Raw genomic sequence first — 109,643 nt, forward strand, 5'->3', positions numbered from 1 at the left:
TTTGGAAATTATCCCTAAATAACTTCCCTTCTCTGGGCCATTGCACCTAAATGCTCAGAGCATTTATCTCATTGTGTTGGTCTGATTATGTGTGTTTCTTGACTCTGGGGACTTGTCAATGTTTACTTTTCATTTCTAGCGGGTCCATCATCATCACTGGATAAGTGTCTGTTGGACACATCAATGACTGCTTGGTCAGATGTAAAAGTCTTTGGAACAAACAGCTCTGACTAGACTTGTGTTTGACACAGTACAATTTAAAAAGAGGTATAAAGAAAAGTTCTACTTCTAAAAGTTCTTTTCCATTAATGAGCAAACCTTAAAAAAAAACTTTAGGCAGTTGAAACAGCTTTTTCAAAGGCAGTTAGCTTCTTTATGAAATATTCATGATGCTTGCTTCTTCTGATCTATCTCTATCACACCCTGAACAATTTGACAGTGTTTATGAATTACTCATCAAAGCCCACTGTGTTGAGCATATTTTCAGGTTCATCTACCAACAGGGTCACACTGGAGAAATTTCCATTTTTTAAGCTGTGTAAAGTTAGAGTCAAACTTCATATATATTGCATGCCTAGTATGTGTTAACATTTTTCTCTTTATTTTTTGTTGGAGGGGACCGGAGACTGAACCCAGGGGTACTCTACCCCTGAGCCACCCTGTTAGCCCTTTTTTTTTTGTGTGTGTGTGTGGTGCTGTGGATTGAACCCAGGGGCATTCTACTTCCAACCTACACCCCTCAGCCAGATTTTTTATTCTTTATTTTGAAACAGGGTCTCACTAAGTTGCAGAGGGCCTCACTAAGTAGCTGAGGTTTTCCACAAACTCAGATCCTCCCTTCTCAGCCTCCCAAATACTGGGATTACAGGCATGTGCCACCATGCCAGGCTCTGTTAGCCCTATTTTTTTTTTTTTTGGTGGTACTGGGGTTCCTGGAAGCCCTTCTACCTCTGGGCTACACTCCCAGACCTATTATATATTTCTTTATTTGGAAACAGGGTCTCAAGCCAGCGAGGCTGGCTCCGAACCAGCACTATCCTCCTGTCTCCTCCTCCCAAGCGCGGGGATGACAAGTGTGTGCCACCACGCCCAGCTCTGTTAGCCCTATTTTAATTTGCATTTTGAAAAAAATTTTTGTTAAGTTGCTGAGGGCTTTGCTAAATTGCTGAGGCTAACCTCGAACCTGCAATTTTCCTGTCTCAGACTCTCAGTGGCTGGGATTACAGGTGTATGTCACCACGTTGTGCTGGAAATTCCTGTCTTATTTAAGTGTTCTATTCTATTTAATTTAATCTCCTGAAGTATTTAGTTATTTATTTACATATAATTTTTGAGATGGGGGCCTTGCTCGGCCACCCAGGTTGGCTTCAAAGTCCAGGGTCCAAGAGATCCTCTTGCCCCAGTTTCCTAAGTAGTGGGACTATATGTGTGTGTGCCATTGTGTCAAGAGATAATCATTTTTTTAAATTTGTATTTTAAAAAAATTCACTTCTAGCTGGGTGTGGTACTGCGTGCTTGTAATCCCAGCATTTGGGAGGCTGAGACAGGAGGATCACCGTTTGTGGACAGCCTCAGCTACTACTTAGTGAGGCCCTTTGTAACTAAGTGAAACTCTCTTTCCTAATAAAGAATAAAAAATAGGACTGGGGATGTAGCTCGGAGGTAGAATGCCCCTGGGTTCTATCCCCAGTACCACACACACACACACACACACACACACACATTCACTTCTACAGGTGCATTATAGTCTCACATCATAACGTTGCCCAGAGTGATGGGAACATATATGCACAAAGCACTTGGAGGCCGAGGCTCAGAAAGTACGCGTGATTTGCCCTACAACACGGAGACCAAGCAGCAGATCCAGTTCTCTCCAGCTCTGAGGACAGGCAGACATAACATTTGTCCAGTCATCAAGGAAGCCGCTCTGCGCTATCAGGTAAGTGAGTCTAGGGTGCAAGGCACGCTCCCTCACTCTGGGCCCAAAGTGCCAAAGGTATGGTGCATATCAGATGCCCCTCCAGATAACAGCTTAATGACTCTGCAGCTCAACCGCATACAATGTGCAACTTACACAAATTCCTATTTCCCAGAAGATTGAAGCAAGTCCTGGAATCACCTTCCTTGGCAGTCAACTGAAGAGTAGATAATAAGAGAGAATATTGATGGCTGATGAGTATTTTCCAAGTGTCAGTGTTATCTGTGGGGATTAAGTGGAAATGGCAGCTCTATCTACAGCTTTAGCTGGTTATATGCTCTTGCAGAATTTTGTCACATGGTAATTTTCATCTCCTACTCATTAGATCATTTGAAAATAATGCTTTGGGAAACGGATGATTGTTGGGTTCCCAGACTGTAGTTTGCTTACTAATATGTGACCCCAGGCAAGTTGCTGCACTCTTTTGGATCTTAGTTTCCTTAGCTATAAATATATAAGGGGCTGGGGTGATGCTGGAATGTGTTTAGCATGTGAGTGGCTCTGGGTTCAAACTCTGCCATCCCACCTCCAAAATAGAAAATAATACTTCTTTGTAGAATAACTATTAAAATGGGTAATTTTTGCAAAGTGCTTGGCACAATACATATCAAGTAGTAAATGATCAATAAAGTGTTTATAGTGCTTGGAACATAGTAGGCCCTAAAGAGGGCTAAGGATTCACAGTATATTGCTGCTACTATGATTTTGAGAGGACAATAATAAAACATTTTGTGCAAGTTGGATGGCTTTTTGTGTGTTTGCATGTATGTTACTGGGGATTAAACCCAGGTGTGTTCTACTTCTGAGCTATACCTCAGACCTATTTTAGTTTAATTAAAAAGTTTGAAACAGTGTCTCACTAAGTTTTGGAGTGTATAACTCAATAAGTTGCTGAGTCTGGCCTTAAACCCATGATCCTCCCGTCTCCGTCTCCCAAGTACTGAGATTATAGGTGTGCACCACCATGCCCAGCTTATTATCTTCGTGTGTGTGTGTGTGTGTGTGTGTGTGTGTGTGTGTGTTACAGTGTTGGGGATGGAACCTAGTGCCTCATGCATTCTAGGTAAGTACTTTACCATTGAGCACTACGGAGGATTTTTTTTAAGTAGAGGAAAGAGATAGTGAATTGGAGAGTCCTTTGATCTGAAAAATACAGTTTCTCAAAATGCATGACTTGAATTACAATATCTGAAATACTTGTTCAATTTCAGACTCCTGTACCAATCACAGACCTACTGAAAGGGAATCTCTAAGAGTGAGTTCTGGATTGCCGTATTTTAAACTAGTTCCTTAGGTGATTCTTAATTAAAATTTAAGAGCTTGGTGTGGCGGCACATTCTTGTAATTCCAGTACCTGGGAGGCTGGAGAATCACAGGTTTGAGGCCAGCCTCATGCACTTAAGGAGATCTTCAGCAACCTAGCATGATTCTGTTTCAATATAAAATAGGTCTGGGAGTAGAGCTCAGAGGTAGAATGCTCTTGGGTTCAGTCCCTAGTACCACACACACAAAAAAAGAAATACATTAAAAAAATAAAGGGCTGGCCGGGCGTGGTGGTGCACGCTTGTAATCCCCACACTTGGGAGATGGAGACAGGAGGATCACACAGGTTCGAAGCCAGCCTCACTGGCTTAAGAGACCCTGTTTAAAAAAAAAAAAAAAAAAAAAAAAATATATATATATATATATATATATATATATATATATATATATATGATAGGTCTGAGAATGTAGCCCAGAGGTAGAAGGGTTTCCAGGAACCCTAGTACTACCAAATTAAAAAAAAAAAAAAGGGCTGAGAGTATAACTCAAAGGTAGAATGTCTCTGGGTTCAATCCCCAGTACCTTGCCCCCTTTCCCAAATAAATAAGTTTACGAACCACTAATGACAACATGCTAGCACATCAACCCTGAGAATTTGGTTTTCTAATTATTATCAAGGACTTGGGCACTTGCTTGACTGAGATATCCACACATTTCCACTTGTTCAAAGGGACCACAGAATTCTCATCCCTTGGGCTACAAACTTGCATCCTTCTTCCCATCTCTCCAGAGACAGCTCGCCTTGCACCTTCTACCCCCCCTTCCTCGTCATTTCCCACACTGGCTCTGTGGCTTCCCTCCCAAGCAAGCTTCTCTTTGTGTCTGCACAATCAGACTCCATCTACAGCCCTACTTAACCGAAGTTAGTATTTTTAACCTGAGATTATATAACCTGTTAGCTTGTATGCACGAATTCTATTTTGACATATTTCTCAAGAATATCCTGGAAGTGTCACTTAAATTTTTATAGCTTTAGAAACATGAATCATCAATAGGTCTTTCCAAATGATCTCTCCTTTTGATCTTCACCTCCCCCCTCCCGCCCCCACATCACATAGGGAATGTGCTGACCTATAACAAGGTTTGAGGGAGGCAGGAGTTACTCCATGGTGTGAAAATCCAGTCATCATGCTTCTGAGCCACAATGGAGCTGACCCTTCCTGTTTTCCTGGCAACCAGACTACACTTAAAGGTGAAAAAACAAAAACAAAACCAGAACACAACAACAACAAAAACAGGATAGAACAATCTTCACTTTAGACATCAGATTTTCAAAATCCAGAACTGTGTCATTTGCTCACTAGGTAAGTAAAAAGAAAACGAGTTTTCTCAGCAGCAGAAATTCTATCCAGGGTTTGCATGTTATGGCATAGGATGGGCGGCAGTGTTCGCAGGCTCTGGCTGATACTATGAGCCATATGCCACTGTGAGTTGTCTCTCTTCCAAACTTTTAGTCACTTGACATGCCTCTGACACAGCCTCAGAAAGGACATGGAAAAGAAGTCTTTTCCAGTAGATGCTGTGGCCACAATGCCGGTCTACTCACCACCCCCAAAACGCACATACACCTGCCAGTCCTAAGCCAATTTGTCTTTACAGTGGCAAACCTTTCAGATATCCAGAGTTTTCACTGTAATTATCAGAAAGTTCAGCACAGAAGCTGTTTCTGTCCTTTGCAGCAACCCTATTGGGCTTTTCATGCATGCAGAATGATAAGGCCTTTATAGTGCATTACAGGCCATTTTAAAATTTAAGAATGGAAGATCTGTATTTGGAATCAGGCAACATTGCCAGGCCCTTTGCCAGGTAAGTTATTACTTCCATCCCACCCCCTGTGTCAGAATGACCAGGATCACATTGAGAATACCAATCATCGGAATAAGTGGAAAGCTGAACTTGTAAGATTTGATTTGGTCATGTGATAATTCCAATGAATCTTGACTTGGGGAATAAGAAACTGCCATATGCAATTTGAGAGACTGCCAATCTGAGATATATTATGCATTCCTACCATATGTCACTGACTTTAAGGACGATGTTTTAGACCCATTCATTTTGAGTGTCACTTCTGAAAGATCACATCTATGACATTTACTATGATTGATGATTAGTCTCTGAGCCATAAGGCGTTCTGTTCTGGAGAAAGATGTCTTTAATGAAATAATGAAATGTATAGTAGAATAGACGTGTCCCCTGAAGATATCCACATGGTTCCATCTTTCCTTTTCGAACTCTTCCTGGTATTTTAGTGTCCCAGATATACTTATTCTGATCCTGTAATGATTGATACAGACTTTTGCTTGAGGCTATTTTGAATATGAAAATTAATTCTCCATAATAAAATCACATCCTTCCTCTATAGTGAAAAGGCAAAGCAAGCCCCTTTCTTCAGGTCTATTTGTACAAACCATATAGTCGTTCACTCCTAGAGATGAGAATGTAGGAACACCTCTGCTGGGAGAAAATGATGCGCTCGCATGTGATAGCATGACACATACTTTGACAGGCCCCATTTTATTTGCAATTTAAAACTGACGAATGTTTTCTTGAATATTAGTTATGATACCTTGAAAAAAAGATTTTTTTCCAATTTGGGTGCAAATCATAAAAGGACTTGGCCTTGAAAAATATGTTCTGTGTGACTATATTATTTTAATTACAAATGATTATAACTCATAATTATGTCTTCTATTGTCTGGGAACAGATAGACAAATATTAAAATTTTATTTGGCTAGAGTTTTACTTGGAGATGTTAGAACTCTTTGTTTAAGTGAAATTAGCTTCTAGCCATGTTTACTGAGTCATTCTCCTTTCATTAATGAAAACTTATTATGGTTAATAACTTTGTAGTATTGGTATCTATGACTATAAAATGCTTGTGATCAAGGTCTCTATAGCCATAGCTTTTTGACTAAATTTCATGAAGCAATAGGAAAAGAGATATGGTCTATTCTTCATTTCAAGGTGGTGACCCTTTGACTTACAGGAAGTATGGAATCCTTTTAAATAAATACTTAACAATGGACAATACCTAGTGACCGGAGTTGTACTCGACCACATGGTCCAGGCCCAAGTTTCAAGAGAGAGAGAGATAGAAGAAATAATTTGGAGTTAGCTTGTAATAATTTGGGGTTAATTTCAAACACAAGGAGTAATGCTTTATAAGCTACCAAACTCCAATAAGTTTTCTGGAATGTTTTCAGCTGGAGAGGATTTCAAAGATACTTGGTTCAACAGTGAAATTTTATAGAGGGGAGGCAGGCTTAGAGAAGTTACACAACTACTTATGACTTGTTAATGGCAGTGCTGGAGCGAGAAGCCAGATTGCTTGATGTTTAGGCCAACATTTTTCCAATCGGCAACTCTGAATAATTAATTGGATTCCTCTACTGAAATCTGTCTTCTTAACTCTCAGGTGGGGGAAAAGGGCAAACTTTGTTTCTTTTAGGTTGTGGCTCAAAGATTATATCCTTTTCCACACATACAGTTAATTATTCATGACTGTGTTGCTCCTGCAGTGGGCTGGGAAATGTGTCTTGGTTATATAAATGTCCAGGCACCTCTATGAAGATTCAGCCTTCTAATAGTTTAGTTACTTCAAAAAGATGAGCCCAGGGATGTTGGAATCAGATGGCTTCTGAATTTTTCAAAACTTTTCTGATGGCACTGGGCATGGTGGCACATGCTTGTAATCCCAGCACTTGGAAGGTTGAGACAGGAGGATTGCAATTCGTGGGCAGCCTCAGCTACTTAGTGAGGCCCTTTGCAACTCAGTGAGATCCTATTTCAAAAGAAGAAATAAAAAAAATAGGGCTGGAGTTTCGCTTGGAGGTAAAATGTCCCTGGGTTCCATCCCCAGTACCACACACACACACACACACACACACACACACACACGGCTGGAGGTAGAATGCCCCTGAATTCTATCCTTAGTACCACACACACACGCCCTTTCTATGGCTTTTATTATTATTATTATTATTATTATTATTATTATTATTTTTTTTTGCGGGTCTGGGGATGGAACCCAGGGGCATTTGGCCTCCGAGATACATACACCTCCTACCCTATTTTTTATTCTTTATTTTGAAACAGGGTCTCACTAAGTTGCAGAGGCCTTCACTAAGTAGTAGCTGAGGCTGTCCGCGAACAGCAATCCTCCGGTCTCAGCCTCCCAAATGCTGGGATTACAAGTGTGCACCACCACGCCTGGCTTCTGATGACTATTTAATAGCAGTTTTAGCCATTATTAGGGAAGAAAGTAGAAGAGAAATTTGGCAAGGGCTGAAGTTGTATTTGTGGGGAGAAATAAGCAGATCTCATGACCTTTGAGATTCCTTGCAATGTAGTTGGATGGTTTCCTTGAGAACTTTATTTACAACTATCAGATGTTAATACCAGCTGCTTACAGATATCTTTCACATCTTCCTCTACTCTCAAGGAACATGATCTAAATGTGAATCATCATAGGCACCGAGATCTTGGCTAGAAAAAGCTTCCTAGTGACACAGTGTCCTATTCCTTGAGAAGCGCCAGAGGAATTCTTTCCACGGCTTCTTCCTCAGAAGCCAGGCAATGGGCGGAGTGGAAAAAGTACAGGTTTTGACAACAATTAGACTTGAGGTTTAGTCCTGATTCAGCCACTGAGTGATTGACCTAAGACAGGTAAATGCAACTCCCTGTGTTTTGGGAGTGAAGGTAGATGAGAGAAGGCAAACATATGAGATGAGTTCTCATCTTTTAAAAAACATTCTCTTATTGGTGCATTGTAATTATTCACCACAGTGAGGTGTACAATGATAGGAACATAATGCAACACAACACTTGGTGAGTTTCCTCTGAATACCACACAACTCTCCTTCCCTGTAGATGTCACTGATATTGGTAGTGGTAATTTCCTATTTGTACATGCTATTATTTGAGCTACTGCCTTCATTAAGTCTCCTCCTGCCCCTCACCTCCTCTAGATCCCCTCTATTGAAGAGAGGCTCATTGGAATCTCTCTTCCTTCCTTCATCTGGAGTTTCTTTTGTTACCCAACTTCTCTGTAACTTCCACATAAGAGAGAAAACACACAGCTGTTCACTTTTTGAGACTGGCTAATCTCACTTAGCATAATGTACTCTAGTTTCATCCATCTTCCTACAAATGACATAACTTTGTTCTTTGTAGCTGAGTAAGATTCCACTGTGGGTATATACCAGAGATTTGCAATCCATTCATCTGTTGATGGACACCTGGGCGGATTCTGATTTGGCTTTTGTGAGCTGTGCTGCTATAAGCATGGATATGCGGGAATCTCGATAATATTCTGACATCAGTGCTTTAGAAAGATGCCCGGGAGAGGATCATGGGTTGGTGGGCAGCCTCAGCTACTTGGTGAGGCCCTCTACAACTTAGTGAGACACTGTTGCAAAATAAAAAATAAAATAGGACTGGGGATGTAGCTCAGAGGTAGAATGCCCCTGGGTTCAATCCTCAGTACCACAGAAAGAAAGAAAGAGAAGGAAGGAAGGAAGGAAGGAAGGAAGGAAGGAAATAAATAAAGAGAAGGAAAGAAAGAAAGAAGAAAGAAAGAAGGAAGAAGGAAGAAAGAAAGAAGAAAAAAGGAAGAAAGAAAGAAGAAAGAAGAAAGAAAGAAAGGAAGGAAGGAAGAAAGAAAGAAAGAAAGGTGCCAAGGAGCGGTTTTCATCTTTTTATGAGAATTTTTGTATTCTTTTTCACTTTTCTTGCTCCTTTATTTCTCATTGGCCTTTTAATAATGTTTACTTCTGAAATGAAAAATAATATGTCAGTACATTCTTGTTAAGAAATGTGAACAAAAGCATCCTTGTCATACCTTTGCCCTGACTCGGGGTGAATCAAAACAGCTGCTGCCATAGAGAGAATGTCAGCAAGTAAATAGCCACGCTGGCTCTTCCCATTAGAAGGCGAAATCCTCTTAAGTGTCCTTGTATATTGACTTTAACAGGTGACGTTTAGAATCAGTTTTCCGAGTTTTGTAAAAAGTCCCTTGGGATTTTGATTTGAATGTCATTGAATTATAAATTAATTTTTAAGAGAATTAGTACCATTAAAAGATCAATTATTTCCAATCAGAGTCTTTCTCTAAATTTTCTAGTCTTTGTTTTTAAAAAAGCTCTTCAGTAAAATTTTTGGCTTATTACAAGTGTGTGCTACCATGCCATGGATATTTTATTAGACTTATTCCTACATACTTTATGCTCTTATTGATATTATTATTATTATTATTATTATTATTATTATTATTTGGTCCTGGGGATCAAACTCAGGGGCATTCTACCTCCAAGTGACACCCCCCACCCTTTTTATTTAGAAACAAGGTCTCATTAACTTGCTGAGGTTGGATGTGAACCTACAACCTTCCTGTCTCAGCTTCTCGAGTACTGGGATTACAGACATGCACCATAATACGTAGCACTTTTTTTTTTTGCTATTATAAATGGAATATGTTTCTATTAACTTAAAAATTAAAAAAATAGCTTAAAGTGAATAACAATATGTGTATATATGTTTATTTCACAGCCGGTCATGGTGCTAGGTTCTTTGTTAGTTCCAGTAGCTTGCTGTAGTTGTGACTGCTTAAGAATTTCCAGGTAAACAGTAACATATTCGGCCAATAGGGGCATTTTATTTCTGCCATTCAAATTTGTGCCATGTGTCTTTTATTTTCTCTTTTTCGTATTTCATTGGCTTTGTTTTCCAAACAAATGGTGATATAGATAATTTAATTCTTCTTTATTTTAGTGAGAATGCTTTTAGTTTTCTTACTAGTTATGATATTTGAAAAAATTTCTAGTAGATAGCTTTTTTTTTTTTTTTTTGGTGTGTGTGTGGCACTGGGGATTGAATCCAGAGGCATTCTACCTTTGAACTACACCCCCGGCCCGATTTTATTTCTTATTTGGAAACAAGGTCTCTCTAGGTTGATGAGAGTCTTACTACTTGTTGAGGCTGTCCTTGAACCTGTGATCCTCCCATCTCAGCCTCCCAAGTATGGGAGTAAAGGTGTGCTACCATGCCCAGCTTGGTAGATAGTTTTCATGTAATAAAGAAATTTTTCTTACCCGGGTGTGGTGGTACATGCCTATAATCCCAGCTTGGGAGCCTGAGACAGGAGGATCGTAAATTTGAGGCCAGACTCAGCAATTTAGGGAAACTTTCTAAAAATTAGTGAGACCCTGTTTCAAAATTTAAAAAGGAGCTCAGGGTGTAGAACTCCCTTCATCTGAATCTCTAGTCTCTGTCTCTCTCTGTGTCTGTCTGTCTGTCTGTCTGTCTGTCTGTCTGTCTGTCTCTCTCTCTCTCTCTCTCTCCAGCTCATGGGGACTTCTTTTCCAGTTCCTTTGGTAATAAGAAGGATTTTCTTTGAGTTTAGGTGCCTATAAGCCTACTGCTGCTGCTACTGTTGTAGTTTTATGACTTGTACTTGGCAGAGCCAGGAAATAAAATAATGAGTGAATATAAAGAGGATCCTCTTCATACTCATGAGCCTGCAAGGTTCCCCACCTGGTCCCTGGCTAGTGTTCTTCTCCAGCCGTCCTGTTTGCTCTTGTAGAGTCTCAGGAGTGGGGCTACCCTGGAGCTGGGTTAGGACTTACGGCTGGGCGAGTGGGAGAACTGGAAGCTCACTGTCGCCATGGTTGTTCCACGAGTTTTGAGAAGGAGAGAGAGCGAAGCAAGTGTAATCACTTTTGCCAAAGGTAGAGTTCTCTGAAATCGAGAGCCTGCATCACATGCCCGGTACTAATCTGATTTTTTTTAATGTGCTTACTATAATCTACTACTGTTTTTGCTCCTTCAATTGAAATACTTCTATGTTCAAATGTCTTAGTAAAACCTCAAGTGAAGGGCATGCCCCACGCATGTACAGAGCTGTTTCTTCTTTCCAAAGAGATTTTATTCTCTTTTGTGGTACTGGGGATTGAACTCAGGGGCATTCTGCTTCTGAGTTACACTCTAGCCCTATTTTATCATTTAATTAATTAATTAATTAATTAGTTTGTTTTTGTGGTACTGAGGGTGGAACCCAGGGTCATTCATCCTCCAAGCTACACCCCCAGCTCTATTTTTTTTTATTTTGAAACAGGGTCTCAACTGAGTTGCAAAAGGCCTCACTAAGTAGCTGAGGCTGTCCGCAAACCCTGATCCTCTTGTCTCAGCCTCCCAAATGCTGGGATTACAAGCATGCGCCACCACACCCGGCTTATTATTTATTTTAAAACAGGGTCCTGCTACACTGCTGAGGCTGGCCTTAAAACTGTGATCCTCCTCTCTCAGCCTCCCAAGTACTGGGAGTATAGGCATACCTGGCTCTTAAAGGGATTTCAAATGTGGCAGGTGATCCTTTCTTTCTTTCTCTCTTTCGTGCTGGGGATTGAGTGGGGGAGGGGGAGTCTACCTCTGAGCTACATCCCCAACCCTTTTTATTTTTTATTTTGAAACAGGGTCTCACTAAATTGCTGAGACTGTCCTAGAAACTGTGATTCTTCTGCCTCAGCCTCCCAAGTACTGAGATTACAGGTATATATTACCATGAGGGCTTATTTATGATATAAATGAAATAAAAGCCTGAACCAAAATATTTTGTTTATTCAAAAGACAAATAATATTGGTAGCCGCAACTGTAAAATCAAATAGGCCAAATAATAGCACTGGGGAGGGGTACGTCCCCTCCAGTTTATGATATATATCCTTGGCCTGGACTATGGCTTTCTGGAAATTTTCCCTTGGGCTCCCACACACCAGGGTGTGTGGCCAGACACACACAGCAGAGGGCGCCCCCGTATAACACAAGTGGCTCTGGGCCCTGAGCAGCTCTGTGGTTACTGGACCTTTGCTCAAGATCTCAAGATTTGGTGAGTATTGTGTGCCAGGCAAACAGACGCTTCAGGTACTTCAGATGTAAAAATGAACTGGGCTCAGTTCTTGCTCCGAAGATGCTTATATGCAGTCAAGTAGAAGAGATGAACATGTGTATTGGTATATATATATATATATATATATATATATATATATATATATATATATATATATTGGTACTGGAGGTTGAATACATGGCTTTTTTATTTTTTTGGTTGTTTTTGTGATGCCGGAGATTGAAACCAGGGGCATTCTACCTCCAAGCCACCCCTCGCCCTTTTATTTCTTATTTGGAAATAGGGTCTCACTAAATTAATGCGAGCCTCGCTGAATTGCCGAGGCTGGCTTTCAGCCTGAGATCCTCTGCTCTCTATCTCCCAAGTACTGGGATTACAGGCATACGCCACTACTGCCCGGCTTATTGTTTTGTTTTGAAACAGTTATCTCGCTAGGCTGCTGTGAGTCGTCTCACTGAGGCTGGTCTTGAACCTGCAATATTTTGTCTTAACTTTCCAAGAACTGGGATTACAGGCATGTGCCACCATGCCTGGCTCCATGTATGTTGACTAGAATAACAACAGTTTTCTCTCCCCTTGCAAGCACTATGCTCAGGGCTTGGCCATCATAATCTCATCTGTTCCTCCTAAGAGTGCTTCCAGTTAGGTCCCATTCGTGTGTTTGGCATCATGTTGAGAAGGGCTACAGTTGAGGGGTGAGAATGCCTGGGAAGAAATAAGAAAGACTTAATCTACCTAAGGGAGTTAGGAGAAAGAAAGAAGAATGCAACATTGACTATGTGTTTGCCTTCTCATCTGAGAGCTGGTGCAGTGCATAGACCATCCTGCTCAGTTTCAAACCTCAATGCCTAGCCTCAAGAAAAACCTGATGAGTGGAATGAATGTTTGAGCTGGATTGCCAATAGTGAGACACACACACAAAAAAATTTTAAAAATTAAAAAAAAAAGAAACAGGCCTTTTAGGCGGAGCGTGCAACATAACCAAGGCATTGGATATGATTGTGAGACTCAGGAGCTGTCAAGTAATTTGGGGTGAGTGAAGTGGAAGGTAGGATGGTGTCTCCATGAGTCATCAGTGAATCATCCTAAACAATAGGTGTTAATTGTTGCTTACGAGTGTACAGGCCAGCTGGGGGGGGTTCTACTGACCTGTGGTCCTGATTTCAACTGGCCGTGATTAAAATAAATATGTGGCGGGGCCTGGCTTGCCTAGGATGTGTGGTGGTTGGCTGGCTGTGGCTGGATGGAGAAGAGGTGATTGGGTCGAGTGTCTCTCCTCACTTAGTGGGACAGTCTGAGCTTGTTCGTGCAGCAGTGCAAGGGTTCCACAAAGGTGAGTGGACGCAGGCAAAGCCTTTTGAGATCTGGGCTTGGACCTGGTATTCAGTCCGTTCTGACACCTTCAATGGGACAAAGAAAGTCATAATCCGAAGCTAAATTCAAAGGTAGGGAGATAGACTCCAGCCCTTGATGGGAGGAGCTACAAAGTCAAATACTGGGAGGGGACATGGTAGCATAAGCTATTTTAGTGGAGGTCAGAGTCTCTTACAGCTTGGACTTGGAATGTCCCCCACAGCTTCACGTACAGAAGCCTGGGTCCCCAATGTAGCAACTTTCAGAGGTGGGGGCCTTTAAGAAATGACTAGATTACCAAGGCTTTAACCTTATCGGTAGATTAGTCTATTTGATGAATTAATATATATTTTTTTCTTTTTTGCGGGTCTGGGGATAGGACCCAGGGGCATTCGACCTCTGAGCTACACTCCCTGCCCTTTTTTTTTTTTTTTTCATTCTTTATTTTGAAACAGGGTCTCACTAAGCTGTGGAGGGCCTAAGTAGCTGAGGCTGGTTGAGAACCTTGATCCTCTGGTCTCAGCCTCCTGAATGCTGAGATTACAAGCCTGCCTCCACCACACTCGGCTGAATTAATGTTTTGCATTGACTATACTGAGAGGTGAAAACTGCAAACACAGGGCACTGTTGGAGGAAGTAGGTCACTGAGGGTGTGCCCTTGGGGACTATATCTTATATCTTATCCCTGGCTTCCCTCTCTCTCTCTCTCTCTCTCTCTCTCTCTCTCTCTCTCTCTCTCTCTCTCTCTCTCTCTGTCTCTCTCTCTCCTTCCCAGCCACCCTAACCTGAGTGTTTTCCTCTACCATGATGTTTCTGCTTCAGAGCCAGCCAACTGGCTGAAATCATGAACCAAAATACCTCTTCCTCTAGATTTTTTTTTTGGTGGTATTATACCCCTAGCCCTATTTTTAAATTTTTATTCTTGAAACAGAATCTTGCTAGGTTGATGAGAGTCTCACTACTTGCTGAGGATGTCCTTGAGCCTGCGATCCTCCTGTCTCAGCCTCTCAAGTAGTGGGACTACGAGTGTGCACCACCATGCTCAGCATTCTAGGTTTTTTTTTTTAAATTTATTTTTATTGGTGCATTGTAATCATACATTACATTGAAATACAAGACTTGAGAGGATATACAAGCACACATCATCCAATTAGCCCTCATCCAGTCTCCATCCCATTCCCTCCCCCTCCCTTGATCCCATGCTTGTTTGGTGATTAACTTTGATACATATGTTTATGTACCTCCTGTGTTTTAAAGAGGCTCCATCCTCCCCTATTCCATACCCTCTGATTGGTCACCTTAATTGCTTCACTATAGGGCCCTTTCTACAGCTCGACCTCTTCCTGTTGCCCCTTTCCTCCTAGTTATTGCTGATTAGGGGAAGCATCTGGTTTTAATTTTCTGTGATATTTCTCTGTGCATGCCGTGTTGCAAATACCGATCCCACTCTTGATGGCCCCAGTTGTGGCCTGGCTACCCGGTGGACTGATCCAGACCTTGCTGGCTAAAGCAGCGGCCTTGCCTCATGGAGGCCCCGATTCTGGTCTCGCTGGCCCCGACACTGGCCTAACCCCTCAGCTGGCTCCGATACCGGCCTCAGAGGCCCCAACACCAGTCTTGCCTCATGGCAGGCTCCGATCCTGGCCTCGCTGGCCCCAGCACCAGCCTAACCCCTAGTCAGGCTCTGATCCCGGCCTCGGAGGCTTCAATAGTGGCCTTGCCTCACGGAAGGCTCCGATGCCGGCTGCTGGCCCCGGCACCGGCCTAACCCCTCAGCAGGCTCTGATCCTGGCCTTGAAGGCCCCACACCAACCTTGCCTATGGCAGGCTCTGATCCCATCCACGCTGGCCCTGGCACCGGCCTGACCCCTCGGCAGACTCTGATCCCAGCCTCGGAGGCCCCAGCACCGGCCTTGCCTCACGGCAGGCTCCGATCCCAGCCTCGCTGGCCCCAGCACCGGCCTAACCCCTCGGCAGGCTCCGATCCTGGCCTCGGAGGCCTCAATAGCGGCCTTGCCTCACAGAAGGCTCCGATGCCAGCCGTTGGCCCCGGCACTGGCCTAACCCCTCGGCAGGCTCCGATCCCAGCCTCAGAGGCCCCAGCACCAGCCTTGCCTCACGGCTGGCTCCGATGCCAGTCATTAACCCTGGCACTGGCCTAAACCCTTGGCAGGCTCTGATCCTGGCCTCGGAGGCCCAAGTAGCGGCCTTGCCTCACAGCTGGCTCCGATGCCAGCCATTGGCCCCGGCACCTGCCTAACCCCTTGGCAGGCTCCGATCCTGGCCTCGGAAGCTCCAGCACTGGCCTTGCCTCATGGCAGGCTCCGATCCTGGCCATGCTGGCCCTGGTACCGGCCTGACCCCTCGGCAGCCTCCATTCCCGGCCTCAGAGTCTCCAGCACCGGCCTTGCCTCACGACAGGCTCCAATTCCAGCTTTGCTGTGTCTATCGCTGGCCTCACCCTTCGGCAGGCTCTAATCTGAGCACCCTCTTCACCCAACCATTTGTCCCACATTCTCGAGGGTATGTGGTGGTAGCATTCTGCCTCTGGGGTCATTACTTCAAAGGTTCCACGTGAAATGCATCAAATCTCTGCCTCGCCTGAGTACTGGCCACTGCCTCCACCATTTCAAATCTTTCCCAAGCTCTTTTTCCACTCTGAATGTTGTCTAGTATTCCTAAGCATGTGTGACGGTAGCATTCAACCTTTGGTGTAATTTCTCCAAAAAAAAAAAAATAAATAAGGTTGGTAGGATCCGATTTCTGCTTCTCCTGAATACAAGTCTCCACTGCCAACATGGAGAACGCTTTCAGCACTGCCTTTCTCCTTGGTCTCTGTTAAAGTCTCTCTCCTTACAGGTGATGTCTAAGATTCTTAACAAGGTAGAGAAGAAGCAGTCCTCCTTAGCGGGGAATTTTTCCAATAATTCCAGTTCATTTGGATAAGTTTTGTCTGCATCTCCAGTATCCTGGCATCCGCCACTGCCTCCTTGACCTGCTCTGATATTTTCCTTTTTTTTCTTTTCCTTTTTTACAGGGTCCTTCCGGGTGGAAAGGGGGTTGCCTAGGGGTGCCCCGCCAGCGCCTGTCCACCTTCCCAGGGTCGGGACCAGAGGCCCGGACCACAGGGTCCTTCCGGGTTGAAAGGGGGTCGCCGAAGGGTGCCCAGCCAGCGCCTGCCCACCCGCCCAGGGTTGGGGCCAGAGACCTGGACCACAGGCTTCTAGGTTGTTTTTAATCAGGTATTTTGGTCACAGTGATAAAAATATGACTAACACAGATACTCAAGGGTTATCACCATCTGGATGCTAACTCCGCGCTTTCTTTTATAAGAATGGGAAACTCTCAAAGGGAAGACATAGGTTTGGCTTTTCAAAGCATCTCTCTGGTCGTGACATGATAAATAGTGTGGAGGAGGCAGAGCTTAAAGACAAAGTTCCTTTGAGGAGGCTAGCAACAGCACAAGCTTCTGTGATGACATTAATTTATTCCATCTAGTCCACCAAATCCAAAATCACCTCCTCTATTCTCTGCCTCCACTGATTCATTTTGCAAAGGTATTTTAAAAAGCAAGTTTAGACATGTTGGTCCAGAAATTAACTTAGATGGTTTCTCAAATTTTTCTGTCTTGTTTCTGTTGTTTCAGGAATCAGGGCTGTGTCTGTGGTTGTTTCAAATGCCTTGAGGAGGTATACTCCCTAATAGTTATTATTTTATTATTTTATTTAATTTTAAAATTTTTTGGTGGTACTGAGGTTCCTAGAAGCCCTTCTACCTCTGGGCTACACTCTCAGACCTATTTTTACATTTTTTAAAATTTGGAAACAGGGTCTCCTAAGCCAGCGCACGCGGCTGGCTTCGAACCTGTGCGATCCTCCTGTCTCTGCCTCCCAAGCGTGGGGATTACAAGCGTGCACCACCACGCCCAGCTTATTTTATTATTTTACATACAAGAAATATAGCTTATGGGGAATCAAGGAAGTTTTTTTTTTTTTTTTTTTTGGTGGTGGTACTGGGGTTCCTGGAAACCCTTCTACCTCTGGGTTACACTCCCAGACCTATTTTGCACTTTTTATTTGCAAACAGGGTCTCCTAAGCCAATGCGGCTGGCTTCTAACCTGCATGATCCTCCTGTCTCATCTCCCAAGTGCAGAGATTACAAACATGTGCCACCATGCCCGGTTCAAGGAAGTTTTTTGAGCAAGAGAAAATGTGACCAGAAGTACCTTTGGTGTTAAATTTAGCAGTGGAATAGCATAGATTGATGGGAGAGGCTGCGGCTGCTATGTGGAGGCTGTTTTGGCTCTGGAATAGCCCAAGGACTCAGGTGCTGAGTGAAGCTTTCCTTCCTTCCTTCCTTTCTTCATTTCTCTTTTTCTTCTTTCTCTCTTTTTCTTTTCTTTCTTTCTTTCTTTCTTTCTTTCTTTCTTTCTTTCTCTTTTTCTCCTTCCTTCCTTCCTTCCTTCCTTCCTTCCTTCCTTCCTTCCTTCCTTCCTTCCTTCCTTCCTGCAGTACTGGAGATGGAACCCAGGGGCATTCTACCTCTGAGCTACACACTCAGCCCTATTTTTTACTCTTTATTTTGAAAAAAGTCCTCACTGAGTTGCAGAGGGCCTCACTAAGTAGCTGAGACTATCTGGAAACTACAATCTCCCTGTCTCAGCCTCCCAAATGCTGAGATTACAAGTGTGTACCACCATGCCCCGCCATACATGAATTCTTTTTTTTTAAAATTTTTTATTGGTGCACTGTATTCATACATCATAGTGGGATACAAACTTTTGTAGACATACATGCACACATCGCCCAGTCAGCCCCCACCCGATCCCCACCCCATTCTCTCCCCATCCCTCCCTCCCATGCTTGGCTTAGTGGTTGACATCTAGTATTATAGCAATTTATCCAAAATTAAAAATGATAATCTCACAGAACAGGTTCATTTGTCTGATACCAAGCTTTTGATGACTTAAAGATAACATTTCAATATTTCTTTTTACTTTCTTTCTTACCAGAGAATATTTTTTTTCTATTTTTTTAGGTGAAACTATCATATATTTATATATTTATTTTTCAGAAAAAAAATCTATCCTAATATGGAATATGGACTCTAGATACCCACAACGATCTTGAAAAAGAACAAAGCTAGAAGATGTATAATTTCTGATTTCAAACCATATAAAGCTACAATAATTGAAACAGTGTAGTACTGTTCTAAAGGCAGATATATAAACCATTGGAGTTAAATACAAGCCTAGAGCTAAACTCTTCCCTATATTGTCAAGTTATTTTTGACAAGGTTTCCACGAACCTTTGGTGGCGGAAATAATAATCTTTTAACTAAATATTGTTGAAACATAATAATTACATGAAAAGAATAAAGTTGGACCCTTACCTAATCCCATATACAAATATTAACTCAAAATAGATAAAAGACCTAAATATAAATCTTAAGACTATAAACTTTTAGGAGAAAATCTGGGTCATAAAACCTCACAACATTGAAATTGGCAGTGATTTCTTGGATATGATTTCAATGGCACAGGCAACAGAAGAGTATACAAACTTCCTAAAAAAAAATATTGTATATCCAAAGACAATGTAAACAGAGTTAAAAGTTACTAATAGAATTGGATAAAATATTTCCAAATGCTATATCTGAAGGTATATTAATATTCCAACTAGAAATCCTAAAAATTAACAATAAAGGCAAACAATACAATTTAGAGATAGGTAAAAGACTAACATAAATAATGAATCTCCACAGATAACCAATCTTAGTTGTCTGTTGGATGGAAAATCTTGTTTCTCTGGTTCTGGTGTGTGTTACCTATTTCTTCTTTGTAGTTAATCTCTTTGAGTATTTTCTCTAGCGCTGGTTTTGAAGACATAAATTCCTTCAGTTTCTGTTTGTCATGGAAGCTTCTTATTTCTCCATCTAATTTGATAGAAAGTTTTGCTGGGTAGGAAATTTTTGGCTGGAAGTTGTTTTCTTTCAGAGTTTGGAATATGTTACTCCAAGCCCTTCTGGCTCTCATGACTTGGTTTGGGAAGTCTGGAGTGATTCTAATTGGTTTGCCTCTGAATGTCACTTGGCCCTTTGTTTTTGTTGCCTTTAAGATTCTCTGCTTGGCTTCCACATTGGTCATTTTGACAATTATGTGGCGTGGGGATCCTCTTCTCCGATCCTGTCTAAAGGGAGTTCTATAAGTTTCCTGGACCTGTGTATCAACCTCTTACTCTATGTTTGGAAAATTTTCTGCTATTACTTCCTTGAAGAGATCCCTTTGGTTTCACTTTCTTTTCCCTCCTCTATTCCAATTATTCTTAGGTTAGCTCTCTTAAAATGGGCCCATATTTCTTCAATATCAGATTCCTGCTGTCGGATATTTTTTTCTAGATTAGAAACTATGCATTCATTTTTGGAATGATCATCTTCTAAGAGCGAGATTCTGTTCTCCATGTGGTCTAATCGGTTGTTCATGCTTTGAATTGAGGCCTTTACTTCATTAATTGCATCCTTTATCTCTTTTTGGCTCTCTCTGAATTCTTTTCGAAGCACCTCTATTATTTCTACAGTTATTTTCCTGATTTGATCTTCTAGAAATCTCTGAATTTCTGTTTTATCAGGTTCTGATATTGTGGGGTTGTGGGCGTTCATTGCTCTAGTATTATTCCTCTTTCCCATGATTTCGGAAGTTTGTGCCTTCTCTGGGTTCTTCCCTTGGGTCACTATGACTTCACTTAAGGTGTTCTGGATCTCGAGTCAGTAGTATCTCAGACCCCACTACTCCTTTACTGGGTTTTATCACAGAGTCTCCGACCCAGGGAGTGGATAGAGGCTGCTTTAAACTATGGGGGGTGCCAGGTTGCACGTTCTCCTATGGTGTGATATCTCTGCCACCGCCACTCCCCCACTGGGTCAAGTCCCAGGGAGTACAGTACTGGGATTTCTCCTCTGTGGCCCGCAATTTGACTCACTGTTCTTGAGTACGCAGATGTAGCTGTACTGACCTTGGTGAATTCGCTGATGCTGCCTCCGGTGGCAATATAGTGCCGCTGCCACGCCCTCGGCCGTGAGGCTGGCGTATTTCTTCTTGGTTTTGATTTCCACTCTGAATCCCTGCAGCGTGTGCTGAGCTCAGCCACTGGGAGCTTTAGATGTTCCTTCGCCGAGAAATCCCGCCTGGCTGTTCTGCAGCGGCTCATCTCGGCTTGCTGTAGCCGTCCGGTGAAGTCGCCGCTGCCGCCGGCAGTATGGCGCTGCTGCCGCATCCTCGGGGGTGAGGCCGGTGTTTCTCCTCTGTGGCTCTGAGCTCTGTTCTCAGTCTGCTTTCTCTCTGGAGCCTGGTGATTTTTTTGTTTCTCTGGTGATGGTGTTTTCTGGCTATGAAAAGCGCTGATTTTGTGGTAATGGAGATTGGTTGTTAGCGGAGCTCTTAAGCCCCACTTTTCTCGGTCGCCATTTTCCTGGAAGTTGAGATGTGTGTCCATACATGAATTCTTAAGGACCTGGATTAGACATGGAGTGGTCAGTGGGGGGGGGCATAGAGTGTGAAAAGAGGAATATGTTTGCACAATGGTTTTAGTAAGAGTAGATATGAGAGTAACTAGCTAGGTGTCATGGCACATACCTGTAATATGTAATACTAGTATTTGGAAGACTGAGACAGGAGGTTTGTAGATTCGAGGCCTCCAGAGGTCTCAAAAAAAGGTAGGCTTAATAGAAACTTATTGTAAGTTTTCTGGAAACCCTTCTACCTCCGGGCTACACTCCCAGACCTATTTTTATATTTTTGTTTGGAAACAGGGTCTCTTAGGCCAGCGAGGCTGGCTTCGAACCTGCACGATCCTCCTGTCTCTGCCTCCCAAGTGCGGGGATTACAAGCGTGCGCCACCACGCCCGGACTTATTGTAAGTCTTTTAACAAAGCTTTATATAAAACCATCTTTATCACATATGCAAACAAACATTTCACAAATGCTTTATGACTGCCTTAGCCCTTTGATTTTTATCCTAGTCCTTTCTTTTTCCATTTGGGACAATTTTAGGCTGAACCTTACTTTATAAAAAACGCTTTCTTAAAATCTCCTTCCTTTCTATCCTTTTATTTTTACCAAAAGCTTTTTACCCCCCCACACTTTCCACTTTTGTTTCTTGTTTTTACATACAAGCTAACCCCCAAACAATACCATTTTTCAATGTTGTTTTTACACCAACAATTTGGAAACCCATTTAAAAGACTTAAATGTTACTTTAGATCTTATGAAGTTAAGAGCATTTTAAAGCATCACTCACATTTTACATTTACCCAACTTAAACAAATTATAGATTACCACAGACAACTAAGACATCAGGTGAGCATCACTAGTGTTCTAAAACCTTTTTTTTTTTGGCAAAGAAAATAAACCTTTAAAGGCAATGCATATTGTACATCTCACAGAGGTCTAAGTTTTACAGTGGCCTGGACAGCTTTTTAGAGGTTTACATTTTAGCTAGTACAGGAGGAGATAAAAAACAAAACCAAACCTTGAGCAACCTTGTCTTAGTGCAGCCAGCAAAAGAGAAAAAGAACAGCTTAAGTCTCTGGAATAATTAAGAATGAGAGAAGAGGAAGTCACTCCGGGAGCAGGCTAAATTTTGAGTAAAGAAACATTTTAGGGGCTGGCCTCACTGCGCCCGGCTCACTGCCCATTGGGCAGGGTCTCTACAGGCTTGAGGCTTTGCCACTATTGCCCTGCCTCGCCTCCACCCTCCCTGCTGGCTGCGTAGCCTCTCTGTCTGGATGAGGTTCCCTATCCTTTCCTAAAGCTCAGAAATTTTTGGTGCTATCAGCTAATAAAGCACCGTTTTTCAGAACATTTTCATTAGTGACCCACAGATTGTGGCTAGCAGAGATGGAATCTCAGTGGTGGGAGGCCCCTGTTTCTCAGTGTTCTGCCTTAGACAGTTGTATTAGCTAGGTGGGGATAGAAGCCCCAAACTGCCAATAAATCAGAGATAGCCACAAACAGATTTTTTTAAAAAGAAATTATACAGGGGGCCATTAACAGCGTATGCTCTGTTATGTGACAGAAGAAAGGAGCCCAGGGCATAGAGGACATCGATCTCTGTAGGAATTACATGGGCAGAGCAGGTTGGAGGCTAATCTGGCCGCAGCGGGACCCTGAGAATCCCAGGCCGCTGGAGCTGCACCTAGAGAGGTCCGACTCTCAGAAGCAAAGTTTAGACTCTAGCCATTCAGGTGCCTAAAAGCAAAGCTGGGGCTTCAGTGCTGTGGCTGCTGGAAGTTTGGGGCTGTTGGGGTGTGTGAACTGCCAGGGCTCGCAGGCCAATGGGGTGCACACATGCCACCCTATGAGTGGTTTGGGACTATGTCCGTCTACTGACTGCGGTTGCTAAGGCAAAGCTTGCAGGGTGCTGTGGCTTATCTTCCTATAGTCTGTTCTGCAGCGGGAGAGACTTGCTGCTATTTAATAAGGGGTGGTGGCTGGCACCCCTTCTGTTTTGGGGTTCTCTGGAGATGGGCTATGGGTATTTTTTTGGATTTAACTTTTTATAGGGTTTTTTAAAAGAGTGTCCCATCTTTGATGGGGGAAGAATGGCCTTGCATTCTTAATTATTCCAGAGACTCACTGGGCCTTACAAGACAATAGTGGGTTTCCCCTGAACCCCCATATATATCTTGATGCAGATCTAGCCTCACTTACAAGAACAGAAGGCAACACGACCTGTGATGACCTCAAAAGGCACGAAGCTCCCAAGTTGCAGTTTGGTTGCCTGTGAGTTCCTATAGTAAGCTCAAGGAGGGTCTGGAGTCCCTTCTTGTCTCCTACTCTAGTTAAAGGGGAATTTTCTCCTCCCCCGGAGAGTCTGCCATAGCTAAGCAGTGGCAGTGGGGTCTCCATGATCATGAACAGCCCATTGGTGCCAGCTATCCAGCCATTTGCTGGATCTGACCACGTTTTGGGGAGGGTTACTAACCTTCAAGATGCAGGCAGTAGGCACCATCAACTGGAGCCCCGCTGTTTGGCTCCAAAACTGTAGTGAAGCCAAAACTGTAATGGAGCCCAATGTTTGGGTGCCAAACTGTAATGGTATTGAGATGGAGCCGTGGGTTCTTGTTTTTAGCTAATTTAGAAAAATTAGCCAGAACTATACTGCTGTAAGATTAAGACATTTTTAGTATTACAAAGGCAGAAAGAAGGGACAGAATTATTAAAGCACTACATCAGAGGGACTTAGTGGAGTGCCTTGAAAATAAGACACTTGGGGAAGAGTTTAATGAGAAGCATCTAGAAGGAATAACACCCAACCCTTGTCCAGCTGGCTCTAAGTTCTCAGACAGCCTTCCACTAGCCAAGCTTAGTTTGTTTTCCAGTAGAGGGGATTGAACGCAGGGGAATTTCACCTACAAGCTACATCCCCAGCTCTATTTTTTATTATTGAAACAAGGCCTTGCTAAGTTTCAGAGGGCCTAAGTAGCTGAGGATGGCTGTGAACCTGCGAACCTCCTGTCTCAGCCTCCCAAGTACTGAGATTGCAAGTCTGTGCCACCATGCTCGGCTCTGGCCACGCTTAGTAATACGTAGTCAGGATAGGGGAAGGAAGATCTGAGCTCTTCATCTTCTATTAGAGGATCATCCTCTGTCGCGGCCCGCTAGGCTAGACTGGGATGGGGCAGTGGCTCAAGATGGTGCCTAGGCATGTTGCCAGGTCACGAGGCTCACGAGGCTGGCGGTGCCCTGAGCCTGCGCAGTGAGCCCTATCAGGCGCCCTACGGATGATCAGTGACGCAGCGCCTCGTGCTACCACCAGCCCACCTATGAGAGGGTTAGAAATGTGCATGCCCTAGCTGTGGGAAGCTTGGGGTTGGTGGAGTGATGAGGGAGGGGTTATGAGACTGATATATATTTGCCTGCTGTGCGCATTGAAGGGGAAGCATTAAAGAGGAAGCATCATCAACAGACTCGGTGTTTGAGTGTTCTTTCCCGGGGCTCTGCAGGACGGAGCCTTAGGGATGGGACAAGTGGAGCCGAAACCCGGGAACACCGTGGGGTAAGTTCGCAGGTAAGTGACGAAGGGACAGCGCTGTGTAGGTTCGCAGGATTTAGCGACGAAGTAGAAAGCTCGTGGATTGCGACGAAGCAAGACTTATCATGGGGTCTAAGGTTACTACTATGAAAGTCAAAGAGGCTCTCTGTAAGATTCTTTTTAAGGGAGGAGTTAAAGTGAAAGCAGCCACCATCGAAAATTTTCTTAACACTGTTAATAATTATGGCCTCCGTGGCTGTAGCAGCAACTGCTGCTGCGGCCTTAGCAACATCAATTAATACGGCTGCTGCTGTAAATACGATATCCTCAAGTACAGATACTGCCATAGCATAACAAGCTCGAATAAATGGGCAGCTTAAAGCAGGCATAATGATGGTAAATCAAAGAGTGGACCTATTACGAGAACAGGTCGACATCTTGGGACAGATGGCCATGGTACCATGTATTCAAAAATTGTCTGGATTATGCATAACCTCTGTGCAGTATCAGAATTTTTCCCATGCAGGCAATCTATCCCGACAGATAGGCAGAATGCTCCTGGGAAATTGGAGCCATAAATTTGAACAGACTATGACAGAACTTTGAGCGTCCATCGTCATGATCAAATCTACCTGCGTGAAGATTGCCTCAGTACAACAATGGATGGACCTGGTACAGGGGACAGTGGGCTTCTTAAGAGATTGGGGTGGCGTGGCATTCTGGGCATTTTTTGCTGGTGGTAGTATGCTGTGTCCTGATTGGATATATCAGGCGTATTTGACAACAAACTGTGCAACAACAGCACATGCTGGTGCAAGCTCTGGCTGCCCTTGAAGCTGGCTCATCTCCTCATGTATGGCTCAATATGCTGGATCGGCAGTCAAAGACGGGTACGATCGTCCCCGTGATCTCATATCAACCTAAGACAGAGGAGTAATCATGCTATTGCTTTCCCGATGACGGGTAAGAATGATTCTTGAGGTTCGACAACCTAAGACAGGCACGGTCCCGAGCCTTAATTTTAATAAAACAAAAAGGGGGAGATGTCGCGGCCCACTCGGCTAGACCGGGATGGGGCGGTGGCTCAAGATGGCGCCTAGGCATGTTGCCAAGTCACAAGGCTCACGAGGCTGGCGGTGCCCTGAGCCTGCGCAGTGAGCCCTATCAGGCGCCCTACGGATGATCAGTGACGCAGTGCCTCGTGCTACCACCAGCCCGCCTATGAGAGGGTTAGAAATGTGCATACCCTAGCTGTGGGAAGCTTGGGGTTGTGGAGTGATGAGGGAGGGGTTATGAGACTGATATATATTTGCCTGCTGTGCGCATTAAAGGAAGGAAGCATCATCAACAGACTCGGCGTTTGTGTGTTCTTTCCCAGGGCTCTGCAGGACGGAGCCTTAGGGATGGGACAATTTCTTAGATGCCTATGGTTGGATGCTTCTGCTGCCCTGGGCTGTGTTGGCTAATCTTAGCTGGCTTGTTCAAGTATCTGCAGTTTGTTGGCAGACCAGGTAGGCACTGGTCTATCTAGGATAGCTTTCATAAAGACAACTTGTCTCTTGCCATGATCTGTGGTCTTCTGACAGGAGGTTAACCCAAGCTTGTCTCATGGTGGAGGCCAGGCTTAAACAGAGGAACAGCAGAAATTCAGAGTCTTTTTCCAAGTCTCTGCCTCTGTCAGATTGTTACTGTCTATTGACAAAAACAAGGCGCAAGACTAGCCAGGAGCCAGTGGAAGAGTAGAGTTAGATCCAGAAAGGTCTGAAAATTGAGATGATTAGGGCAATCCACCAAGTACAAGATCCAAATCAAAGAATTCAATCATTAAATTGATTTGTTGTTGCGCACGTGTGCACATGTGTGCATGCATGCATGTGTGTTGCTTTGGTGCCCAGTAATAATAGTAACCAATAGAGTGGACATTAGTTTTATTTTGCCATCTTCTCTCAGTGTTGTCCATTTCCACTACTTGCAAAAATTCCTTTCTTTCCTTCTTTCCTTCCCTCTTTCATTCCTTCCTTCTCTTCTCCCTCCTCCTCCTCCTCCTCCTCTTCCTCTTCCTCCTCCTCCTCCTTCTTCTTCTTTTCTCTCTCTCTCTCTCTCTCTCTCTCTCTCTCTCTCTCTCTCTCTGGCTATATTTTGAAACAGGGAACAGGGTCTTGCTAAATTGCTAAAACTAATCTCAACCCTATAATCCTTTGCTATGTCATAGGCCAGTTTCACTCTCACAGTCCAGGGCAAATACAGGTTATTGTCTAGCAGCTGTTCCAGGTTTCCAGAGTTGATATACCCTGTAAGTGCATGCAGTTGTCCTTGATGTTCACAACACACCCATGAACCTGAGGATGTTGGGATGGGAGAGTCTATTCATGAGTGGCTCTTCTTTCACATATTTGCCCGGTGGCTGCTTAATATGTTCATCTTAAAAGCCATCACCCGACCAGAAGCTTGAGGGTACATCTTGAATACTTCAGAGAAAAAGCCAGATCCAGTTTTTCACGGGTAAAGTCATCCAGACGCATGAGTCTGGAAAAGACACTCGTCAGAGATCGGTATGAAGATGGCCAAGCTCTTCCCACTGGGGTCATGTTCCCATCCCCTCTGCCACCGCCTTTGAACTCTTTGTGGAATTCCGTTTGTTCCAATTCATAATCTCAAAAATTACTTTCTTCTTTTAAGGAAGAACTCCACACATAATAAGTTTTTGTCGAATTTCACTTCTGTTTCAGTTTGACAAAGATGGGACTGAGCGGCCAGAGGGTGCCTGCGCTGGCCAGAGCCATAGTCTGTGGCCCAGAGGGCACGTAATAGTCCCCACTGCTTGGTGGAAGCAGCGCTTTTTAGCCTGTGGAGGAGATGGAGGTTTCTGTTTGGCGGGTTCAGACCCAGCCCAATTTTATTTCTTATTTGAAAACAGGGTAGGGTCTCACTAGGGAAGATTTTGTATTTGAAGTAGGTACAATTTTCATAAAACAATTTCCCAATTTTTCTGTTTCTAGGCACCTTCTCTCTTTTGCACATCCTGCTATTTCTAATCCAATCTTTAAAAATGAACAGTCTCCTCCTATAGCCACGTTGATTCCTTTTAATTTGATTTACTCTTCCAAATATTTTCTGAATCGGGTTCCTCTTCTACAGACTTCTCCCTACAGTTCCAGTTTGGGCCCTTATATATGCCACCTGGACTGCATTGTCAACCTCCTGGCAATCTCGCAGACTTATTCTTGATGTTTCAAATCCTCACTCTAGCCCCAGCACCCCAGCTCTTCACCAAGCACTGAAGGCCTTCTTCATCCTGCCGCCATTCTTATCTCATGCTCTGACCACACTGAACGCTTGGCATGTTCTGCCCAGACGCTGTTCTTTGTCCCCTTAGCACCTCTTCATTTCATGTCGTCACCAAAAGCAGCTGCTCCTGTAGCTTCAGAGGTTCAGCAACAGCAAGTGCCCTCACCTTGCTGTGGAGCGATGGTCTGCTTGAGGTCTACTCCCCACTGCATGTGCACGCAGAGGGTAGGACTTACGTAGCTTGGCATCCTGGCACATAACACAATGCCTTCCATGAGGTTTGTTGATGAGCAAAGAATTCCTGGCTGTCCAGCCCTCCAGTGGCGCAGGAACAGGGAAAATAAACATTTGGAGATGTTTTTCACCTATGTAAGAGGACTGTCAGCACGTTGGCTTCAGGGTGTGTGGGGCTGCTGAATGGGAGGAAACAAAGCATATTCAGGGCTGAGCAGTGAGATGGAAAACAAAGATGGTCACTTCTGCTGAGACTTTCACCCCTTGCAGCAGTGATAATAACAAGGCATAAATATTCATGGTGTCATTATTCAGAGAGTTATGAAATGTTGGCAGAGGATGTACTTTCTGGATGTTTTATTTTTGTTTCAGTGCCTGAAATTATTACCGATAAAACCTCCAAACGCCTAAACCCAGTGGTCTCTGAGAGCCAGTGAGATGAAAAGAAACTCTTGAAAGCTAGGTGTGGTGGCTCATGGTTATAATCTCAGTACTTGGGAGGCTGAGGCTGAAGGATCCAGGTTCGTGGTCAGCCTTGGCTACATAGTGAGGCCCTCTGTAACTTAATGAAACTCTGTTTCAAAATAAAGAATTAAAAAATTGGGGTTGGGGGTATAGCTTAGAGGTGGAATGCCCCTGGGTTCAATCCTCAGCATCACAAACAAACAAAAAACAATAAGAAAGAAACTCTTGAGATATCAGCTGAGCAAAAGGAGGCTGCTGGTGAGGATGCCCGCTGGGCTCCTGTCTGCCAAGGCTTCTTCTAGAGTTTGGTTAGGGCTGGTGCCCGCTTCTAGGGGCATCCTGGGCTTGATCATTTCAGACAATCTCCTCTTCCCTGCCAAAGAGCCTGAAGACATTTAGACTACTGGGGTAACTCTTTTTTTTCTTTCTCCACGAGTACTATTTTATTATTTAAATAAAAGCACTCTTTATTTTTTCAGATTATTTCATACTCCTGTAAGAAAATGTGGAAGACATAAGGTGCACAAAATGAAAGTAACTTTTACTGCCCAAAGATAACCATTTTGACACAGTTTAATTGTCTTACTAAGAATATAGAATTTAAGTGATTCACTGGTGGGAGTGTGTGATATTATTACAATAAATAGTTGTGTAATAAATTACATTTACTATGATTGCATAAGAAAGACCTGGAGGGGTTCAGGAAGGCTGGCTTTGCCACATATCCTTGTCAGGTTCCAGCTACAAAACTTTGAGCAAACACTGAGCTTTTATTTGCCTCTGTTATTGATAAAACATGGATGAGAACAATATACTCCAGAAGTAGGTGAAGGGTCAAAAGAGAATATGAATATAAGGCACTTGGTCGGGCGTGGTGGCGCATGCTTGCAATCCCAGTACTTGGGAGGCTGAGATAGGAAGAGTGCTGTTCGAACCTACCCTTGGCAGTTTAGCAAGGCTCTCAGTAACCTAGTGAGACCTTGTTTCCAAATAAGAAATAAAATTGGGCTGGGCCTGAACCTGCCAAACAGAAACTTCCACCGCCTCCACAGGCTAAAAAGCGCTGCTTCCACCAAGCAGTGGGGGCTATTACGTGCCCTCTGGGCCACAGACTATGGCTCTGGCCAGCGCAGGCACCCTCTGGCCGCTCAGTCCCATCTTTGTCAAACTGAAACAGAAGTGAAATTCGACAAAAACTTATTATGTGTGGAGTTCTTCCTTAAAAGAAGAAAGTAATTTTTGAGATTATGAATTGGAACAAACGGAATTCCACAGAGTTCAAAGGCGGTGGCAGAGGGGATGGGAACATGACCCCAGTGGGAAGAGCTTGGCCATCTTCATACCGATCTCTGACGAGTGTCTTTTCCAGACTCATGTGTCTGGATGACTTTACCCGTGAAAAACTGGATCTGGCTTTTTCTCTGAAGTATTCAAGATGTACCCTCAAGCTTCTGGTCGGGTGATGGCTTTTAAGATGAACATATTAAGCAGCCACCGGGCAAATATGTGAAAGAAGAGCCACTCATGAATAGACTCTCCCATCCCAACATCCTCAGGTTCATGGGTGTGTTGTGAACATCAAGGACAACTGCATGTACTTACAGGGTATATCAACTCTGGAAACCTGCATTTGCCCTGGACTGTGAGAGTGAAACTGGCCTATGACATAGCAAGGGGTCCTGCTGCCTTCACTTCAAAAGCATTTTCCATTGGGACTTCATATCAAAGAACCAGCCACCAAGATGAGAATGGTTACTCTGCAGTGGCTGACTTTGGCCTAGATGAGAAGATTCCTGATGTCAACATAGTGGGTGAGAATCTGTCTGTGGTGGGCTCACCCTTCTGGATGGTACCTGAGGTCCTCTGAGATGAGCCCTACAATGAGAGAAGGCAGACGTGTTCTCTTAGGTATCATCCTCTGCGAGGTCACCACCCACATGCAGAAGGATCCAGACTAGCTTCCAAGCACAGAGTCTTTTGGGCTGGACTATGGTGCTTTCCAGCACACGGTGGGAGGCTGTCCCCCTGACTTTCTGCAGCTATAATATGGACCCCAAAATGCACCCATCCTTTGTGGAGATTAGGAAGACCCAGGATGTAATTATGACCTGTCTAGAAGAAGAGGAGTTGGAGAGGGTTGAGAAGCTGCGACCCCCAACTAAGGGATTCTTGGAGAAAGTGCCTGAGGGGAAGCAACTGAGCTCACTGGGAGACAAGCTACCCCACAAGTCACCATGTCTGAGATGTACAATCTGGCTGCCTTGTAAACTTTAACGTACAGTGAGTGTCCTGGACCTTTACTGCTGGCCACCAAGAGATGGTGCTCTCCGTATCCCCAAAGTCAGCCCTTTAAGTGTTCATCAGGACCTCAAAAGTGGCAAGATCAAACTCTTTAATCTACCCAGCAAGTTGGTCAGCTCCCTGCTATTTGACCTGGATGCACCAGCGCCCGGCACTCTGCCGCTGCTGATCATCAGGAGCCCCTGGCCCCACCTGCTTGCCGGTGGCGTTCTTTGCCTGCTTCACCAGACTTCTTGCATCAGGAGACTTGTCCACTTGTGTGTCACGAAGAATCACTCTGTGATGGGCCCCTTCCATGACTCAGTAGTGTCAAGTACAGAGTAAGAGAGAGCCCACCGTTCTGGGCACCTGCCCCACCAGCTCCTCCAGCCCCCGAGGCCATGGACTGCTCTAATCCCCAGGAAGAAAATGGCTCTGGGCCCAGGACCCAGGGGACCAGCCCATGCTGTGGAGCCCTGTGCTCTGAAGAAATGGAGGTAGAAGAAGAAAGGCCAAGAGAACCGGCTTCAGTCTCCTGCTCTGAAGCAGCCACAGGCCTGTAAACCCAGAGAAAGTTGGAGGGGTGAAGGAGGATAGTCCGCATCTCATCTTGGGGATGGACCTTCAGTAGAGGCGATAGGGCCCCTAGGGGCACAGCCTCGACTTCCCTGGAGCCCACGAGGCAGGCAGGCAGGCTATGCCAAGCTAGACTCAACTTTTGGGCTCGTGGTGCCCAATGGCTGCCTATGAGGGGAGATGGCAGTGGTGAAGCCTTCCTGGTTAGGGCCAACCACTGATAAGAAGCCTACGTAATCCAGTAAGGCGTGCTGACTCCCACCGGCCCCAGTATACTTTCTCAGACAGGTCCAGAAGACTCCTAGTTCTAGGCTGAGCTGGCAGGTGACTATTACTCTGGTTCTTCTTCCCCCCAGGTCTCTCTTGCCCTTTCTTAGGGCATATAAGCTCCTAGATGGAACTTGGAGCTGACCAGGAGGCCATGGGGCTGAAGACTGCGGTGCCCTATGTCTTTGTCAGTTCACCCAGTGATACACCCAGTTGGTTAAATGGTTTATACATGGACTGACTTTCTTCCCTTTCTGCTATATCTGGAGACTTGGGAAGATTCTGTCCTTATAGAATCATAATAAGAAATAACCAAATAATGAAGTTGGCCAAATATTTTCATAACTCTTTTCTGTTGATTTTTTGGGTAAAACTTTCTCAAGGCACTTTTAGATTTAAAATAAAGTTAGTGTTGCAAAAAAAAGTCACTCTGGGGGTATATCTTAAAGATAGAATGCCTCTGGGTTCAATCCCCAGCACCCTCTCCCCCTCAAAAATGAATATAAAGCACTGATGCAAGGACTAGCATGGAATAGGTGGTCAGTGATCAGTGAATAACTTAAGTTCTTTAGTCCCAGAAGTTATCATACACTTCACCCTTTATCTTACCCCATGTCTAACTAGTTACCAAATCCTATTTTTTTTTTTTGGTACTGAGGATGGAACCCAAAGAGAATTCTACCTCTGAGTTTCATCCCCAGCCCTATTTTTATTTATTTTTATTTTGAAACAGGGTCTCACCAAGTTGCAAAGGGCCTCACTAAGTAGCTGAGGCTGTCTGTGAACTGCAATATTTCTGTCTCAGCCTCCCAAATACTGGGGTTACAAGCATGTACCACCATGCCAGCTTCAAAACGTGTTAATTCACATATTTTACATTACTCAAGGCAGGATACTCAATTATGTGTCCTTACTCTCCGCTTTGGCTCAGGCCCCAGAACTTCTAGGTTGAATGCCACAGTTCTACTTGCTTCTCCTACTGCCTTCCCAATTCTTTTTCATGTAAGAAGCACATGGAATTTCCTTCCTTCCTTCCTTCCTTCCTTCCTTCCTTCCTTCCTTCCTTCCTTTCTTCCTTTCTTCCTCCCTTCCTTCTTTCCTTTTTTTTTTTGTGGTACTGGGGATAGAACCTAGGGGACTTCTACCTCTAGGCTATGCCCCCAGCCCTATTTTATTTTTTATTTGGAAACATGGTCTCGCTAAGTTGCTGAGAGCCTAAGTTGCTGAGGCTGTCCTGGAACCTGAGATCCTCCTGTCTCAGCCTCCCAAGTACTGGGATTACAGGTGTGCGCCACCACGCCCAGCTCACAAGGAATTTCTTAAATGTGAATCTGACCATACCATAGGCTGCTTATGTTCCTTTGTGTATATGTGTGTTGAAGTATGTGCGGTGAGTCATGTGATCTGCTTGTGTGTGTGGGGTGTGTGTGTGTGTGTGTATGTGTGTTTGCATGCATGCCCACGTACTTGTTTGGGGATTTTGAGGATGAGAGAAACAGTTTTGTGTTTTGACCCCAGGAGGACTCTGGAGAGGGTGTAATGCTGTCTAAAATCCCATCTAGCCTAAAATTCTCCCCGATGGAGGAGGGGAATGTGGGTCAGAGCGTCGAGGCATTGTTACCTTAAGCATCTTTGTGAGGCTGAGGCTGTAGCTACAAGCGATGCTGCTGGAGAGTTCTAGTGGCCAAGGATTGTCACAGCCTCTGTATAACCCATGGTTGTTGTGTCAGCTGCTAACATAGCTAGAACATCGGGAGGGTCGAGCTGCTCCACAGAGCTACAGGCAGCCGCAGACTGTGACCTTAGCATGGTGCCCCAGCCAAGCTCACCCTCCGATGGTTTGTGGGAGAACATCTGGACGTGTGGTTATCCCAAAACCCTCCTCTGAGGGGAGGTTTTGAGTGAGCCATCTGCGTTCCTGAGCTCGAGCAGACCTGTGTGCTGCCCCCTCAGTGGCCTGGCCTCTGCCTCTGGCTCTGGCTCCTGCTTTGTTTTTAGTTAGGTGTCAACAAGCACCTGTGCTCAGGCATTCTGAGCTAATGTGGCCCTCGGATGCAGCACACGCTTGTCCATGCGTCTCCTGATGTATTAGATAGCATTCGGTTTAGCTGTAAATGACAGAGACCTAAAAAGAGAGCGGTGTCTTAAACAAGATAGCTTATTTCACTTTCCTATCTCAGTCTGGATCAAGGCAGGTCAGGCCGAGTAGGTGTGCTGAGGTCCTCGGGGGCTGAGGCTGCCTGCAGCTCACCACTCACATCTCCCTAGCACGTGACTCTCATGTTATGGTCCAAGATAGCAAATATCACGTGTGGCTTATAGCAGCCGGGGGAATAGGTACATGAAGGGGTTCCACAAATCTTTAGTATTCTTAGAAGCTCTCAACAATTCTCCCACTTACATGCTACTAGGCAGAATCAGTCAAACAATCATAGCCAGGTGTGGTGGCACAGGCTTGTAATCCCCGCACTTGGGAGGCGGAGACAGGAGGATCACGCTGGTTGGGAGCCAGCCTCACTGGCTTAAGCGACCCTGTTTCCACATAAAAAAGTTAAAAAAAAAATAGGTCTGGGAGTGTAGCCCTTGGGAGCATATCCCGGAGGTAGAAGGGCTTTCAGGAACCCCAGTACCACCAAAAACAAAACAAAATAATAAAAAAAAAATCATACCCAGCTACAGGTGAAGTCAGGAAATTTCAGTCTTTATTCTGGACAGCTGTGAACTTTGGCTCAAATTTAGGGGTTTCTGTTACTATGAGAGAATTTATGGTCAGATATTAGGGAGTGCCTAGCAGTCCCTTCTGTACCTGGAGGTTCCTACTGCTGTTTTATGACTTGGGTTAATTTACAGGGAAATGGATGGGCCTAGAGAACATTGTTAAGTGAGATTATGCAGTCACAGAAAGAGAAGGGTCATATATTTTCTCTCCTTTGTGAAAGCTAGGGAGTAATCAAGGTATCAGAGGGACTTTAGATAATGTAGAAGAGACCCCAATGGAAAGATGAGGGGGTCCAGGAGAGGGTGGTGATGGGGGAAAGGGGAGGAATCCATGAAGGACGAACTGCCTATATATATACGTGTGTGTGTGTGTGTGTGTGTGTGTGTGTGTGTGTGTGTGTGAAATTACAGGCACGTTTATCTCTATCACTATGAGCTACATTACGATGTGAGATTACAAGGCACCAATAAAATATTTAAAAAAGGAAAAGGAGGAAAAAAGCAACTTGGTTATATATAGTCTTCTGGTTAACTATTTAACCTCACCCTCAGCCACAATTTCTGCTTCAAAGCCCTCTGAGCATATCTACCTTGTTCTATCATGATGCATTTGTTTAGATGTTAATTCACTTCCAAGACTGATGACAAATGTACCAAGCCCACGGCTTGCCTCAAGTCAGAACATCAATAATTATTTCATGATTCTCCAGACAATAAAGTGATCTTTAAAACTAACTATGGCACCCACCTAAATATACTCACGTGTTTTTTTTTTTTCCTTTGTGATACTGGAAGTTGAACTCAGGGACATTCAGGGCTTAGGGTTGAGTGAAGAAATCTTAGATTCTTCTGGGTATGGTGGCACATTCCTGTAATCCTAGTTACTCAGGTGCTGAGGAAGAAGGATTATTAGGCTGAATCCAGCCTCTATAAGTTGGCAAGACCCTGTTTTGCTTCCAGAAAAAATATAGAGTTTGGTATTTGTAGGCCCATGTTACCTAGTCAATGTATATCCATGCTTTCTGTGTGATTCTGCTGAAAGACATTTTATTTAATAAACATTTTTGATTTGCTAACATTGAAAAAAAGTGCTGATATGCAGTTCAGTGGCAGAATGCCAACCTAGCATGTGTGAGGCCCTGTGTTCAATCCTTAGTAATGCCCCCCTCAAAAAAAAAAAAAAACCTTAAGACTCAACACCAAAAACATCATTCATAAAGGGAAAGTTGATATATTGGGCCTCACCAAATCTCAAACTTTTTGTTTTGTGAAAGACTCTATTAAGAAGATGAAAATAGTTGGACATGATGGTATATGGTTGTAATCCCACTACCTGGGAGACTGAGAATGAGATATGAGGATAGCAGGTCTGAGGCCAGTCTTAGCAAATTAGTAAAGCTCTCAGCAACTTAGTGAGATAAATAAAATAATAAAATAAAAATAAAAACGGATGAGGGTATATCTTAGAGGTACAATGTCCCAGAGCAAAAAAAAGATGAAAAGATTAACAATAGACTGGGAAAAAATATTTTCCAACTATATACCTGACAATGGACTAGCATTTTACATAGATATAAAACTCTCAAAATTAACCAAACAGTTTGCTTAGAAAGTGGGCAAAAATATAAACAAACATTTCACTGCAGAGGAGGTAATTAAGGTCAAACGAAGCCACAGGGTAGGGTATTAATCTAATGGAATTGGTGGCCTTGTAAGAAGAAAGATTTCTCTCTGTCTCCCCCTCGTTCATGGCCAAGGAAAGGCCGTGTGTGCACCCACAGTGAGAAGGTGCCCACCTGCAAGCCAGGGAGAAGGCCTCCAGGAGACCCCAACCATGGTGTGTCCTGCCCTTTGACTTCCAGACTACAGCCAGAACTGTGAGAATGTTGTTTAGGCCACCCAGCTCATGGCATTTTGTTATGGTTGCCTGTAGGTTAATTCAGCTGGGTTCTATTCCCTCAGGGGAAAGTTGTGGCGAACAATAGTTTGTTTTCTTCAGTGTCTAGGAGGCTGCCCTTGCTGATGGACACTTCGAGGGAAGGAAGCTCTTTGAGACAGTCTACAGTGAGAGTCTGCTCCTGGGGTAGCACCAGCTTTGGCTATTGTAGAAAGTTCCCCAAGAAACACTGGGGATAGGAAGGTAGTCTGTCCGTCAAGGTCAGAGTCCAGGATGACGACCCTAATGCCTGTTTGCACCTCCAGAGGTGAAGCTGGAAGACGCTGTCCTTCTGTGTCAGAGGTGGGCACAGGATCAAGTTTTACTAACCATAATTAAGGGAAAACAAAAGGGAATGTTTGATTCATTTCTCAGCCATGAACAGCTAAGGCTAAACCTGGTCATGTTTCAGAGTAGAGCAGCCCGATCAATACTTTTTGAAGCAGCGCTTCTCGACTTAGCATGCACACAGATCGCCCCAGGAGGATGTTAAAACGAATATTCCCATTCAGTAGGTCTGAGGAGGGGAACATTTCTAACCATGCTCGTGCTGGGGGTTCAAAGACCAGACTTTGGGATGGCCCTGGATTTAGATAATGAGGTTCCTGAGAACCAGGTCAAAGCCTTGTTTCTCATCTGATCCCCAGATGTGACATGAAAACGAATTTTCAGTAAATATTTGCTGAATTGAATTAATGGGGACATTGACTATAAGGACAAATTTTATAGATTTATTTTCTGTTGGTGGAAGCGCTCAGCCAAAAACGAAAGGGATGCAAACCAAGCCATAATCGAACATGTGTTCAACAATTACTTTGGAGTTTCCCAAGCACTTTAATTACTAACACCTTATTTGATTTTTACTCTTGCCATAATACTCTGAGGAGCAGTTGTCATGCTATTTTGTTGGGAGTGGTAAATGCCAAGTCTGGAAGGTTAGTGCTTTGGCCTGAGGAAAGCTGGCAGGCAGCACACACAGAGGAATACAGATCTTTTGACTGCAATATTTTTTTTTTTGCTCTTGTACTTGTAAGGTGTGAGTCACCCCCCTACCCCACAGGGGGCAGGGCCGAAGCTAGAAGGTGGAGCCTGCGATTCCGGGGACCAGGCCTCCCGCCCCGGAAGAGGCAGTTCAGAGAGAGGATCCGGAGAGTGAGGGAGGTATTCTCCCGCCGGCAACCGGCCCCCGCGCCCCCGCGGGGGCTGGGGGCTGACTCCCCACGAATAAAGCCTCTCGTAATTCATTATGGATCTCGGCGTGTCTCTATGCTACTGGTGGGGCACACTGCATTTCATTTAATCTTACATTTTGGTGTCGAAACTCGTATCGGACTTATGGGACCTGGCTTGAATCTGCGCTTACTGGACTCGGACTTTCCATCCCCTCTCTGCGCGCCGCCCGCCCGCCCGGCCCGCGGACTTCTGCAAACTGCTGAAAAAAGGTACACGGCTCCGCTGGGATGGGCCGGGATGCCCGCCCGCCCGCCCGCGGCACGCCGAGCCGCTTCTGGGCGCTCACGCCGCCCGCCCCGGCCGCGCCCCAGCCCGGGCTGTGCGACCGGCCGAGCTGCGCCCCGGTCCGAGCCACGCGGCGAGCACGCCCGCGGCCCCGAGCCGCCAGCCGCCCGCCCGCGCGGCGTCCGCGGACCCGGCCAGACTGTGCCACTTGGCGCGCCTTGGCTTTCTCTGCGCCTGGCGCCGCGCCCACGCCACTCTGGGCGCCTGCACCGCTGCGCGCGCCCAAGGACCGCGTCGCCGCGACCGTGGACCCAGGATGGGCCTGAGCTGCTGGCGCGCCCCACTCCCATCACCGGGGCAAGCCCCCGGCCCCGCGGACTGCCACGCCAGCACCGCGACCCCACCGCGCCACACTTTGCTGCTTAGCGCCGCCACTCTGCTAAACGGCGCCACTCAGCCTGTGCTGCACATTCCTTCTCTGCGCCTGGAGTGCTTAGACCCGCCCGCCCCTGCCTGCCACACGGCGCAGGCCCCTGCGCCCACTCTCTGCTGATTGCGCCCGCTGATTGCGCCCACCCCGCTGCCCGGACCCGGCCATTTCGGTAAGCACCCACAGAGCATCACTGTGGGGGGAAAGCCCGCCATCTTTGGCCCACGTGTAATCACTGAGGAGCCGCCATGTTTCTTTAACCCCTCCCCCTCACGGCCTCGCTGGAGGTTCGCCATGTTTCTTTAACCCCTCCCTCCTCATGGCCTCACTGGAGGCCCCGCCATATTTGATCCCTCCCACCTCATGGCCTCGCTGGAGGCCCCGCCATCTTTATTCCCGCCCACTTTCCATTCCTAACCAATCCTAGGAGTCGGCGGCCATTTTTAAAAAACTTTTCGCAGCCATCTTCAGGCCAAATCTCCACAGCAGCCTCTCTCGGCGGTAAGCTTCCTCTTAAGGGAATAAGTGGGTTCTGCCTAACTCGGAGGATTCTGACTGACTGACTGCTGTAAAATCCGGTATACTGGTGTCCTCCAGTTCTCCGACCGTCCAGGACGGTTGCGAGGTGTGAAAGAGACAAAGAGACGTCTTTTCTCGGTCACACCTGCTCTGTACCGAACTAGGCAGGGCCCTGGGACGCTGGAGTTTCCTGCCTTTGTTCTCGCTCGCCCACTTACAACTCATGGGGGGAAGTCAGCCATCTAAGATTGAGATCGATTCTCAATCCCCGCTGGGCCGTGTGTTATCTAATCTGCAGGCTCTGGGATTCTCAGGGGAACTGTCCCCAGAGAGACTTATTTCTCTTTGTACTAAGATCTGGCCGACATATAATTTGGCCAATGACATTCGATGGCCTGCCGTGGGCACGCTAGACTCTAGGACGCTGATGGCTCTCAGTGAATATTGCACCCGGTCAGCAAAATGGTGTGACCTCGAATATTTACAGCCCTTCTGGCGGCTGCATTTCCTGTTTTCTCCCTCTACCGGCTCTACTGCTGCCCAGGGCATGCTGGCTGGAGTATCCCGCCAGTCACAGCTGCCATCTTGGACACCACGTGGCAACTCACAGGCGCCACCTGGTGGCCATTCTGGGTCACAGGCTTACAATTCTGCAGACCCACAGCAGCCATCTTGCAATAAAACATGGGGGCCGGGGTCTGACCCAGCTGGGTTACAAGCCCCATCTTCCTCTCTCCTGGCCCCACTTCGCGAAGTGGCTGGAGCAGAAGGGGTGATACGGGTCCATGTTCCTTTTTCCCTTCCTGACCTCACTCAACTAGAAAAGAGATTGGGGTCCTTTTCTTCCAATCCTTCTGGTTTTATCAAGGAATTCCAGCATATTGTGCAGGCATATGATCTAACGTGGCGGGATTTGCATGTCATTCTAACCTCTTCTCTAACTCCAGACGAACGTGATCGGATCCTGAAGGCAGCCAGAGAGAGGGCTGACCAGAGTCATTTAACAGATCCAGGGCTTCCTATTGGTACGGCTGCAATTCCATCTGAGGAGCCCCACTGGAATTATAATGTAAAGGAGGGAATAGAAATGAGAAATTATATGATACAATGTCTTCTTGATGGTATGCGAGATGCTTCCCATAAGGCGGTTAATTATGATAAGCTCAGGGAAATCACCCAGGGTCCAAATGAAAACCCAGCAGTTTTTCTTAATCGGTTGCAAGAGGCCCTTACGCGCTATACCCGTCTAGATCCATCCTCTGAGGCAGGCTCGATCATATTGGCCACCCATTTCATTGGGCAAGCGGCTCCTGATATAAGAAAAAAGCTAAAAAAAGTTGAGGATGGCCCACAGACTCCTATTCGAGACTTGATGAACATGGCATTTAAAGTCTTTAATTCCAGAGAGGAACAGGCCGAAACAGAGCGTACTCTCCATCTTCGTCAGATGGCGGACTTACAGTCCCAGGCCCTGATTGCAGCCCTGAGGCCGGAGGAGGAAGGTCAGCCCTCCGGGTGGCAAGCACCACCCAGGAGAGGATGACAGTAAAGACAACCACCTCCAGGAGCCTGCTTCAGGTGTGGAGTATATGGCCATTGAAAGGCGAATGTCCTTTAAAAAGCGGTGGACCTCAGGTACCTCACTACAGGGGGTCTACCCTTCTGGACAAGGACCCGCCGCTGGCCCTATCTGGTCTGACCAAGGACTGACAGCTCCTGGAATTCCTCGTCCTCCTTCCTCCATCTTCCTTGCTGGCCTAGGGTAACTGCAGGTACAGGGTAAGCCAGTTTCCTCTTTGGTGGCCTGCTCGATCTTTCAGGCCTTAGTTTCCTTCTCAAGTCTCGGTTCAGGATGATGAGGCAAGCCCTCCAGCCTCTGCCCACAGCTTAGGCCATATCTAAAAGGGCTCTGTTACAACAGCTCCAGGGACAAATTCTCTTGCACGGTGTTGGGATCCACTAAACTTTATTTCTCTCGACATAACTCTCTTTGATGTTTATATTTTAGCAGGTCTACTTGTTTACATACTATGGTGCTCTCCCTCCTCGGATGCCAAATTGCCTAAGTATTAAACTTCTAAAATGGGTACCGACGCTCCTAATGCAGTAACAGGTGTTTGTTTGACCAGACAAATCCATACTCACTCAATGCTGAAAAGAGTGGTGTGGGTCTGCTTCGGGAGTTGCTGCTATTAATAACTCTGATCTAATAAAAAAACTGCTAAAGGGGCGATAGACGTTCTCCTCAGGAAAATGTTGCTATTTAAGTTAGTAGATCTAGTGACTGCCTTGTGTCTAAAAGGGCTTCTGCCCAGCCTGGGTTCCGTTCTCACAATTTTCTTTTTCTTTAATAGCACCTTGCCTGTTAGTCTCCTCAAAGCAAACCGGCCACCGAGCTCTCCAGGGTAACCTCCAACTCCAACAGCCACCTGCTCCCTTCCGGCGGCTCAAATTCCGACTTCTCCCGACCTGGGGTCTTTGACTGGGGCCCTTGATTGACGTCGCCCAGTATCAGCATGAAGCCGCTAGATGAGCAAAACCACGCCCTTCTGCACCCCCTTAGTCAAAGCCCTTCTGCACCCCTGAGTCAAAGAGGTCGGAATGTAAGGTGTGAGTCACCCCCCTACCCCACAGGGGGCAGGGCCGAAGCTAGAAGGTGGAGCCTGCGATTCCGGGGACCAGGCCTCCCGCCCCAGAAGAGGCAGTTCAGAGAGAGGATCCGGAGAGTGAGGGAGGTATTCTCCCGCCGGCAACCGGCCCCCGCGCCCCCGCGGGGGCTGGGGGCTGACTCCCCACGAATAAAGCCTCTCGTAATTCATTATGGATCTCGGCGTGTCTCTATGCTACTGGTGGGGCACACTGCATTTCATTTAATCTTACAGTACTCTGCAGAAAAAGTTAAACTTGACCCAAAGTGCTTATGTAACTCTTGGTATCATGCAGCCGGAGACTGTCGATGTCCCTATTTCTCTATAATCGCTGTACACTTGGCACAGAAGAGCTAATATGTCAAAAATGTAAGTATGGTGTGAGAGGAGGAGATTTGTCAAAAAACAGCTCACGCGCTCTTTCTGGGCTGCTTTGACAAACCAGCTGCACCGCTTTCTCTCTTTTTGCCAGAGAGGGGTTGCATCCAAACTCAGCTTCTCCTGTATCTAGAGAGTTCCTTTCCCCAGGGCAACATCCAATAGATTCTGTTGTTTCCAGGTGCAGGGAGCTGGTGGTGCTGTACTTGGCTTCCAACCAGCTGGCAGCCAGATCCAGCTTGCCTGACTCATCACCCCTCTAACTCAGTTGCTTTCATTTTTTGCATTTACAGAAAAAAAAAAAAAAAGCAAATGGAGTCAGGGCGCTCCTGAACTCACAGCCTCTGCAGTGTCTAGGGTAGCTCCCAGGTCTGCAAGTCTTGGGAAAATGGGAGGCATTCATGCTTTTCTTCTTTCTTTCTTTCTTTCTTTCTTTCTTTCTTTCTTTCTTTCTTTCTTTCTCTCTCTCTCTCTCTCTCTTTTTTCCTCCCCCTCCCCTTCCTCCTCCTCCTCCTCCTCCTCCTCCTCCTCCTCCTCCTCCTCCTCCTCCTCCTCCTTCTTCTTCTTCTTCTTCTTCTTCTTCTTCTTCTTCTTCTTCTTGGTGGTACTGGGGTTCCTGGAAGCCCTTCTACCTCTGGACTACACTCCCAGACCTATTTTATACTTTTTTATTTTTTTGGAAACAGGGTCTCTTAAGCCAGCACGGCTGGCTTCAAACCTGTGTGATCCTGGCTTTAGACATTTCTCTAATAAAGCCTATTCCAACCCCCCTGCCTCCTGATGCTGCAGGATTTATCTGAACCTTCACACAGTGGTGGTAATCACAAAGGGACCCCTTTCCATGTATCCTAAAGGTGATTTTAGAAAATTAATCTCAGCTTTCCCTTCTGTTTTCTACACTTTCCTAATTGCCATAAGCTTATCTTCTATGTTTTTTTCCAAAGCATTGTGCTATGCTAGGCAGGTAACAGAGAAAAACAGCCAATGCTGTTGTCTTTTTAACTTTGCCCAGCCCCTCTCCTATCTTGAGCTTCTGTGAAATATTCCAGGGAAGCCGGGTGTGGTGGCGCACACTTGTAATCCCAGCCTTTGGGAGGCTGAGACAGGAGTATCGTGGTTCACAGACAGCCTCAGCTACTTGGTAAGGCCCTTTGAAACCTGGTGAGACCCTGTTTCAAAATAAAGAATTAAAAATAGGGCTGGGGGTGTAGCTCAATGGTAGAATGCCCCTGGGTTCCATCTCCAGTACCGTGCACATGCGCGTGCGCACACACACACACACACACACACACACACACACACATCCCAGGGACATCAATGGACACAATTCCTGTCTATCATCTCTGAGTAGCCGCAATCTGGAAGTTACCTCAGGTCATTGGGATACTGGAGAATGTTTTATTTATGCAAAGTCCATATCCCAAAGCCCCATGTGTTTCTCTTTTCACAGAAATTTCCTTAGCATCTGGCCTGAGTATGGCACACAGTACAGGATCTGAAAACCCAACTTGCTGAGGTTTCCATCCAGGGAGGCAGGGAAAGAGCTTAACATACTGTCAGAATTCTTTTTGTATCAACTGGAGGAAATTTTGATAAAAAATGTGGGAAGTCCTGGGGGACAGTGTGGCAGCGTTTGTGATCTGCAGGTCTGAATTCACCCTGAAGACATCAGAGTAAGAAATATTATCATCACTTGAGGACAGGTGTACGCACACACTTCTACTGTGCGTTTATAATCCACCAGTCCCCTGGGACAGCAGAGAATTCCCGGGAAGTAGACAGTACACTGATTAGAAGCCTGGGCTTAATGCCGTCCAATTCAGGATCTAGCTTTGCCCTTTCGTCTTCTCTCTTGAGACCCTCGGCAACGTAGCTAAATTCTCTAAGCCTGTTAGTCAAGAAAAGTGAATAAGCAAAAAAATACAACCATCTGACTTCATTGGTTGTCAAGGAGATGAAATAAATATCAGGTAGAGAAGGGTAATCTTGGCACAAAGCATAAGAACTCACTAAGCATTAGCTCTTGACATGGAATCCACACCAGCATCGTTTTTCATCTTCCTGAACATGATGTTATACCTGGTTCTGTTTTTCTGCCATTTATTTGTACGTTGGGGCAGCTACCTCTCTTAAGCTACCTGGAGAGCTAGAGACATTGAGCTGATAGAGCACATGGCTCAGCATCCTGCGTGTGGTTGTTGGCTCATAGGGCTGAGAAATTCAACTTTCGTTTTTGTCTGATCCCACCTCTTTTCTCCATCATCTTCCATCCCCTGACCTTCCACTCCATTGAGTATACAGATCAACATAATATGTTACCATGGGACTGGATCGCCAATTTTTATTTCTCCATCACCAATATAGGCTCAGTTTTTCCAGTCAAAATTGTCAGCTTGGACCAACCTCATACCTTTGATAGGTCTGTATGATTTGGGCTAGGATACTATATCAGAGATCAGAAAGTAGAAAAGTTGGGTCTTACTTGCCTAATTGAGTCGTGAGTGGATAATCTTTACATCTAACTATTGGTCAACTGTGGTCACCTAACATTTCGGTTTCCTTAAACTGTGTCAGTTTATTCTGCTGTACTAAAGAAATTAAGAATGTTCTCTTAATCTCTCAAAAGTGTCTCGGTTTGCTGGGCATGGTGGTGCATACCTATTATCTCAGTACTTGAAAGGCTGAGATAGGAGTAGTACAGCTTCAAAAGCCAGTCTCAGTAACTTGGTAAGATCCTTTGCAATGTAGCAAGACCCTGCTTCAAAATAAAAAACAATCCAGGCATGGTGGCTCATGCTTGTAATCCCAACTTTCAGGAGGCTGAGACAGGAGGATTGCGGTTCGCAGCCAGCCTCAGCTACTTAGTGGGGTCCTTTGCAACTCAGTGAGATCCTGTTTCAAAATAAAAAGAATAAAAAAAAACATTAGGGCTGGGGGTGTGGCTTGGAGGTAGAATGCCCCTGAGTTCCATCCCCAGTACTGCAATAAAATAAAATAAAATAAAATAGGGCTGGGGTACAGCTCAGAGGAAAAAAGCCCCTGGGTTCAATCCCCAGTACAAAAAAAAAGTGTACTGGTTTGGAAGATATATTGTAAAGCAATTCCATCTCTTGAGATTGGTATATTTTTAGGCCTCCTTTCAAATATAGAAGAGATGGCGAGTTACCAGGCAAATAATTTCTTCAACTACAATAAAATAACAAGAATTGTGAGAAGGAAAGTTAAATTGAAATCTAGAATTTCGGAAATGGTGTTTGCTTTGAAGTGTTTTTTCTTTTCTTGTGGCCTAAATTGGAATGTGTTCTTATCATAGAAAGTAGTTTTTTGGAAAATTTGAAAGAAGCTTGCTATACAACTCATGTTTTATGTGGTCAGTCCTTGTTCAATGGAATAAATACAAGCAAACTAAAAATACTCTAAGGAAACACGTACGCACACATCACACATTTCTGATGCTCCTGAAATCTTTACTTTTTCTCACCTTACTTTTTGTTACTGGGTAGAATGCATCTTCCACACCAAGGTGTGAATGAGAAATCTAATAATACTGAGAGCTAGAAGGAACTGGCAGTGCTTGTTCATCCTCAGACTGCGCAACCATGGGAAGATATGATAGGAAACATGTGAGGAGCCGGGAGGGAGACCCTGAGCTTTGTTCATGTCAACTATCTCTACCTGAACAGAAGAGACATGAGCTGGTGTAAGTGCCACATACTATCAAGCTGCGTCAGTGACATGGGGCCACGGTGGACAGGAGACGATGCACACATACAGCTGACAGAGGCAGTGCTGCCTGGGCAACAGTGCCTTCGTCCACAGCAGCTGTAGTTGTGATGGGCATTCAGTGCTTCCAACACAGCTCACTGATGGGGCTCGCAATTTCTCCTGCTTCTGGAGAGGGATAGATATATAGTCTTGTCAATCTAATGGTATGCATCCCAGGTGCATCAACTGCTTCCCTTCCACAGTCTAAGAAAGGCCACGGGCTGCAATAGAGGCAATGCAAAACACTGCCACCTGGCACAGGGCTGAAAGGGAGAGGAGCAGTCAACTCCAGCCCAGCTACAAGGGACACGGGGACAATAGGCAATTACGAGTCTTCCTTATCAGCTGTCTAGCAGCAGCAGCAGAGCTACATTTTATGGAAAGCAATGCTGAGAAAGCTGGATCCTATTCTTTCATTAAAGCACCATCAGGCCTCAAGATTTAAAGAAGTCTCTCAGGCATAACACATTCCAATTTACACCTGGTTAATCTGGGTGATAGCATGATTTACCATCAGTTCCAGGTAGACTGTTTTTGACATTCTATCCTCTCACGCACCTGCATATGCAGAAGCAATATGAGCACAGGAATACTAAAATGAACTCCACTTCAGGTTACAGTAGAATGACATGTAATTTATTCATATAACCAACAGTTAGGCAGTACTCAAAGTTCATTTAAATAAGCACGTGATTCCACAAACATCTAATAATACTAAAATTTATAGTCCGAAAGTATAAAATACCACGGGTATGAAATGCCATGGTAAATACTATTCAACAGACTACAATCATAATTCCAAACTAAACCACACTTTTTGAAATTAATGGTCAGCAGTTCAGGAATAATTTATCTTTTCTTCTTCCAAGCAACTTACTTCTTCCACTGGTACACGACACAGTTGTATTTTCAAGAAATATTGCAGGCAGAGTGACACAGCTTAGGTTTCTCTCTTGCAACACATTTTCTTGCAAATTGTTTTTTTCTTTTTTTAACATTGCCCACGGACATAGAAAACAAACCAGTCAGCACTCAGTTCCTCAAGCAAAGATGCTTGGATGAGAACTGTCTGAGTTCAGCCAGAGGCAGACAATGAGAACCCTTTCACAGCTTTTAAATTATGCTTACTTCTTTTCCGAGGCTGTCAGCATCATAAACATATTGAGACATCCAAGCCAGTGAAATTGTGAGGATAAAATAATTTGATAGCTGAATGACCATGATACAGTTGTAACTGGGGTTAAGTCACAATATAATTCTGAAGGACTTCACACAAAAACAACTCCTACCTAAGGTTATTTCTTGGAAGCCTCATTATATTGTTGTGAAGCACAGCTATGTTTGCGGGAAGAGTTTGGCTTATCATATGTCTGTCTGTATTATTTTAAAATCTTATACTTTATCAGTAGGAGGTCCAAGCATAAACCTGGCTTGAAAAGCTAGCAGCGGTAGCCATGGAACATGTCAATAAATTAAAAGGCTTTCACAGAACGAGATTTACCTAAACTTTTTTTTTTTTTACATACAAAACACAGCTAGTGAAATACAAGTCTGTGATGTTGAAGTATGAGGGGGAGGAAAAAAAATCTAAAAAAATAGAAAACTCTCTTCATACCTGGGTGTCAAGGCAAGATGTAACACTGCATAATGCCACAATGTCAGCAGTCACTGGAGTACAGCGACTCCAGAAATAGTGGTATTTGGGGACCTTGGAATTATGACCAAGAGATGAAAACACTGTACCAAAAAAGGCATGCATATAATCACTGTGTGCATTCAGTGTGTGAGCTGGGACCTAAGCAGAGATCTAACAGGACAATGAGGCAGTGTTCCAGGGACCCATTAAAACCAGCGTGGCGACTACATGTTGATCAAACCTTCCGAGGCAGCAAAATGTGGGCAGAGCGCCATGTCTGGATTTTGCAGCTGTTTTATGATCCTCTTGCGGAATTTCTCCCTCACACGATTAAATTCCATTATGTCCATGGGGTCTTCTTCAATCCAAAACTTGTGAAATTCGTGCATCAAATAGCCTGTGATAAGACAATGATAAATATGCAGGAGGAAAAAAAAAACTCTTGTTCATATTCAAAATCATCCAGAATGAAATGGACCCAAGCCATGGTATCCATGGAGCTCAGGGATGATGCTGAAATATGCATATATGACTGTTTAAGATTTCTTTGGCTAGGAGTATAGCTCAGTGGTAGAACACTCACTCTCCTAGGTATGTTTCAGGCCCTGGGTTTGATCCCCAGCAATGCCAACAAATAAATAAAAATTATCCTTTCAGACCAGTGAGGTGGAAGCTACCAATAGGTACAATTTTTACGGTTGGTCATAGAATTATTCTCAATTCTAGAAACCAAGAAGACAAATTAATTCTGCCTTCTCTTGCATATGAATAGCATCAGGAACATATCCTAAAAGGTCAACAGTGACCACTTCGTCCTTTCTCTCCTAATTAAATTAACATAATCGTCCAATTTTTCAAAATTACTCCACTCTACCTTTTTGTGATGATATTCAATTTAACTAAAGTTTTAAATTCCCCTGACAAATAAAAAATGCATTTTGACAATCTAGTATGAAACAAGAACTATAAATTGACTCTGAACAACACAGACTGGTCATTGCACTACATGCAGGTGTTGATAAGACTTCTTTGCTCAGGAGTGTAATTTCATATTCAAGTGCTTTTGGCCCTCAAAACTGTTGTCTAGCCCGGGGTGGTGGTGCACATCTGTGATCCCAGTACTTGGGAGTCTGAGATGGGGATTGCAGGTTTGAGGGCAGACTCAGCAACTTAGTGAGAACTTGTTTTTTCTTTTTAAATAGGGCTTAGAGGTAGAAGGCCCTTGTTCATTCTTCAGTAACACACACACACACACACACACACACACACACACACACACCACAGACTCAACACAACACACACAATACACAACACACAGCACAACACACACAGTTATCTATGAGTCATTTGGAATAAGAGAAAAAATATTGAGAAAAATGTCATGTATTTCATACAAAAATCTATTATGTCTGTTCCTCTACTGTGCCCTCTTCCTCCACCACATTTGTTTGTTTTTATCCACCATATTTAAAATAAAATACGAGTGATCTCTTTAAAAGATATTACTAGATATCTGTATGGAGTGAGCCTATTACAGGTTCAGGTATGAGAAAAATAGTGTTTAAGGGAAAAAATTTTGTGGTACTTATATTGAACCTAGGGTATTTTACACTCCCAGTCTTATTTTATTTTTATTTATTAAAACAGTGTCTCACTAAGTTAATGACAGTCTCACTACCTGCGGAGGCTATCCTCCAAATTGCAATCTTCCTGGGATTACAGGTGTGTGCCACCATGCCCAGTCTATTTTTTTTTTTTAAAGAAAACCAAACATTACATAAGATTTTTTTTTTCTTAATTTGAGCAGGCAGTAGAAAACAGGAGCCAGAAACCTGGTTTAGATCTCAGCTCTTAGCAAGGCATGGTTATGCACACCTGTATTCCTGTTAGTAAAAGCTGAAATAGTAGGATCACTGGTTCAAGTTCAGCCTTAGCAACTTAGCAAAACTTTCAGTGACTTAGCAAACACCTGTTCTTTTTTTAAAGGCCAGGATGTAGTTCAGGGGTAGGATGCCTTTGTGTTTAATCTCTAGTGCTCAAAACAAAAGAAAATCAAAACCAAATCAATTAAAAACCCCTCAGTTCTTCACAGAAGAAAAAAATTTGGACCACACTAAGTTTAAATAAAGTTTAGGGTGGTGGCACATGTCTACAATCCCAGTACCTAAGAGATTGAGACAGAAGGATCAGCAGGTTCCAGGACAGCCTCAGTTATTTATTTATTTATTTATATTTATATTTTTTTAATTTTTTAATTTATATATTTTTTATTGTTTTTTATTTTTTTGCAGGTCTGGGGATGGAACCCAGGGGCATCTGACCTTCAAGCTACACCTCCTGCCCTATTTTTTTTTTTATTCTTTATTTTGAAACCGAGTCTCACTGAGTTGCAGAGGGCCTCACTAAGTATCCTCTGGTCTCAGTCTCCCAAATGCTGGGATTACAAATGTGCACCACCACGCCCGGTCAGCCTCAGTAATTTAGCAAGACATTCAGCAACCTCGTGAGACCCCTGTTTCAAAAACAAGTAAATAAAAAGGGCTGAAAGTATAGCTTAGAGGCAGAATGTCCCAAGGTTCAATTTGTAATAACACACACATACACATACACAGAGTTAAAATATCTATAGTTTTTTTTTTTTTTTTGGTGACTAGTAATGTGTGGGAGTACCTTCAACATAGTTTTAAAAGCAGATTTTTTTTTTTACAAATTTTTATTTATATTTTTCTATAATATGAAAGTAGAGGTGATTCTCCCCAACACATGTTGCCAGTGTTAGGCCATGTGTATACACTCATCCCTCTGGCCACCCGTCTTATTATATCCTTAGGTAGTCTCAAACATCTATTAAGTACATAGTCTCTTTGCAAACACAGGACAGGGAGAGAAAATACTTATTTCCCATTTCTCCTGAGTTGCCTGTTCTATTGCTTTTAGGACTAGTCTGTCTTTGGGCCTCTCTCTGCAGTAACTGACATGAGTGCATTTAACATTTCTCATGGGGGGCGCACACCACCCTCACCCACTGGGCCTCTGGCTCCCCAACCTAGGGCTGACTGCCGGTGTGAGGTGGCATCCAGGCTTGGACATCTCTGGTGACAGCACTGATGGTTCCATGCACGAGGAGCTTGGCTCTTCTTATTTAAATATACTTTTATATTTATACACCATAATATAGCTCATAATGATAGGGATTTACATGCACCCAGCACTTGGTGAGCTCACCTCCAGCTCCCTCCCTAGTCTCTCCCCTTCTCCATACATAAGCTTAAGATGGCATTGATAATTTCACAAATGATTTTTTAAAAAAGATTCTTTCTCATGCTGAGCCTAGAGCCCTTGCCCTGTCTTTCGCGGGACAAATTCAACCCTCTAATTTGAGTATGCAGAGCGTGCTTTATGCCCAGCACTATATCTTCTCTGGGTCAGGCCTCCATATTTCTCCTCATCGTTTCCTACATCCCTTGGTAGAGTCTATTTATCATCCTGATTATTCTAGTGCACACCAGCAGAAACTTGTTTCCTCCAATCGCAGTGTCTTATTCAACCAGGAGAATTAATCATCTATCCATTTCAGTGACTGAACGAATTCCTAAAGTATCTCTGGAAAGGTCTGATGCACTTGTTAAACATGCTGACCCTCTGACATTCAATCAGATTTGCAACCCACCAAGATGAATCTTGTGTCACTGAAGTTTGAGAAATTTTGGTCTGAAAGGTATCATCATTTTAAGTTTTCTTGGCTTCTTTCTAAGTATTATAATTCACATGGTTCTAAAAGAAATCTATGATAATTTATAACTTCTTCTTCCTTTGGTATATAAAGTATACACACATAATTTTCTGATTGGTTTGTTAGCTGGAATAAAATTCTAAGCTGTATGAAGTGCCAGGTTTTTAATACTATGAATCAAAAACGTTCATGATGCATCCCACTTGTAGCTCATGGGCGACAGCATCTTAGTCCTATTGACGATGATAAACAGGCACCATGAAAATCATCTTCTTAAATGTTTATTTCTCATTGCATATCTTTATGGTACAGTGTGATACTTTGAAATATGTATTCAATGTGGAATTATCAAATCTGGGTATGTAGCATTTCCATCTCCTTAAACATTTATCATCCTCGTTTAATGAAGAATTCACTTTTCTGCAATGTACTTAAAATGTTCACTTTTCCACAATGTGTAGATTTACTGGCAATCTACTCTAAATATTTGATACAACTCACATTGTTCTTCTTCTTAAGGTTGAAAGTTCAATCTGTAAAACCGTAGACAGAGTCCCTGGGGTCCCTAGCTCCATCAGGAAAATAATTAGAGATCGTATAACATGATCATAATAAAAATGCAGAAACGGTGGCCTGGTTTCCAAGGGACATATTTCAGTCATAAAACTCTGCTCATCCGTATAACATTACAAAGTGTTAAAAAATTCATTCAGCCAATTGGTCAGTTGACCCACCTGCCACTTAGCAAATATGTAACAGATACAGCACTAGGTACTGAGGATGAGGAAAAAAAGAGTCCCCGGGTTTCCTAGTTCTCAGTCTCCAGGAGAGAGAGAGAGAGACAGGTATGCAATTTCAGCTGATAATCTACTGTTATGGAAAGGAGGAGGAGAAAACAGAGGACAAGCTATAGATTATAGTTGCTCCTTTAATTTTTCCAACAGCTTTGTGGGGTAGACAGTGCAGATTTTGAATCTCTGTTTTACAGAGGAAGACCACTGGGCTTAGGTGGGATCCTTGAATTGAAAGCAGGGCCTGAAACCAGCTGACTTGCCACCACTGTGAGGGGTGGCCTTCCCCAGTGCATTCTGTCCCCCTGGTTCTTCTTTCTCCTGAATGGTTTTTTTCTTTTGAAAGTTGAAGAAAAGATCATCTCTTCTCCACTTCGGGCCATTGTACTCTCCTCTGCTCACGACACCTCACCTCAGTCCATTTCAGTGGGGCGGTGTGTTCAGCAGAGCTTTAGACTGAATGCAATTTTTGTAACACACTGCCTCAGCAAGCACGGTGTTCACTGAGTGATACTATAGAGTCATAATGACAGAGCCATTATATTTTTATATTCTTTCACCTAGATGAAATACTTGTTCTGAATACTAATTTGGTGTTTTGTCTCGAGCCTGCTGCATATTTACTGCTGCTCGAATGTGTCTTGGTTTTGCTTCACTGCATCCAGTTAGCAGAGAGGAGAGTACAGGCAAGGGCACAGGTAATGGCAAGAACAGCCCAGGAGACGTGCAGACCCAATCAGGTCCAGTGAAGGAATATGAAACCAGGGCGTAGTTTGCTCCCTTAAGGGCTCCGGAGTCCCTCTGCCTAGACACCAATTCACAAGGAGGTTGCTGCTGATTCCCCAAACTGAAGAGTACCCTGGGAAATAACCAATCCTACTGCAGACCTCCTCATCTTAGCTAGGACTCTCTTGGAAACATAGCAATCCAGGCCAGGGCTAAATTTTGTAAGATCATCTAGACTTGCCTTGCAAAGAACATTATTTAATATTTTAGTCATCCATCCATCCATCCATCCATCCACCCACCCACCCACCTATTCATTTAACAGAGTTACTGAGCACTTACTCTGCACTAGTTAAGGATATGACAATGAGCAAAACAGACACGCCTGCCCTTTAATGTCAACTCTCTATGATTTAAGAAAAAAAAAACTGTTTTGGTACTGGTGATTGAACCCAGGGGCATTTTACCTCCAAGATAGACCCCTCATTTCTATTTGTATTTTTATTTTTAATTTTGAAACAGGGTCTTGCTAATTTGCTGAGTCTTGCTTAGTTACTGAGGCTGGCCTTGAACCCGTAGTCCTCCTGTCTCAGTCTCCCAAGTACTGGGATTACAGGGCGTGTGCCCTTCTAATTTTTCAGAGCTCCAGAGTTTTACATTAAAATGTCCATTCAGTGGCTTCACATGGATTTCACAAAACTTACTCACCATCAGTTTGCCTGAAATTAAACTCATTCTATTTTCCCTCAAAACTACTTCCCTGATCTCCCCCCAAAACATGGAAAATATAGTGTAGGGTAAGTATTAGGGACTAAGAAAATATGTAAGAGCTTTCATCTAGCTACATACTCTTTTTTTTTTTTTATTAACATGGTTCACAAAGCTCTTTAAGCCGGGCATCTTGGTTCACACCTGTCATCTCAGTACTTGGGAGGCTGAGAGAGGAGGATCATAGGTTTAAGGCCAGCCTCAGTGACTTAGAGAGACTCAGAAACTTAGTGAGACACTGTTTCAAAGAAATTAAAAAATAAAAAGGGCTGTAGGTGTAGCTCAGAAGTAAAACACCTGGGGTTCAATTTCCAGTCTCCCTCCCCCATCAAAGCTCTTCAAGGATCTGCCCCTAATCCATGCTTACATTTTCAGCATCATCTCGGGTCGTCCTTCCCCTTGCTATATTTCCTGAATCCACTCTGCTCTCCTGTCTGATGGCCTTCTCCCCTGCCTCAGCAACCATCGTTTTTTCTCTTGTCATTTATCCTTTAGGCCTCATTGAAAACAGTGTTTGGGCCGGGCGTGGTGGCGCACGCTTGTAATCCCCGCGCTTGGGAGGCAGAGATAGGAGTATCGCGCAGGTTCGAAGCCAGCCACGCGCGCTGGCTTAGGAGACCCTGTTTCCAAATAAAAATGTAATAATAGGTCTGGGAGTGTAGCCCGGAGTTAGAAGGGCTTCCAGGAACCCCAGTACCACCAAAAAGAAAAAGAAAGAAAGAAAGAAAGAAAACAGTGTTTGATTCCAAGAGAAGATTTTCCTAACTCCCAGACTGAACCAAGACACCCACTGGTCTTGGCAATTTTTAAAAACAGCATCTTTACTTCCTTACTCACAAAATTCCTCCCACTATGTTTTCATTTTTTGTTTGGACGCCTGTCCTCCTCATCACAGAATCTGATCTGCAGTAAAATCTCCATGATATTTATTGGAGGTAGTCAGATTCGTTACAGGAGAAAATATAATCACTCAAGTGTCAGAGTAGGAGCCCTAATAACATTACATAAAGACTTAAAATTCCTATTAACAACTCATAATGTATAGGCCTCTTCAAATTTCTTAAAATATATTTTTTTAAAATCTAAGTTATACATGCCCATTGTTCAGAGTCCAGCGTGTGGTGGTTTAGTGAGATGCCAAAAATAAAATAGGGATGGGGGCATAATTCAGTGGTAGGATGCCCTTGTGTCCAATCCCCAGTACCCTCTCCCCAGTCTTTATTCTGTTTCAATTCTTAATTGTAGACTGGGAATAGAATTATAAACTGAAAATCACTTTCCCTTTCTATTACCTTAAATTTTTGCAGATATTATTTCACAGACTTTTAGAATACAATGTTGCTGTCAAGAATTCCAATGTCATCTCTTATTCCAAACTCCTCATGTGACAGCCTTGAAAATTTTCAGGATCATCTTTTGCCATTGTCATCATATGTCACAATGATGTGAGCCTTGGTGTGGATCTATTTTAATCTGTTCTATTGGGTGTTTACTAGTTTAAATAGGAAAATCCATCCTCCAGCTCTAAATCATTCTCTTGATTGATTTTTTTTATTTCCCTCTCCTTCCTTCTCACTTTTTATAAAATTCATATTCTTAAGATGTAAGACTTCTGGGAATGGTCTTTTTGTTTTTCATACTTTGTTTTCTATTTTTCATCAATGCCTTTTATTTTTACTTTCTGGGTAAGGCTTCCAACCTTATATGCTAATCTTCATGGAAATTTATTTTTTTGCTAAAATGTCGATCTGGCTGTCTGCTTGCTCAAATGCTGCCTTCAGAGCACACTCTTAAGTACTTTTGTCATATTGGGTCAGAGGGACAGAGACACCCCTGGTGTCTTTAAGTCAGACAAGAACTCAGCACGTTAGTTACCATGCAAGAGCTAGGAATGAGAAAAAGCTACAATGCCTGAAGATTTGAAAGAGAAAACAACCAACCCCCAAATTCAAAACCTAAAGAAGTTCAAAGGCCCCAGAGCAGCCAGGTCACCAAGATCTCCCAGCTTCTACTCTTGTCTGGAGTGTCCTATAAAAACCTCTAACGACATTAAACGACAGACCACTTACAGAACGTTTGTTGGAAGTGAGACAGCGTTGGGGCTTCCGGAGCTACATTGTAGAAGTGGGTCTTTAGGGCTCCGCTGACCAGTAGATTATATGCTAGATCTGTTATGTTGATGCCCACAATGGCAAACGAGTACCTGCGAAGCGAAAACCACAAAGCCAACAGTGTTGCATATAGGGAAAAGAAGTGCTTCAAAAAAAATGATAACCTGAGCTTTAAATTCCTACTGAGTCATCAGAGTGGCAAGTTGCCCTTCCTTCTCTAGCCTAACAGCTTGACTTTTATAATTACCATCGAGTGTCAGTGTTGTGTGCTAAGAGAATTGAGACATGCTTGACTTGATAATTCCATTTCCAAACATGTGGCAGAAAAACACCCAAAGAGAACACAGCTTTATACATAAATAAATTCATTACCATGTTACTTATAATGGCAAGATATGGGAGCCTCTCAAGTGTCCTAAAAATTATAATTAGGAAAATAAATTACGATAATCCCATATAACCTATTACGGTTGACTAAAACTATATTCTTAGAGACTAAGCAGGATATGAGAAATTATGAATAGGACAAGCCAAGTTTTATTATATATACACATATGTGCATGGGAAACGACTAAAATTAAATGTTATAAAATATTAATATGGATAAGTGAGAATAATAAGATTGAGGTAAAAAAAGATTGGGGTGATTTTCTGGTTTACTTTCTTACTTTTCTAAAATAACTCATATTAATTTTAAGTGAGAAAATTTAAATGAGTATATTAAAACAAAGTATGTGTTCTAGTCCTTTTCTACATGTCTATTAAAATGAAAAGAAAATTGAGTTTTTAAATCCTTTCTGTTACTATAAATCTATCACAGAAATATTTTTAGATAAAATGGAAATTTAAAAAAGCTTCTAAAAACTGGACACAGTGGCACATACCTGTAGTCCCAGAACTTGGGCAGTTGAGACAGGAGGATTTTGGGCTTGAGGCCAGCCTGAATAAATTAGCAACAACTTGTTTCAAAAATAAAAAAATAAAAAGGCCTAAGGGTATAGCTCAGAGGTAGAAGGCCCCTGGGTTCAATATTCAGTACCAAAAAAAAAAAAAAAAGAAAGAAGAAAGAATCTCCTAAATTTGTATTGAATAGCTCAATACTTGATAGAATTCCTTAAGAGGAAACATCAATCAGATCAAATTCTAAATGAGATTTCTGAAAATAATTTCTGTACAGTTACAACTCTAAATTTGTCAGTTAGTTACACAATGGTATTATACAAATAAATAAAAAAACATATAAATCAGTCTTCTGGTGGTTTACATATTTCCACCAAGATGAGTAGAATTTCATTCGTGACATCTCTTGTATTCTTAGGACAGCTTTGCTGTTGCTGGTTCACACTGACAAGCTACATGAGAGATCTCACACTCACCCAATTGCTTTATCCATCCTTTTCTTCTCCCATTCCATTTTGCTGAATTTGCTGAATGAATAAATATATAATAAATAACATTTTAGGTTTAATTGGTACTTGCTCTTTTTGAATGCTTATGTGGATACTGTTTAACTACACACAGAGACATCCAGCATAATCAATTTGAATACTATCAACTTTAAAAAGCTACAATATTGGTGCTGCACACTTGTAATCCCAGCATTCGGGAGGCTGAGACGGGGATCACGGTTCGCGGACAGCCTCGGCTACTAAGTGAGGCCCTCCGCAACTTAGTGAGACCCTGTTTCAAAATAAAGAATAAAAAACGGGGAAGGGGTATAGCTTGGAGGTCAACTGCCCCTGGGTTCCATCCCCAGACCTGCAAAAATAAATAAATAAATAAATAAATAAATAAATAAATAAATAAAAGAATAAAATAAAAAAGCCACAATACAATTTATGGAGTTTGGAGTTTGTAAATGGAATTTGTTAAGAGCATGCCATTTACCCCTGTTCACTTCAGCATAGCAGTGGAAGACAGCCCTGAAGGGCCAAACAGGCTGCTGTTTACACTTGTTTTTTCAAATCCTACCTTCTCTGTGTGAGCTTGCTAGTCTCTCCCTCTCTCTTTCCCTCTCTCTCCTAACCTTATGTCGCCTACACTGTCAGGATTCCCCACTATACTTTGGTTTTTTTAACCTCATGACATTTGCCTTACTTAGTCCCATATGTAATGGCTGATTCACGGTAAATGCCAAATAAATATTTATTGGCAAATACATCTTTGAGGTAGTAAAAGGAAGGAAGAAGGGAGGGGAGAAAGGGAGGAAGGGAGAGGATAAAGGGAAAAGGGCGGAAGAAAAGGTATATATTTTTTAAAATGCTGTTACATTTCTTTCCTCTGGTTAAGTTGGCTAAGTCACAACAGCTCCACTTTGATTTGTTTTATAATTGGAACTCCTAGCCGAGCGTGGTGGTGCACGCTTGTAATCCCAGCATTTGAGAGGCTGAGACCAGAGGATCGCGGTTCGCGGACAGCCTCAGCTACTATGTGAGGCCCTCTGCAACTCAGTGAGACCCTGTTTCAAAATAAAGAATAAAAAATTGGGCAGGGGGTGTAGTTGAATGCCTCTGGGTTCCATCTGCAGACCCGCAAAAAAAAAATATATATATATATGTATATATTTGGAACTCCTGAATGGAACTGTGGAACTGTTTGAAGAAAGGGCTCTATCATAGATGCACTCTGCCATCACTGCCTTACGTTCTAGTACTTAGATTACTTGCGTATCTGTCCCCTTCCCATTTCCCTCCACACTGTCCATGTCTTATTTACAGGAACAATGTTTCACTCCTTTTCAGAAACGATGTGACCTTTTTTCAGCGTTTAACACTAAAAACTGTAGTTAGCAGTGGAACCAAACAAAACTGAAAAACTGGAGTTGGGAGTCCTTAGCACGACCTAAGTTAGAGAAAGGAGTTCTCTAGAATACATGGCAAATAATAACTACAAAATATGCGTGTAATATCACAGCACACAACCCCAAAAACATTGTGTAAAACTGATATTGACCATGTGTGAGTTCTACTCTAAATGACTGACGAGAATTCAAGATAAGATATTTTTAAAATCCACGTTAAAATATGTATGCTGCCTGTTTTTTTTAAAGTATAACTTCTAACCAACAAACCAGCCAGCCAAAGTAACATCAGATTTTTCTCTTAAGAGATTCATAATCAAACTGAAATGAATCATGTGTGAAGTTAAAAAAAAGTACACTGGAATTTACAAGCATCCACTTTTGCTTTAACAAAGGCTTTTAAGTACATAGTCTCTATATTTGTTAAATTAAATCTTTATCTACATTCAAAATATAAGATAAGGTCAAATGACCTCCAATCATTTGATTATAGGATAAAGTGACCCAAACATTGGATCCTTTCTTCAGGAAAAACAGACAAACATAAAAGCTAGTAGGCAAAATTCTCTGTTTAGCCGGGCGTGGTGGCCCACGCTTGTAATCCCCGCACTTGGGAGGCTGAGACAGGAGCATCACGCAGGTTCGAAGCCAGCCTCAGCTGGCTTAAGAGACCCTGTTTCCAATAAAATATAAAATAGGTCTGGGAGTGTAGCCCAGAGGTAGAAGGCCCCTGGGTTCCATCCCCAGTACCATAAAAAAATTAATTCTACTTTTATCCCTCAAGTTACTTCTGGACTCTAAGATGGGTATTGACAAGAGCAGAAATGTATTATGTTGTACTTGTCAAAGAGCAGACAAAAAAGAGCTTTTCTTAGTGTAGATAAGAAAGTATATATACATCTATATGTATACACACATATGCACTTCATACTGTTGAACACTTGAGATATTCAGGGTCTAACAGAATCTGTGTTGATATCATAATTGGCTATTAGATTTTTTTCAGAATCAGTGAAAGATAGTAACATTTTCAAGATGTTCTGATTTATATGCAGTGACATTTACCATCAATTTAAAGCAATCAATGCATGAACTTTATCTATTGAATTGTAATGTAGCTTGAGGGATAAAACATATTAATTCTATCTACACACACACATACACACACACACACACAAACACACACACACATCTCTTCTTAAATAAGAGTGATCATGCAAACCCTCAACTACTCTCTAATAGCTGACATAGGATCTAAAACTATAAAGCTTTTTTTGGGGGAATGGCTCAGAGGCAAAATTAATCTCCCTCCAATGGTTAATCAAAAAATATTTTAAGCGTATTGTTACTGTCCAAGGAGCATGGAGGATTCATGCCTTCTGGGTGAGATTCCTCCAGGAAATATCACCTGAAAACACATGCAGACTCAACCAGTTTTAATTAGAAGGGGCTCAGAGGCTCTCTATTACAGAAATATGCAATTCCAAAGAGGTAGCTAAAATATTAAAATAGCTTGATTTTTAATTATGTAATATAATCAGGAAGAGCTAAACTATTTAATGATCTTCCTTCCTTCCTTCCTTCCTTCCTTCCTTCCTTCCTTCCTTCCTTCGTTCCTTCCTTCCTCTCTCTCATCCCTTTCTTTCTTCCTCTTTCTTTCTTTCTTTCTTTCTTTCTTTCTTTCTTTCTTTCTTTCTTTCTTTCTTTCTTTCTTTCTTTTAGTACTGGCGATGGAACCCAGAGGCATTCTACATATGGGTTACATCCCATCTGTTTTATTTTTTGTTTGGAAAATGAAGGGTCTTGCTAGGTTGATGAGAGTCTCATTATTTGCAGAGGCTGCCCTTGAACCTGCAATCCTCTTATCTCTGCCTCCCAAGTACTGGGATTACAGGCATGTACTACCACTCCCAGCTGGTATTTTTCTTAAAATAAATAAAAGAAGGCATCTGGCTCAGGAGATAGTCCACATTCTGTGCTGAGAATTCGCACTCTCAGTTTTCACTTTCTAAAAAAGGTAATAAATAAATAAATAATACGAAGCAAACACTTTCTAATCTTACAAAAGATTATAAATGTAAATTTGGGAAAAATGTAGTGTAATTTAATGAATCTTAGCCACATCCTAAATTTTAAGACTATTATGATAAAAGTTTGGATTTGTTCAGCCAACATAAACACTAACAATTAACCTGTCATCATGCCGAGGAGAAAAAAGATCATGATTGCAAAATAATGGAACTACTTATAAGAAGAGCAACTAGTAGATAAAATACATACATAATAATCAAATTCGAAATCTACTAATAGAAGGGCGAATTTTCTCTGTGCAACAAAATTCCCAAGCAAACGTTCTTCCCAGATCTTCAGGATCTGGTCATGTGGGTGAGGTGTTCACCCTGAGGTGAAGAGTTCAAAATTTTCCTCCAACTGGATACAGTCATAGCTGTAGAAAGACTCTTGGATATTTTTCATCAGATTAGTCTAATCTGGTTTCCACATCACTGAAGTAAAGCTTCCTAGTCATTAACAATATTAGATAAAAAGCTGGAAAATTTTTGCTTTGGAACATTTTTCATAAATCTATATTTCCTTTAAAAGTCCGTACCTCTATTCATTCTAAAAGTAAAAACAACAAAGCACACAAAAGCAAAAATACCTTATTTCCTCCTTAGTGATATCCCTTCATGTATTCGGGTAAAGAAAACAATTTAGAAAGGTAAGTGAAATGCATATAATTTAGTCTCTCTCTCTCTCTCTCTCTCTCTCTCTCTCTCTCTCTCTCTCTCTCTCTCTCTGTAATTTTTTTCAGTTGGGCCCTGACTTCATGACTTCAATTCTCCCTTCTATTCCTCCATTAAGCTCCCCTGCCTCGCTGAACTCATTCTCCCAGACCCTGCCCTTCTTTCATGCCTACTGCTCAATGCTCAATCTTCCTGGACATGATTGATTTTATCAGTCCTTTTATAAACATCACATTTGAATAGTGTGTCTTTATATTCTAAATCCTGGAGTAAGTATCTGAGAGTATCTTATACTCTCCTATTTAGCGTGTGTCAAGAGGGCTTGTTAAGAAGAGCTTTAACTCGCTCCTGGTGAGTTGACCTATAGCTTCATGTAGGATGTTTACCTAATCTATGAGGCTTAACCCATCATATTGTCCACAGTTACCTGCATTTTGGGTGAAGAGAGTCAGAGAGAACCTGCTGAGCTGCTGCACCATCCCTTTCTGCAAAATACCTGCAGTTGGAAGGAAAGGAAACCTTAAGTCTACTTGCCGAACACATTCAATTTCATCCAATTCGAAGCTGTCTGGGATTCAGAGATGGATACTGGCATTAGATTATTATTTGTTTCAGCTCCTCAAGAGAATAGTTTACCCAAGTATGACATGGTAGGGTGGCTTTGAAACTCACACAGACTTAGGAATGTGTCAAATAGATTTGAACATTTATGAATTTTTTATTCCCCAGAGAGCCAAGTCTATTCTTATCAAGAATTAATGACAAGGGGGTAAGGCGGCTCGGCATTGGAAGGCCCTCTCCCAGGCTTCTGGAAAGAACATGTTAGGAACAGTGACAGCCAAAGGGCAGAGAGAAAAGAAATTCTAGAAAGTGAGAGGACACATTTCAAGTGCATTTTTCTTAAAGATATCCACTGGACATTTGAATTCTAGATGAATAGAAAATGTCTTATGAAACTTTGGTATGTTAAAAAATATATTTCCTGGAGGAGAATGGGAAATGAAGTTTCCTAATAAATAAAAAAGCCCATATACCTTCAGAATCCAAAAGAACTTTATAAAGACACTTACAAAGTACATTAAGACTACAACATCCATGGCTTCATCATTTGATGTGCATGTCATTTCCTGCATGAATGTAAAGGGTAAAACAACCCTTGAATTTATCTTTAAGACCATTTCAAAACAATAAGTAATTTTAATATACATATCCATAATTGTTAATGAAATTAAGTTTTATTTCATGCTCTTGCTGATCTAGGGTTCTTATTTTATGTCTTATTGTAATCAGGCTGCTATTTGGAAGTTGTCTTTGGGACGCCGCTGTCTGTCCCTAATCCTTTATCTTCTCTCTCTTTTGCCTGGCCTTCTAAATTCTAAAGAGAAGCCTCACCTAAATGGTTAAGATGTTAGCTGCTCAATCTTTCTTTAGATTTTCAGAGCCAGGAATACCTGGTGGCCTTTGTAACACCCTCCTCAGTCTTTAGTTCTGTGCATATAAATTGATATGAGGTTTAACATGTAAAAGAAACTAGTATGTCTGTCTAAACAGTACTACAGGAGCTAGCCCCAGGGGACTGAGTTCTATTGCAATGTTCTAGAGAAGAACAAAAAAGGAGACACATGGCCTGGATGGTCACATACCCCCCCCCCTCAGCAGGTAGCCTTCCTGCCTGCTCCACCTTTCACTCCCTATAGAAGCCCTTTTATGCCCCTTGAGTCTCCAAGATGGAGCTTTCAGGAGATGAATCTTCCATCTCCTTCAAGGATGGCCCTTAAATAAACCCGAGTCCTTCTCACTAATTCTGGTGTCCTAAGTATTGGCCTTTGAGTGGTGAGTAGTGTGGGCCTTATCCTGGTGACACTCATCAGTTCGTATTTTTTGGTTCCATGTCTCTAAAACCATCCTCAAATAAATAAGGCATATAATCCTATAGGTAATAATATACTGAATATGGGTCCTTATTGCTTATGTTTGTTTTAGTTTTGTCTCATTTCACTTTGTTTATGGTGGCTTATCATACAGAAATCATCAGTTTTAATGTTTGGGATTTATTGATTCTTCTTTTTCAGTTGATGAGGTTTTCAGTCTGTCTTTAAGAAATCCCTCTTTAACCAGATATCTTCAAGATTTCTTTCTAAAGATTAAAAAATTTTTCTTTTTTTACTTTCAGCTTGTGAACTGAGGTGAGGCCGAAATTTAGCTTTTTTTCTAAATTGAAGGCCAACTAATTGTCCCAATTCCAGCTGTTCAAAAGCTTAGTTTTGATCCACAATTTGTGACACCACCTTTGTCATTAAGATCTACGTTTACCTTACATGATAATGTAGCATTTCAAACCTTTCATAAAGGAATGAATGATGATTAAGCTTTCTAAATTTAAAATGAAGGGAAAGATCTAGAAGGGAAATAGGGTGCTACCCAAAATAACAAAGACTTAATTTCTTTTAAAAATGCATCATTCCCCTCACTAATAGTGTGGTTTCAAAAGATAAGAAAACTACTTCAAAGGACTCACTTTGATTTGAAAAAATGACAATGGATAATTGAATTTAAGCATAAAAATTAATGAATACACTTAGCTGAATCACAGTAAACATGTAAAATTACAAGAGTTAATATATACAACATTTAAAAAGTAGAAAAAGAAAAAAATGTTTTGATCACTAATGAGGGAATTATGGTGCCAACTTCCTACTAGAGAATTGGCAACCAAATAGAAAAACCGAGCATCTGTCCACCTTTACTTTAGAGGGACCAAATAGTCTCCACTGATAAAGGACACTTAGTCTTTAACAAGTTTCAGCCAATAATTGTAGGAAGAATAACAGAGTTAGAAAAGACATTTTTGCACATTTAATTGATTCGGTGAAGATCACAGAGGAGAAAAGGCGGATACAGTGGTACCACCGGCCCTGACCTGTCTCAGAACAGGGCCAGGAGTGGTGGGGGTGCAGGCCTCACACTGTCCCATCAGCCAGAATCTCCGCAAGCCTTTCCCAGTACCTCTAACTTTCAAGAACTACAAGTGCAAGCAGAAAAAACCAGACTACAGGGCATTTTACAGGATGAGTGACTAGAATCTCCCCCAAGTTAATGGGCCAGAGGAGAGGGTGAAAAAAAGGAGGTGGAGGAGGGGAGAATGCTAATTTGGTTACTGTTATTTAATAATTGGGTTTTCACTTGTTTGTTGGCTTGATAAATTTAATAAAGTCTCAAGTAAAAATAAATAAATAAATAAATGACAAAAAGACCCAAGGGATAGATTAACTAAATGCAATGAATAGGTCTTATATCTTGTGCATATTCAAATTTCCATTTGAACAAAACCAGCTATAAAAAGACATTTTTGAGCTAGTTGTGGTGACACATGCTTGTAATCCCAGTTTTTGGGAGGCTCAGGCAGATGGAAAGCCTCAGCTACCTAGTGAGGCTTTCTGCAGCTTTGTAAGACCTCGTTTCAAAATAAAGAATTAAAAATAGGTTGGGGGTGTAGCTCAGAGGTAAATGCCCCCTGAGTTCCATCGCCAGTATCGCAAAAACAAAACAAAAGAAAACAAAAGAAAAACAGTCATTTTGAGAGAGAATTGGGAAATTTTAATATACACAAGATATAGATTGTTAGGAGTGCCAAGCACTGTCATTTATGAATGTTAGTATTGATATTTTCTAGAGTTACATATTGAAATATGGAGTGTAATGACAAGCAGCATAGGGTTCTTATCAACATGTTTCTTTTTATTTTTATTTATAAGTGGAACATATTGAAAATGGTATACATTTAGATTGTGCCTCGTGCCCTTCCCCCCAATTTCCCTTCCCCCCTCCCAATAGAGAGTGTCCAGGTTAACCATGTTATATTTATACTATTACACATATTCGTATGTAGCTCCTCCATTGAACAACCTCAGCTTTCTTCCTCTCCTATCCTTCCATTCTAGCTTTGCTGGGATTTCCCCTCCATCATCTGGAGTCCCTCTGGTATTACCACTACTCCCTAACTTGGACATATTAGAGAAAACATATGTCCCTTCTCTTTCTGTGCTTGACTAATCTCACTTAACATAATGTTCTCCAGTTCCTTCCATCTTCTTGCAAATGCTATTATTTTATTCTTCTTTATAGCTGAATAGAATTCCATTGTATGTATTTCCCCTAATTTTGCAATCCATTCATCTCTTGATGGAGATCTAGGTTGGTTCCATAGTTTGGCTATTACAAACTGTGCTGCTATAAACATGGGTATGCATATGTTAACGTAGTTCTCTGATTTCAACCCCTTTGGAGAGATACCAGGAGTGGTATAGCTGGATCAGATGGTAGATCTGTTCCCAGTTTTCTAAGGAATCTCCATACTGATTTCTTAGTGGCTGAACTACTCTGCACTCCCACCAACAGTGTAAAAGAGTTCCTCTTTCCCCACATGCTCGCCAGCAATTGTTGTTGAACTGATTTCTTTATGCTTGCCATTCTGATTGGGTTTAGATGGAATCTCACCATCTCCAGCTAAGGAGGAGTCAGGTTATTCATTCAAAAACATATTTATTGAGTACTTACAACACCCCAGACTCTGTCCTAAATGCCTGGGAATCAGGGTGTGAATGAGACAAGTTCTTGTCTTTCATTCTACTTATCAACATGTTTCTATCAAAAAATAGTGCTGCGAGTATTTCGAACCTTTACAATTACTAAATCTGTGTGATCAATATAAGAAGTACTATACCTCCTTTTCTTATGTTTTTGAATATGCTTGAAATTTTTCATCATAAAAATAATTTTAAAAATTGACATTTGCTGCCGTGTATGATAGTGCATGCTTGTAATCCCAGTATGGAGACCCTGTTTCAATATAAAGAATAAAAAATCAGGCTAGGGATGTAGCTTGGAGGTAGAATGTCCCTGTGTTCAATCTCCAGCACCACATACACAAAAAATTGGCATTTGCTTAAAAAAATCCATGAGAGCTGTTAAAATAGAAGGAAGATGCTAAGAGCTTTTTAAATTTATGAGCTTGAGTTGCCTCTGAAAGGACTTGAGTGTTTTCTTGAAGTCTTTTGGGAAATGGCTTTTGTAACAAGTAACTCCATTTTGCCATTTCGGTAAAAGAAGACCAGAATATCACTCTAACACTCAGCTATTCTTTATTTTACTTACTGCAAATTGTACAGTCCCAGAAGTCCCATTCCTCGAAAATCTGTTTTAGGATCATCACCTTGGAAACCAATTTCACACCACTGCTTAGAAATCCGAGATTCCAGTGGAGTATTGGGCTTCAAAAATTTCCATAGCTAGAAACAAAAGAAAAAAGAATTACCCTGTTGACATCAACAGCTACACCCCAGCCCAATTTTTTATTCTTTATTTTGAAACAGGGTCTACGTTTGGAAAGGCCTAAGTAGTTGAGGCTGGCTATGAACCTGTGATCCTCCTGTCTCAGTCTTTCAAGTACTGGAATTACAAACGTGTACCACCACGCCCGGCAGCAAATGTCAACACACATATATACCCTTTCTATTGGCTCTGATTTTTATAAACTACATTATTAGGAGGGTATTTACAAGCTGAATATATGCAAATAGATTACAATTAGAGATGTGATCATCTTTCAATTATCTATGGCTGCAGTTCTCAAAGTATGTCCTAAGGATGATTGGTAGGTATTCAGGACCTTTTTAGTCTTGGTAGTAAAACAACAAAGACAAGAACACTAATAGCAAGAGTAAGAGGTGGTTTTTTTTTTTTTTTTTTTTTTTTTTTACTTTTCCACTCTCATCTCAGGAATGCACAGTGGAAATTTCTGGAGGCTGCATGACATGGCATGATGTCATTGCTCCAAGGGCAATGAAATGTGTACTTGTGTATTTTATTGTCCTAAACCTTTCTGTTTTGATTTCTAATTGGAAATTCAGTGAAGGGGGGCACTCCCACAATCTTTAGAGCTCTCTAAAATATTTAAGAGTATAAAGGGACAGGGAGAACAGGAACATTTTGAGGCCATCTATTATTCAACTGCTCAGAAAATACTTCCTAACGTTGTTTTAAAACCTTTAGCAACATTTTTAACAAAAGAAGGCTTGAGTTTCATTTCTTAGGTATCACCTATAACAGGAGTGAGAGTATACATTGTCATATAGCTGGATAAAAGAATATCAGTAATTTTCATAAATAAATCTCAAAATATATTATCATCTTCAAGAGTTGCCTAAAAGAGTCAGTTATAGTGGTGCATGCCTGTAATTCCAGTACTTAAGAGGCTGAGACAAGAGGATCACAGGTTTGAGGCTGGCCGTAGCAACTTAAGGAGACTCTACTTCAAAATAAAAAAAAATAAAATAGGGCTGGAGGTATAGCTTGGAGGTAGAATGTCCCTAGGTTCAATCTGCAGTATCAATAAAAAAAGAAAAAGAAAAAAAAAGGGGGGGAGGTTGAGATGGGAGGATCACAGGTTTACAGCCAGCTTTAGCAATGCAAGGTCTTTTGCAATTTAATAAGACCTGTTTTAAAAATAAAATAGGGCTGGGGGTGTAGTTCAGGAGCAGAATGCCCCTGGGTTCAATCCCTTGCACCCCCCACAAAAAGTTGCCTAGAAGAATTTTCTTTAAAACTGACTGTTAATAATGGAAAGTATAAGTTCTAAACATATTTATATTCTTCACTGCTTAGTAAACTGGTTTATTTTTCTAAGTTTTATGTAAAAAGATAGATTTAGCACATATTATTATGAGAAAGAGAGAGACTGAGATCCACAATTGTAATCATAATTTTTTTTGATACAGGAGATTGAGCCCAGGGACATTCTACCTCTGAGCTACATTTCCACCCCCTTTTACTTTTTATTTGGAAACAGAGTCTCCCTAAGTTGCTCAGAGTCTCGATATCTTGCTGAGGCTGGTCTTGAACCTATGATCCTTCTGTCTCAGCCTCCCAAGTACGGGAGGACAGGTGTGAACTACCATGCCTGGCTTTTGCCTTGTTTTTAATTTGATTATAAAACGTCTGATAGAAATGTCTGTTTGAATAATTCATATGGATACTGCAATATGAATAGAGTGATGTTACTGAGGTTAATCCCAGCCTATGTTCAAATGATAATACAGTCTTGATTGTCTTTACACTTTAGGACTCTGAGTAGCCACACTCTGATAATGCCTTCCTATGGCAGAGCACTCCAACAACATGGCAGTGTATTATAGCGTCTATAAAGCAGGGCCAGCGCATTCTGTCAAGGACCCGCTGGTAAAGATCTCGGGCTTTGTGAGCCATTTGGTCTCTGTTGTAATTACTTGACTTTGCATTTGTAGTAGGAAAGTGGCCAGATACTATATAAGAATGCATGTGGCTTTGTTCCAATAAAACATTACGTCTAAAAATGGATGGCAAGCCAAACTTAGCTCTTAGCAAACCCAGCTTTGATTTGCCAGCTGTTGCTCTAAACAATGTTGTGAAGTAGGTAGCAAGGGCATCATTGTTCTTCATCTCAAAGATGAAGACTCCTCACCTGGGCTAATTAAATACAAGCCATGGGTCAGTCCCTGGAAATGTGCAGGGACAAGCCAGAAGAAGTGTAGTGCGGTAGTTAAAAGCCCTTTCTAACTGCGTGAGTTCACTGTCCCTTGACTGCTTAGCCTCGGTGCCCACATGGGGACAGCACCTGGATATCACCATCAGGTTGTTGTGACAACTAAATAATAAAAAGTTGCTATGACGCCGGGCGTGGTGGCGCACGCTTGTAATCCCCGCGCTTGGGAGGCGGAGACAGGAGGATCGCACAGGTTTGAAGCCAGCCGCGCTGGCTTAAGAGACCCTGTTTCCAAAAATAAAATAGGTCTGGGAGTGTAGCCTAGAGATAGAAGGGCTTCCAGGAACCCCAGTACCACCAAAAAAAAAAAAAAAAAAGTTGCTATGACACACTTCCTGTAATGATTGTTGCACACCAAACACTCCGTGAATGTCTCATGATCGCTGCTTTTGTTATCTTCATACTTGAAATGGAAATAAATGGAAGAGGAGATTAAAAATCTTACTCCTTTGTTTGCTTGGGGAGCTGGAGAAGATTTCAAAATTCAGTGAAGAAAAATCTAGAAAATGAGCTGGCTTCTGCCATGGTACTAATGGGAAGCAGAGGAGATGACACGTACAAGTTCCTGCAAGTTCCTGGGCATGGGGATGACATGGACTGCTCTGAGTCCTCTTGACTGACGGCACACGCAAGAAATGTGCTGTATGCAGCAAGAGATGCAGGAGACGGAGTTTAGAGAAATACAGTGAAAGGGGACCAGAACTCCACACCCGGGTACATAGTATTTTACTATAGAAAACTTGAAGTTTTTAATCTTAGAAATAATATGACAGACCTGAGTTTTAGAAAAATCTCTCCAGCAGTATTTTAGAAGATGGAAGAGAAGAATCTAATGGCAGAATTAGAAGGCTGCAGCAGCCCAAGCTATTAGAGATGATGGTTAAAAAGAAGATGGTGGGAACGGAAAAGGTTTGAGAAATGTTTTGGGGTGCTCTGTGGATAAGATTTAGAAATTTTTGTAGGTGTAGAATATGCCCCAATTAGGTCACAAGCCACTTGAGGACAGAAAAGACACTTTTCGTCAAAGTGCCTCACTCATTGGCGGGCATCTTATCCTGGCTTTATCACTTACTAGATGTGTGAATCAGAACCTGGACTAAAATGCTAACAGTTTTCTCACCTGTAACATAGAGACAGCAAGCCTACATATCTGTAAAAATCAGAGTAACACATACACACAAAAATCATAATCACTGGTAAAAGTCATCTCATAAAAGTTCTTTTTTAAAATTTTTATCGGTGCATTATATTCATACATCATATTGGGGTAAAAAGCTTGTGTGTACAGACATGCACACATCACCGATTTAACCCCTACCCAATTCCCACCCCATTCCCTCCCCGTCCCTCCTTCCCTTGCTCGGCTTAGTGGTTAACTTTGATATATTTAAGTACATTGTGTGTTTTAGAGATTTTCCTCTTCCCCCCTCCTTTCTCCTCCTTTGGGTTGCCTTGTTTGCTCCTCTATAGGATTTCCTTTTTCATCTAGAGTTCGTCCTATGACCCATTTCTCCCTAACTCTCACATATTAGGGAAAGCATCTGATTTCTTATTCTTAACATGCAGCTAGTAAACTAGAGTAACTCCTGTATCCACCTAAATTTATTGCAAATCCACTACGCACATAGGACTGATCAGCTCAAGATGCTGCGCAGAGACACTCAAATGTCATTAGTTCACGCGCGTATCTATGTTCATAGCAGAACAATTCACCATAGCCAAATCTTGGGAACAGTTCAAGCATCCATCAACAGATGAATGAACTGTGAAATTATGGGATATGCCCACAATGAAATTTTACTCAGTTATAAAGAAGAACAAAATTACGTCATTTGCAGAAAAATAAATGGAACTAGAGAATATTATGTGAAGGGGGATTAGCTGCCACAGCAAGTGAAGGGTCGTATGTTTTCTCTCATATGTGGAAGCTAGGGAGAAACTGGGATACAAGAGGAACTTCCTATGAAGGAGGAGAAGTCCCAGTGAAGTGACGGAGGCGGTCTAGGTGAGGGATTTGGAAGGGGGGAGAGAGACTTGATGAAGAAAGTACTTCCACTAATACTACAAACATACACAAGACTATCAGTGCCAATCTCAGTATCCTGTATGGGGAACGGGAGGGCGTGGGGTGGGAGCCAAGAGGAAGCTCACCAAGTGTGGTGTGCATGTATGTTCCTATCACTCTGAGCTTTATTATGGCGTGAGATTACAATACACTAATAAAAATATATGAAAAACAGAAAGCAAAATGTGGCAAAAAGTCATTCATTCTCTGAAGACATCTCGGCCATTCTAATGAACTGTTTAGGCACACCACCAGTCTGCTAAGCATACCACCTCTTTTCACCTGAGCTAAATTGTCACCTCTTTAAAGTGAGTGCGTGTGTGTGTGTGTGTGTGTGTGTGTGTGTGAGTGTGTGTTTTATTGGGGATTGAACCCAGGGTTGTTTTACCTCTGAGCTAAGCTCCTAGCCTTATTTATTTATTTATTTATTTATTTATTTATTTATTTATTTATTTATTGCAGGACTGGGGATTGAACTCAGGGGCATTCTACTTCTGACCTACACTCTCACCCCTATTTTTTTTTTTGGTGGTGGTACTGGGGTTCCTGGAAGCCCTTCTACTTCTGGGCTACACTCCCAGACCTATTTTTACATTTTTATTTGGAAACAGGGTCTCCTAAGCCAGCGCGCGCGGCTGGCTTCGAACCTGCGCAATCCTCCTGTCTCAGCCTCCCAAGCGTGGGGATTACAAGCGTGCGCCACCACGCCCGGCTCACCCCTATTTTTTATTCTTTATTTTGGAACAGGGTCTCACTAAGTTTTGGAGGGCCTCACTAAATTGCTGAAGCTGTCCGCAAACAGTGATTCTTCTGTCTCAGCCTCCCAAATGCTGGGATTGCAAGCGTGCGCCAACACACCTGGCTTATTTTATTTTATTTTGAAACAGGGTCTAAGTTGCTGAGGCTGGCTTCTGCCCAGCTTCATTCACCTCTTAATTTCCACTGTTAGGTCATTTCATTGAACTTGACTACCTCCATCAGAAAATGGTCAGAAAAAAAAAGAAAGCAATGTGAAGAGATGGAACTCAGCTAGTAGGTTAGTTAAACAGGAGAGAAAGAGAAGAAGAAAAGCTATTAGCCCGGCATGGTGGCGCATGCTTGTAATCCCAGCATTCTGGAGGCTGAGACAGGATGATCGTGCTTCCCTGCCAGCCTCAGCTACTTAGTGATGCCCTTTGCAACTCAGTGAAAACCTGTTTCAAAATAAAGAATACAAAAACAGGGTTGGGTCGCACTTGGAGGGAGAATGCCCCTGGGCTCCATCCCCAGTACTGAGAAAAAAAAAAAAAAGCTATTGCTAAAAATCAGGCTTCTAGCTGGGCATGGTGGCACACACTTGTAATCCTAGCATTTGGGAGGCTGAGACGTAAGATTATGGTTCGAGGACAATCTCAGCTACTTAGTGAGGCCCTTTGCAACTCAGTGAGACCCTGTTTCAGAAAAAAGGATAAAACAATAGGGCTTGGAGGCAGAATGCCCCTGGGTTCTATCCCCAGTGCTGAAAAAAAAAGAAAAGAGGCTTTTTAAATTTTTAATGATTCACATCAGATCCAGCACTAATTAGTAGAGACAAATGAATCATCTTCTTAATTACTTAACATATACAAAAACATACCCTCCTTCACACAAAAACACAACAGGATACATTTTAAAATTACATCTTCTATTGATATTTTTTCAATAAAACAAAGCTAAGGGCAGCTAAACAAATGTTTCCTTCTAATTTTGTTGCTGTCTTTGGGGATTTTGGGAAGAGGCAAAGAGGCACTTTAATCCTTAAAAGCATCTGCTTTCAGAAGTGAGCATAGAAGACATTCCAGATAACTAGTTCTAAATGTTCTAAAGGTCTTGATTTTTTCCCCCTTTGGTCTTAATTTTGTTGTTGTTGTTGTTGTTGTTGTTGTTGTTGTTTGTTAGTACTAGGGATTCAACCCAGGCATGTTCTACCTCTGAGCTACACTCACTTTTATTTTTATTTTGAAACAGTCTTACTTAATTGCTGAAGCTGGCCTCGAATCTGCCTATCCTCCTGTCCTAGCCTCCCAAGTGTTGGGATTACAGGAGTGTGGCACCAAGTCCAACTTCCTTCGATCTTAATTTCTTTAGCTGATAATTCAGTGTTTTGAGGAAAAGTTTTACTGCTGTTTCATAATATCACACTAGATCCAATATGGTTTTGAAGGTTTTTCTTTGACATCCAGGAGTATTTATAACTACATATTATTTTTCAACAGTTTTAATATGCCAAATATACATCTTTACCTCCCCTTCAAATATGCTCCAAGTTACATGAATAAATAATCAGCATTAAAATCTTGGGTAATTTCCCCAGAGGGCTCTTGCTGAAGCAGAAATCGACTTCATCTTTTTGATGTGTTGTAAAGGTCGTCAGTGAAACTCCCAGAGTGCTCTTTGACAAATGCTCTTTCTCTTATTGGCTTTCAACACACGAGAAACAACCAAAACTTCAGCCCAATGTGAGTCCACAGAAATTGCTCATATTAGAAAAGTAAAGCAGTTGGAAAGTCAACTTCTCATATGAATTTTTTTTTTTTTTTTTTTTTTTTGGTGGTACTGGGGTTCCTGGAAACCCTTTTACCTCTGGGCTATACTCCCAGACACCTATTTTTTATATTTTTACTTGGAAACAGGGTTTCTTAAGACAGTGAGGCTGGCTTCGAACCTGCACGATCCTCCTGTCTCCGCCTCCCAAGCTTGGGGTTACAAGTGTGTGCCACCACACCCAGCCCTCATATGAATTTTCTAATAAAATGTCTACCTCCAACCTCTGACTCAGCTGGAAAACTCGGCCTTACCAACCAGTCACAGTGGCCCAGATCTGAACTCATCTCTGTCACCAAAGCCCAGAATAAAGCCCAGCTCCCACCAGGTGCTTGGCAAACGTTAGTTGATTTAAGTGAAGGACTGAAGTGTGTTCAAGGACTAACCTTCAAAAGCATCTCTTCATGCTGGGGGTTATCTGAATCATAGGGCTCTCTGCGCAGCTTCTCCACGTCCGCAATAAGGTTTCTGTAACCAACAATTTGCAGAAGGCAGGCCTGCAGAGAGATTCCCAGCCTAATGTGTTTGGAAATAGAAGAAATACATGTGAGGAAAAACAAAACATGTGCTTGGGCATTTGCTCGCTCAACTTATGCACGATAGAAAATTTCATGTAACTTTCAGGAAATGGCCCAAATACGATCTGTTTAATAGAAGAACAATACTTGTTGAAGCTGCTTGTGGTTAGCTGTAGAACCAGGGTAAAACCTTTCTGTCATTCTGGATCGCTTGCTTTTTCTTTCTCTCTTTCTTTCTTTCTTTCTTTCTTTCTTTCTTTCTTTCTTTCTTTTTCTTTCTTTCTTTTGAATTGGACTGAACCCAGGCGCATTCTACCTCCTAGCTACATCTCCAGTCCAATTTCATCTTTTTTAAAAAAAAAAAACCAGGATCTCGCTACATTGCTGAGTCTTGCTACTTGCTGAAGCTGTTCCTGAACCTGCCAGCCTCCTGTCTCAGCCTCCTGTAACTGGGGTTACAGGTGTATGCCACCACAATAAGCTCATTCTGGATTTTTCTTAGGCTAAATTGCAACAGTTTGGTTTAAAACTGAGGGTTGTCTTTATGAAGCTGACTTAAAAGTAAAATGTAAGCCGGGCGTGGTGGCACACACTTGTAATCTCAGCATTTGGGAGGCTGAGACAGGAGGATCTGGGTTTGTGGACAGCCTCAGCTACTACTTAGTGAGGCCCTTTGCAACTCACTGAGACCCTGTTTCAAAATATTCTTTGTAATAGGGCTGGGGGTGTAGCTTGGAGGTAAAATGCCCCTGGGTTCTATCCCCAGTACCACACACACACAAAAAGTAAAATGTAGAAAATATAGGTAATAATAGGATCATTTAGGCCTTGTTGATGAGAATCACTATAGATGGATGTATATTAGAGGATAAGGGGAAGGGTGAGGGTGGGAAGAGACAGAGACAGAGATAGAAGAGAGAGGAGAGAGGGAGAGAAAACAAAGTCGCCCTCAGGGGCTTTGGGGCAGGAAAATTTTCAAAATAAAACAAAACCACAACAATGCTTCTACTTGGGAGTACACCCACCAGACGCCAGACGAGACAGAGGCGAGCGAGGAGTCACAGCTTTGCAGCGTTCTCCATCACATTCTGACCGTGCTACTTGTCTGAACACGTTTTCTTGGGCTGAAACAAGATCTGCTTTGTTTCTTACCAAGTGGCTTAAATTCTGCTTTCTGAGCCAATTTATCTCTACCACTTCCCTGCCCTGTCTGCTTTTAGCAGTTCTTCCTCTAGGGATCAAAAAGGGCTCTGATTCCTGATTCCTTCAGTTTTTCCTCCTGAAATGTGGCTTTCAGGTGCTTTCCCATTTTGCTCAGTCTCCTCTGAATGCACACTACTTGACTAACAGCCCCCCTGAGACGTGTCACTAGAACAGGAAGCCATCTGGCAAGCAGAGCACACACAAGACCAGCTCTTCCTATGAACAGCACTTTCCTACCTACAGCCTGGGAGGTAAAATAGGAGCTTCCTAAGCAGTTACATAAGGTTGCAAGCTTATTAAACAAGTGACCAGTCACCATGTGGGTGTGTGTGGTGCTGGGCTTGAACCCACTGAGACACAACCCCATCCCTATTTTTTTTACTTTTAATGTTGAAACAGGAATTTGCTCAATTACAGTGCACTGGTCTCAGACCCGTGATCCCCCTAGCTCAGCCTCCCACGTACTCAAGTTACAGGCCTGTGCCACTCTGCCCAGCTACCAAGATAGGTTTTTGTTGTTGTTGTTTATTTTATTTTTTGTGGTACTTGGAATTGAACCCAGAGGCATTTTACCTCCAAGCTATATCCTGAGACCGATTTTATTTCCTGTTTGGAAACAGGGTCTCATTAGCTTTCTGAGAGCCTCACTAAGTTGCAGAGGCTGTCTGTCTCAACCTCCCAAGTATTAGGATTACAAGTGTGTGCCACCATGCCCGGCTAAGATTTTTTTTTTTTTTTTTTTTTTGCCTACAAACTGCTGTCATAAATGATTAACCTATCCTACCTGTACTCATTTGGTGATATTTTTAAAATTAGGATAGTGCTTCATGTTCATTTATTACCACTGAATTCTTTAGTCAAGTAATTTTGGGGGGCTCCAAAGTGGTCAAACATTGGTAATTTCATGTAATACTGTGCAATATATTCTCTCTCCCGGTTTACCCATTCACTTTGAACATGTTGTAGTGGTAAAGGTGGTCATTTTAATCATAATGACATCGTCATCTTTCTAGGGGTAAATGACATGCATAGAGGTTAAATCTAAAATTAGGGGCAATAGGTTTTAGGATTATGTATCTACTCCAAATAAGAGGGCAGTGTCAGATAACCTAGAAACAAAAATAAATTGTGTGTTAAGCCAGGTGTGGTGGCAACAACTGTAATCCCAGTACTTTAAAAGCTGAGATGGAAGGATCGCAGGTTTGTGGCCAGCTTCAGCAATTTCAGTAACTTAGGCCCTGTTTCAAAAAAAAAAAAAAAAAAATAGGGCTAGGGGTATAGCTCAGAGGTAGCATGCCTCTGGATTCTATCTCCAGTGTCAAAACAAACAAACAAATTTGTATGTTTAATTAAATGCCCTTTATAGCACTTGTTATCATAGCACCAAAAAACTAAATTAGACATTTAAATGTATGGAAGGGCATGATATCACTGGTCATCCAGGAAATCAATATAAGACTGAGAAGAGAGTTATTTTTGAGGGAAGAAGGATAACGGAAGAAACAAAAGAGAAGGGAACAAGGAAAGTCAATTAAAGTTTTTATAGTAAATTTTAGTACCACTGTTAAGTAGCCCTTGAAAAAATGTTATTAAAACAAAGTGAGGTTAATAGTAGTGATAGCCTGGCAATTTAAAAATGTCTTCTCCATCTCTAACCTTCTGGTTCTTTGTTTTCTTGGAAAATATTTAATTTTTATAGCAATTTTGCCAATGGTTCCATCTAATTTAGGCACTGGAACACACACTGGGATATACAAACAAACAGGTAAATAACAAACACTTAATACCTATGCCTTTTTCTAAGGACGTCTAAAGAATGGATGGCAGCTGGGTGTGGTAGCACCTGCCTGTAATCCCAGTACTTGGTATGCTGAGGCAGGAGGATTGCATGATCATGGACAGCCTCAGCAACCAAGTGAGACCGTCTCAAAATAAAAAAAATTATAAAAAGGGCTGGAAGGCTGGGTGTGGTGGCGTAAGCTTGTGATTCCTGCGCTTGGAAGGCTGAGACAAGAAGATTGCTGCAGGTTCGAAGCCAGCCTCAGCTACTTAGTGAGGCTCTCAGCAACTTAGTGAGACCCTGTTTCCAAATAAAAAATATAAAATAGGTCTGGGAGTATAGCCTGGAGGTAGAAAGCCTCTGGGTTTCACCCCCAGTAACACACACACACACACACACACACACACACACACACACACACGGCTGGAAATGTAGCTCAGAGGTAGAATTCCCTGGGTTCAATCTCCAGTAACACACACATCCACACGGGATGGTAAATAAATGCTTTTGAATATAATTTACATAACTTTCATAGATATAGAAAGGATTTACTACTAAATCGAATCCAATCTCTAAATATAATTATAGGACGAACATAGCCCTTATGCCCAGGTGTAGTCTTACACTTTTGGTTCAACCTAATTTAGAATGAACTGCTTTCTTATCATCTCCCCAGAAGACTAAAATATATGTCAGAAGATTGCAAACATACATTACTACATAATTAAAGCAGCCTTCATGGCTGAAGAAGGAAAAGGCAGCTAATTAGCTGAAGTGGCTGAGAACAACACTATGGAGACCAGGCGGAAATGGAGTTTTTGCGATGAGCCCCTGGATAACCGGTATCTAGAATCCTTCCAAGAGACAGACCTATGCCAAGTGTGCTCTGAAATTCCCTTCAGCTCCAGCTTCCTGGGTTTGGTAATTAAAAGCCATTCTCAGCAGTAAAATCTGAAGGTCTCGTGTACTTAGATCTAAAAGACAGGTTGATTGCTACCAACCTGAAACCGTCTCTAAATATATCTGCTTTTGAAATTTATTCTACCCAAAGTCTTCAGTCCCACATTTGACTGAAAAATTGCCATACCCAGTGGAAAAGATAAAACTAATTTTAAATGTCACGAACACTGCCAGGTTGCATTTGAATACTTCCAAGAGGAGAGGAATAAATTATAAAGTTCTAAAATCTTCCCGTAAAAAAACATTTCTTCCTCCCACACATGCCTGTCTTCTTGACAAGCAGGTAGGAGCCATCTCCAAGACTATCCGCCTGTCATGAAAGAATATTCATGAGGGAGCTGAAGGGATATTCTAGACGGAGGAAAATCAGTGGCAAAGTCATTAATTTGATCATTTACTGCTAATGCCAAACACAGACATTGAACAGAGCAATTATTGATGAGTAGGTTTTCTTTATCTCATATTCTAAATTCAGGGGCACCCATTTTTTTATGTTTATAGTTATTTCAGAATCATATACCATCACAGAAGCACAAAGTTCCTGTCATCTACAAACACGAAAAATCACCTTTTAAAATGTATAAATGTATTCTTCATCTAAAAGCCAAAACCTCGCAGATGAACTACTTTAGAAAAAAAGAGAGAGGAGAGACAAACACTGGCGCTGTGGTGGGCGGCGAGACTTGTGTTCTTATTTCTCTCATGCAAAACATATTCTTTTTTTGTGTGTGTGGTACTGGGGTTCCTGGAAGCCCTTCTGTCTCTGGGCTACACTCCCAGACCTATTTTATATTTTTATTTGGAAACAGGGTCTCTTAAGCCAGCGCGATCCTCCTGTCTCTGCCTCCCAAGCGCGGGGATTACAAGCGTGCGCCACCACGCCCGACTACAAAACATATTCTCACTGTGGGTTTACGTCGGGGTTAATTTTCTTCAGTTCCATGATGTCTTCTATAGTTTTTTCAATCGCATCAGGATGGACACTCACTGAAGTCTGCAACAGCTGGAAAAGAGGCATCAATCATTCCCTTTTTCTTAAATTCCTTAAATGAAATACCATTGAATGGCTTAAGCAGTGTTTACTGGGATAGAGGCTTCAAGTATTAGTTTAAGCTTGCTTCTCTATGGGGGCATGTATTATAAAGCAGACACTACTTGAGAGTATAAAAGAGGCAAATTCAACAATAAAGTAATAAATTCTTCACAAATCTGCCTTTTTTCACATGTAAAAAGTACAGTGGTTTGTGATGAGTGGATATTCTTCCTTCTTGGTTTGCATTAGTTATTAATCAATGATATACTTTTTTTCTTAAAATTTTTTATTTTTTATGATAAAGGTAGGCCTCCGATGAAAAGCTTCTAAAAAAACAAGAAAACAGTTTTATTTACCTTACTTTTCGAATCCCTCAGTGATGTTTCTGTTAAAGCAATAACAAAAAAAAAGAAGTCATTCAAAAATTATCCTTTAAGAATGGTTTTAAATTACTATAGTTAAATATATAAAATTGTACCCTCAATCCCGCCCACTCTGCGTTTTGCTTATGTTTTTGTTTCTTGCTCACCGATTTTCATGGTTCTAGGCGCTCCCGGCTTGGTATTGTAACAGATCCTCTGGAGTTCACATCTCCCAGTTAGCTTCCTCATTACAAATTTCAGGCAGCGCCACAAAAACTTACAGTAAAAATACAGGCACACCTGGATCAACATTCTGTGAAAAACAAAAGTCAGCACTCTTCCAATAGAACTCTGGAAGAGATGAGAAGCAGCCACCACCAGCGAGAAAGAAGCCCAGGAGAAAATGAGCAGTTAGACTTGGGTTTGCAAGTGTATGCTACTTTATGAACACAAATACTCCAGAATATTTGTTCAAATAAGTGTGATATTATAACAGACTGAGGGTGAAGTACTGAATTCCTGTATTTTCCCACCCCTGCCTAAAGCATTTTGGAAATAAATCAGTATCTTACATGCAGAATTCATCATTAGTGCTTGAATTAACATTGCTTCTCCCTTAAACATGAGGAAACAAAGTCTTCTCTCACCCGGTGGGCAGCCTCTCAGCTCATCCTTGTTATTTTTTAGCCCCTTCTTTTTTTTACTTTTTTGTAAATTTTGGCTCTGTATATTGAAACCAGAGGCATTTTACCTCTGAGCTACACCCTCAGCCCTATTTTTATTCTTTTATTTTGAAACAGGGTCTAACAGGGCCTTACTAAGTAGCTGAGGCTGGGCGCAAACCTTCAATCCAACTGGCTCAGCCACCTAAATACCGGGATTACAAGGTGTGCCACCATGCCAAGCTATTGTTTGTTTTTGAAACAGGGTCTCACTAGATCCCTGAGAATCTTGCCAAGTGGCTGAGGCTGTCACTGAACCTGTGATCCTGCTGTCTCAGCTTCCCAAGTACTGGGATTACAGATGTGCACCACCACACCTGCTTCTCATCTCCTTTCAGTGCCATGTATTTATTGACCACTCGGAGTATTTGTTTCCTGCCTTCCACTCTTTCCTCCTTCCCTCTGTTTGCCCTCAGGCGCTGTCATCCTCCTTAATGACTTGGTTGTGTGGCCACCTGCCTTCTCTGCTGACCATTCTCAACCTTACTGATCTCCTCTGAAGCCTGCCCATCGTGCACTCAATAAACACGGTGGACCTTTGGGCTCTTCAGAGGAAAGACATCTTCTGACACAAGCTACATCTCTAAAGAAGTCTGTCCTTTGCTATTGCTAAAGGAAGCTTCTTTACTGAACACCCAACCCACTCCAGTAATACCTCACCAAATAGGAACTATGTTGTCACTCATAATGTCTCTGACACCTGTGAAATTATCGTGTGTATGTGTGTTTTACTGGGGATTGAACCCAGAGTCATTCTGCCTTCAAGATACACCTCCAGCCATTTTTATATTTTTGTTTAGCAACAGGTCTTGATAGATTGCTGAGAGTCTTGCTAAATTACTGTGACGGGCCTCAAACCTGCAATTCTCCTATCTCAGCCTCCCGGGTACTGGGATAAAGGCTTGTGATATCATGCCTGGCTCTGAAATTATATTTTATGTTGACTTTTAATTTTTAAAACTTAAGTGCCTACAACTTTATGGAGACTACTAGTCAGAGTTTCAAAATGACTCAAGCATAGGGATAAAGTTGGATTCTCACCCAGGACCTTATATTCAACTCATCTTCTCTTAATATTATGCATTTGTAGAAGGTAGAGTTGTTTCTCTTACTTTCTATCAAGTTCATTTCTAGAAGAGTCTGTCCCCTCAAATACTTGCTGATTTGCTCTCCTCCTGCTCTAAAATAAGGTGATGGAGAGTTATTCAGATCAATTAGAGTGGTTAATTAAGAGCCTCAACAATGGATCACATCTCCTGAAATGGATCAATACCTTGGCTGTGTTCAAACCTGATTCCAATATTGTCAATAGTCTTGTTTTAAAAATAAAAATCCCAACAGTCTTATTTGTACAAACATAGGCTCTGTATCTTATAAATGCAAAGAAAATTCAAAGAAATAGTATAAACAACCAAGCTTCTTATATTAAGATAGTGCAATGGACTACTTTGCAGGCAATAAAATTGTGCCCTAGAATAACATTAAAAAACTCTACAATATATTTATCAAGTAGAAAAATATTACAAAGGGATATGTATAGATGATTTACTTTTCCTTAAAAAAAGCAAAAAGAATTTAATAGTGACGTTATAAACATGGGAGAAAAAGTCAGGACACAAAACAAAAATGTTAACAGAGATTTTACTGGGTAATGTAATTATCAGTATTTTTTCTTTTTTGATTAAATATATTTTCTCTTTCCTATAATGTATGTATTACCTTATTGAAGAAAATGTAAGTTAAAACAAAATTAAAATGTATGAAATGATCATCAAAAGTCATAACCTAAGTATATATGAAATTTCAATGTATAGTCAGTTACTATGAAATCAGTTGAATTCTGACAAAAGTTAAAAAATGGATTTACTATGTTGTGAAGCTTAACATTTAACTGCTCAAGGCAAATATGTTCTAAGATCTGTCTGAATTTAGGTTAACTGCTTAAAAAAAAGTAACACCAAAAATAAATTTTGTGGAACATTTTAATTAGACAAATAAAATTTATAAAATCTCAACTTGTTCTCTTGAAAAATGTTCTTCATTTTCCAACTATTGAATAGTTCTGCCACAAAAAAGATTGAGCAATGTCTTTAACTGGTCCCCAGCCAAATGGTAACGATATTAATTACTGGGTGGCGTCTTTCCTATTATTAAGTTAAGGATGAAAGCTTTACATGCTGAGCTGGGCATGGTGGCACACACTTGTAATCCCAGCACTTGAGAGGCTGAGACAGGAGGACTGCATAGGTTTGAAGCCAGTCTCAACTACTTAGTGAGGCTCTCAGCAACTTAGTGAGACCCTATTTCCAAATAAAGTATAAAATAGGTCTGGGAGTATAGCCCAGAGGTAGAAAAGCTCCTGGGTTCCACCCCCAGTACCACAAAAAAGAAAGAAAGAAAGAAAGAAAGAAAGAAAGAAAGAAAGAAAGAAAGAAAGAAAAGCTTTACATGCTATCTGTTCAAGGTACAATTTCCAATAAAGTCAACCTCACATGTGGGTATGGGCCAGCAATCAAATGAAGCCACTTTTCAAGGCTGTGCATCAGGACTCTAGCACAGGTGGGACCACATTATCACCAGGCTCTTGTAGTACCACTTGCACTTGAGAAAAGGGTTCTGATGATTGTTTATGTAGGTCTTAAATGTCCCCAAAAGTTCATGTGGTAAAGGCTTGGTCCAAGGTGGCACTAGTGGGAGGTGGTGGCCTATGAGAGGTGGGGCCCACTGGCAGGTCTTTAGGTCACTGGGGGCGTGCCTTTGAAGGGGATTGTGGGACCTTGCCTTTCTCCTTATTCTCTCTTGCTTCCTGTTCCATAAGGTAACTGTTTCTATTTTGTTGTTTGCTTCTTCCATAAAATACGGCCTTGCCACAGGCCCAGAGCAACACGACTGACTGATATGAACTGGAACCTCCAAAAATCTGTGAGACAAAATAAGCCCTTTCTCTTTATAAGTTGATTGTCTCAGGTATATAATACAAATTTCCTTTTACAGTAAAGGAAAGCTGACTAACACAAGGAACATCTTCATATTCACCTCACTTAAGTTACAAGGCACCAATATTACATAGCTTAAATTAAGCTGCAGAAAATTTTCCCTCTGCCCACTCTACTGGGTCTGCACAAGGATGTGGCTTAAGACTTAGAAATGTCATCCTAGGTGGCAGGAGGTGTCTGTGTAATGTGACCTTCAGCCCAACCATAATTTCTCTCCTTGTATATGGGAAGAAAATGCCTTTGTTGCAACAAGACATTTTACTTAAAAAAGAGAAAAAAAGACACATCTTAAAAAATCTTTTTCCTTTTTTTTTTTTAACTCCCCTGAGGATGTTCACACTGTCATATCTTTGAAACCAGTAGAACTCCACGGTGGGGGTTAGGGGTGACGTATCATTTCTGAAGGCTTTTCCATAAAGACTGCAACATCTCTCCCATAATCACATAAACAATGTCATGAGTCATGAAAGAGAAATGCCCATTTCAATTATGAAATGACATTTATGCACTGCTTACCCTTTTGTAATTTCTAGGCCAGCAATCCTCCGAGATACATTTAAGATTTTCCCCTGATTTTTCTAACAGGCCAGCATGCCTGCAAATAATTCATCAAAAGGCTAGCTTGCCTTGCTAGGAGCTATATTTTCTTGCTATGCTAAGGACAACACTTTTTCAATCTATATCAGTCAGTGTTTTGACAAATGTAATTTATTTTGCATGTAGGTCATAAATCTGGTCCAGGCAAGGCATGAAGAGGGATGGAAATACCAGAGTCACCCCTTGCTTTGGAATTATTATTATTATTTGGTATTGAGGGGTGAACCCAGGGAAATTATACCTCTAAACTACATCCCAACCCTTTTTTATTATTATTTTGAAACAGGGTCTCACTAAGTTGTTGGGCTTGGCTTCATACCTGCCATGTTCCTACCACAGCTTCCCAAGAAATGGGATGACAGGTGTGTACCACCACGCCCAGCTGGTAGTCTTACTTTGATGAAAGAAACAACACTCAACTTGCTTCCTGATCAAAGGACTAGATCAGCAACACCTTAAAAAACTTCTTAAATCATTTGGACCCATTTAAATCCCTAAATCAAAAAGTTCATTGAAAAACTGCTGAGGGTCAAAAGTCTCAAGAACAATAATGATGATTAAATATTTTGAGAGATTTTTTAATTGGCTTGGCACATTGACCCCGAGAAGGAAGAAACTAAGAAATAGGACCTGTAAATGCTTTTGAGCAAGTCAGTGGCTGATTTGAGAGAGAAAGAAGGAAGAAAGTAGGAAAAGAGGGAGGGAAGCCAGGAGGAAGAAAAGATACATCTTTTTTTTTTTTTTTTAAACTGAGTTTGAGAAGGTCCTTCTCTTCCCTGTAATGTCCTCGTGTTCCTGCCTGTTCTGCAGAGGAGCCATGTCAAACCTGCCTTCGAGACAGGTCTCATTTGCTTTCTCTTGCACTGGCACTTGCTCAGCCTTCTGTTCACACCTGAGCCCTTCGAGCAGGGGTTTCTAGCTCAGCTCCTTTTCCCTTCCTGCCTGAGTCAGTAAAGCTGAGTTTTAATTGGGGAAACATTTGCTTTTTTTCCCTGCATAATACTAGACCAAATACTTTTAGTTCTGATGGTGAACTCTCAAGTCACTGCTGATAAGGTCTGTTAGATTTTGTCCAAGCAACAATTAAATCCTCAAGACCAGAAGGAGAGTTCACCGATCACTACTTCAGATTGCTAATCACTACATGCACAGGCACTTTGTTTTGTTTTGTTTTGCATTTTTTCCTGTTCTTAACTGATGGCTTTTTGATGGTGTTCCAAAAACAGTTGCCGCAGCTTCTGAAGATGAATGCATTGTTTAAGCACTGGGAGAGTCTGATTCAATAATATGAGCTACTACACATGTCCCATTTCCAATGTTCTCTGTTACTGCTGTTTATTAATATGCTGCACAGTGGAGTTTATGGCTGAGTTCACAGCAGCATTCTCCTATAAAGCAATTACTACCATGTTTATTATTTAACATTTGTTCTTTAGCTTGAACCAGAATAACCATCCCATGTAAATTATTCAAAATGGATCATATCTCTGCCACCAAAGAAAAGCGAGCTCCTGTCCAGTGCCGCTTTTTCAGAGGAATCCATTCAGTAGGGATGGGGCCTCAGGAACAGGAGATTCTGCCTAACACCTTAGAGCCCCTGGCCTGGGTGAGGGTGTGTACCTGGAGTGCCACGCTACTCCATCACCTTAAATTTGTGACTCTGGCATCGTCTCTTAGAATAATAAAAGAAAAGTGGCTTATTCTGAGCAATTTCAATGAATGTGATAATGAAAATTAATTATTGCTTGAAGAAATCCTGTAATAAATAAGACATACACTATTGGTGAGAAAAGAAGGCATACAAAAAAGAAAAAAAACCCCACACTTATTGGCTTAACTCATAATTTTCCAAATGAAGACTTCTCCTTTAAATGGGCTTAAAGACCGAGCGTCTCAATACTTCCAGAATTACATAGACTTTCTAAAGTGATTGTTTTAAAATTTAGTTGCTCTACTAATGTTCCTAAACAGAGGCACTGGCAATTGGTGGAGAATTCATATATCAAAAGGTGTTTGGTGCCGGGTGTTGTGGTGCACACCTGTAATCTCGGTACTTGAAAGAGTGAGACGGGAGGATCGCTGGTTTGAGGCCAAGCTAGTAATTTAGTGAGACTCTCAGCAACTTACTGAAACCCTGTTTCAAAAAGAAAAACATAAAAAAGAGCTGAAGGTAGACTGGAGGTAGAATGAAGAGGTGTTTGGCTTACAAAATAGGGCCATCATTACAGTGAGCTTTCTCCTTTTCCTGATTGGAAGAGAGGCTGCAGAGGACTTGACATACGGACCGGAAATGTGAAATCACACAAAGAAATCATCTGTGGGCTTCTAGAAAAATAAATGCTTCTCACAGAGCAGGGGCGAGGCCCCAAGATTCCCTGCCTAGGCAAGAGCAGATCTCCTAGTTGTTTCCATCATTCTTTGTCTGAGATATACTGTCTGAGATGTACTGTCTTCTGCAAAGTAAAAGTTAAGGGGGTTGATGGGTCATTAACCAATATTATTCTGAATTGTATTTGCTATCGAAAAGGGCACTGTCTTTACATTCCAGAGACATTTTATATGTGGGCTTACAGAACAATAGCTAATTGTGGAACAAATAAAATAAATTAACTAATGGTCTATCTTTTTCAACTCTAGGAAAAAGAGACACAGGTTTAATTTATCAACAACATCATTATTCAAATTAAAATCTTGATGCTTAACAACCTGTACTTGGCAAAATTTATTTTTTAAAACCAGACTTTTTAAACTTTCAGGATAGTATTTATAAAGAAAAACAACAGACACATTATAATTCGATGCTTAAAAGTATTTAGCCATAAGTAGTGGTACAGGCTTTGTAATCACAGTACTTGGGGCTGAGATAGGATGATCTCAGGTTTGAGGCCAGCCTCAGCAATTTAGTGAGGACTTTCTCAACTTAGTGAGACCTTGTTTCAAAACACAAAAATAAAATAGGGTTGAAGATATAGCTCAGAGGTAGAATGCCCTGGGTTCAATCTCTGGCACCATACACACAAAGTATTTAAATGTAATCTCCAATGTAAACATTTATTGGTAAATAAAAATAAGTTATCCAGACACGGTGGTGCACACCATGATACATGATACCCAGCACTAAAAACAAAAGCAAAACAAAATAAAAAACCAAAAAACAAAATGAAACAACAAAATTAAAGGATTAATCCTCCTTATCCCTCAGTATCTCCTCAATGAAGGCTTTTTTAAACCCACAAAGGCTGGCAGTGGCACACTGTAACGTGATTCAGAAATGATAAGGGACATTAACTGGGCGTGGTGGCGTACGCTTGTAATCCCCGCGCTTGGGAGGCTGAGACAGGAGGATCGCACAGGTTTGAAGCCAGCCTCAGCTACTTAGTGAGGCTCCCAGCAACTTAGTGAGACCCTGTTTCCAAATAAAGTATAAAATAGGTCTGGAAGTATAGCCCAGAGGTAGAAAAGCCCCTGGGTTCACCACCAAAAAATAAAAATAAAAAATAAAAAATAAATAAATGATGAAAGTCAAGTCTGCATTCAAGTACCTGTGTGCCTCTGAGCAATTTACTTAACTTTCCTAAGCTTTCTTGTCATTCTCTGTTAAATGTGCAATTAAGTCCTCCTTTATCACAGTTGCCATGAAGAGGAAATAAAAGTGGCAACCTGTGTCTAGGGGTGAGAGATTGTGTGTGTGTGTGGGGGGGGGAACTGACGAAGGAAACATTTCCATCCATGCTGTGTCTCTGTATGAAGTTATCAATGCCAATCTCAGCATTCTGTGTGGGGAGGGGGAGGGAGTGGGGCGGAGGAGCTCACCAAGTGCTGTGTGCACTTATGTTCCATCACCTGAACTTCCTTATGACATGAGATTACACTGCACCAATAAAAGTATATTTAAAAAATAGTAACATCTATTTTCTCTTCACTGGTTCAAAGCCAGGAGGAAGGGACAAGTCTGCAATATTGCTCAGACATTTTTTTCCTCACAGAGGTTTGGGCTTGGCAGATTTTCCTTTTTCCGTTTCTGCCTGAAGAGGGAAAATGTGCAGTGAGATCCGTGGCTGAGAAGCTGAGATTCTGAGGCTGAAATAATTGGATTATTTCAATTATTCTTGTGTGATGACTTTAAAATTCCCTTTATCAGAATTTTCAAAATGTATAATAATCTGATGACTTTTAAAAATGTCATCTCAGGCTGAAGATATGGTTCAGTGATAGAGAACTTGCCTAGAATGTGTGAGGCCCTGAGTTCAATCCTTAGCATCACAAGAAAAAGAAATTTCATCTGGGTGTGGTGGTGCACGCCTGTAATCCCAGTGCTTGGGAGGTTGAGACAGGAGGATTGCGGGTTCAAGAACAGCCTCAGCAACTTAGCAAGACTCACAGCAACCTAGTGAGACCTGTTTCAAAACAAAACTAAAAAGGTCTGCAGGTGGGCCGGACGTGGTGGCGCATGTTTGTAATTCCCGCGCTTGGGAGGCTGAGACAGGAGGATCACGCATGTTCGAAGCCAGCCTCTGCTGGCTTAAGAGACCCTGTTTCCAAATAAAAATATAAAATAGGTCTGGGAGTGTAGCCAGGAGGTAGAAGGCCCCTGGGTTCCATCCCCAGTACCACCAAAAAAAAAGGTCTGTAGGTGTAGCTTGGAGGTTAATGTTCCTAGATTCAACCCCCAGTTTCACAAAGAAACAAAACAAAACACACATCTTTTAAGCATGATGTGGTGGTTTGCGCCTGTAATCCCAGCTTCTCAGAAGGCTGAGGCAGGAGGATCATGAGTTTCAGATCAGCCCAAGCAACATAACAAGACTCCATCTCAAATAAATTAAAGGAAAAATGAAAACAAAACTGTACCTTTTAGCTGGATATATTAATCCTGAAGCATTTGTCTCTTATATCCTGTGTAATTATTTAGACACACATCACATATTTTCTCCATTCCTTTATGGTCTGAATAGTTACATCATTGATATGTCTGAGGGTAGCAAAGAGCTGGAGCCGTTTGGTACTGCTATGGTTTGAATGTCCCCACTAACACTGGGGTTGAAATTGAATCCCCACAGTAAGGCCTTGAGAGGTGGGAGTAGGGGGGCCCTCTGCCCACGAGAATGGATTTGTCCATTCGTGGGTGAGTGGATGGATGGGTTATCTGGAGGGTGGGTCTGTTATAAAGGCCAGCCTGGGCATCTATTATGCATCCTCTCATGGTATGGTGCCCTGCATGGTCTTGGGACTGCAGAGTTCCCCAGCAAGTAGGTCCTCACCTGATGTGGCCTCTTGAGGTCTACAGAACTGTGAGCTGAATAAACTTTTACTTAGAGATTACTTGGAATGAGTTATTTACTAGTAGCAACAGAAAACAGGCTACTTGCAAAAAAAAAATTTTTTTTGAGGTTCCGTGGATGGAACCTAGGGACATTTTAACTCCGAGCTATGCCCCCAGCCCCATTTTTTATTCTTTATTTTGAAGGTCTCATTGAGTTGCAAATGGTCTCACTAAGTAGCTGGGGCTGTCTGTGAACCAGGATCCTCTTGTCTCAGTCTCCCAAATGCTGGGATGACAAGCGTGAGCCACCATGCCCGGCTTACTTGTGAACATTAAGGCAAATTACAGTTCATTCTTTCCCACAACCTGGCTTCTTTATGATTAACTTAATTTATTCTGCAGCTGGGCATATATAAAGCATTTTATTCTAGAACACTTCAGAGTTGACAGATTAATCTCTCTGTGGGCTTTTAAATAATGCTGAATTCTCAGTAAACGTCAGCCCCTCATTCTCCATAATATATTTGCTGAGCTCAGGAATTATCATCTGATATTTCTGGCTGTGTTTTTATTACCTTCTCTTTGGTTCAGATGAAAAGATTGCCAAGATTGTCCAACATCTGTGGGAATGGACTAGAGGGAATAAATGACAATCTAAATCTGATAGTTTGTAAAACACGATAATTACTTCTTGCCCTCTTATCTTTCCCAGTTCCATAAGCATCATATGTTAAACACTAATTAATATATAAGAAATACATATGACTTAATAAAAAAGGCGTTAAAACAAAAACTAAAGCCAAAAGCAATAAAAACTAAGGATGGGCAATGATTGAACTTTTTAATGATTTCAAAACCAGTGATCAATTAAAACACTCAAGTTTGTTTCTTGATACATAATATGTTGTCCTAGCTTAGTTTCACATAAGTAATCAATAAAATATATGTGCCAAGTTGCTTGTAATCCCAGCTCTTGGGAGGCTGAGACAGGAGGATCTCATAGGTTCAAAGCCAGCCTCAGCTATAACTGATAGATATGTGCTGGTTTTATTTTGTGTGTTTGTAGTACTAGGGATTAAACTCAGGGGAATTCTCTCTCTGAGCTACATCCCCAACCCTGTTTTATTTTTTTATTTTGAAGAGTTAACTCATTAAGTTGCTGAAGGCCTTCCTAAATTGCTGAAGTGGGGATCCAACCTATGATCCTCCTCTCTCAGCCTCCCAAGTACTGGGATTACAGGTGTGTGCCACCACATCCAGCTTGGTTTCATTATATTTGGTGTTGGTCTATGCAAAACTAAAGTGATTTTTACTGTACCAAATCTAAATCATTTTGATTCTAAAATGTAATATTATAATCTCTACTAAGTATTCTTTCCACCATTCAATTGAACAAGAAAACAAACAGAAGCAAAAGCTAAAATTTCTCCTAAAATGACTGGTTTTGAATCCATTCAAGTTTTTCTAAAATGATTGAGACATTGAAAAAGAAATTCAGTAGTACAAGTCTTGGCACAATCCTCACCACCACCATTATCCATTTTACAGAAGGAGCTCCTGACTTCTAAGTTTCAGCTAACACTAAGGCTTTCTGTTAACATGATTCTATAGATAAAAGACCCATGTTTACATTTAGGAGGCATTCATAAATACCCATTTTTTTGGTGAATGTGTAAACAGATGGATTAATTGCCATGGCAACCCAAAATGTATCAGGTCAAATACTTGGCTGGCAAATATCTTAGTGATATTTGAAATACTATCGTTTTTACCTAGCCGAGATAGAAAGGCTGGGGAGTGTTCTGCATGAATAAGACAAGCTCTGATGATTGGGAATAGTTTGATAGTGACCTCCCAAGAAGTTTCACAAAGAACTGTGATCTAGTAACACCAGTAGCCATACCAAAGCATGGTGAGTGGAACCAAAACCAGTGGAGGAAAGAAAATCTGAAATTTTAGCCACTGAAAGAATCAAATCAGTTCTTAAAAGAAGCATGCCCACTGATAATTTCCTTAAAGAAGAGCTGAAGCAAATCCAGAAATGTATAACAGAGGTAGGTCACTATCTCAAGGACAAGAGTACCTACCTTCTGGAAAGTATGTTGAACTCTCTAATATTTGGGACCAGGCTGATTTTATTTTGTCACATTTTATCATGATGTAATATTTTTCTGGGAATTTCACTAATAGAAATGTGAACCACAATCAATACTCTTGAAAATAATTATAAATATAGGTACAACCACATGCCTTTTGAAACAAAACATGATCACCCAAGCACACTGACATATAACATACTTTGTCCAGGGAACCAAAAATAAATACAGATTTAAGATCTATCACTAGGGCAGCAAGAACAAAAGCTTATAACATACTTTCCTTGAACCTCAGCTTTCAGCCAAAACCACACCATTCTGTAGAGACACACAGCGTCATGATTGACTGAAGTATTCATGCCCTCTGCCCTTGTTCTTTCTCCTGTCTCCTACAAGTTCCCTCTCCTCTTCTCTCTCTCTCTCTCTCTCTCTCTCTCTCTCTCTCTCTCTCTCTCTCTCTCTCTCTCCCTCTCTCTCAGCATCTGTGTGCATATTGAGTTAGCAGAGAAGCTTTGTGACCAAATTATTCTTGTCCAAAATGTAAAAAGCAGACCTGACCATTATTTATCCACAAATGATGGACAGAATATTGTCCTACTTGGTGCGACAGTCCCTCCACTTTAGAGGGCTCGTCCGGGAACTCACAGTTACTTACCTCAGGAAATGCTTCATTGTGCCTCCCTTGACCATCCAGATGCCAGGCAAACTGTCCTCAAGTAATTGCTTCCAATTTGGCCTTTGTCAAAGTAAGTGTAGGCTGTGGGAAGAAATGGAAGATGTTTACTAATAAGGGGGCTAGAAATCCCAAGTCAAAATTTTCTGCTTACTGAGGTAAGCAGACAACAGGCTACATACCCAGAACATCACTGGCTGGTATTCCACCCAGCAGCACAATTCAGTAGTAGGAGAGTGCAGCTTTAGCCTTTCAGTAATTATACAATTAACCTTTCATTTTAAGTCACTTGCTGGAGATATTATTAGTTTCGTGAGCTTCAATAGTAAGCTTTTCCTCTAGTTTGAGTATATTCCTATATCTTGAGGAACAGTATTCATAAGAAAAATTAGGTATGAAAGTAACCGTTATGGTTAGATATAGAATATCCCCGGAAATGCTCATGTGTTAACATTCAGAGCTGATATAATTAAGTCCTGAGGGTTGTAATCTCATCAGTGGATAAAGCCATTGTAATGGATATTCTGGGTGGTATCCTGGGCAGGTGAGTTGTGGCTGTAGAAGGGAGAGGATCCTGAGGGTGTGGCCCTAGGAACCGTGCTTTTGTCTTTGAAGCCCCTTGCTTGCTTACTCTATTGCTTTTGGCCTCAGTGATATAAGAACAGAGCCCTTGATCTCTCTGCTTTCCACTGCCATGCCCTGAGCTCTGCAGACCCAGCCTGACATAGATTGAACTCTGGAATCTCCAAGGACTGTGAGAAAATAAATCTTCCTTCCTCTAAGTTGTGTAGTCAGTTGTTTGGGATTACAGCAGTGAGAATGTTGACTGAAACAGTAACTGTTCTAATTTCTAGATAGCCTGCCAGGCAGCCTCGACCTCCCAGGAGTACAATTCAAGAAGAGTTAGAAACACCTGATAATAATGCCATTAAACTCAAAAGTAGGGTGCATGCTATGTGTATTATGGAAATATCACACTGAACCGTAATCAATAATTACAATTAATTATCAATACATGTTAATAATAATTTTTATAATAGCTATTGATGTCAGGCATTCAAAATAAATTATGTTCCAGGCCCCATTTAGGGCTGCATTGGGAATACAGCAATAAGACCTTATATGTTCAAAGCACTTTTCAATTTGCTTTCACAAAGCCTATAGCTTCAGATTATTGGTCTTCTTCCTTCTTTATAAGGAGGATACTTGGGACAGACTAAAAGTAGCCATTGGGGATGAGATGGAATGAAACAGACTAAAGAATAGAGAGTTGCTAGAAGCAATAATAGTGAGAAGCTGTCTCCTGAAAGAAGAAACAAATGGAACCGCAGATGGAAGAGTAACACTGGGAACTGAGTGTATGAACCAGTGGCCAAGGGCAGAGGATTACCAGGTAGGACAGCCACGAAATGGGGGAACTCAGCCCAAATAATTGCCATTCTTCTCTTTAATACACATTTGTTTCTACAATATTCCATGCATGCTTTGAAAAGAATGTCCACACACAGCAAATTAAGATTATATGTTGTAACCTTTCTTTGTCATTAGGATAAGATGAAGTTAGAATTCTCATATGACTCAGGTAGTAAAGGGTGGATTACGTTTTAGAAAGATTTTCATCAGAATTTTAAGAATTACCTTTAAACGATTCAATTTTAGTTAGCTAGAAAATTGGTTCACCCGAAATAATGAAATCCCATTTCATAATGGCATGGGATAAATGAAGTAATATGACATTGACGTTAAAGAAAGGGAGAAGCTAAAACATCCTGTCCTCTGTGAAATGGTTCCCGAATTTTCCCACATCTTGAAGGCTTGTGTTTCCAGCACTGTACTGAGCAATACAACACGGTTTAATATCATGGTGAAGCCTTACTATTTAAGGATAAAATACGTAAACATGGCAGGCAGTGTGCATCGTAGTTAAGAGCACTAGTCTTGGAGACAGGGTTCATATCTTGCGTCTCCCAGTAGCCACCTGTGACCTTAGACAAGCTGCTTAATCTCTCTAGGGTTAAATGGGTGACAGTATTTATAACTATCTTGTAGGGTTTGTCTGAGGATTGAATGAAACCAAGCATGGAAGGTGCTTAGCATAGCTACAAGTTTGCAATGGCCCTCAGTGAGTATATACTCATTGGTATTGTTATTATGTTGTCATTCTTATAATATCCTCCTTTAAAGTCAAAGGCAATTTTGTCCAAAATCACCTAGGAACCTGTCAAAATAAAAGTCGATGTGACCTGAATGGGGGGACAATGGGCTGGGGAGGGAGAGAGGAGAACCAAGGTGAAGAATATGTTGAAGGTAGAATTATTGGACTTACGGATTGAATGGGAAAAGTGAAGGGTAGGAAAACAACCATTAGATTTAAGTATCTGTCCTCTACGCAAGAAACTAAGACAACAATTAGATCTCATTTATCTGTCCTTTTAAAGAAAAACACCAAAACTGGCTTTGGCTGGTTGAAGAAAACCCGTTTAAGAGCTATTTAACTCACTGCTCACTGGGGACTCATTACGTAACTTTGCTAAATGTTTCACATAGAAAAACAAAGCAAAACAAAATGCTTATATTAAATTATTGCTATGGATGATGTGTGCTTGTATATCCTCACAAGTCTTGTATTCCATTGTAATGTATGACTACAATGCACCAATAAGATAGTTTTGACTAAAATGCTTTTTAGTCAAAAGTTAAGTGACAGAAATGTGAAAGGTACATGTAAAATAAAAATAAATGTTCAAAAAATTATTGCTAGTTTCTTTTGCAGGAAGTATGCTTGCTAATGCTGTATTGACCAGGTATTTTGGGGGGAGGTGTTTGGGAGCCGTCTATCAGTTTTGGTACTGGGGATTGAACCCAGGAGCATTTTACCTCTGAGCTACACCCCCTTAAGTGGCTGGGCTCAGCCTACTGATGGAGGGAATTAAGTTTGCTCCTTATCTGCACAGTGCTGTAACAAAAGTGTGGCCACACTAGACCATACCAGTATTTCTCCACTTAGCCCAAACTTGGTTTTAAATATAAGCTATGTGCCTGGTTTCTATCTGTATCAGTAATAGAAAAATACAGATATTAAGTTTCTGTTTGTTCAATTCAGAAAGAAGTTCACCATTTTTTCTGGTCAGACTTTAAAGCCACCCGTTTCATAGGATATCATGCTGTCCCTTTTGCATGACTTCCTCTGTAGAGGGACATCAGAATTATCTGGTGCATTTTACATCTCTATAAGTGTTTAAAAATGATTCACTTTTTGTTTCTTTCTCCCTCCTATGGACTGGTACAGTACCTGGTGCACAGAGTGCTCATTATTTGTTAAAATGAATGTTATGCCCTTTTAGGGAAGTGCATTTCTTTGACAGCATCAATTAATAACAACATTTATAAAAACACTGGGAATTTCCCAAGTGGAAGAAAAAATTTTGCCTGTCATTTTAACCAAAATATAGAACACGGTCATCATTCTGGGCTTCCTAACCCTATCAGTGTATTATAGTAATTCTCTCGATGGGTACCAACACATTGCCTTGAACTCATCCAGAGGGAAGGATCAAATGATCATGCTTGCTGGATCAAACACCTTGTGAGATCAGCTGACACTGCAGTGCTGGGCTGTGGGGTTACCTGCCTCTTCATTTTATTTCTCCAGCTGGGAGAAAAGAGACAGCAGAGTGGTCCGCTACTTCTGAAAACTCATCCTCTCCCCTGACATCAGGGGACTTGCCCTGCCTCCTTTGAGCAAGAAGCCCCCTGAGGCTCTCTGAAAAGTACGGAAGGGTAACCCTACCTCTTACAAGTCCAGCTATCTATTGAACACGCCAGGGAATGAATTAGAGACTCAACTAGAGGGAACAGAGATCCTTTCTTTAAAATCTTGATTCATACATGAGACAAAGTCTACATAGCCTTTCACATTCTGATTGTGTCCCCGGTAACAACCAAATACCTGTGAACTCATTGTGTTTACATGCACATAAAAGACAATCAACAAAGTAAACACTGTTACTTTCTATGTTCTGCCTGATTTGGGGTTATCCTAGTTTTGGAAAAAAAATATTATAGAGCTCACATTTAAAAATAAAGTCCAATTTTTAAAAATGAAGTCTCAGTTTGAGGTTTTGTGAAATTATTAATAATAGTCTATATATAGATACATATATATGTATCTATATATATATTTTTTTTTGCAATATTGGGAATGGAACTCAGGGGCACTCTAACTCTGAGCTATATCCCCAGCCCTATTTTATATTCTTTATTTCGAAACAGGGTCTCACTGAGTTGCAAAAAGCCTCACTAAGTAGTTGATGCTGTCTGCGAACCATGATCCTCCTGTCTCAGCCTCCCAAGTACTGGGATTACAAGTATGCACCACCACGCCTGGCTCAATAATAGTTAATATTGACACAGTACTTGCTATGTGCTGAGTTCGATTCTATGGGCTTTATTTACATTAGTTCACTTAATCTTATCCATTTTATGAAGTGAATAATAATTATTATCTCCATTTTGCAGCAGAGGAAATCGAGATGCTGTAACCTTTCAAGGTCACATAGCTAATATGCGGCAGAACTGGAATTCAAACCCATGCAGCCTGACTCCTGAAACAGTGCTCCTCATCATTGTCCTGGGCAGCCTCAGAGACCACTGAAGCAAAATTCTAGATTGCTATAAGAGGAAGGAGAATGCACGGTGCATTCTAGTTAAATGAAACGTCAGAGCTGGGGATCATCAAGGCCTGGGTGCAAAACCTGTACGTCTAAACTAAACAGCATTCTCTGGGAGCTACCTTGGGAACCCTAACGGTAACTTATTACCCGGCCTCGAATGTACTGAGATCCTAACAGCGACATCCCTCTGTCAGTCGGCCAGGAGGAGATTTGGCAATCTAGCAGAAACAGACACAGCCTTCTTTTTTGTCAGTCCTTTCTTCAGTGATGGCTGCTCTTTGTGATGGATGGAGGAAATGAGATGGAGAAGAAGGACAACTATTCTGGTGTAGGCCCAAATTAACAGATACCAGAAGCCAGTGTGTTTTGTGATGTAATTAATTCTGCTCACAGCTCCCATTCTTTATTATGCTTTGCGTGTTTGCATGGCTGTGGGTGATTTTCAGTAAATTAGAAAAAGTTTTTTCAAAACCAGCTGCCAGCAGGAAGCATGTCTGTGTGGGAGCATGAGGCAAGGGCTCAGTTGGTTTTGTGGATAAGAAGGACGTGATAAGAGCCACCTGCCCGAGGGGCTGGGCTCTAGAGAGCAGAACCACAAACATCGCAGGAGAATCGGCCTTCTTAAATCAAATGGGCCTAGCATCAGACAGAAATGGGGTGAAAAAAAAATGGGTCTGAATTAGCAAAATCAGACAGTGACTGTTTTTGTCTTGTTTCATATTTCATTAAGTCCTAAGAAGTGCTGTGTCTACCTGAGGAAAAAGACAGATAAGGGACTCATGATCTTCAGAGGACATGATGGGTGTGGTGGTGTATGCCTGTAATCTCAGTTCTTGGGAGTACAGGAAGATCACAGGTTCGAGGACAGCCTCCGCAAGTAGTGAGACTCTCATCAAGCTAGTGAGACCCTGTTTCCAAATAAGAAATAAAATCGGGCTAGAGGTCTAGCCTGGAAGTAAAAAGCTCATGGTTTCTACACCCAGTGACACACACACACACACACACACACACACACACACACACACACACACGGACATAATGCAATGAAATTCTACCAAAGGAATCATTTTAAAAATTAAAGAAATGAAAGAAGGGGAAGGGAAGAGAATGCAAAAATGAGAAAAATTGTTTTTCCTAATGCTTTTCATACTAATTTAAAAAATTAAATCTAAATTTAAAAAATTTCTAAGCCTTTGAAGCATGTAAAAAAATCAAAATTTGGCTTTATATCAGGTATGCACATGAGAAAATTAAGCAATATAAAAATTTTCCATCACAGAGAAATGAGAAATCTTTCCAATTGTGCAATTTACAGTTCACAGTGCTACCCCACATATCATATTAGCGGTATAATGTTCGTGCATAATAATCTCCCAGAGATCACTTCCAGAACCTTCCATTCCCCCTTTTAGCTTGAAAAAATACTCTTTTGACACACACTAAAATGACAACTAAAAAGATCTTTTCCCTTTGGGAGGGGATTAAAATACTCATCCAGAGGGGTGTGTGTGTGTGTGTGTGTGTGTGTGTGTGTGTGTGTGTTTTATGTGTGTGTTTTATTTTTACAATGGCAGATGCCTATAACTCCGGTACTTGGGAGGCTGAGACAGAAGAATTACAAGTTTGAGTCCATTCTCAGCAACCTAGTGAGATCCTGTTTCAAAATAAAAAATAAGCCTGGTGTAGTGACATAGAACAGTACTTGGGAAGCTGAGACAGGAGGATCGCAGGTTTAAGGACAAGCAGTGAGACTCTTATCAACCTAGGGAGACTCTGTTTCAATATAAAACTAAAATAAGGCTGGGAATGTAGCTTGGAGTTAGACTGTCCTGGGTTCAACCCCTAGTACCACAATAAATAAATAAATAAATAAATAAATAAATAAATAAATAAATAAATAGTCCAGGTGTAGCTCAGAGGTAGAATGTCTCAGGGTTCAACCCCCAGTCTCAGTATAATAAGAAATTAGTAGACTTCCGGGAAGATGGCGACCGAGAAAAGCGGGGCTTAAGAGTCCCGCTAACAACCAATCTCCATTACCACAAAAAGAGCGCCTTTCATAGCCAGAAAACACCATCACCAGAAAAACAAAAAAACCACCAGGCTCCAGAGAGAAAGCGGACTGAGAACAGAGCTCAGGGCCACAGAGGAGACACACGCGCCCGAGGACGCGGCAGCAGCGCCATACTGCCGGCGGCAGCGGCGAACTCAGCGGACGGCTACAGCAAGCCGAGGTGAGCCGATGCGGAACAGCCAGGCGGGATCTTTCAGCGCAGACAGCATTTAAAGCTCCCAGTGGCTGAGCTCAGCACACGCTGCAGGGATTCAGAGTGGAAATCAAAACCAGAGAAGAAAAAATACGCCAGCCTCATGGCCGAGGGCGTGGCAGAGGCGCCATATTGTCACCGGCGGAGGCAGCAGCAGTGAATTCACCGAGTCCAGTACAGCTACATCTACGTACTCAAGAACAGTGAGTCAAATTGCGGGCTACAGAGGAGAAATCCCAGTATTGTGCCTCCTGGGACTTGACCCAGTGAGGGAGTGGTGGTGGCAGAGATATCACACCATAGGAGAGCGTGCAACCTGGCACCCCCCATAGTTTAAAGCAGCCTCTATCGACTCCCTGGGTCGGAGACTCTGTGATACAACCCAGTAAAGGAGTAGTAGGGTCTGAGATAATACAGACTCGAGATCCAGAGCACCTTAAGTGAAGCCATAGTGACCCAAGGGAAGAACCCAGAGAAGGCACAAACCTCCGAAATCATGGGAAAGAGGAATAACACTGAAGTAATGAATGTGCACAACCCCACAACATCAGAACCTGATAAAACAGAAAATCAGAGATTTCTAGAAGATCAAATCAGGAAAATAACTGTAGAAATAATAGAGGTGCTTCGAAAAGAACTCAGAGAGAGCCAAAAAGAGATAAAGGATGCAATTAATGAAGTAAAGGCCTCAATTCAAAGCACAAACAACCGATTAGACCACATGGAGAACAGAATCGCGCTCTTAGAAGATGAGCAATCCAAAAATGAATGCATAGTTTCTAATCTAGAAAAAGATATCCAACAGCAGGAATCTGACATTGAAGAAATATGGGCCCATCTTAAGAGAGCTAACCTAAGAATAATTGGAATAGAGGAGGGAAAAGAAAGTGATACCAAAGGGATCAACAATCTCTTCAAGGAAGTAATAGCAGAAAATTTTCCAAATATAGAGCAAGAGGTTGATACACAGATCCAGGAAACTTATAGAACTCCCTTTAGACAGGATTGGAGAAGAGGATCCCCACGCCATATAATTGTCAAAATGACCAATGTGGAAGCCAAGCAGAGAATCTTAAAGGCAACAAAAACAAAGGGCCAAGTGACATTCAGAGGCAAACCAATTAGAATCACTCCAGACTTCCCAAACCAAGTCATGAGAGCCAGAAGGGCTTGGAGTAACATATTCCAAACTCTGAAAGAAAACAACTTCCAGCCAAAAATTTCCTACCCAGCAAAACTTTCTATCAAATTAGATGGAGAAATAAGAAGCTTCCATGACAAACAGAAACTGAAGGAATTTATGTCTTCAAAACCAGCGCTAGAGAAAATACTCAAAGAGATTAACTACAAAGAAGAAATAGGTAACACTCACCAGAACCAGAGAAACAAGAGTTTCCATCCAACAGACAACTAAGATTGGTTATCTGTGGAGATTCATTATTTATGTTAGTCTTTTACCTATCTCTAAATTGTATTGTTTGCCTTTATTGTTGTTAATCTTTAGGATTTCTAGTTGGAATATTAATATACCTTCAGATATAGCATTTGGAAATATTTTATCCAATTCTATTAGTAACTTTTAACTCTGTTTACATTGTCTTTGGATATACAATATTTTCTTTTATTTTTTAGGGAGTTTGTATATTCTTCTGTTGCCTGTGCCATTGAAATCATATCCAAGAAATCACTGCCAATTTCAATGTTGTGAGGTTTTATGACCCAGATTTTCTCCTAAAAGTTTATAGTCTTAAGATTTATATTTAGGTCTTTTATCTAGTTTGAGTTAATACTTGTATGTGGGATTAGGTAAGGGTCCAATTTTATTCTTTTCCATGTAATTATTATTTTTCAACAATATTTAGTTAAAAGATTATTATTTCCACCACCAAATCTTCATGGAAACCTTGTCAAAAATAACTTGACAATATAGGGAAGAAGTTAGCTCTAGGCTTGTATTTAACTCCAATGGTCTATATATATGCCTTTAGAACAGTACTACACTGTTTCAATTATTGTAGCTTTATATGGTTTGAAATCAGAAAATATACATCTTCTAGCTTTGTTTTTGCTTCGAGATTGTTTTGGGTATCTAGAGTCCATATTCCATATCAGGATAGATTTTTTTCTGAAAAATAAATATATGATAGTTTCACCTAAAAAAAAGAAAAAAATATTCTCTGGTAAGAAAGAAAGCAAAAAGAAATATTGAAATGTTATATTTAAGTCATCAAAAGCTTGGCATCAGACAAATGAAACTGTTATGTGAGATTATCATTTTTAATTTTGGATAAATTGCTATAATACTAGATGTCAACCACTAAGCCAAGCATGGGAGGGAGGGATGGGGAGAGAATGGGGTGGGGATCGGGTGGGGGCTGACTGGGCGATGTGTGCATGTATGTCTACAAAAGTTTGTATCCCACTATGATGTATGAATACAGTGCACCAATAAAATAAAATTAAAAAAAAAAGAAAAAAAAAAAGAAATTAGTAAACATTGACTATTTATTTAATAAAAGTATTGATACTGAGCAGGCATAGTGGTATATACCTATAATCCCAGCTACTCAGGAGATAGAGGCAGGAGGATCACAAGTTTAAGTCCAGCCAGGGAAACTTAGTGAATTCCTGTCTCAAAATTAAACAATAAAAGTGAGTGTGTGTAACTCAGTGGTAAAGCACTTGCCTCACCATGTACAAGACCCTGGGTTCAATCCACAGTAGTGGGAGAAAAAAATGACACGCTTGAACTGAAGAAGGAGAAAGGATGTGTACAAGGAAGAGGACTTAGGTATGAAAGGTCAATCTTCATTTCTATTATAGAAAATCAGTTCTATTTTATTTTTTATTTTTTTTGGAAACTGAGTCTCACTAAGTTGTGAAGCGTCTTGCTATGTTTCTGAGGCTGACTTTGAATCTGCTATGATTCTCCTGTCTCAGTATCTCAAGTACTGGGATTATGGGTATGTGCTACCACGCCCAGCTCTAATATTTTTTACATACTGAGAAAGAGTAGTCAGAGTAAATGGTTATTTAGAAGTCAGGTGGACATTAGTTCGCTTGTCCATTTTTGGATTGGGTTATTTGTTTACTTAGTGCTGAGTTTCTTCAGTTCTCTGTATATTCTAGATATTAGTCTTGTAACAGAGGAATAGTTGGCAAAATTCTTTCCCATTCTGTTGGCTCTCTGTTGAGGTTTTTAATAGTTTCCTTTCCTTTACAGAAGCTCTTCAGTTTAACGCAATCCCACGTATTGATCTGCCTTTTAGTTTCTTTGCCTTTGGGGTCTTGTTGAAAATTTTTTCCCGTGTCTTTGTGTTGAAGTGTCAATCCCCAGTACCAAAATAATAAGAAATTAGTAAACATTGACTATTTATTTAATAAGAGTATAGATATTGGCCAAGTATAGTTGTGTATAACTGTAATCTTAGCTACTCAGGAGATGGAGGCAGGAGGATTACAATTTTGAGGCCAGCCAGAGGAACTTAGTGAAATCTTGTCTCAAAATTAAACAATAGGGTGTATTCATTTCGAGTCACCCCTCATGCCATTTTGGCATGGGGCTGTATTTTTATTTTCTGTATTTCTATCTCTTAATAAACTTCTTTAAATCTTCAAAAAAAATTAAACAATAAAAGGTGGAATGTAACTCAGTAGTAAAGTACTTGACTCTTCAAGGAGCTGCAAGGTCTCTGGTCTGATTTCCAGGCCTTCAATCCATCTTGAATTGACTCTTGTGCAGGGTGAGAAAATGGGGTTTAGTTCCATTTTTCTGTATATGGTTAACCAGTTTTGCCAACACCATTTGTTGAAAAAGCTATCTCTTTTCCAGTGTATGTTTTTGGACCCTTAGTCAAGAAATAATGGCCAATAAATGTATAAAAAAAGTGTTCAACATCACTAGTAATCAGAGAGATGCAAATCAAAACTACCCGAGATTTCACCTAACTCCAACTAGAAAGGCAATCATTCAAAAGACAAACAACAATAAATGCTGGCGAGGATGTGGAGAAGTGGGAACTCTGATACATTGTTGGTGGGATTGCAAATTAGTGCAACCACTTTGGAAAACAGTATGGAGGATCCTCAGAAGAATGGGAATGAACCTATCCTATGATCCAGGAATAGCACTTCTGGGTATCTACCCAGAAGAATGAAAACCAAACTATGAAACTAATGCATGCATATCTATGCTCATAGCTGTGCAATCCACAATTGCCTAACTATGGAAGCAGCCAAGATGTCAACCAACAGATGAATCCATTACAAAACTATGGGATATGTACCAAATGGAATTTTATTCAGCCATAAAAATGAACAAAATTATGTCATTTACAGGGAAATGGATGGAACTGGAGAACATTATGCTAAGTGAGATTAGTCAGTCACAAAAAGTAAGAAATTGGATGCTCTCCTTAATTTGTGGAAGCTAGGGAGAAAATGGGCCGTAAGAGAACTCCAGATGAAGAAGGAAAAACTATAGATGAGCAAATAAGGTGACTTAACTGAGGGGCATAGGAGGGGGAAAGAGGAAAATTCCCTAATATACATGATGTGCGTTCACAAACATATCAAGGTCAATCACTAAGCCAAACATGAGAAGGAGGGAAGGAGGAAGGAATTGAGGAAGGGCTAAATGAGCGATTTGTGCATAGATGCCTCTACCATCTTGTACCCCGTTAAGATATATAATTACAATGCACCAATAAAAATTTATAAAAATGTCAGGTGGAACCAGAAGAAAAAATTAAAGAAATTAAAGGGGGATATGCCTGAGAAATAAGTCTGAAATAGAGATGGATTGGGGTGCTTGGCATGGTTGCACACATCTGTAATTCAAGTACTTGGGAGGCTGAGATAGGAAGATTACAGGTTCAGGACCAGCCTCAGCAACTTAGTGGCACCCTCAGCAACTTATTAAGACCATTTCAAAATAATCAAATAGGGCTTGTGGTTTAGCTCAGTGGTAGAACACCCTTGGGTTCAATCCCTAGTGCCAAAAGGAGGAAAGGGCAGAGAGAGGAAGAAGAAGGAGGAGGAGGAGAAGGAGAGAAAAGGATAGGAGGGAGGGGAAGGAAGGGTATGAGGACCGCTCTTTTCCCATTCTAAGTCTTGTAGTACTATGATATTTTAAATGATGTGAAAATGTTACTTTGAGAGAAACAAAAACTTAAAACTCCAGAGGTGGAGCTTCCAGCTCAGGCTGGGACTATAGTCACTTCTCGAGATCCAGTACCATCAACCCCAAGTTAAACCACACATCTACAAAACAAAATGAATCAGGTATGGTGGTGTAGGTTTGTAATCCCAGTCCTTGGGAGGCTGAGACCGGAGAATCACAGGTTCAAAGCCAGCCTTGGCAATTTAGCCGCTCTCAGCAACCTAGTGAGACCCTGTTTCCAAATAAGAAATAAAATCAGGCTGGAGGTATAGCTTGGAGGTAGAATGCCTCTGGATTAAACCCCAGTACCAAAAACAAACCCAAACAAAACAAAATGAAGAAGCTAAGCCTCAAGGAACTAGAGTGTTGCCTACAGAAAGTGGATGCATTTGGAAAACCCAAGCTACTTCTAGAACAGTGTCTGACCAGACCACACACTAAAGGCATGTGATGGATTTGACATAGATGAAGATGCATGGCAAAGGTTTAACTGAAATGTAGGAGAGTTTGAGATAACAAAAGTTGACACGGTTCAATGTGATGTGTGCTCATTGGTTACCAGAATGTCCAAGTAATTTGATATATAATTATGAATTCTCCTTTTGGGAGCAAAACTATAAAGGGATAGGTATAGCATTTGGGGGAACTGTATTTGGAAATGGCAAAAATACTTACAGAATCTTCTATGAGAGTATGTTTCATAAGAAAGCCATAGAAAGAAAAAATAAAGATAAAATAATATTGCAGAAGTGTGGTATAACCCCTTCACATCATACAAATTTTATATGTTAAAAAAAAAAAAAACAGTGGCCAGGCCTGGTGGTGCACACTTGTAATCTCAGCACTTGGGAGGCTGAGACAGGAGGATCTCAGTTCGTGGACAGCCTCAGCTACTTAGTGAGGCCCTCTGTAACTCAGTGAGACCCTGTTTCAAAAATTAAAGAATAGTGCCGGGTGTGGTGGCACATGCTTATAATCCCAGCGCTTAGGAGGCTGACAGGAGGATCGCACAGGTTTGAAGCCAGTCTCCGCTACTCAGTGAGGCTCTCAGCAACTCAGTGAGACCCTGTTTCCAAATAAAATATAAAATATGTCTGGGAGTATAGTCTGGAGGTAGACAGCCTCTGGGCTCCACCTCAAGTACCATCCCCCAAAAAAGAATAAAAATAGGCTGTGGGTGTAGCTCAGAAGTTGAATGTCCATCTCCTGTACTGAAAAAACAAACAAACAAACAAACAAACAAACCGTGGAGACAGGAATAGTGGCACACACTTGTAATCCCAGCATTCAGGAGTCTGAGAGAGGAGGCTCGCGGTTCGTGGACAGCCTTAGCTTCTTAGTAAGTTTCTTTGCAGCTCAGTGAGACCCTGTTTCAAAAATAAATAATAAAAATAGGGCTAGGAGTGTAGCTCGGAGGTAGAATGCCTCTGGGTTCTATACCCAGTACCGCAAAAACAAAACAAAAGAAAACAAAACCCAGTGGACATTGAAATGGAACTAATTCATTTTTAAGAAAAAAAAAAACCCTACAAATACAATTAAAGCTTAAAACCTAATTAAAAGCTGGATGTGGTGGCATATACTTATAATCCCAGTACTTGGAGGCTGAGGCAGGAGGATGCCAGGTCCAAGACCAGCTTTGCAATTTAGCAAGGCATTCAGCAACTTAGTGAGATTCTGTTTCGAAATAAAAATAAAATAGGGAGTGTAGCTCAGAGGCAGAATGCTCCTAGGTTTAATCCCCAGTATAGCCAACCCCCCCACAACTCTAATTAAATACAAATTTTGTATACCAAAAATGTACTGAAAATTCTAAGTATGTTTCCTAAAGATTTAAAAATGATATTGTGAAGCCGGGCTTGGTGGCTCATGCTTGTAATCTCAGCATTTGGGAGGCTAAGACCGAAGGACTGTGGTTCGTGGACAGCCTCAGCTACCTAGTGAGGCCCTCTGCAACACAGTGAGACCTGGTTTCAAAATAAAGAATAAAAAATAGGGAAGTGGGTGTAGCTTGGAGGTCAAATGTCCCTGGGTTCCATCCCCAGACCCGCAAAAAAAAAAAAAAAAAAAAAAAAGAAGACATTGTGGTTATATATAGTTTTAAAAGTCTTGCCAGGCACGGTTGTAATCTCAGTACTTGGGAGGCTGAAACAGGAAGATCACAGACTGGCGGCCAGCCTCAGTTACTTGGTGAGGCCCTTTGCAATTCAGTGAGACCCTGTTTCAAAATAAAGAATAAAACATAGTGCTGGGGATATAGCTTGGAGTTAGAATACCCCTGGGATCAATCCCCAGTACCAAAAAAAGTAGTATCTGGGCGTGGTGGTGCACACCTGTAATTTCAGTACTTGGAAGTTGACACAGGAGGATTGTGGGATCAAGGCCTGCCTCAACAACTTACTGAGGCCCTCAGCAACTTAATGATACCCTGTTTAAAAATTTTTCTTTTTTTGGTGGTACTGGGGTTCCTGGAAGCCCTGGCTACACTCCCAGACCTATTTTATATTGTTTTTATTTGGAAATAGGGTCTCCTAAGCCAGCGCGTGTGGCTGGCTTCAAACCTGCACGATTCTCCTGTCTCCGCCTCCTAAGCGCGGGGATTACAAGAGTGTGCCACCACGCCCGACCCCTGTTTTTATTTATTTATTTTTATTTATTTATTTATTTATTTTTGGTGGTACTGGGGTTCCTGGAAGCCCTCCTTCCTCCGGGCTACACTCCCAGACCTATTTTATATTTTTGAAACAGGGTCTCTTACGCCAGCACGGCTGGCTTCGAACCTGCGCGATCCTCCTGTCTCCACCTCCCAAGCGCGGGGATTACAAGCGTGCGCCACCACGCCCGGCCCGACCCCTGTTTTTAAATTTAAAAAATAGGGCTGGGTTTATGGCTCAGATAGAACAACCCTGGGTTCAATCTCAATAAACCTCCTGCACAGTCTTTATTTTTTGGAAATATATACTGGCATATTTACAAATATAATGATATAGTGCCTGGGATTTGCTTGAAAATAAAATGGGTGGGTAGAGGGCAAAGTTAGAGATCCAACAATATTTGTCCGGAGTTGATGAAATTTTAATGTTGGATACATTATGCTAGTGTGTATATATAAATTTTCCAAATAAAAAGTTATCAAAAAACATGTTATCCACAAAAATCACATTGCAAGCATATTAGTATTTTTATAGCCAAGCAAAGCTATGATGATTCACACCTGAATTTGTTCATAACAGAAACTAGAGGTAAATCTACACTCTTTAGTAGATTTGGGAGACTATAAGACACTAGTAAGAAGGAATTTGGCATTTAACCTACATAATTTCTATGACTGACTAAGTTCTCTGAGGGTCTCTTTGAATCTTCTAGTCTGTAGTCTTGGTATGCTGTTAGGCACGGTAATTATTTAAATAATTACTCAGTGGATTTTTTACTTGATGGTACAAAATATACTTTTGAATATCAATGATGTCTTAGGTTCAGTGAATACAGGAGAAGAACTGAGCAGGAAAAAGTACCTATTAAGACACTGCATGCTCTCATAATCCTTCCTAATTTTTTTGGGGGGGTGATGGTAATAGGGATGGAACCCCTCTACCTCCGTAGTACACTCCCAAACCTATTTTTTATATTTTTATTTGGAAACAGGGTCTCCTAAGCCAGTGCACGCGGCTGGCTTCGAACCTGCGCGATCCTCCTGTCTCCGCCTCCCAAGCGCGGGGATTACAAGCGTGCGCCACCACGCCCGGCCGACTTCCTAAATTTTTCAGTGTCAAAAAGAAAGAGACTAGCCGAACGTGGCGGTGTGAGTTTGTAATCCCAGCATTTGGGAGGCTGAGACAGGAGGATTGCGGTTTGGGTACAGCCTCGGCTACTTAGTGAGGCCCTCAGCAACTTAGTGAGACCCTGTTTCAAAATAAAGAATGAAGTCTGGAGTGGTGGTGCACACTTGCAATCACCGCTCTTGGGAGGCGGAGACAGGAGGATCGCGCCGGCTGAAAGCAAGCCTCGCTGGCCTAAGAGACCCTGTTTCCAAATAAAAATATGAAAATGGGTCTGGGAGTGTAGCCCGAAGGTAGAAGGGTTTCCAGTACCACCAAAAAAAAAAAAAAGAAGAAGAAGAAGAAGAAGAAGAAGAAGAAGAAGGAGGAGGAGGAGGAGGAGGAGGAGGAGGAGGAGGAGGAGGAGGAGGAGGAGGAGGAGGAGGAGGAGGAGAAGGAAATAGGGCAGGGGTTGTAGCTCCGAGGTAGAAGAATTCCCCTGGGTTCCACTGACCCCCCCCCAAAGAAAAGAGACTATAATCAATTTATCATCAAAGGATGCAATGTGAATATACACACATATTTATTTATTTTTTTGTTTTTGTTTTTTTGGTGGTACTGGGGTTCCTGGAAGCCCTTCTACCTCCGGGCTACACTCCCAGACCTATTTTAACATTTTTATTTGGAAACAGGGTCTCCTAAGCCAGCACGCGCGGCTGGCTTCGAACCTGCGCGATCCTCCTGTCTCTGCCTCCCAAGCGCGGGGATACAAGCGTTCGCCACCACGCCTGCTACACACATATTTAGCAGCAAGTATCAAATAATTGCCAAAACGTTGACATGCGTTAGTTAAAAAAGAAAAGAACAATTCCATTACGATGTATGAATACAGTACACAAATAAAAAAAATAAATTAAAAAAAAGGACAAAAAAGAAAATTTGTCTCTTGGAATTGATGAAGCACAATATTTATTTTCCTGAAAAGTAGACTTTGTTATCCTAACCCTTTATCACCATACTAAATCAATCTTTATAATTACTAGACCCATAAGTTTATGTCTCCACCTTGAGTTTTCCAGCAGAATCCCTTGCTCCTCCTACTTATCCCTGTTTCACTGACTTCAAAATACCAGCTTTGTATATCTCTTTCCATTTGTCCAATGCCAAGTAAGGTATCTTGTCTCATACATACTCAGAGAATGAATAAACATTTCCTTCTGTGCCTTTCAGAGTGATGTGCGCTCAGTAAATCCTAATGACTGATACATCTCCAGAAACATGGACTTAAACCCTGTACCAGTCAGGGTTCATTGCTGCAAGAAACAAAATATGCCTATTCAAACAGAAAAGGAATTTGTGCTGAAGGTAACCCACAGATTGTCCAGGTGGCTGAGAAACTGGGTTTGGAGGCTGTGTAGCCAAAAATAAAAGCTTCAAATGTTGACACAGAACCAGCCCAGTAGAGATACCTCTACTGCCACCACCAGGCACAGACTGGTATTATCCCCACGGACCCTCCCGCATGGCAAGGGGCATTTCTGACTACTAGAGCATTTGACAGTGGGGCAGAGTTTGGGTCATGGGCACAGGTCTGTGGTGCAAGAATGTCTGGGAAATAAAGCATCTGCTCCTCACATCTCCTATAGTGGGGGGCAGGTGCTGTCTCATACTACAGGAGAGCCCGTGTGATGGTTAATTTTTTTGAGGGGGCGCTACAGGGATTGAATCCAGGGGAGTTCTATCCTGGAGCTACACTCCCACAAGCTCCAGTTGTGCTCCTCCTGTCTCAGCCTCCCAAATACTGAGACTACAGCAGTGCATTATCATGCCTGGCTCATGATTTTAAGTGTCAAGTTGATTGGTCATGGAGGGCACAGATTAAACATTATTTCCACGTGTCTGTTAAGGTGTTTTTGGATGTGATTAGCATTTGAATCAGTAGACCCAGTAAAGTAGATTGCTCTCCCCCAGTATGTTTGTGTAGCTCTCAATCTGTTGAAGGCCTGAATAGAACAAAAAGCTGAAAGACAGGAATTGGCTCCTTACCTGCTGGTCTGGAACTATTTTTTTACTTGACCTTGCACTAGAATTACACCATCAGCTTTCCTGTGTCTCCAGATTGCAGGCAGTATATCATGGGGCTTTTCTTCATATATACAATATATGATTACATATATGTATATATTCACATATATATTCACATATACATATATGTATTCATATAAGTATACATGTATACATATATATACTTCTTTTCACATAAATATGCATATATAATAACACTAATATATCATATATGAATATATGTGAAATGTATATATATACATGTATATATGAATATGTATATGTACTATTTTTTTGCAGTACTTCGGATGGAACCCAGGGGCATTCTACCTCCAATCCACACCCCCAGCCCTATTTTTTATTCTTTATTTTGAAAAAGGGCCTCACTAAGTAGCTGAGGCTGTCCGTGAACCACGATCCTCCTGTCTCAGCCTCCCAAATGCTGGGATTACAG

General features: G+C 41.8%; 1 protein-coding gene and 1 pseudogene across 3 annotated transcripts; one reads left to right on the top strand and one right to left on the bottom strand.

The window, feature by feature from the left end:
• Positions 1–29,853: 29,853 nt before the first annotated feature.
• On the top strand, positions 29,854–31,416 carry LOC308279867 (dual specificity testis-specific protein kinase 2-like; annotated as a pseudogene). Its single transcript has one exon. The product of its transcript is annotated as a dual specificity testis-specific protein kinase 2-like (transcript).
• A 15,992-nt stretch (positions 31,417–47,408) lies between these two features.
• ELMOD1 (ELMO domain containing 1) lies at positions 47,409–91,283 on the bottom strand (the record flags this gene model as incomplete). 2 transcript variants are annotated; one of them, XM_080714503.1, is made up of 11 exons in its annotated part: positions 47,409–47,581; positions 55,272–55,405; positions 56,690–56,740; positions 60,773–60,796; positions 61,285–61,353; positions 66,012–66,145; positions 73,450–73,579; positions 78,430–78,527; positions 78,914–78,942; positions 79,087–79,232; positions 91,249–91,283. In XM_080714503.1, the coding sequence occupies 11 exons, from the start codon at positions 91,281–91,283 to the stop codon at positions 47,409–47,411; spliced, it is 1,023 nt and encodes a 340-aa protein (XP_080570629.1). The 2 variants fall into 2 exon arrangements, with proteins under 2 accessions (XP_080570629.1, XP_080570630.1); XM_080714504.1 differs by lacking the exons at positions 60,773–60,796; positions 91,249–91,283 and having other exon boundaries at positions 79,087–79,331.
• Between the last annotated feature and the right edge of the window lie 18,360 nt (positions 91,284–109,643).

Source organism: Muscardinus avellanarius (genome assembly GCF_963383645.1).
Source record: "Muscardinus avellanarius genome assembly, chromosome: 1".
Classification (NCBI taxonomy): domain Eukaryota; kingdom Metazoa; phylum Chordata; class Mammalia; order Rodentia; family Gliridae; genus Muscardinus; species Muscardinus avellanarius.